The sequence below is a fragment of the Arctopsyche grandis genome, chromosome 13 (assembly GCF_051622035.1).
Source record: "Arctopsyche grandis isolate Sample6627 chromosome 13, ASM5162203v2, whole genome shotgun sequence".
NCBI classification, from domain to species: domain Eukaryota; kingdom Metazoa; phylum Arthropoda; class Insecta; order Trichoptera; family Hydropsychidae; genus Arctopsyche; species Arctopsyche grandis.
This window is the reverse complement of record NC_135367.1, coordinates 5,417,678-5,561,856: the sequence shown is the minus strand read 5'-3', so window position 1 is coordinate 5,561,856 and position 144,179 is coordinate 5,417,678. Positions and strand designations below refer to the sequence as shown.

General features: G+C 33.6%; 4 protein-coding genes across 9 annotated transcripts; 3 read left to right on the top strand and 1 right to left on the bottom strand.

Annotated features, from left to right (window-relative positions):
* Positions 1-5,773: 5,773 nt before the first annotated feature.
* Positions 5,774-21,580, bottom strand: LOC143920835 (venom dipeptidyl peptidase 4). The gene is made up of 14 exons (XM_077443818.1): positions 21,330-21,580; positions 14,302-14,452; positions 12,526-12,623; positions 12,371-12,445; positions 12,246-12,298; positions 11,802-11,998; positions 11,554-11,723; positions 11,034-11,479; positions 10,755-10,962; positions 10,448-10,685; positions 10,226-10,373; positions 9,458-9,618; positions 9,176-9,387; positions 5,774-6,497 (listed from the first exon to the last, which is right to left on the bottom strand). The coding sequence occupies exons 1-14, from the start codon at positions 21,348-21,350 to the stop codon at positions 6,378-6,380; spliced, it is 2,298 nt and encodes a 765-aa protein (XP_077299944.1). The 5' UTR covers positions 21,351-21,580; the 3' UTR covers positions 5,774-6,377.
* Positions 21,581-26,040: 4,460 nt separating this feature from the next.
* LOC143921773 (guanine nucleotide-exchange factor SEC12) lies at positions 26,041-36,281 on the top strand. The gene is made up of 7 exons (XM_077445159.1): positions 26,041-26,456; positions 30,609-30,976; positions 32,271-32,409; positions 32,488-32,642; positions 33,457-33,700; positions 33,793-33,952; positions 34,036-36,281. The coding sequence occupies exons 1-7, from the start codon at positions 26,319-26,321 to the stop codon at positions 34,119-34,121; spliced, it is 1,290 nt and encodes a 429-aa protein (XP_077301285.1). The 5' UTR covers positions 26,041-26,318; the 3' UTR covers positions 34,122-36,281.
* Positions 36,282-39,252: 2,971 nt separating this feature from the next.
* Positions 39,253-71,955, top strand: stai (stathmin). Of its 6 annotated transcripts, none has more exons than XM_077444863.1 (8): positions 39,253-39,503; positions 47,560-47,631; positions 68,138-68,310; positions 68,394-68,608; positions 68,695-68,812; positions 69,176-69,316; positions 69,863-70,018; positions 70,477-71,955. In XM_077444863.1, exons 2-8 carry the CDS (start codon positions 47,607-47,609, stop codon positions 70,561-70,563), a joined length of 915 nt encoding a protein of 304 aa, XP_077300989.1. In that variant the 5' UTR covers positions 39,253-39,503; positions 47,560-47,606; the 3' UTR covers positions 70,564-71,955. The 6 variants fall into 6 exon arrangements, with proteins under 6 accessions (XP_077300989.1, XP_077300993.1, XP_077300994.1 ...); XM_077444862.1 differs by lacking the exons at positions 39,253-39,503; positions 47,560-47,631 and adding exons at positions 61,607-61,736; positions 63,173-63,259; XM_077444867.1 differs by lacking the exon at positions 69,863-70,018 and having other exon boundaries at positions 70,477-70,729.
* Positions 71,956-76,849: 4,894 nt separating this feature from the next.
* NFAT (nuclear factor of activated T cells 3) lies at positions 76,850-131,432 on the top strand. Its single transcript, XM_077444927.1, has 11 exons — positions 76,850-77,117; positions 117,761-118,106; positions 118,412-118,567; positions 118,970-119,152; positions 119,396-119,495; positions 119,616-119,798; positions 121,296-121,452; positions 121,529-121,725; positions 121,884-122,058; positions 127,449-129,665; positions 131,300-131,432. Exons 1-11 carry the CDS (start codon positions 76,880-76,882, stop codon positions 131,302-131,304), a joined length of 3,957 nt encoding a protein of 1,318 aa, XP_077301053.1. The 5' UTR covers positions 76,850-76,879; the 3' UTR covers positions 131,305-131,432.
* The last annotated feature ends 12,747 nt before the right edge of the window (positions 131,433-144,179 follow it).

Below are 144,179 nucleotides of genomic sequence, written 5' to 3'. Positions count from 1 at the left end.
TTTTGTAACCTAGGTGCAACACTGAACATTTCTTAACGTTTAGGGCTTCAAATATCCTCACACATTCATCCAATATAATTTACGACAACTTACCTAGGTCAGTCTCCTATGGAGACTTCACAGCGAAAATTCTTCAATACCATCATAGTGCCCAGCATTCGAAAAGTCTAAGCGTCTGTTTATGTTACTTTCGTACTTTATACTTGCACATGTATTTTTCAAGACAATTTGTAACTACGTAGAGCCGGTCTTCGCAGCTCGTTTGGGTCGTTACGAGTCACAGAGAACATTTATTTATAGTCGTTCGAACAAATGTGTAGTACAAAGCCTTCAGAGCACAGAAGGCTCTACCGACGCGTGTTCAATTGAATGCACCGCATGCAAACAATGCACATGCAACCGTAATGCCTAGACTAGTGCCTCGTCTTCGCGGGCTTTTAGCAGTTTGCTGAGAGCGCATCTGCCGCAATTCACCCCCCCACACATTCAGACAAAATCTCCATGTGGATCGCTTCATTTCAGACAAAGCCCTTTCATAAAGTGGCGTACTAGGGGTCGGTCTCGATCTTTTGATCGGTCTTTTCAGGGGGGGGGGGATTAAATTCGTCTCGGAGGAGAGGCGCCTTTCAACGGTTTGATCGGTAAGGGCGCCCTGACATGCGAACAACACTTGAAAAATTGGCCTAACCCTATTATCCTGGAATGGGGCACTTTATCAACGTTATCAAACAACCAACAAACACACCTTGCATCGTGGTGCCCTCAAGAGACATTTCCGCATTTGTAATTTGCACGAAACTCTGACACAAGTACTTCTGTTTCTGTTTGTTTCATTTGTAATAATTTTCAAAACAACGACACAACACATATTTTTCTATTTTTATTGTAATATATGTTACTGAAGACTTCCAGAATATCTAGACGTACCTAAATACGAAAAAAATCACCACGCGGTCACAAAATCACAAAACAAATCACAAATGTCTTAATGAGGAAATACGCATGATGGACAAGGCGAGCAGGTCGAACATGACGAATAAGACGAGCACGGAGACTCAAAATTGACGATAATCATTTTTTTATTGAAAAAATCAAGACTTCGAATAGGACATGAACCGAAAACCGAGGTTGGACAGTCCTAATCATTGACGGAAACACCAATTCGACAATCACATACAATTAGGTATCCCAAATATTCGAATATCGAATATCGAATAGTAGCTTTAAATTATTTATTTGTAGTTTTAAAAAGTTCAAGATATTATTAAAATTTTGAAAGAATCATTATCCGGAACATCAAATAGAACTAAATGTTCTGTAGATTGAAAATAAAAAAATAAGTTTGTATAAAAAGTATTCGAATATTCGGATTTGGGATCCCTACATGCAATATATACGAAATAAATATGCCGTTATTTTTCATGTGAAATATGTGTAAAATTCAAGACGCAAAGAAATCTTTCACGATCGTTTGACATATTTCTCATAGCCTATAATTTTTGGCTCTGGAAAATCATAGGTTTTTGAGAAAGTATGATATCTTGTTGCCAATTAGGGCTAAAACGAACGTGCTCATGAACTCCCCCCTCTCGAGAGCTGTTCGACTCCTCAACTTACTGGCACATTCCTTGGATCTCTTCAATGCCAGTTATGTTGAATTGGTCGAACACATCCCACACAGCACGATATAATTATCTTTATTATTTACTAGTTGTTTTACCCGGCTTCGCTCAGTATTTTTAATATAAACAGAGTAAACATGGCGAATCTAATAATAAATATTCATTTGTTTTTTTATTAAATGTATTTGAATCGAAAAAAATATTATATTCAAGCAATTGAATTGTCGTCATAGAACCTTTGTATTGTTTACGAAGTTCCCAACCAAAGATATATACATACTTACATACGTACAAAGTCTCTTTTGAAATTATATATTAGATTTGTTTTTCACTATATGTACATATTTCTTACTTGCTTTTATTTTTTATATTTTTTTTGTTATTCTTGTTTTATGTATACATATATTTGTATTAAAACACAATGACACTTTGGGGCTACTTGTCAAGTCTCTGTTGTATTGATGTTTTTAAAATAAAAAAATAGTAACGTACATGCTATCCCATTCACCACATCTCGACGAATAGAATTTCGTATAGACCATATAACATTGTACTTACGAAATGCTATTGGTCGAGATGGGGTGAAAGGGACAGCATATACATAAATACGTCTTAACTAAGTGTCTTCTTTCAGCGGATGGACTATGAAGTCTTAAAGTCTTAGTTAGTATTTCTATAAAATTAAAAAAATCAATGATGCATATGTATGTCTGTATATGTATGTATTATATAATAGTATGAAATTACGCCGCAAAGCTGTTTTTCGAAAATTAATTCAATCAATTCGGTAGGTACACCTTTAAATTTTCTTATCAAAAATGCAATCGCAATAAAATTCAAATAAATAACAAGTCCCACTTTGATTGCATGATGAAACAGCATAAAATTTTTGCAACGCAAGGCTAAGGAAATTCCAAATCGAATTAGCACTGTCGTATCGACCTATTAAATCACGCGTTTTTTCACAATTTTATTACACCAAATGAGCACTAACGTATTTTTCGACTCGTGAAAACGATGTTAAATTAGGCACCTTTTAAAGCAAAATCAAATTTAATTATACAGGTGTACAATTCAAATCGTAATTCGCTCAACACCACATTACGGTCCTTGAACGCTATTTTATTTTTTACTTGATGATTCATTTGACTTCTGTCATTTGAAACTAATAAATAAATTTCATCATAAATACGCACAATATATTATAACAATATGCCTATACTAATTAATCTTCACATAACTTATGTACATAGAATATTTTAGAACACTATCATAATTATTTTGAATTATTGAGGAAAATTTTTCATTTGTACAATATGCTGTATTAAAAAACATTTTCTCGTCGCGATTTAAACGTTTCGTTCCAATTTGCGAAAAATAAATACTTCAAGCAGTTATCTTTAAGCGCGATAATTGAATTTGGAACCAAAACTTGGCATAGAATCTCAAAAAAGTAGCACATGAAAATCTTTATTATACGTAGAATAAACTGCGAACGCAATTTCACTAAGCGAAACACAATTGTTGAATTTATTTATTTTTGTTATTAAAATTTTATTTAAAAACTTATTTTGTTTCTTATTGTTTTCTTAAAGATTTTAAAAAGAGTGCTCATTTGAAAAATTGTTCATACGTACATAGACTAGAGGACTTACTCTTTTCCTCAAAAATGTTCTCTCTTTGAACCCTTGAATTCCAACCAGCCAATTCCAAGGCTTTTAATTTTTAGCACCATTTAAGCAAGCGATCACGACATTTTCACAAAAAATGCCTAAAAAGTGGCTTTAGGCGTTATATTGTTGTCAAGTGACGATTGTCTACAGACAATCCTAAATAATTTTAACATCAGTCGTATTTGATGCTTGGTGTTCGACGTACATACATACATATGTCCGATAAAAATTTCTCTAGGTAAGGGCAATGGGCAAGTACATCGTTAAAAATTGCACAATGCATTCAAAAACACACAATAAACAACAAGGGATACATTTTTATAAGTAAATTGATCATTTAAGTAACATATTATTCAATCAATCATTGAATAATATAACAGTTTTAATTTAATTCAATCAATTTGACAGTTTTTAAGAGTGTATTGGCGATCGCCCGCATTCTACATAACATTTCAGGCACCAGAGAAATGTAAAAATTATTTTTAAAAAAATGTAAAAACATTTCCCTTGGTGGCGCCGAATAATCAATTATATTAATAACCAATTATTTAAGTTTAACTAATATAAACATCGTTCATTTTATATTATATGTACATATTTTTGTTGAAACTATACATGACCTAAATTTCTCTGTTCATATTTCTCTGTTCGTGTGTTGCTCTGCATCACGAATGCTTGGGTTTGTCTTTCGTAATTCTCGACACTACCATAATCCCGCTGTTTTGAGATTGCTGTACAATGCTCTAGTTAGGAGTATCTTGGAATACGCCTCTACGATCTGGAATCCTTACACTAAGTCTCTATCTGTGAAGCTTGAATTTGTCCAAAGAGGATTTCTCAGACTGCTTTATAAGGAGCAATATGGGATTTACCCATACTTATTTCCTTCAAAATTCGTCATGGGTATGATCGGCTACACTTCTCTTGACCACAGGAGGAGTGTTGCCCTCATCAAGCTATTGTTTTCCATATTTAGAGGCTGTATCTCCTGTCCGTCTATCCTGGCTGAGTTGGGCCTTCATGTTCCAGAGAGTGTGATATGGACCCGCCATCGTCCCCTTTTTCACACTCCTTTGGCTAGAACTGTGGCATTTAGTTATTCTCCCATTCCTCGCGGCCTCCGTTCCTTAAATTCACTGGATGGTGCCATTGACATTTGCCACGTCTCTCTTCATTCTCTGCACCACTTCCTAAGTTATGGAGGTCGCGACCATTTAGAAAGGTTGAGTTAGTGTTTTTAATTATGATTTTATTATGATTTCATGTTTTACTTAGTTATCCTTTCCTTATTTAATTTGTATATTTGTATATAAACTTTGTTTATTTAACTTGTATTTTTTCCTTTTGTACTTCTTATGTGGAAGACAACGGAAAACCACCACATTAAATGTTCCAAGTAAATATCATGATTGACAAAAGCCTCGGCCCTCAGTCCCCGGCAGGCCTTAGATGGTCAGAGGGTGCTAAGAATCTCCGGGTCAATCATGAAATTAGCAACATGGAAGTCCGAACAATGTACGAAGCAGTGCAACCATGGATAGAGAGAAGATATATATCATGATATCCAACCTCCTACGAGGAGAGGAATAAAAAAGAAGAAGAAGAAGTACTTCTTAATCTTTTTAGCACACTCGTCGCTTTGGAGCAATCTGTTAGACGAGTGTGATTGATTAATTGATTTTATAAAATAAAATAAAATAAAAATATATTTTATGTTTGTTTTCAGTGGAAAAAATAACACGTTAATTAAGGAGTTCCCAAGGACAGACAAAAACAAAAAAGTGGATAAAAATAATCCGCCAACTGATAAAAGAAACGGATTGGCCACCAACACTCAACACCACCATATACTCAAATTGTAAATAAATCTATATCAAAATAAAACTTCAAATAATTTATGTAGTGAATATGTGATGACCCTGATTATATTCCGTGCATTTTAGCGTAGTTACGGAGACGTACCGCGTAATATTGAAACAATTTATTTATTCGTATAGGCGCTTCTATTATTATAACATTTCTCTTTTCTAAAATGTGACTTATCATTAACCAGCGGCGTGGACTAGTGGTAAGCATATTATGTTTTCGAAAAGAGAGGTCACGGGTTCAAGTCCCACTAGAATTCCGCTGCTGGCCAGACCTTGGTTTGGGACTTTGGGTCGATCGTTTCTTATCATAGTTTGCCAACTTTTCTGCTTTTCATTGAAACCGTTCCTGTAAAATTGGCATCTCCTTTCCTATCTCTCTTGCTAATCTCAAGTTATTCAGCGTCTTGACGCTCGCCAATTTGATTATAAAATGCTTCAAAAATTTCTCCATAGATGTCACTGTGGAAATTTTTATATAATATATTGATTGTATTGTATCTGTTTAAGTACACTCGTCGCTTTAGAGCGATCTGTAAAGGCGAGTGTTCATGGTCTATGAAATAAAATTGATTGAAAACCGCACGAAAGACTCATCAAAAGACAGATTCAAACAGATAAATCGACAATACTATATTTTTATATGAATATTGATCGTTGTCGTTGCTAACGAACATGATATGGCAACCCTAGCTTATATAAAGTTTCAAAGATGTCTCGAATTGCACGATTTTCAAAAGAAGATGAATCGGAGAAGCTGAAATGAGAGTACGATACGACACTTTGGAATAAGTTAGCGTTGTTTCAGAAGGGAAAAAAACTATCTGTAGCATGGATAGATTATTTGGTGAACATATAAAAAACATTATGTTTTTGAAAGAGTAGTTAAAGGAAATCTAATGTCGAATGTAAACATATTTGAAATCAATCGGCACTTACGAGTATATTTGAAATTGGATATAAGTAATTAAGGAATTCAAGTGGTTGTACTGTGTACATCATATCGACTTTTCCTTACGTAATTGTTATTGTAGTATGAACAGCTCTGAAAGCATATGAATTGATTTGCTGTTTTTATTTATCTATATTTTTTTTAAGAAATTTAAAAACTACAATGATTTATTATAATATTATCTATTCTGTATTAAAAAGTTATATAAATATAATGCTTTTGTTTTGGTAATATTTTATTGACTAATTAAAATAAGTTATTAATTTTATCCAGCAACGCTTTGACTCTTATTAAAAGACGTAAAACATCTGGTCCAGTAATCGTCGATCGTATGGTAGACGTGTCTAGTAACACCAGATAAGCCGTGAGCTTCATCGGGATAACTCTGTGAAAAAAAAATACAAATTATTTGGAATCATATCATTTTTGGATACAAAAAATCGTTGGATGCGCAAAATTAGTATAATTTTCCATTTCTTACTCTCTTGAATGTCCATTTATACCTATGTACATACACACATGTATAGTGTATAGGAAAATGCTAGCATAACTTCATGTATTGTTACTACGTACAATACATGAAGTTTTGTGATCATGCGAAAATTCGAACTCGAGATTTTGACTGATTCGAACTCAGAATCGATCACTGATCACGTTTTCATTACCTAGAAAAAATGTGTGTGTGTCTGTGTATTTTGGGGATTTTTTGAACACCGTTAGTCCTATCGAACTGAAACTTAGTATGGTTTACTGAAATTCTTATCGATACAATGTAATTTTTTTCAAATTTTTAAGTTGACTGGAAATGGTACCTCCCCTTATAGGTGTCCTCTTTTTTTTAAGTTTTTGAATTAAATTATCTCCAAAACCGTTAACCAAATCAGACAGAATTTTTTCTACATGTAATAGAAACTTAAAATTGTATACCTCAATATTTTTACCTCAACCGGAAGTAGTACTTTAACTCTAGAGAATCGAGGTTTTCTATGTTTTTCTCAGAAACCTTTTGGTTTATTGAACTGAAATTTCATATCTAGAAGCTTAAGCTTTATACCAAGGTACATATATATAAAATTAATGAGCATTCGCCAACCGTAAGTGGCAGTTAACTCGTTCGATTTTTCTTCCACTATTTTTTTCGACCCTTTAAACATATAATTATTGTATCAATGTGATGAAAATAAAAAAAAAATCATTAAATTTAATAAACCAGAAGTGGGATTTTTTGTCTTAAAAAAGTCAAAAATGTTTTGACCACGCGATTTTTTCCACACCCCTGAACGTGTCCAGCTGAAAATTTATATTTGTATTCTTTATGTATATACTAACTTAGGGTTGATAAAGTTTTGGTCAGAATTCATCAACCGGAAGTAGCAACATTTTTTTAAATAATATATATGTGAAGAGCTGCTGGTCAGTCTTGGATATTTGTGACTCCAGGTCGATCGTTTCCTATCAGAATTTGCCAATTTTTCTAATTTTATTGTTGAAACGGTTCCCGATTAAATTGGCTAAAAACTTTCCTACCTGCTACTATGTCACTACTATTTGAGTAAGATTAACCCTTTGACTGCTACAACAACGATAAATCGTTGTTTTGAAATCGGCGAAGATTGCTACGACGATCGTTGTTGACGTCATTAATTGTCGTATTTCAATACTTTCTTTGAGCCACCAGCGCATCAGTGGCACGAAACATTTTTTTTTATATACGTATTTATATTTATTTTTCAATCAAGCTTTATAAATATTTATCAATTTTTTAAATAAAAGCTCTTCAATTTCGGGTTCATCATCAAAGTAAATTTCGGGTTCGTTGTCAATGTCATATAAGGAGTTATTACTTGGGAATTGATTATTATCGATAAATTCATTTTCAGAATCAGTAGAGCTGCTGATTTGTCGAGTTCCTCGGCGAGGAGCTATTATTTCGCTTTCATCACTTTCACTGTCCGATATCATTTTGCAGAGTTAAAATAAATGGCAAAAAACAATAGAAATCCGCTTTCAATTATATAGGTCACGAGACGTCACGAATTCATGCAATCAATCAAATGCAACTGAAATGCATACAAAATGTTTATGATACATGTTGAAAAATTATTTGATTATTAGAAACTTCGCATCCTTGTGTGTCTTGCTCACACGTACACAATTAAAACCAAGAAAGAAAGAGAGAGAGACCGCTACCTGTTTCGAATATATCGCATGTTGTAAGGATACATCGATATCTAAAAATAGATTATTGAAAAGAATAAAGCCTCGGAAAACAATCGTCAAAACTTATTTAGTGTATATATGTAGGTATCTCTTTCGCACGCACGCATGTAAAAGCAAGACAGAAAGAGAGAGCACGAGTCCACGACTGCTTCTTAAAAATGTATATAAAGTATTATAAAAATTACGAGTGTTCGGCGAAGTAAGTATGTAAAAAAAAATATTATATTTATTTTTTTTCAAAATAATTACAAATGTTAGCATTTTTCGCTTGGACATTGAAAAACCTCGTAGCAGCCAAAGGGTTAATGTACAATAAAATTTATGTACAATTATAATAAAATAATTTTAAAAAATTGAACAAAATCTGACAACCGGAAGTAGAACTTTTGTCTTGTTTAAGTTTCCCGACATTTTCGCTGAATTTGTATCGAAAATGCTCTCATTGCCGGAACGTGTATACAGTGCCGGTTTTGGGGGGGGGGGGGTCGGGCGGTGCCCGAGGGCGCCAAATAAGTTAGGGTGCCGTACGATGCGCCAAAGGCACTTTAAAATTTAAAATTAGAGCGCCAAAAGCCATTCAAAATTTTAGATTAGAGCGCCAAAGGCGAAAGTTCTTTCTAAGGGTGTTTAGAAAAAATTTCCCGAGGTCGCCATCGGGTGTAAGGCTGGCACTTGCGTGAATGTATTTTGAATTGTCAAATTTTTTTTGCAACCTTAAATACACGGATAAAGTCATGGGTTGGTCACAACCGAATTTTTTTTATAGGACCTTAGCTCTTTTCAAAAGGTTTTTAAACAAAACAACTTATTCTAAAATATCTATTGACGACACTCTGAACTAACCATTTGCTCAAACGGAATGTCTGCCTCTTGCAACACCCTCGAAAGTGCCATAGCATTCTGATAATGTACATTGTCGTCGGCGTTTCCGTGCAAGAGCAAAAAGTGCTTCCCCCGCAACAATTTAGCCCTCTTCGTCACATCTGCCTCGTCATATCCAGCAGCGTTATCTTCTTCCGTCGGCAGACCCATAAATCTCTCGGTGTAAATGGAATCTAAGAACGAAAGTTTCATTTAATATTTCATCAAAGCACTTTAACCAGCATCGCAATGCCTCAAGCTAACCGTAATAAAGCCAAGATGTCACGGGAGCGACAGAAACTCCGCATGCAAACACGTCAGACGTATCTCTTGTCAACGCCATAGCAGTAGCATATCCACCATAACTCCAACCCCACAATCCAACTCTGGTCTTATCGATCCAAGGATACATCGAAGTCAACGCTCTATAAAAATAAAATCCACATTTAAAAAATATCATCAACATAAATACACAACACTGAATGGGTGCTACTTTAGTATGCGCTCTACCTTAACATGCGATCTACCTTTGAATCGCAATCGACTATTTTTTTGTATTTGTATCGTAACAACGACCTGTTTATTGTAGTTTTTGTTTTTACCCATAATGTTGTTGAAGCATTTCTATCACAATATCGTCAGCAGCGAAGAAAATCCCGACCCTAACAACCTAATCTTAAATGAATAGGGCCACCCTAACTTAACTTAACCTAACCTGACCCTTAAATAAGTAGGTGTTGGCTGCTAAGATGTGTTTTTTTTTTTAGTTTTATTTCATTAATATTTTCAAAAAAAACATATCTTAGCAGGCAACGCCTATTTATTTAAGGGTCAGGTTAGGTTAGGGTTGGCCCTATTCATTTAAGATTAGGCTGCTAAGGTTGGTATTATTCAGTCTCACTGTCACACGCAAGAACTGCGATAGTGAGACCGCATATTAAAGTAAAAATGTGAAGGTAGATCGCATAATAAAGTAGATATGTGAAGGTAGACCGCATACTAAAGTGCCATCACTGAATGTATATTATATACCTTGTAATATTGATAACATCCTCAACTTCATACGTTCCCAACCTATTGTTGATACTGAATAAGGTATTCTTGCCTTTGAATCCTGAACCACGACCTTCTACATAGCAGTATATTATGCTCCTATTTGTCGACATGTATGTTTGATATCCTAAAATAATATAGAATAATATTAATATTCTACTCAATCCTTTCAATACCTTCTGTCGAATCAAAGTATCTAACCCAAGCCGAATCCATCAGCAACTCTTACAGAGTTAGGTCCGGTGTAGATATTGACAACCATTGGATATGATCCAGTCGGATTTGTTAAATCTACTTCAGGTGGTATTAACATTTTCACAGCTCCTTTGAATCCTCCTGGCACCGTAACCAACAAGTTCTTCTGTTGCGGTAGATAATATTCGTTGAGCAATTCACGAAGGACTGAATTGTCCTGCCACGTCATCACTACAGAATCATCCTGTGTGGGAAAATTAAACTTTACAGAAAAAATCTTGGTTTAAATCAAAAACAATAAACAATAAACCACCTTGGCACTGTTGATCGTAACCACTGCTGGTCCTTTGCCTTGGCAAGACAATGCATAATAACTACCGCCAGGACTAAACGTTGCACCTGCAATCCTGCACTTTTCCCCATCAGGTAATGTTACATCGCATGTGACACACTTAGATTGATTTCCACCGAGCCACAAATGCCTTTGCCAAGGTCCGTCTGAGAGTGTGCTCATATAATATCTACAAATCCACAAGCAAAATGCTTAATTTGCAACAAAACATCATCAAATTAATAATATTAACATTCTAACATCTTATCCTGTTGCGAATTCCAATGCGAAATCGTCACAACAGTACGATTTCCGTCAGATACGGCTTTTGGAGTCCCCAGGTTTCTAGTATACTTGACCACATGGTACCACTCGTCGCCATTCTCGGCACCTTGAGGCGTAGTGATGATATCGAGGAATTCGTCTCCTTGGAATTCAGGAGTGGTGACTTCGATCCAACCGTTCGGCTCTTCTCTGATGACTTCTTTTTTGCAATTGCCACTTTCAGCATTGCAGATCACCAGCACGGTTTTGTTCTGGCGACGATTCAACCAAAGCACAGCCACCTCGTCTTCAGAAGCCCAAGTCACAGTACCTAAAATATGTTCTTCGGTCACTTCTTCAATTGGCGCTTCTATCTTGACCCATTTCACATCTCCGGATAAGTTCGTCACTTTCAGAGAAACGTCTGGATTTTTCCTTCCGACCTAAACGAAGCAAGATTTAAAAATGATTCACACTTACATACATATATGCAACATAATCATTTGGTAATTTATACCTTTGGATATCTGAGCAGCTCCAAATTGGGATATTGATTTTCGATTGATCCTGGTATTCCGTAGTACATGTAAACTGCAACGTCTACTTCAGTATCGTTGAAAGAAGCTACAGCCATTCGAGAACCTTTCGGCGAGAACCACATAGCAGATCCAGAACTGAGTACTTCCTCTACAATTGAACGTGTGTTAGTTTGATCAAAGCAATATTACATGACAATGAATTTAAATCTATGTAAATATGTACAACCTTCGTACACCCAATCGGCAACTCCATTATATACAACTCCTGGAATACCATCATCAGTCAATCTCAAGGCAGACGCTCCAAGGGTAATGTCTTCCAAGTAATACACGTCGTTATCCAGAACGTATCCAACAGAATGACCTTCTCCGCCGAAATCGCACAATTGCAATCGTTGATGATCAGCGATTTGAGTCGTCACACTGAAACGTTAAACGATTTCCATTAGTACCGCAAAACACTCGAAAAAAACAGTTCATTGTATTGTAATGTCATAATAAAAAATTCATTTTGATTTTTAAAGCCAACACAATTGACCTCGTAACTTGACAACTAGTATGTGAATTCGTTAGTGAAATTTGAATTGCATATATAACACAATTCACCGTGCGATCTACGCCTGTTTTGTACTATTAACATAATTTATTATCCTTATCGTATGCGACTTACTTAGTGGCAATTTCGTGAAGTGCATATCGAGCCGATGATGAATAACGAAATCCCTGAAACGAATCCATTTAATTATTTGTGCATATTATATATTTATCTCAAACCCAATCTAAAACAATACACACTGTGAGGGGATCTGATCTAGCGAGCAGGAACTTTCTATCGGGTGATAATTCAACGTTGGTCGTATTCAATTGATCCTTGAAAAAATTTATATAAAAACGTGAATTTAATTCATTTCAACTACTTTTATTATTAAGCTAGATTTTATCATACTTACAAACAATGCTTTTGTGAAGAAAATGCTAGACTCTCCTGTTTCCAAGTCGTATACATACATTCCTTCTGATCCTGCTTTCGAATACAATATTTCTTTGTCTGTAATATGATTACATAAATGTTTACAAATTTGACATAAAAAAGTTAGACATTCTAAAAACAGGCAGAAAGATTATATATTTTCCAACAAACTCATTTTTTTCTTTTTTATATGCGCAATTTTCTATTAGGGGAACCGAAAAGTAATCAAAAATAGATTCCCAAATTCCTTGCCTATGCAATTTTCCTATACGACGAAGATGAACCTGAACTAAAGACCACGAACAGCCAATCTTCAACGATAATTCCTCGATAGTTTGACGAAGATCTGATTCCACCATTGACGACAAGATATCATCATCTAATTTTTGAGCTTTTTTTTTCATGTGATCTCCTTGATGTCCCTATTCCCAATTTTAAATTGCATAACCACCGATGACACTTGTTTAGTTTCAGAATATCTCTGTAAGTATCGGTGATTTTTTTCACTGCTTCGTTTGCCTTCATTACTTGGTCTAACATAAACAGCATAAAATGGCGTAAGTACCCTTCTTCTATTACACTGTTCGACAAATGACGATTTTTTTTGGTTCAGAGACGAGATATGACTTTTCTTATAGATCTCTATGCCCAGTGAACACGAATCTGTACGAGTTTTTAGTTGACAATTTACCGATTTAAAATTCAGCACACTTCCAATTAACCCTTTTAAACGAAAACAAAAAAAAATAGTGTGGCCAGAACACTATCTCAATAAACATGTTTCAATAGAAAATACTCAATATAAAATAGTATTAACAGTGGGAAAAAATCCCAAGTGAAAATACGTACTTTTGACTTTTGATTTGAACTGGACGACTACTTAGAAAGATTTGAAAGCTGAAATGTACTACAAATGAAAGATAAAATGCCCGAATATAGATTCCAATATTCATTTTGAACAGAAAATTGACAGATTTTGAGACATTGAAAATCTTGCGATTTAAAAAACACATACATACATATATCTCCGAATCTCAAGCCATTCAACATTTTTTATTACCAGATTCGTATTTACGGGGCATATATCTATAAGAAAAGTCATATCTCGTCTCTTAGCCATTTTTCGTGTCGAACAGTGTTATTGGTCTCGACATCCTTCCTCAGGTAGAATTTTTTTAAACAATAAATTTACAACAATAACTTTAACATAATAACAAAACTTAAGAGTTTACTGGACCGTGTCTCGACACAAACTGACTGCGAAAAAACTCTTCGAATAATTTTGATTATTTTTCAGTCCCCCTAATATATATCAATGGCTTTATGCACATATATTGTAGCGGGTTCTTACTAAGTCCCGTTAGGCCAATTCGGGGGTCTCCTTTGTTCACCCCCGAATGCACTTAGACAGCGGACACTCTCTCTCGTGTTCCCATGTCACAATATGAATAGATAGTGTCGGTTGCTGCTGTTACGGATACGCCACATACATATGTATTACGGAACATGTCCATATATAATAAACTAAAGAATATTTTTCATACTGCTGTTTACGAATGTGCTGGTCTAAACGAATCTTAAATCGCAGATTGCTTAAATTCCTATTCACTATAAAGTGAAATATTGATGTACCTATTTACATACATATGCACATACATACATGAAAAATTTCGTTTTTGTTTACGCCTAATAACCATAATTAATAAATCAAAAACAATGGATCATTACAATAATCAAATATCAGTAAGTCAATGACCTGATATCCAAGTTCCATTGAACATGCGTTGTGAGAGTCTTGACGTGGGAGGCATCAGCTCTTCCAAGCTGAAGTATTTCTTATCTTTCCCATTTTTAGCGATGGTTTTTCCGTCAATTTGTAGTATCACAAACAATAGCGTGCACAGGGCCTGAAAAATAATGTAAAAAAAATTATAAATACGGCCAATAAAGTGCTTAATCTATAGTTAGTAATTTTACAATACATAAGCTGATAAAATAAATCCACACATCGCATCATTTCGACAAATTGTAATCGAACACGTCACAAAAATTGTAAAAATTCATCAAACACACTACCGAAAGTGCAAACGCCTGGAGGCTGTCAATAATGTGTTTAATTAGTTAATAAAGTGAAATTTTACGTGTAAATGATATGCAAAGTGTAATATCATGCTAATTACCACACACACAAAACACACTTCACTCGCCCAACGAATACACATTAAACTAAATGTTACATTTTAAAACAAACCCAACGCATATTATAATGATAATTTCCAATGATATTATGTACATACATACATATCGACTTGTGAACTTTTTGAATGAAATCAACATCAACAACCTTCGAACGCTGCTCTATTTGCAAACTAATCGAGCGCAAAAAACTATCACACGTCAATGAAATGTGTTTCTGCATACTACAGCACATAATCAATTATTCAGAATCAAATCTGAAGCATAACGCAATTAATTCTAAACACACTCGATCAATCTATTTGTTTGTGCGGACTGATGAAACTTATCAGCCTGATAAATAAGGGTTGTGCGCTCATTAATTATATAAAACGGGAGTTTTTAAACTATGGGTCAAGACTAGAGCCTCCGATTTGAATATTCAAATATTCGAATTCCGAATATATCCGTCCATTTTTTTAGTATTCGTTATTCGAATATTTTATCAAGTATTATTTGGCATTTTCATTCAACAACATAATTCAACATTTTTGAAATTTTTAAACGAAAAGCAACGTGTTGAGATTTGGATGTGAATAATATATTTAGAACACTTTAGGAAGACGATTTTCTTTGTTGTCGGTGTAATTAAAGAGGTAACTTTTCACAATGTATTTTTTTTATGTATTCAAAATTGAAATTAATTTTCTCTGTGTATTTTTCTCTTTTTTTATAATAAATAATTTTTTAAATTAAAATTAATTTTCACTGTATGTTTTTGCTGTTTGTATAATATATATTCAATTGAAATAAATTCAAATGTATACATACATATGTGTAAATGTATTTTTAAAAACTAAAATTACTTTTTGCGACAATTTCTTGTATTTCAAATATTCATTAGAGTAGACGTCACGTTTTTTTGTAATATTATTTAATGTAGCAAAATTGTTTATTTTTTTTTATAATATGCGAATTGGTTACCTAGTAACTAAGCGGTTGAGTTTCCATCTTGTATGTATATGATTAAATTATTAATCATATACATACATACATATAAATGGTATAAATGTGCAAGTGTTAAACCAAATTTAAAGCGTTAATAGTGAATTAAAATTTTCCATAAAATTTTGCTATTTTTATTCCAATAAAGTGACTAAATTTTTGTTGGTCAAAATACATATCTAGTAATGAAATTTTCAGTTTCAATAATTAAAATATTGTCTTTTGTATTTTCATATGAAATTTAATTTAAAAATTATTTTATTAAATATTTTAATATTTTATTATTTGCTATTCGATATTCGGATAGTTGAAAATGTGAATATTTGGAGGCTCGCTAAGCAAATAGACACAATGATAAGGTTACCCTGACAATATGCCTATAATATATACATATGTATATCTATTTAAAGGACATATCCATACATCATTGCGGTTTGTGCAATGAAGTTGCGGTCGATTCGACCGATTAAACCAGATTTCAATCCAGGACAATGCACACCTGCTGAATTTTGTACATTATAATATACATATATATATATATATATATATATATATATATATCACCTTGCCTAGGTCAATGTGAAATAAAATGGTGTTGATAAATCTCCGATACCCATAAGAGCCGGCATATAATACCTGTCCCCGTTTATAAATGTCGAAATCTTAAATGCAAAATTCACTTTCGAAGTTCATTGTCGGTGTCGCGGAAAAAAATCAAGGAAAAAAACCAGTTTTGGACACAAAAGAAGCGTGCGCTTCGTTGATGTTGAACTGAACAAAAACAAAAAAAAAGGTTCGTTGAGACTGACAAAAAAAGGCTCTGCGAAGATTTTCACCTCGGAATATAAAGCCCGAAAAAAAACATTCAATGTTTGTTTACTATTTTAAATTCAATGCGAATCAAACAGTACCCAAAAGATTCCATGTCCATTTTATATACATACAGTCATCAAAATATATTTTTTTAACAATCAGAAGACTGTAGTACCATACAGGAAAATTATTACAGAGAATTATTATAGAGAAATATAATTATATTTTTTTTTTTAATAAAATGTTTACTATTAGATTAGTCATGTTTAATAATAATATTACAAATACCGAGCGAAGCCGGGTAATACAGCTAGCACTTAATAATCAAATTAAATTATAGTAAAGTATAGAGGAACGCATACGTGACAGATAGAGAAACATTGATTTATATACATAGATATGTAGGATTGTTATGAGTGGTACGCAATCTCAGGTTAGTATGAGTGGTACGTAATGTATTTGTACGTTGGCAATGCGTGCGCGCAAGTTGGTTACCAACGTAAACATTTCCTTAAATACACACTGGCGCTTCATACTTTCGCGTCGATAAAATCGTAATTACGAATATTATTATTAAGAGGTTTTATCCCGTTTTTTTTCACAGTATCTTTCCGGACATGCATACAACAAATCCTGAAAGTTCCATCGTAATCGATTCAGTAGTTTAGGAGCCTATTCGAGACAGACAGACAGATTGACACACAGACAGACAGACAGACATTCAATTTTATATCTAAGCCCGCTTTAAAGGTCAAGGAATTTAACCCTTAAAGCCCTCAACATGAGTCTAACAATACAGTCTAAGAGACCCTTTCGTCGGAGAACGAGACGGTTGTTCATGAATATCGCACAAGAACAACCGCACATCACTGTTCTAATAAAAAAACCACATTGTACATAACCAAGTACAAAATAAACAACAACGCATGAACACATAAAGCGCGCATGCGTTAGGAAATAATACCTGAAATGTGCCGTGCGAATGCACGCACACACACACACACACACACAATCAATTTTATATATATATATATATATATATATATATATATATATATATATATATATATATATATAGACTAGCTGAACCCGGCATGCGTTGCAACGCCACAATAACGTATGCAATTCCCGTTCCCGTTCCCGTTCCCATTTGTCGGAAAAACACAGGCAGCGAACCCGTTAGTCGTGACGTGAAAAAATTTGAAATTATATTTATATAACATTCACGTTATTTTTTCACAGTAATCTTCCAGGGCATGCATACAACAAATCTTGAAATTTCCATCGTAATCGGTTCAGTGGTTTAGGAGCCTATTCGAGACACACACACAGACATTCATTTTTATATAGATATATATGTAGAAGATAACTCGTTTTCAGTCAATTTTGACCCATAACCTTTCAGGCATGTGTAAGTAAATGTACATATGTACATGTTTATGAGATTTGACGTAGTATCATAAAATGTTGCAAATACTATCAGCCACTTTTGTGCCAATGATTTATTTTCTGTTTAAATGGTTGATTATTCCACATGACATCAAGAAAATGAGGTTACAATATTAATTTACATCAAAATAACGGAAATTTAAGTGCATCATAAATTTTAACCGCCAGTGAAGTATAAGAATTCTACTATTTATATGCATTCGACCTACCTATATGTATGTATGTATGTATATTAACAAACAGTTCAAGATTTAAATCCGCTATACAAACTACTGGTTTGTATCGTTTGTTTAAAAGCGAGCTATGTATGTAGATATAACTCGTTTTGCCGCAATGATCATATAGATAAATATTTGCTTATCTTAATCGCACGCAGATAAAAATCATATTGTAATAAAGTACGAAAACGGTCGTATTTAAAAGGTAGATATTCATTCAAATACTCTTTCTTATCTTATCCGAGATCGAGACCATTCATTATTTAAATTTAAATATAGATTCCGTCAACTCGGATACCCACCACTGTCTATTTGTAAAATTTATATTTAATGGAATTATTTATAGTTCGAGCAAGACAGAAGTTTTCTAAGAGGATTTTCTATCTACTCGAGAGAGACTTTCATAGTGCAGCTTTTAGCATTAGTGTTTTCGGTGAATTTTCGTTAAATATTTATGCCTCTTTTATTCTCTTATGCTGTTTTTTTTCATCATTTTAAACGAATGCAACGAGATTGCGTACAAGTTTATACAATATTTAATACATGCATTTAACTTGCATCACGTTGTTTCGGTATTACGCAAAAAAAAAGTGACTCGAAACGTTTTAAAACTATTTTCTTAATTCTTATCGCGTATTGCATTGCATAAAGTACATTTTAAAATTTTAACCATATCTAAAATGTTGCTCAAAAGTATAGAACGTGATCAAGCATTACGAAATTATATTAGTTTCTATTTACATTCTACAAACAATGCTTTTTTTGACGTGAAAAATTAATATCCAGTAAAAGTCAAGGTTTATACATTCTTATTTTAAATTTAAAATAAAATTCTTGTTTCGTACGAATTCTCAATATAAACTTTCACTACTTTTCAATACACAACAGCACGTTCACGAACATTTCCAAGTGCACTCTACGTACATATTGTATATATAAGTCTATACATTGCACACATTTCAACAACATTCAAATAGAAAGTAACAATCAAACACACAACAATGCTAGAATAAACCGATAAAATTTAATGACAGAATATCAGATCATAAAACACACAAACAATTACATAAAATCGTTCTGAAGGGCAATAAAGAAATCTTCGATTCCTATAAAAGTAATTAAAATTTCCTGCCTATATTTTAAATACAAAACACTACAATGAAAATGTCTAAAGTCATTAATTACATTACAAGCACGATTTTAATTAAAATCGTAAATATCAAAGGTCTGAATTCCGGTTGTAATTTCTGTCTTATACGATTTTGTATTAAAAATGAAACTTCATGTTTTTACTTTCATATAAATTTGTTCATCTCGTAATATATGTACATACAATATGACATAATTGTTATATCGTATATAATATGATATAACTTTTATGTATTTTCTGGCCACAGTGTCATATTGGGGTGACCTGTGAAGACACTGTGGAATAAATATTAAAAATAAATAAATAAATAATTGTCTAATGCGTGCGTGCGTGCGTGCGTGCGTGCGTGCGTGTGTGTGTAAGAAGCAATCGCTGTTAACACCATGTTCCGTCTCTCTTTCTCCCTTTAGAATCATATATCGTGGAAAGAGGCGCGACATATCACTTCGTTCACATGATCGGCCGACAAGTGCACAATTATGTGCAAACAGACCACTATTTTATAATAACTTCATAGAATTTCAGCATATATTGAAAATAAAACCTAAGTTTAAATCAACGAAACACACTACTCCCCTCTAATACGTATTTACATATACTAAAAAACGGTTCTGTGATTATTGGTCACAAAGCGCTCGCCAAAAAGTCACTAAAGTCTCTATAACGGAACATCTGGCAGCCGAAAAGTCCATCATACTAACGAGAACTCGAGTGCCAAAATTCCGTATTCACGATTTTCATGGCAAAAATTGTATTTTGGGCGATCGTGATGTGACTAATAACACTGTTCGACACGAAAAATGGTTCAGAGACGAGATATGACTTTTCTTATAGATCTATGCCCAGTAAACACGAATCTGGTAATAAAAAATGTTGATTGGCTCGAGATTCAGAGATATATGTGTTTTTTAAATCGCGCGATTTTTCTATATCTTGGTGTTGTTCGGTCGATGTCTCAAAATCTGTCAATTTCCTGTTCAAAAAGAGTATTGGAATCTATAGTCGGGTATTTTATCTTCCATTTGTAGTACTTTTCAGCTTTCAAATCTCTCTAAGTAGTCATCCAATTCAAATCAAAAGTCAAAAGTACGTATTTTCAATTGGGATTTTTTCCCACTGCTAATACTATTTTATATAGAGTTTTTTTCTATTGAAACATGTTTATTGAGATAGTGTTCTGACCACACAATTTTTGTTTTGTTTTCGTTTAAAAGGGTTAATTGGAAGTGTGCTGAACTTTAAATCGGTAAAATTGCGAGCAAAAAGCTCGTTCTAGTGTTTACTCGTATTTACACGAATCTGAATTGAATTAATAGGGATAATATATTAAATTATCTTTATATGAGAATTAAATAAAATTCCACTTATCAAGAATAGTAAAATCATATTTCTACTATTCTTGTGGATTAATAACAAAAAATATATTGATAACTGGCTTACCTCGATAAAATAAACGAAGTCATATAACATACAAAGTCTCTTTCGGAATTATATATTAGATAAGATGTATTATGAGCATTTATAAGAATTGTAAATAGGTTTTCGAGCTCTTGTTCCCATTATGCTGTACATTAACATTTGAATAATATAATACTACGATTACTAACAAAAATTAAATAAAATTGTAAAATAGAAAATGATCAGTAGATCAGTAGCTATTAAGAAAGATATAACATGCATTGCGAACATAATTTAGTAATAATATAAAGCATTTAAAAATCAAAAAAAATATATATATTCAAATATATCTTTGAACTTAAGTTCAAAACTATGCGACCAACATAATTATATATAACATACATACATATATTACATTGACAATACCATATGATACGCCGATCTGGTTTAACACGTTTGACCGCTCGAAATGAAACTTCCTTAACTATTTGAACTTTTGCTTTCGTTATCGATACCATAAATACAATTAGCGGTCGTTTGCATACGCAAAAAATATATACATTTTTATTTACATACCGCAAACTTCATGTTGGCCATCGTCTGCGACACTGGCGATGCCCACGGACGCCTGATGATGACTGAATGGTCCCGCACGAGCCGCCTTTTGATGCGGCGACGCGCCAAGTTTCCACTATCTTCGGAAAATTCGGAAAATGCGAAGAGCCGACTTAGTTGCGATAAACCGTACGCGATTAAACGTCAACACCGTTCTATCGTAATGACAATATGCATGTACATATGTGACTTACCATTGTTGGAACTGAAATGAGTAGTATTCCACACGCGACAATGTCACTGTAATTACGATAAAGTACAATGTTTTACCTTCAAAAGTGCAATGAATCTTTCATATCGACTAATGTACTTTGATATGTTTAATGGTTCATCGAATTGAAAACTTGGAATCATTAGTAATGTTGTATTTTGAACGAACTAGTGAAATACCTACGCGTTTGGTCTATTCAAATAATACGATATTGTTCTGATTGTTTGTAAACAATCGCTGAATAATGTGTGTGATAATTGAAAATTTATCGCATCACGTGCGACCATGTCCACGTTGAAATATTACTTTCAAATAATGACATTCTTTTGTTTTAGGCAAAGTTATTTGTCATGTCGAAGATTTATTATACTAGTGTTTTTACCCGGCTTCGCTCGGTATTTGTAATATAAACCGCTTAAACATGGTCAATCTAATAGTAAACATTTTATTAAATTTATTTGAATAGTTTTATTTTATTTGAATATTCATTTGTTTTTTTTTATTAAATTGAACGTCACGGAATCTACGACCCAAACAAACATATGCACATGCATACACACATACAAAGTCACTTTCGAAATTATATATTAGATTTTCAGTTTTAGCGGGTTTTGATGATTCATATTTGTGTAAATGTCATTTTATTTATTGCATTAATGATGAGTTCTTGCAAAAATACATAATAAAATTATTTTGCGCAAATATCCAAGTCTGCAGAAATACTCCGATAAATTCTTTTCAATCGAGGGCTCAAACCTGGGACCTCTTGGTGGTTAGCATTGACGTAACTATTAAAAAAACCGAGCTATTAAAAAAAACATATTAACTAAACGTCTCTTCATATAAATTCCTCAGTGGTTTCCAAGTTGATCAATTAATCTTCAAACTGTTTAGTAAAGATAAAAACCAGCAGAATAGACTAGTGTTTAGCATAATGTTTTGAACAGAGTGGTCACGGGTTTAAATCCCACTGATGTCTGCTCGCCAGACATGGATTTGTGACTCCAGGTTGATCATTTCCTATCAGAGTTGCCGATTTATCCGATTTTCATTGAAACGGTTCCAACAAATTGGCAACCTTGCCAATTTTCTCGCAAATTCTTGAGTTTTCAGCAATCTTGAATTTTGCTGAATTGTATAAAATGGTACAAATTTACAAATTTGACCATAAATATCTATGCGGGTGTTAGTTTAAATGTATTTACTGAATTTCGCTGAATTGCTTAAAATGCTGCAAATTTACAAATTTGGCCGTAGCTGACTCTGGATATTAATTAAAATGTATTTATGTACTTTGTACAATACTAATAAAATTTGTATCAAATTTACAATATTGGCCAGGAAGGCGCATTTTACCTGTTACGTGTTAAGCCTTCCTGGTATAAATTAAATTAAAAACTAAAATAAAAAATATAATGTTATCTTGTGTAAATTTGGCCAAATTTAAACGAAATTTCGAACCATTAATGCCCCGCCCCATTAACAATAAAAAATATTTACTTGGTGCAATTTAATTTATTTATAATGCTTATTTCATAAATATTTTGAAAATATTGCATTCGACTGGGATTTTTTGTCTGTATCAAATGACCGCGAATTGCAATATATTTGAACGTCGTCGGTAAGGCAGCCTGCATAGTTATCGACTCTTAAAGGATGACGTGTAGCTACCGATTGTAGTTCCGAAACATACCGCTAGGGTAGCAACAGAGTAAGCCAACCTTTTACAAAATGTTTTATTGACATATGCATTCGTTACACTGTATTGACAGTATGTCAAAATTTAAGTCAAATAATGCTATGTTGATAATAGAACTACTAGCCAATGGTTCGGTGATTACTAGTCAAATGTGAACCAGTCACAAGACAACCGGTCGCCCTAGATCGGTCACACGTGATCACCCGTCACACTAAAACTAGTCACACCCTAAAATTGGTCACGAGAAAACTGGTCACACCCTAAAATCGGTCAATCAGTTTTCTCGTGACCGATTTTAGGGTGTGACCAGTTTTAGTGTGACGGGTGATCACGTGTGACCGATCTAGCGCGACCGGTTGTCCTGTGACTGGTTTACATATGACTAGTAGTCCGTTTACCCTAGCCAATATATGGCTACTGACGAATTGGATTTAAAAATTTAAAATAAATTATTTTTACTGTACAAAACCCATATACTATAAATAACAGTATTGTTCAACATTAATCAAGACGTTTTAAAAATCCCATAACCCATAAAACCGTCAACATGAAACCACCTGCCTCTCAACGAATGTAATTTGAAAGATCTTTCTATCAGAAAACGAAACAATTGTCTAATCATTTTACATCAGATCGACAGCATTACTGCTTTATTGTTGTACTTTACTTGTACGTATATACATATCTTAATAATTAATGCGCCGTTCACTCGTTCGAAATGATGAATTTATGTGTGCATATCTTCGTAGATATGTGTGTGTACGCTCCCGCGCATTGAATCTGACGATGACGTCACCCATAGCTCGCCACTCAATATCAGGAGCACATATCCCCCACTTATCCGCTACCCCGCTTTGTCACGCACACCAGTATGCATAACGTATACTACTGGTATTCTAAAATTGCATGGGTTATGGCAAGTTATTAAAAAATTAAAAGAAATGTGTAGGTTCTGTGTTCGATCTGCACGGGCTCGTATTTTTTTTAAATACCTTTTAAAAAGATTTAATTTAATATTTATATTTAATTGTTTAGTATCTACATATAAACAATATAAATCACCAATAGAAAAATTTAGTAATGAATTATTTTTTTTAATGCGCAGAGACAAAATGCTCACAGCATATATAGGAGTTTTTGTTGATTTTTTATTATGTTCGTATTATATTAGTACGTTTTTTTGGCAGTGGTTTAACTGTGACGTACACAGACATACAAAAAAAGTTTTTTAAAAACATACCTCTTGTATAATTTGTATATAAGATTATTATTGTGAATAAAAATACCAATATTTTTTTTTTTACTATCGCCATCTATGTATAAAATTAATGACTACCAACTGTCACCGAGATTAAAAATCTTCGGACCTGAAATGCTTCTTATACGATATTTTATCTCTATTGTAATGGCGGAAGCTCCATTTACTTATATTGATGACCAAAATTAGCAATATGACTAAGTATGAAAACGATCGGATAAAAGGTAAACTTTTTCCTGAATTGTAATCGTAAGTGAAACGTAAAGGAGGTATGTAAAAATAGCGATATTAGATGTATGATTATCAAATTCGTTCAAGGGGGAAGGGGGGGGGAGTGGGGCAAAGCACTCACATCACCCCTTTGAATTCGCTTATTTGCAGACGTTGAATCTCAAAGGAAGTCAAGAAAAAGAGTTGTGGCGGCTCGCTTATACGACATGGTCGAGTTTGGTTGCCTTCCTGCGAGTGGGGACCAACTCGGCTGGGTTCGGAGAGCCGCTACTCACTCTGCCTTCAGCTGTCATAAATAAAACACGTGCACTAACATGCCAGTCGTCAATTAGCCAGCAGCATAGCTCGGACGTTAAGCTTCTGCTTACCGTCAAGAAGGTGCCGGGTTCTATCCCTGAATGAAAATGAATTTTTCAGAGTATGCTGTTGGTCAGACCTGGATTTGTGCTTCCAGGTTGATCGTTTCCTATCAGAGTTTGCCAATTTTCTCTGATTTCATTGTTGAAACGGTTCCCGGAAAAAAAATTGGCTAAAAATCCTTCCTACCTACTATGTCACCACTATTTGAAAATTTGATTGATGTACAATAAAAATTTATGTACAATTCAAAGATGTCTCGTTAATTTGCGAGTTTTTTCAGTGTCTCGCAATTCAACGACTTATAATAAAAATGCTGTATTTGTATTTGTAATTGGCCAGGAAGGCGCATTGGGATTTACCTGTAAGGCCTTCCTGGTATATATGTAAAATAAAAAAATTAAAATAAAAAAATAAAAATTCGTTCATCCCCCATAGAGTCTTTTTTGGATCGAATCACAACAAGCTACAAAAATTGAATTTTATACAGTAGCGTATGGTAATTGGACTATTCGTCACATTGGGGTGGTCACAAAGACAATTTTTGCCATGAAAACCGCGAATACACAATATTTGGCACTCAAGTTCTAATCAAGTTAGTATGATGGACTTTTCGGCTGCCAGATGTTCCGTTATAGAGATTTTAGTGACTTTGTGACGAGTAATTTGTGACCAGTAATCACCGAACCGTAGCGTATATACATAGATTGAAAAAATTGATGAAGGTCCAAAACCCGATAAAATCAGGCACAAACCTTTACAATCATCGAATACTAACAAGAAAAATAATATGTAAAATAGATAATTATCTGTTAAAACAGACCTAGGACATGTTGTATACATAATATATGCACGGTGAAAATCCATTGAAAGTGAATAAAAAGGATGATTTAAAATAATTTTCAGTATGGAACATGAGTGGTGACGTGTGGCGCGTTGTGTTGTCTACAGTGACACGTGTCCACGCCGAATGTTGTCGATCGCTGTCACCAGCATTTGACACAGTTGTCATGTTGGAAGGGCGCCGTCAGACCTGCCGGTGAGCTGCTCTTCGCTTCCCCCTCACCAGCCTCCCGATCGATGCCCCTCTCGTGACGGACCCCCCTCCCCCTCCACGTCTCCACCCCCGCCCCCACCCCAATCCCCGACCGTCGAGCATCGGGAGACCAGCCGTCGTCCGCGGCCGCCACCGAGATGGCTCCTTCCCGCCGCAGCGACGGCCTTCTGGCGCGCGTCAACTTCCCGCTCTACACTCTTCAGATGATCACCAGCAGGCACGTCCTGGTCGCCGGCGGCGGGGGCTCCTCCAAGACCGGAGTGGCCAACGGATTCGTAAGACCTTCTCTTCTCTTCTCTTCAATATTGTTTCATTAACCACTCGTTGACCTCGCTCATACTAATTCCTATCACGATCTCAACCATTACCTAATGAAGTGGCGTTCAATACTTTCGACCTCGAAGACTCTAATTTGAAGCACACTGACCATCCTTCTCATGTGCCGTATGACAAGTAAACAGTTTGATCATTTTGAACTGTCAAAAACTTCATGTGAAAGCTTTTATCTGGAATATGAATCAAGTATTGGCCGATTTTAAATTGATGTAGAATTTTATACTGATATTTTGTGATTCAATGTTTCAGGAATTACCTAAAGTACATTTTATTTCTATACTACAATCTATCTATATATATAAAAATGAATGCCTGCCTGTGTCTCGAATAGGCTCCTAAACCACTGAACGGATGACGATGGAACTTTCAGGATTTGTTGTATGCATATCCAGGAAGATTACTGTGAAAAAAAAACGGGAAAAACGGGAATGAGTGTCATTGCAACGCTATAATTTCAAATGTTTTCGCGTCGTGACCAGGGTGTTCGCTGCCTACGTTGTTCCGACAAATGGGAACGGGAATTGCATGCGTTATTGTGGCATTGCAACGCATGCCAAATTCAGCTAGTCTATATATATAAAAATGAATGTCTGTCTGTGTGTCTCGAATAGGCTCCTAAACCACTAAACGGATTACGATGGAACTTTCAGGATTTGTTGTATGCATATCCGGGAAGATTACTATGAAAAAAAATCGCCCAAAAACGGGAATGAGTGTCATTGCAACGCAATAATTTCAAATGTGTTTACTGCCTGCGTTTTTCCGATAGATGGGAACGGGAATGGGTTATTGTGGCATTGCAACGCATGCCGGGTTCAGCTAGTCTATATATATAAAAATGAATGTCTGTCTGTGTGTCTCGAATAGGCTCCTAAACCACTGAACGGATTACGATGGAACTTTCAGGATTTTTTGTATGCATATCCGGGAAGATTACTATGAAAAAAAATCGCCCAAAAACGGGAATGAGTGTCATTGCAACGCAATAATTTCAAATGTGTTTACTGCCTGCGTTTTTCCGATAGATGGGAACGGGAATGGGTTATTGTGGCATTGCAACGCATGCCGGGTTCAGCTAGTCTATATATATAAAAATGAATGTCTGTCTGTGTGTCTCGAATAGGCTCCTAAACAACTAAGCGGATTACGATGGAACTTTCAGGATTTGTTGTATGCATATCCGGGAAAATTACTATGAAAAAAAATCGCCCAAAAACGGGAATGAGTGTCATTGCAACGCAATAATTTCAAATGTGTTTACTGCCTGCGTTTTTCCGATAAATGGGAACGGGAATGGGTTATTGTGGCATTGCAACGCATGCCGGGTTCAGCTAGTCTATATATATAAAAATGAATGTCTGTCTGTGTGTCTCGAATAGGCTCCTAAACCACTAAGCGGATTACGATGGAACTTTCAGGATTTGTTGTATGCATATCCGGGAAAATTACTATGAAAAAAAATCGCCCAAAAACGGGAATGAGTGTCATTGCAATGCAATAATTTCAAATGTGTTTACTGCCTGCGTTTTTCCGATAAATGGGAACGGGAATGGGTTATTGTGGCATTGCAACGCATGCCGGGTTCAGCTAGTGATATATATAATTGTATAGTAATTGGATTATTAGTCACATCACGATCGCCCAAAAGACAATTTTTGCCATGGAAATCGCGAATACGGAATGTTTGGCACTCGAGTTCTCGTCTGTATGATAGTTATCGTTAGTATGATGGACTTTTCGGCTGCCAGATGTTCCGTTATGGAGATGTGACTTGGGCGAACGCTTTGTGACCAATAATCACAGAACCATAATTGTATGTAGATTAACTGGAAAGCTCACTATAGTAGAGATACTCACTGAATTATTTATTATTTAATAAAAACTATTGATTGTTCAGTGGTGAATATATTGTTGTGTAGGGGTGGGTGGAGGATCCAAGTAAAAGGCCAACAGTCGTTTCACAGCATTTATTGATGATTAAGTAGATACACGCACTGGCAGTGCTCAGTCCAGAATGACATGATATCGCCTTATAAGGGATAGATCTCTCAGGACATCTTCGACGTCTAATTTGTTTACCTATTGTTATGGTCACGTACGGATATGTCTTCCCACGAAATTCGCTCCCACGGTACAGGTCAATTCTGGGAAGTGCAATCATTGTTTAGCTTACTTGCACTTAGCCTGTCGCTAATCCTTAAAGCCACTTATACCGGTCACACGGTCTCTCAGGATGCTACCCGGCCTAATCCGATCGCAATAACTCGGCGGCTCTTTTTAGTATACGTAACAATATGTAGGCTGGGCCGGATTTAGATAAAAAAAGGTCTTAGGCTATTCCACTTACGAGGCCCCTCCAACCCCCATTCTCACTTTATTATATAATAAAATATACATATAACGATCATTATTTATGTTAATGACTAGACGTGTCTGATTAAATTGCAATGACACCGCCCACTAATAAAATTGAAAACAAAAATAGTGACTTCAATTTTTCAGTATAGTAATATAATAATTATAATAATATACTACAGTACTATAATATGTTACTGTTAAATGTAATATGTCGTGATTAATATAACTTATAATTAACTCTGTGATCTATGATAAATTTATGCGATAACTAATCTTTATGAAAAATATGAATTTTTCGATAATATAAAATTTTATGTTTAAGAAAACCAATTATAGTTATGAAAATATAATACAAACATACGTACATATTTGTAACATAAATTTTAGAATTTTCAAATTAAAAAATATATAAAGAACTTACCTTGAATTTCTCGAAATGAAGATTTTAGCACAAAATTAACGAAATCACTAAAATATATAAAACTGTTTTTAACTACATATTTTAGCTACGATAAAGTATCGAAACCAACAACTCAACTCCTCGAAATTTGAGAACGAAATGATCGTGAAATGCATTCCCGAAAAATAAAAATCTTTTCTTTCAACACGCGTTTCCCATTAAAAAAAAATCATTATTTACAAAAGAAATACTCGGCTTTTTCAGTTTACGGAGGCTTGATTCATAAATCGTTCTCCGATTAGATAAATAATGACAAAGCCTGAACGTAAATTCCCATTTCTTATCCGAATAGAGTCTGTATACATACTTTTTCCGAGAAAGGTGTATTGAAGCATACAAAAATAACTGCATCAAGTAAGTTTTTAAAAGCTTTTTTTAACTGTAACTGTTCAAATTTTCAATGTGCACATATTTTTGAGCGTAAATTTTTATTATTAATTTGATACACCTTGGCTGGAAGCACCCTATATTCTGAGGCCCTAGGCTGAAGCCTTATCTGCCTATAGGGTAAATCCGGCACTGTATATAGGATATGGTTTTAAACGTGCAGAGTGTGTTTGGACTGAGCGTGTCTGGGTACTATCCAACTGTGTATAGGACACTTGTCCTTTGGCAGGCTTGACTTAAAGACTTATAATAAACACTGTATGATCTAATCGGCGTGCACTATTTAGAACCCCTCGTATCCTGATCCTTCATATATATTTTAAAATAAACTACTTCAGTAAATAGTTCGATATATTCCAGATTAAGTAGTTTGTTAAAATAAATGATTATAGTTCGGACCTAGAAAAAGATCAGTCTGTTTCAATCATTGTTATATTTATATTTGCTATATAATGTTTGATTTGGGTAATCTTTTCATCTTCCTTTCACCAATTTGTTGAATTTTAGATGAAACTTTCTAACGAATTCGTTGAACCGTGTACATAATAACAGACATATTGTTTGAATATTTCATATCAATGACTCCATAGTAGGTCTTGACCTCCTTCAGGCTTTTATCACAGACAGAGTACAATGCTCTAATCATATTTATTTGTATGTACGAGATCAAAATTAAAAGACTATCGCCAAAAAATAGACTATCGCCAAGCTTCATACGTGTAGCAGAAGACGTATCGATTTTATTTTGTGCATTACTTTTAAACACGCGTCTCAATGCCAACATAATTATGTATAACTTGTATCATTTTCATTTCCTATATGATTGTGAGATTGTGTCACTACTCTATACGACTAAAAGTAATGTTTGTGTATGTTTCTGTTTCAGGAAATCTTTGAATTGTCACACGACAGTGAGCGGTTTATAGCCGAGGAAATAATCCGACATGAGACGGGACCGAGTGTGGTGATGAACTGCTCGGCGGTCAATTTAAATAAGCATTTATACCTGGTCGCCGGTCAAGAAACACATTGCCAATTGTATAACGTGAATTTAAAATTAGTCAATGCGTCCGAGTTGCGGAGAGGCAGCGTGAAAGCCGACAGTGTTAATAATTTTTTACGGAAACGTAGAAATACGCATAGCAAAGATAGAGAAGAGGATGCTAGTAAAAAGGATTCCAATAGTAATCATTGTTCAGAGAAGAGAATCAACTTTGAAATACGTGCCGCCGATAGCATTCAAACTGATTTTGGGTAGTTATATTTATTCTATTTTATTTTAACCCTCCCTCACCGAAGTGGGGTATGCAAGTGCCCCAGTTTTTACGTTTTTCGTAATAACTATGTGGTTTTTAATGCTATACACCCTATATTTCTTATATTCCTAGAATTAACTACAAGAAATTTATTTTAATAGATTTTGTATGATTTAGAAAAGGAGTACATCGTAAAAAAATACATTTCTACGTTCCAAAGTATGATTTAAAGGCGGTAGCGATAAGTCATGTTTTTGACTGTTCGCTTGCATATTCTTGTTGATCGATGAATCAATGCGAGAGAAAGAGACAGCTATATTTTCGTAAGCTATTGTTTTCGTCGCTTTTGGCTCGTGGCTATTGAGTCATGCAGTCGTCTGTTGGCCTTATCTATGTGTGTTTGCATGTTGATGCTTGTCGTTATTTTTTAATACAAAAATAGTCAAAAACATGCTATAAGACTAAAACTTTTTTATGTATAATGTATAAAATGATTAATAAGATATATATTGAACCCATTTGTATTGAGAAAAGCTGTATTTTGATTAAAAAATACTGAGGTCTTACTCGACACTCGTTCGATCTCGACGATCCGTCCTTCAAAGGTTAAATACAAAAAAACAACAGAATTATAGGGTGTATAGCTTTGAAAATCACATAGTTATTACGAAAAACATAAAAATTGGTCACTTATGCAGATTTCTTGCCAATTATCAGAATTAGGGTGTGAAAACCTAATTGAGGGATCGCGCCGATCAAAGGCCGCTATTCACAAGCGACTTTTTTAACTTCTAATGTCAAATAAAACAAAAATTTTGCTAAAATTATTTAATGTTCATCTTCAAATGCCTACTAATGCATGCTTGAGTCCTTCGTCTTACTTTCGTAATGGTAATTTTGGGTTTCATCTCTTATTTATGGTTTGAAAAGATTTTGGATAGAGGTATGTGTGGCTCAAAATATTCTAAATGATATGAGCTATCAAACTTTTAAGGCTTTGCAATTAGCTTCATAACACTGTGTATATATTTTTTTCATTTATTATGATAGAATTTAAAATTTTATACACTGAGGGTTAATAGCACCCGGGGCAAGCATTTTCTGGCGCCACACTTACTTTCCATACAAAGCCTAGAAATACTGCATGTTCGACAGATGGATCATGAAGAACAGACATAAACTTGTTACTGTTCTTCCCATGTGGACCCAAGTTACTACAAAATATGATATTTTGCCGCACGACACTTGTTATGCCGCTGACAAAGTTTTAACATTTTCGTTTGTCGTTTCAGAAATGAGGCCGTCCAAAGAGTAGTTCGAATTAGTCACAATGGCAAACTGATGGCCACGGGCGGAACTGATGGCCACATCAGAGTTTGGCAATTTCCACAACTGTTAAAAAAATTTGATATTGCGGGACACTCCAAAGAGGTATTTTCAATTTTCGCACAACATATTCTTAATTTGCGTTGAGTTTTTAAATACAGTATATATATAATATATTTTCAGCTGGATGACTTAGACTTCAGCCCAAATGATGAATTTCTCGTCAGCATAGCTAAAGATGGTTTCGGTATTATTTGGTCAACGCGTAATGGAAAGCAAGTAGTTAAACTTGTTTGCCAACCACCCAATGGAGTTAAATATATTTATAAACGTTCCAGGTAAATAATTGTATCATATATTATCAACCGGCAACGTAGATTAGTGGCTAGTGTATAATGCCAACAACTGAGGGGTCACAGGTTCGAGCCCTGATCCATTGGTTCTGGTCAGACCTTGGATATATGTGACTCCAGATCAATTGTTTCCTATTAGAGTTGTTGTAATGATTCTTACCAAATTGGCTGCCTACTATTCTCAGCATTCTTTGAATTTAATTTAAAATTTATATATAATTAGTTGTTTTACCTGGCTTTGCTCAGTATTTGTAATATAAAGAGCGTAAACATGGATGGAAACAAACGATTTCGACTGCAATTTAGATTGTGATTTCGATTCCCGTTCTAGTTCCGATTTTGATCCCTGCTTTCGTTCCAAATTCCGATCCCTGTTTCAGTTCCGATTTCCAATCCTCGTTTCAGTTCCGATTCACGATTCCCGATCTCTGTATCAGTTCCGATTCACGATTCCCGATTCCTGTTTCAGTTCTGATTCCAATTCATTATTATTATAATACGTAACTTCATTTTAAATCATGTATTAATTATCTTCCACAACACTAGTATATACATATAGTAATGGTTCCATCCGGCTTTGTCCAATATTTGAAATATAAATCACTCAAACATGGCTAATTTAATAGTAAATATTCATTTCTTTTTTTGATTTAATTTATTTTAATCGAAAAAAAATCATATTTAACGACACTCCATCAGAAACGAGCTAACACACACAACAATCTTTGTTTCATACCTTTGTTATATAATATAAGATGTATAATATTTATTTATATGTTTATTCTATGCTTACTTTTAGATTTGGACGTGTCGAAGAAGACAAAGATGCTTGTCGACTCTTCACTCTTGCCAATCCTTTAGGTCGTAGCGGTAAACAAAAAGGATTAATTCAAAGTTGGAAACCAAACGACGGCACGCTTATAAAAAGTATAACAATTGATGAAAGCTTATCTGCTTTAGCTGTTAGAGACGATGGAAGATTTATAGCCGTCGGTACTATGTTCAGTGGATCAGTGTCTATTTACGTTGCGTTTAGCTTACAGGTACTTTATTATATTATTTTTATATATGTATATATAGGTAAAATAACATAAATCCTAAAAAGATATATTATATTGATTTACCCTTTTTTCAGAGAGTATTAAATATCGAAGGAGCTCATTCGATGTTTATAACTGGCTTAGAATTTTTACCAGTTAGTGGTGACGGTCCTGCAATCACTAGTCGGTCGGAGGCTGCAGTTGTTTCAATTTCTGTAGATAATAGAGTGTGCATTCACAGTTTGCCTCATAGAAGTAAGCACCTTTTACTTGACTACTTGTTTTATTGCAATAAAATATATTCGTGCTAATATTTTATTCGTTTTTGTTTCTTTTAGGGAGTTGTCCAGCTTGGGTAGCCATGATACTTATAGTATTTGTCCTATTTTGTACATTCACTTTGTGCTCATATCTTGGCATATGACAAATTAATGTAAGACATTGTCACATTTTGACGAGTGAATATCAGATGTCAACTATTTGATATTGTGTGACTCAGATGTGATATGGTAGCATAATACGGTGTGTGTAATGCGTACTTGGATTCGGGCATATATGTATATGTATTTTTTTTTTTTATATTTATCGACGTGTTTATAAGTGTATATGTCATATCTAACTATAAACACCAATGTGTCCAATAATACAAGATTGTAATTGAATTATTGCAAATCACTTGTAATGTTTTAGAAATATTTTAATTTATGTATAGTCGATATGAGCATTATGAAAATTGTAGTTAATTTATTATCGGGGATTGTATTCGAGCATTTATTGCACATATTTTCTCTGTTATATGTTAAATTGTTGAATGGATTATTAAAGATGCAAATATATGAGTTTTATTGGGCTTAAGTAAATATTATATGAAAATTGATAGGTTGATAATGTTTGTATGTGGGTTTTAACTTCTTTCCATTTTGCATATTTGCGCCTGATTGGTGTACGCATATATTTACATGAACCTCATGAAAGAAAGTGATTGTGTATGAGTTAATTATATGAAGGACTCTTTATGACGGAATATTTTGTACAAATTAATTATTCAACTCCTTTTTAGATTTGTATGACTTTAAATGAAATATTTAATCTGTGTCTAATATTACTCTGAAATTAATTTTTGACATTTTAACTAAATTATTGAAATTCTTCCTGCCAAATGCAGCACATCTAGTCAGCCCATAATTAAAAAAAAAAAAAAATCAAGTAGTAATATATTATTCTTTTTAACGCATTGGCATGATTTAGACTTTAAAATTTTAGAAAGATTGACCATGTAACATACATATTTTGACTTAATTTTATTATTATTTTCTCTTGGAAAAATGGTTCTTTCTATCTTATAAAATTAAAAATAAATCCTGAACATTATTCAGCAGTATAAGGAAAATAAATTACTTCTACTTACTTCAATTAAAGATTACTTCCGTCAGCTAGGCCATTTGTATATGTTCATTAGTATCAAATACAAATGAATGAAGAAATGACTGATCATTTTTATTACATCCTTCATACTACTGTATTCTTGGTGATTATCAATGAAAGTATGTATTTAGCTCTTGTCTAATGATCTATCTAATTACTATTTGAGATAATCGGACATTTATAATAATCGACAAAAAAAATATTGTTACATATGTACTTTAAAATTCATTTAGAAAAATTTTAGTTATACAAAATTAATCAGAACCAATATTCTTGATTGTATTTTGTACCTAATAAGAAGAAAAAAACTACTTTCTCGAGCTGCGGTTAATAATAACTTCTACTTTAGCATTAAAAATTGGGCAGATCAGTTTAAGAAACACTTGAAAGAGGAGGAAAAGATTTCAGTGAATTTTATTTATAAATCCAATTTTTAATGCTTGACAGCAACCGCAAAGCAAAATATTATTATCAGTGAATTGTCTATGATAATTTTTCTGATATAATATACTATATTTATTTTCATTCGAGTGTCATTGATCTTTGATAAAATCATTTGACGTGTATTTAATCCGAATTTATTGATTTAAATACTTCAAATTGTATTTTATCGTATAAAGTATGCTAAATAATACTCATGTCTTGGCAGTACTCTCATCAAAACGATACGATTAGCAAATACACAATCCCAATAGTGTCGCGTTTCGATGAGAGAGAGCCGTCTTAATATTGTCCCTTACGATCTATAATAATTAAATTTGTACATACTATGTTGTCAATTTATAAATTGCATGTATATAAATTCAAATTTATATATTGTATTATCTCTCAAGATAAATTTTAAATACCGATTGCCAAGCAAGCATCATGAAATGGTGAATATTCAATTGTAGACAATTTTGTAATTCAATCTGAAAATATATATACATAATATTATACGAATTTTGAATGTAATAAAATTATATACTTTAATGTGCATTTGTTAAAATTATTCATTCTTGTTTTGCATCGGACAGTAAGTCCAATGTGATATGTATGTAGCACAACCTCGTCGATTTGCAACGAACGAGGTTTATTGTTATACTATGCTTGAAAATTGAGTTTCCTTGTAATGGACAGTGAACTATTACTTAATTTCAATATATTTTACAAGCCAATCAATATGTGTTTTATTTATTTTCCTTCTAAATTATGCTCTGAAAGATCTCGTGTGTTAAAAAATTCAACCGACATTGTGTTCAAACCGTTGAAATCAATCATCTTGCCGCATATAGCATCATATATGTTTGTGGTCATTAAGTGATTAGACCGTTCGTATGGACAATGAATCCGTTACTGAGTCTAGTCTGTTGGCATTGGAAGGATGACTCACTAACGAACAAGCTCAACCACTTTTTTTTCATATGGCCGCTCCAACGGACAGTAAAAAGCTGCTCGCAAAATATGCATAATGCAACGGCGAAAATCAAAGCGGAAATGATTCTTTCACATAATATGGACACACCCGCATGCAAAATGATCGTTACTTTTGTAAACATTATTTTACTTTGGTCTTTCAATATTTGCGCTGTTAAAATATCGTCTATTTGACTACATATATAGTTTATAAATACATAGAAGGAAAAAATTCTCACGAATGCATTTTATTATACATACATATATAGTTAATTTTTAACGGCTAAAAAAGCAGTCTCACCATATACGACACTCTCCGGCAACGGATTTTCGCCCACTCGAATACAAGAGACCCTTTTAGGTGATACAAGTGATTCATAAATATACTGTAACGTCAAATTATGCACGTATACACACTTATTTATTGTTGGAATTCATCAAAACATTGCCTTTTCGAAGTTACTGGCAGTTTTTATCAACTCATTTGTAAACACATAAATTATACGCGTGTTTAAAATCCGTTGAATATTTTAACAAGTTCTCACATGCTCGTCGCTGCTTATGTTTCGTTACTATGTCAGATAAAAATATCATTAACCAGTGTTTTTACCTGGCTTCGCTCGGTGTTTGTAATATAAACCACTTAAATAGTAATCCGGAACAGGAACTGAAACAGGAATCCGGAACTGGAACTGAAAATGGGATCTGGATCTGGAACTGAAAACGATATCGATATCGTCGTCATAGAAAATTAAATTCTCTATGATAACGTCACGGATTCTACGAACCAAAACTTACGTATGTATATTTAGAAATTATATATTAGATCCAATCAATTTTACTGAAAGAGCTACCATATTTTCATTACGACGAACATGAACCTCCGTCTGTATGTATATAAATAGCAATTGAACAATCATTTAATTGATTTATATAAGAATGAAGAGCTACAGGAAGTTTGAAACCGAATCCACTTTTACAATTTGGACTTCCACCTCCTTGTGAATTGTGAAAATTAAAAAAAAAATGCTTAGCTACAAAAATTTTGAAAAGATTGTATTACTAAATTCACATTTTAAATCATTTATTGTAATTAAGACACATCAGTGATTTAATACGTATTCAAAAAGAACGCATAAATTTGCATAGCGTCATGAACCAACTCTGTAAGTACTTACCATTTTAATACCTAAAAAAATGGTGTACCAATTAAGGTAAGATTTTATATGGTAGCCCCAATTATGTATGAAGCTTGCGTGCTTATATAACAATTTAAATTTTTATATAAAGGCATTTACATATATGTATGTAGTTCTGCTTAACAGAACTAGCCTATATCTGTACTATTTTGAGTTCGTTCGTTAACTAATTTATCTTAACTTCCAAATGAATTCAAAATTAACAATGAATTATTCTAAACGAAATAAATTTTATTATAAATTTGATAATACATATGCAATATTTACCATTGTTTTTATTTATGTACATATTACGATTGAGTATGCTACAATTGCTAGCTAATGAGCAGCTATTAGCCAGTAGCATTTTTGACTGACTTTGATTTTCAAATGGTTTTTATTGTTCACAATACATCTTAGGTCCATGCTAATTATTACTAAAGAGCGGACCAAGTTTGCGCCGTTCTTTGTTTATTGTTTGCCGTGCATTGTTCATTTTTATGATGAACCTTTTTTTTGCATTCTAGCTTTGTCGTTTGCTTTATTTCCTGGAAAATAGACCCAAAACGCACTGTTTCCTGGAAAAAGCACACTTCCGGTCCTACCTCTACTAATAACTAAAGGGCGGATAGGAAACGTGCTTTTTCCAGGAATCAGGTCGTTTTGGGTCTATTTACAAAGTCCTACCTCTACTAATAACTAGTCACCGGACCTAGAAGGTGCCGCGTATTGTTCAAAGGTCGTAAATGCATTGCTTAAGGTTTGCCGAACCTTTTTTACAAAGGATTTACAACAATGGATAGCACTATGACTATCCGGTGTCTACAGTAATAACTAGTCACCGGAGCCTGAGGGGGCCGTGTATTGTCCAAAGGTTGTAAATGCATTGTTAAAGGTTTGCCGAACAATGGATATCACTGTGACTATCCTACCTCTAGTAATAACTAAGGACTAGCGGACAAGATGGTCCTAAAAAAATAGTTCACTATTCTTAACCATTTTTTTTTTGCTTTCCTGCTTTCTTGGACAATGGAGAAGTCTATTGTAATTTTATGGCGGCAAATCAACCACCAATCTCTAATAATAAGTAATAACTGCTAATCCAGTGATCATTATCTATTTTACACATTATATTTCTTGTTAGTATTTTTAATAACAATCTTATTTTAATGTTATTGCACACTGTAAATAAGATAGATGTTCATACACTATACAACATAATAGGAAAAAATAGCTCAAAAATCTATTTACAATTCTTAATCAATTCTATACGTATGTTTTATATTATAATTGTTATTTAACTAGAGACTATTTCAAGTCGACGATTTAAATTTTAAAGTATCATCATTTTTGATAGCTATATGAGACATGAAATTAAACTTGAATACATAATAAAAATTTGAATTCAATTCCTCACAAACAAAACAATGATTTCATTTATTTGAAAACTTTTGAACGAGTATTCAATTGTTTTCTATTCACACAAAATGGAGGTGAATTTTCCGTGTCTAAAAACGAAGCAGAATTCTTAAAATAAAAATTTGAATATATGTAATCATAATATTGAAGGAACGATCCGGTTTGCACGTTGCGGTAGTCTGCGATTCAAAATAGACGCGTGTGATTGGTCGTCGACAAACGCGTCGACCAATCAGGGAGCGAAGATCTTCAATACAGGTCGCGTCGCGTGCGCCTTTCGCAGCTATAAGTACGCTTCCAACCGTTGCAGCTGCATTGTCGTCCAGTCAGTGGATCTTCCTCATCCAAGAGAACTCTCGTCTATCTGGACCACACAAACCCTCATTCAGGTGAGATGCATTCATTATTCAAATACAAATTCATCCCACCGACATTGCACAATTTGCGATTCGTTCTGTGGGCTTGTTCTTTGTTATTGTTATTGTTTTTTTTTCGTACGTGCATACCTGCTCCACTTTTATTTACAGTTGCATACTGCATTTTTTAAATATAAATTATGTAAAATGAAATGTTTCTAAATGTTATTGGCGTCAGATATACATATATATATATATCAACCCTCAATTTGATTCAATGCTGATTCCATTGTGTGGCAGTGTAAAGAAAGTCATACACATGCATACATATACATATTGTGACAAGGTTGCTGTATGGTGAAGTTGTTTTGTATCTGTTGAAATATTTTTGTATTGCAGTTTCAAATTTGTAACAATTTGATTTTATATAACTTACTATTGTTGTACCCGATGAAATATCATCGCATGGCTGTTGGCATATTAAGTAATTAAATAAAAGAAATTCGGATTTGAATTCGGATTTGACCAACCCATGACTTAATCTATGTATTTGAGGAATATAAAAAGGTCACGGAACAAAATTCGATAATTAAAAATACATGCAAGTTCACACATACCGGTTGTGAGAGCATTTTCGATATAAATTAAGCGCAAATATAGGGAAACTTACACAAGACAAAAGTTCCACTTCCGTTTGTCGGATTTTGTTCAAATTTTTTTTATTACTTAAAATCACTTTTAGTATTATACACAATAAATATCAAGAAAATAAAAATGATTTAAAATGTCAAAATAAAATAATGAAATATTGTTTATAAAAAAAAAATACTACTTCCGGTTTACGAATTCTGACCAAAACCTTACCAACTCTAAGTTAGTACATAAAAAATACAAATATACATTTTCAGTTTGATACGTTCAGGGGTGTGGAAGTAATCGTGGTCACAACATTTTTGACTTTTCTAAGAGGAAAAAATCCCACTTTCGGTTTATTAAATTTAGTGATTTTTTTTTTTATTTTCATCACATTGATACAAGAATTATGCTTTATTTTTTTCGTGAAGAGCACACGTGTTTAAGGGGTTGAAAAAAATAGTGGAAGAAAAATTCAACAAGAGTAAACTGCCACTTCCGGTTGACGGACGCTTACCAAATTTTATGCATAGCTTGGTATTAAGCTTAAACGTCTAGATATGAAATTTCAGTTCAATAAATCAAAAGGTCTTTGAGAAGAATATAAAAAACCTCGATTCTCTAGAGTAAAAGTACTGCTTTTGTTAGGGTATATTATAAAAAATATTTGGGTATAAAATTTATAATTTCTATTACATGTGAAAAATTTTCAGTCTGATTCGTTTAGCGGTTTGGAAGATAATTGATTTTAAAAAAAGAGGATACATATAAAGGGAGGTACCATTTCCGGTCTTTTTAAAAATTTGATAAAAATTTACGTCTTATCGATAAGAATTTCAGTGACTGATGCTAAGTTTTAGTTCGATAGGACTAATGGTGTTCAAAAATCCCCAAAATACACAGAGAATGACAAATTTGACAGGAAATGATTCACCCCTTCTCTATTACGGGATGCACTTTTTTGGCTTTGATCATATTGATTGCATTGAAAATGCCCAGGTTGTAAGTACATTATTTAAATTTTTTTTCAACGTCCAGTTGAATTTATATGCTCTTTTACATCTTTTGAAAGGTCGTGAGGTTACGTTGGGTACAGTTTGTTTTAAATACGTAATGTATTTTCCGAATAAAACTACACGTTCGTAAAAACGAGTCACAAGAGAGTTTAAAATGGGATCATTTTTTTAATATCATTTTGCAAGCCAAACGAAAAAAATTCTGAATTTAATTTGTTTATGCTATGCTATGTGACTAAATGTTATAAATTTGTCTATAATAATAATTGCTTTGAGAATTTTGGTATTTTTTTTTATATATTTTTAAATTATTTTCGTAACTAACAACAGCCCACAATATACTAACTATCATTTTTCATAAATGAAAATCAAAATAAGTGAAATTTATTTTATTTTATATTAATATGAGATCGAACATTTACATAATAAAAAGCATATAAATTCTTGCTGGGATATAATCTATTCAATTTATCAAATTAATAGTTAATTGTTCCATATTTTTCCTTTCTTTTTATTAAATCAGAATATAAATTCACTTTCATGAAATATTTTTCTGTTCCATTAAAATGTTACCTACTTTTATTACTAAATGTACATATAATACTATTTTTTCTTTTATGTATGTACGTAGTAACAATAGACGAAGTTTTGTGATCATGCGAAAATTCGAACTCAAGATTTTGACTGATTCGAACTCAGAATCCATCACTGATCACGTTTTCATGATCTAGAAAAAAATGTGTCTGTGTCTGTATTTTGGGGATTTTTTGAATACCGTTCGTCCTATCGAACTGAAACTAAGTATCGGTTACTGAAATTCTTATCGATACGACATAAATTTTTTTGAAATTTAACCGGAATGGTACCTCCTTTTATAGGTGTCCTCTTTGTTTAAGTTTTTTAATCCAAATATCTCCCAAACCGCTAACCAAATCACACTGATTTTTTTACATGTAATAGAAATTATAAATTTTATTTAATATTTTTACCTCAACCGGAGGTAGTACCTTTACTCCAGAGGATCAAGTTTTTTTTATATTTATCTCGGAAACCTTTCGGCGTATTGAATTTAGATTTTATATCTAGAAGTTTAAGGTTAAGAAGTTTGGTTAGAATTCGTAAACCGGAAGTAGTATTTTTTTTAAACAAAATTTCATTATTTTATATTGAAGTTTTAAATTATTTTTATTTTCTTGATATTTAATGTGTATAATATAATAATTATAGGGATTTTAAATTAAAATTTTGAAAAAAATAAATATGTGTGCCCTTCACGAGAAAATTCAAGTATAATCCTAGTATCAATGTGATAAAAATAAAAATAAATCATTAATTTATTTAATACATATATTATTCGGATATATATATTTATTTTCAAAATCATGCAGTCAAGCCTTGTTATAAACTAGCACTAAGATAACAATAATCTGGAGTAATCAATAATTATTTTCATTGTTAATATTATATACTAGTGTTGTGACCGTTGATATTTCAACTGGTGGTTTTGGAAAGAAATTGATACGTGAACCACATCCGAGGCTATTGTCGCTACGTTTTCAGCATGCACAGCCCTAGTGGTCAATTCGCATCGCTCTCCCACTACCCTCCTCCCCCCCCCCCAGCGCTGTCTGCGTACAATTTTTTGCCCTCTTGCTTTGAACACTGATGGTTTTTCTAAGAAATTGACCATATCTAAGAAGAAAGAAACCACGTTTACCAATATAACGGCTACCAATAAGAAACGGCTGGGGGATCGGATATCTTCAGAACCGATCGCAAAAAATCGTAACTTTAGAGCGCTGATCCGTATTAATGTATTTTTGTATGGAAGTATATATTTCACGTATCGAGAACACGAGTGTTCTCTTTCTCTTTCATTAGTTGTTGTATGACATTTTATGACAATAGGAAAGCCAAGGAAAACGCACCAGGTGAAATAGATCGTTGACGCACCAGGCTCGGCGCGAACAATCGTTTGTACTATTGTCTTACCACATGTTTCATCGGTGTTAAATACGCACAACTCGAAAATATCCACTAATTTTTTTTTGATTTTCGTTTAGATTACTGCTATTATATTCATATTAATTTGTTCATTAACTTGGAGGGAGAGGGGGGGGGGGGTTCACTGCACCGCCGCTCCTTAGGACGAGCTGCCCCTGATTGTATCGTTACAGGCTAGTTATTAAGTATGAACATTCTGCAGGTCTAAAAATAAAGTGTACTTCAGTCAATCGTATTATAATATAACACGCTGAATTGGTTTTGAAAATTACAAAAAAATAGTTAGAATATAAAAGGGCGTTATATGTCGTATCATGTTTTCTTACAATTTATTTTTTTCCTTTTTACCTTTCTTTCGTTTTCTTGCGAAATAGATTTAGCGTGCAATAAGATGGTTAACTATACTATTTGATTTCACGTATATTTACAATAAGGAAAAAATGCGCGACTACTATTGATCAGCTAAAATATTCTGACTGATATTTTGATTTTTAAATGCTTTTTATTATTACGAAATTATGTTCACAATACATCTTATATCTATTTTAATAGCTACTGATCTACTGATCATTTTCTATTTTACAATTTAATTTAATTTGGTTAGTAATCACAGTATTATATTATTCTAGTGTTAATCTAAAGCATAATAGGAAAAATAGCTCAAAAACCTATTTACAATCCATATAAATGTTCATAATACATCTAATACATAATATTTATTAAAGACTCTCTAAAGTCGATGACCTAAAGCAGATTGTGTTTAGGTAATCTGTGTGTTATACCTGAAGGGTATAGACATTTTGTTGTAATCACCGAGACTGTTCTGACTGATATGAACCGCTTACAATGTAAGAAGTTCATAACAAAGCTTTTCGACCGATAGAAATCAAGATTTTGGGTTGGAAAAAAACTGCTGCAAAAAAAAAACAATTAAATGAAATATAAGATTAAAACGGTATATTATTATATTTACACATGTAGAGACAGTGGCGGATTATTCCCATACTATATTTTGTATTCAGGTGTGATAAAGTTAACGGTCGTTGGTCGACTTGAAGGTTGCATTCGCACATGTATGTACATATCTGTGTATGTATGTACATATGTACATACGAGTTCTTATATATATATAATACATACAATATTATAAAAGAAAGTCTCAATCCTCTTCGCAGCAGATGCCACGCACTTCCACCAGCTGGTTTCCACAAGACAATTTCTCAACTTTTCCACTTTTTTATTTTATTTTATTGTCTTATTATATTTGCCAGATTTTATGTTCGTTGTTTTTTTTTCGTCGTTTTTTAGAGACCCGAATATGTACATATATTGTACGTGTATCGCTCTGTCTGTTTTGTGTGAAGTATGCATTCTATTATATGTATGTATGTATTATATTACGAAGTGAACTCGGTGCTTATTAAAATTCTCGCTGCGTGCCACCGGCGCCGCTGTTCGGGCTTTCAATATTTAACATTATCTCATAAGCGTAGAACATTACCATGGAAGTTGCGCTTCCAATGTTAATAATATTTCAAAGTAATTTCACTGGCCAAATTACAATTTCGACGTTATTCGTGCGAACGTCGTAGCATTACCCTTTCATTACCTCGCTCGCCTTTCACTTTTGCAATGTCTCAACTGAAAACCTTATCGAGTATGTATACATACATATGTATATGTATTAATATACAACGACACCCACCGTTTTTCTATTTTCGTCAATAAAATACTATCTTCAAACACGTGTGAGTGTTGTTGTGGGTGGTTTTTTTTTTACTCACAATCATCTCATTGAAAATATTTATACATATACATACATACATGTAGCACCAATTGTGTAAGTGTGGTTGTTAAAGAAATGAATAATATTTATTTTTCGATTGACATTATCGCATAATAATGAAATGATTTATCGCTGAACGCGCGCGCGTCTGTTTTGCGAGTGCATTCACAGTGAACAAATTTGCAAATTAGTTCATTTTTTTATGATTAACGGAATGATTACTCAATTATTATTTGTATTCCAACATTTTTGAGGTAACACAGCTCAGTGGCTAGCGTATAACAACTGAGGGGTCTAGGGTTTGATCCCTGATCGGTTGTTGCTCATTACCTATCAGAGTTTGCCAATTGATCTAATTTCATTGTTCAACCGACTTTCCAAATTTATATAAATAATACTATTAATTTATTTGTGTATATATGTAGTACGTTTGTACAAATTTGGCCATAGGTGTCGCCTTGGGCTAACCCGTAAATGCACCATGGTAAATATATTTTTTATATATGTAAATAAATAATAAGGAAACAACAAATTTAACATTTCCAAGAGGTCTCCTGTAAAAATGTATAAACTGAAAAAAAAACGCGCTGCAAATATAATCATTTTTGCTAAATTGTATCAATCCTTATGTAATTTCTCGCATTTTTGTCTTAAATTCATACATTTTTCATCAGCAAAGTCATTAAACTGATGATTCGCTAGGCGACTGACATTGTTGCGGAATGATTCAGAAGCAATTTTTAAACAAAACATATCACACAGTAGTAGTTCAATAGTCAGATAATGAAAACGTTCAACTTGCTCGTTTGTTTTCTGAAGAAAAAAAAATACAAATAATTTGCATTTTATTGCTACATATATTAGTATCTAACGGTTAGTGAGTTTGATTGTACTGTTAAATTATGCATACATTTTTGTCTTATATGGAAACTTTTCATCCACATGCTTTGCAATTTCAATTTTATTCATTTTTTAGACATTTTAAGAATTATTTAGTCTCATTTGAAAGGACGTCCCTGCATCTGAAAATAGCCAAACACGTGTCTCACTTGCACTTTTAGCGTATTTTTACAGACGAACTGTCTGGCAGTTTTGGCTTGGGTACTGTTAGATGAAATTTTTCGTCAAAAAAGAATCGAAAGCCTATGCCAGTGCTCTCTGGTGCAACTGTGCTGCGTCTGGCGCGACGCCCACTGCAATGCCTTTCAGTAAGTGCAATGCCTTTGCCTTTTTTACTCTGCAGCTTTCGTGGTGTACGTACATACAAACTCGTACAACCCAGTCGACCTGATTTGTGCCTCCCACTATGTGCACTTGTAGTTTCAACTCCAAATTGGACGATTTGTGACCTCAAAAAATGCTTAGTTTCATATTACGCTGATTATTGTTGCTGGCACAATGTTCGAAAAATAGAAGCGGTATTATTGCATCGCTAAATGTTCTGTCTGTTATTTAATCGTTGTTACCGAGCTCGTCCTTTGTCCATCGTTGTCCATGTCGAGCAATGTGAATCATGAATCATTCCCTGATTTTCCTCGGTTGCACCCTTTGTCCGCTAAGATGCAGATCTTATCCATCCACTCACTGCCGTTTCGGAAATAGAATATGAAGTGCCAAATTAAGTTACTCGATTTTGAGTCACGACCGAACAAAGACTGAAATTTTCAAACATTTTCCACTGTTTGCTTTATGTGCACGTTTTTAGTCTTATGTACGCTCCGTGCGAAGATTTCTACCACGTATAGTATGTGCACTAAAAATCGTTGTAGGAAATAATTCTTGATTGTATGCATTCGCTTATCCGTTTGTTATTTTACGGACATGGTTTGATTTACTTTTTATTTTTAAATGTTCTTCTTTCAAACGTTTGCTGTTTTTTATTGTTTCACATTTGATATGCTAGAGTTTGTTCCAGAAACGTGAGCTATTTTATTAGTAGGCGTATGATTGTAGACTGTAGCATATACATATAAACGCAGATCATGTCTGCTTATGTATACTTATGTAGGTACCGTGCCTAACTTGGGTGCGTATAAAAATACAGAATATCAATATTTCGAATTATACAAATGTAGAATAAAATAAAGTGTCAAAGAAGGAGGGACCAAACCCACTATGTACATATGTATATGCATCTACTGGCTGATTTACCTCTGACTGATAGTACTGACTTACTTATCGTTATCAGACTAACACAGCTAAACAGGGAAAATTGTACTAAAAATATGTGGCTTCAGGTATGCATAGGTATTTGTGTGTTCAAAATTAATTACACAATTGAAACAATTGCTGGATAATTAACTGGACACGCAAGGGTATAAAAAAGCAGTCGCTCGGCGCTAAATTAAAGGTGTGTTCGTTCGTTCATTCTCGATTATCACACGAGAACAAACGAGTGATATACATACATGCATATGTAAGTATTATAAATATTCGAAAAAGTCGTCCGAGGGCTTCGGTGCGCCCACTTGGCACTCCCACCCCGAACAGACCACTCCAGCCCGCTGGTAGTCCAGTGCCAATCGGCTGAAAGTCCGCAACCTGCACTCTGCATCCAGGTGAACCGCAATTGCAGTCAACCTCCGTGCTTGTGGGTCTTCCTCGTCACGTGTCGCTCCACTATACCGTTGTCTTCTGTTTCTTGTTGCAGTCGCCGTATCGCCGTATCGCCGCATCCGACCGATCCGACCAGACACCATGGCTGAGACCCAAGACAAGACCCGTGAGTACCCATATTCATTTTCACTCTATCATCTATCAACAATTTTGCTTCGAGTGCGATCGTTTGATTTGTAGGTGTATTTTGACTCGTACCAGCGCGTCCTCGTTACATTGCTTCGTAACGACGTTGAGAGGTAATACTTGGTCAAATTTGGCTCCCTTTTATCACCTGTTGCTCGTGCATGTACCTCTGAAAGCCCTCGTAGTTTGGCTCCTTGACCCAATTTAGGGGACGGTTTACCCTTCAGTGCGGTGGTTTTATTATCGTGTGTGTGTGTGTGTATATGTATGTATGTGTGGTGAAAGTACTTGGGTAAACCCTTATGCTAAAGTTTCATCACATTTGAAATTTTAATATCATCCGGCAGGGTTGTGACTATTCCTATCCTTACGCCCTGTTCAAATATTGATTTTCGCACTTACATATACACGTGTGTATATATTTTTATGTGAATAAACCATACTTAGTATTGATTCATTAAAAACATTAAAATAAAGGCATTCTTTTTCAAAGAATAAACGATTTTTTTCTTAAAATTAAAAAAAAATTAATATAGCCTAATTCTAGTATTTCGATTTTGATTTAATATATTTTTTACGTACATAAATTATTTATAAAATGAATTGAATTTATACTATAATAAATTTAGCAATGATATATATATGTAATTATCTCATATCTTATTTTAATAAATTAGTATACATGTATTTAACTTTTGGCAACAGTTTTAATTACTAATTGAAGAAATAGCGATAAATAAATTTTGTTAATGAAACCAAGTTTGTATTTTATATAGGTAAGGAATAAGAATAATGAATTATTGATTAACGATCGAGATTTTAATATTTTAAATGGTAACTTAATCTATTGTACATATGTGTCGTTCTGAAAAGCCCTCATTATCTATCTATAGTTAATATAGCTGACTACTCGTAACTAGTCTTCAGCGTTGTCTGGATGCTTGTCAAATAATAATAGACTGCTCAGTTAGTATACAAAGCAAGAAAAAAAATAGCATGGTTGACAATAGTGAGCCATTTTTTGTGCCAAAAGCATCATCCCAACACGCGATATTTGCTCATGACTACACTGCGGATAGTCATTAAGGCAACCCCAAAAAGCTAAATACACGTTCCAACAGTGCTGAAAGCAAAAGAGTAAACAACAAAGATCTTTCTAAGAAGTTATCAATAGCCAAAACGCCCCAAAAGCATTTTGTAAAAACGTAAAGGAGGTTTGTAAAATAACCACTAGCACGCCTGCTCTATGCCAGGCCAAAAATCATCCCTGGAATGTTTTCGGTAATATATTTTCTTTGTATTGACATAGGTTTGACTGTGATCGATAAGAGTGATTCCAATATATTAAGAAATCTAGTTGAAATTAGACGAAATAATAAAATCGTACGAATTAACAATGGTGAAGATACGCCCATTCACAGTTGGAGTATATCTAGACATGCCATGCCGTACGATTCTGTGTGTCTGCGCCATTACTCATAACTAGAGGAATATAAAGACCAATAAATGCGACATTTGGATAAAAGTCGTATTTTATTAAATGCTTAACTTTTGATAAAAACCAAAATGTAATGCAAGTTTGAATTTGTTTAGTGATAACTATGATAACATTGCTTTTTAAACCAGGCATATTTAAGTTAATCTACATATGTACATATGTCAAGGAATGAAAATAATGAAGGGTAAACTAAACTATCTCAGTTTACATTCCACTATTCCAGATCAATATATTTCAAATTGAATCATTTTGGATGACTTGATTACATTTTCCCCACGATTTAAGGCATAATCGCATCGCTCAATCCCATTTCTAGTCAATCTATAGGTATATTGCAACTTTGCAACGACACGTTGAAATTGTTGCTTTTATATACATATACAATGTCACCTGTATCCAAAATCGAAACTGTCTTCTGTAATACGTAAACTTCGGCCGAGGTGTGCAACCCCATACAAGCACGTATGCACTACAAATACACACAATGCACATAATGTCTAGTTCGATTTTGTACGTGGCGAAGAGGTGCCGTGCCGTATGACAAAGTGCATAAAAAAGTGTATGCAGTGGCGGCCGTGACCGTGCCGCCAGGGCGTTGCACCGGATTGCTTGTTTTGCCGCCGCTACTGCGCATGGACCATTATATTGTTCTCGGCGTAACTACACGACGTACATACGTATGTACATATATTGACGGACACGTGCACGCCGCCCTCCACTGCACTTATCGACCTGGCCGCCTACGGCTACAGCCTACCCCCTGTCGCTCTCTGTCCAATCCTCCATATCGCCAAAATTGCATTTAAAAATTTTTCACATTTTACATACTACCAGTTTCAGTTTCACGCGATATTTAATTATTCTCGTTGAAATGCGTATGTCAGACTCCGTTTTTAAAAATGTAAACTTTAATTGCTTTCCAATTTTTTCCTCTTGGGCTGATTCTCCATTGACTCTGGAGTACTTTTTCTTTTGTTTATTTATGAACTAGCTGAACCCGGCATGCGTTGCAATGTCACAATATGTCACGCATTCAATTCCCGTTCCCATTCCCGTTATTACAGTAATGATAGTTTGTCGGAAAAACGCAGGCAGCGAACAAATGTCATGATTGGAGCCATTGATGTATAATACACTAGATCCGCCCTCACGTGTTATACTGGTCTCCCTTTTGGCGCATGCAAAATACATGGCGCATGCACAGTTTCTCTTAGTAGGTAGGTAGGTACCGCTGCGTCGTAGGGAAAAAAACCCAACTTCCCCGCTAGTTAAACCCTCGACACTCCTCAGTTAGTGAAGACAAGATCTCCGACCAAAATGATCGCTCAATTAATGGCTCTTCAATCCCATATTTGAATAAATGTAGGAGAAACTTGTCGAAATAATAAGATCTTATGAATTAACAAATAACTGGGAATGCCCTTTCTTGACTCGAGACGACTGCGTGCCGTGCCGTTCATCTCTATGTGTTTTCGCCCGTATGCTCAACATAACAAGGAAAGACAAGAAGCGAAACACGTGGGTGATAAGTATGACTAGGCTAGTGGACTAGTGTATAGAGTAAAGAGATTGAAATGGCAATGGGCGGGCCACGTGGCTAGAAGAATGGACGAAAGGTGGACAAAATAAGTGCTTGAATGGTACCCGAGAGAATGGAAAAGGGTAAAAAGAAGACCGCAGGAAAGATGGGTAGACGAAATTAGGAAAATGTGTGGGGTGAGATGGATGAGAGTTGCGCAAAACAGAGACTAGTGGAAGCGTGTTGGGGAGGCCTTCATCCAAGCAGTGGATGGTGAGCGGTTGTAGATGATGATGATGATGATGATGATATAAATTTTGTCAAATATCGGTACTCTCCTAAATTTGTGCGAAACACGAGAAAAATACCAAGATAGAAACACCGTGTCTCAAATCTGCATATATTGGGTGAGTTACACTACTAACAGTAATTGCGAAATTGGAGTCGGATTTTTAGCGATTCGGACTTAGCCAAAAATCCTAGACTTCAACTCCACGCCACTGGTATACGATAGTATGTACGAGGTACATATATATTAGCGGACACGAAAAAATACCTTTATAAATCCGAGATTATAGGCTCATGCTGACCTAAACCCACCTGCCACCTCGTCCTTGCTTATCTAAATACGAAATATTGATATTGAAATATTGGTATGTAGAGTATTTGTGAGAAATATCGGCATTGAGATTTTATTTTATATATTTGTAGTTTGCGAGTGTGCACACGACCAATAGGTAGTCTCGAACTTAGTGCCATAGTCCTATTTAAAAATACAATAAAGCGTGAAATTGCCCCATGAGGGGTCCTCCATGCATGTTTGTCGATTCTTATTTACCAACAGAATATAATGCTTGGAACAAAGTGGTCACGGGTTCAAATCCCACTGGTTTTTGATGGCCAGAAATTGGATTTGTGACTCCAGGTCGATCGTTTCCTATCAGAGTTTGCCAATTTATCTGATTTCCATTGAAATGGTTCCAACAAATTGACAGCCTTACCCATTTTCTCGCAAATCTCGAATTTCGCTGAATTGTTTAAAAATGATGCAAATTTACAAATTTGACCATAGATGTAGCTGTGGGTATGTATGTATTTACTTTGTATAATACTAATAATACTTGTGTCAATGTTTCTGGCCAGGAAGACGCATTGGGGTGATCTGTTAAATTGAAAAAAAAAAAAAAAAAAAACGTAAAATGATAAAAAACGTGAAGGACCCACCCCTCTTGAGCGTGCACACTCTAAAAAATATGTGAAAAATTGCAAGGCAAGAGAAAATTATTATTTTTTAATAAAAGGCGGCATAGCCGATGGATCCTATTTTATATGGTCCCAAGATCCCATTTTCGGTTTGCCCACGAGCAGCATCTATAGTATTAAACTTTTACATATATAAATTTATACATCATAAATTTTTCATATTCAAATAATGGTGACATAGTGGGTAGGATAGTTTTTGCCAATTTGATGAGGAACCGTTTCAGCAATTAAATCAGATAAATTGACAAACTCTGATAGAAAATGATGGACTTTGAAGTTACATGAAGGACTATGAAGTTACAAATATCCCAGTCTGACTAGTATCACTACAGAAATACTCGGAATAAATTATTTTCAATCGAGATCAACACACGAGATCGAACACGGCAACCTCTCGATGGTTGACATTAACGAAAACATCTAGCTGTGCTGCTGGCTAAATTAGTAAACATAACAATCGCATACAATATTGCTTCGGTATAACTTCGAGTCGAGTATAATTGACGCTTTGAATAATACTAAATAGTTATCCTGGTGACTCACAGTATTGTTTCTTTCATAAAAATAATGCTTGTTTCGATGAATATAGCGAAAATGACCCTTTGTGAAAATAAAGTTGGCTCGTTGATTTGTAGTTAGTCCGCAGTGCTGTATCAAGCTATTTAAACACAGCGGGCGAATCCACTTGGGCTCCGGTAATTTTTATATGCTTTATGTATAATATATTGAAAAATGTTGTATGTGTTGTAAATTCACCTGAATGAGGAACGCTAATGGCTATTTAGCGGAAAATGGTAAAGCGAGTACATTTTCAACGGCCGAAATTTTCCAACGGCCACTTTTCCACTCGGATCAATTTTTACGTGCGTGTTTTTATACATCGGCTCGCGTCAAACTCGTTTTACTCGCTGTTTCAACACTGGATTGGATAAATAGTATCGATTTTCCATCTTTGACCATATATGTATGTACGTATGTACGTATGTAGTAAATAATTTCACTTTCTTCTAATTGCAATTGTCAATATATGTACATACATCGAAAGTAATTTTCACTTTAGTCGCTCACGTGCTTAGACTTTTTTACTTTATTTAATTTAATGTTGCTTTTTTGCGAAAGCTCGTTTTTAATTTAGCCCCGAGTGAGAAATTTTCTCCTCTTTTTTTGTCCTCTCTGGAAAATAGGGTCGGGAAATGGGTGTGCTCTAAAGAGAGATGTTTTTGACGAGGGAGGCGAGAGTGTCCTCGAAAGCTAAACAAAATTAACTCGACTTCACTGATGAAACAGTACTCGGCGGTGGGCCTCCTCTGGTATTGAATTTTTGGTTTTTTGGCACTTTCGTGCTAAATTACACATACTTTTGTTTATGACATAAAAGAGCGAATGTGCGCAATGCGACGCTTGATTCTGTCATGTATTCAACTGGTGAGATTTTAATTAGAAGTAGTTTCGAATTTGTCTTATTGAATACATATTTTGTCACTTTGAAATTTTCCTTATATTCAGATTTTTTAATTTTATTCCATACACTCAAACCGATAGTATTTTACATGTCGTACTTATTTGCGTATGTATAAGTATGTACATATGTACATCTCATTTCCTAAGGAATGTTACATTATCTCGCGCTTATTGGCATGTCACGTTTTGTAGATATTTCTCGTGTACAGTCTACCCCCCTTATCTGTTCCGTAGATCCTATAACACGGTAGATTGGTTCCGTAAGAAAATGTAAAGATTTAAGATGGAAAAAAGAATATCAAATAAATGGAAATTCACGAAAACCTTATAACATATCGATGGCTTGGTGCACAGGTATTGTATGTCCATTTTTGAACTTGTATCGGATTTTATGTTTGTAGATGCTGGAATAATTCAGGTTTTTCCTATCAAGGTAATTCATCTTTACCACATAAATTACCTTGAAAGGAAAAACCTGAATTATTTCGGCATCTACAAACGTATAATTTGATGCAACTGCAAAAATGGACATACAATATCTGTGCCCCAAGCCATCGATATTTTCTTAAATTTTAATTTTCTTACGTTTTTATACTAGTGTTGATTCACTGTGTTATTTATTTTTTAAAAACAGTAACATACAGTATTTCAATATTTTTTTTCATAAACATTGACACCAAAAAAGTTATCATATTTTATTTATTACAATTTTGCCATAATGACATTACGGAGTAGTTCCAAGTCGTCACTATGGCTAAACAAAAAAAGTATACAAGAAAATTGAGATAAAATAAAACATAATTGGAAACAGAATAAGCGTAAATATAAAACAAATAATCAAAAATAAATAAAATAATAGAACATGCTACGATCTCAAATTAAACAATCTCTCGACCAGATCAGTATATTTTAGATTAAACAAATCCAAACTAATAGAAATCCGGTTGAGGAGCTTGATGTCCCTTTCAACAGGTGACGAAACCATAAAATTCGTAGTTTGACACCTAAGGTCAAACTTGTGTACACTGCTTGTTTTTGAACACTGTGCGACAACCCCTGTCAGTAAACTCTTCCACTGCGGAGGCCACTCTAAAAGCTCCGTCATATATAGATGTTCCTCTTCCTAATTCATCGAGCAATAAAAGTTGATTGCAGTGCGCCTCAATATTGCTGCTTCACTCAAATCAAGCAAGAAGGTCGACTGTCCAGATATTACATCGTCATGGGTAAATATTCCATCGATGACAGTCAAACTGCTCTCTGCAGTCCTTCTTGCAAACATTCTGAGATTGTTGATGCGAATTAACAATTGCGAAACACTGAAGATTTAGTCTGTTGAATAAACATTTCACTATCACTTATTTTTAATACGATACTACTACATTATTAAATGAAAATCTTTGAAAGTTTTTAGGGTGGTTGTGTTATTGGGGAGTTAATAGTATTCCAATTTGTATACTCCTAAATATATACATACATACAATCATGTTGGCTCTTTAGGTGTAAATCAAGTTGTTTTTGCTTACAAAGTTTGTACTGATCTGAAAAATAAGATTATTTTTAGTGCAGTTCTACTTCATTCTTCAGACACAATATAAAAAGTAAATTATTATGCGATAGTTTTACATACATTAGCTTTTCTTTATAAAATAAAATCGTCGAAATTCAAGAGTATCGAACCGACATTGTAGGTAATTTACTTTGTTATTTATTACCGAAAGTACTTCCTTGACGTTTACGTGCACCCTATTTATTATCCTGAATACGTTTCTACGCAGTGGAGACTCAGTTTGGGGCGCAAAAAAGGATATGTTCGTGTTACATACGTCGTGAAGGTGTTCCCTTGCGTCCATCACACACACACAAAATAACCTGCAGTGTTAATTTTGATTATGAAATCTACAAAAAAATTGTGACGTCACACGAATACACGGTGTACGCATCGAAGCGTCAGAGGCCAAGCAGAAAATGTCACTAGGCTGAAGCGTTTCGTTCTCATATTCAATTTTTCTCAGCCAACTTGCTTCATTACAGTCGATACACAGTTTTCAGAGGGTGAATGGTAACCCTACCTCGGTGTTGATTCTCAATGGATTTTAATCTAAAGTCGACCTAATGGCGGTAACAGGCACACACTTGTACAATATGAAAGTTCCAAAATCCGTTCTGGAAAGTGGGTACCTTCTACATATTTGTTGAAAATGTAGCACACTCTACTACTATGTATATTTACACAGTTCCGTCAAACTTTGTGCCGCCTGCTTTTCCATTTTCATTTGCTTTATTTCTTATTTACTGTGCACGTTTAAATTGAATTTCGAATAATTCGCATACGCGCCTTCCCCTCTCTGTGTGTGTGTGTGTGTGTGTGTGTGTGTGTGTGTGTGTGTGTGTGTGTGTTTTAATACGCAGGCGTCGCCCAAACCTGTCGTAACTTCTCATCAGTTAATATTTCATGAAACTTTGTGTTTTATGCCGGCTAGGTTGCGAAGGGTGTGCTGAAAGTCCAATACCGTGCTCCATACTCCAGTAGTTGCCTTTCTCAGGACTCGACAATAAATATAATTGCGACTTCTGCGCCACGTCGTCACGTATCAGAGTTTCTTTTTTGTTCTATGACATTCGTTTCATCAGCAAATTTGTCGGAAGTATTGATCGTAGGTTAGTTGCGAGCATGAAAAACCAAGGTTTGTTCAATTGATTGATGTGTGCCGATTTTCAAATAGTGTACCAATATTGTTTTCGATAAAAATCTGTTGAATTTATGTACCGATTTATTTTCATGTAAGATTCAACAACTTCTTGTACCTACTATATAATGCTGTTAACGAATCTTCTTCTTTGGTTGCCTTCTCCTTTAAAAGGTCGACGACCATCTGGCTGAACGGCTTTGGATCCTGTTATGTTCGAATCAACTCTTCAAAGGCCGTTTGCGACTATTGAGGGAATATTTTTTTTACTGGATGATTTTCACTTTATTTTAAAATAGTACTAGTTAGTGAATTTGGTTACAAAATTAAATAATTTCTTAAGCAATCATAATTCTGTGAATTTGGTTCGTGAGTGTGGATAAGATTTTTACCTTTTCGTTGTGCCACAGTCTCTATTGCGCAAATCGCGATCGCGCGCACGACAATCCTTGCCACAAAAATCGCGAATACGGAATATCTGGCACTCGAGTTCTCGTTAGTCCAATATTTGGCGTGATTTTACTTGATTGATTGATGGGGTTTTTGGGTGCCAGATGCGTGAGATTGCTTTTTGCCGAATAATCACCGAACCAGGCTCTATATTTCATTTCACGACCGTTTGCAGTTGGAGGAAAAATACGCGACTCCTATTGATGAAGTTTTGCAGCTGATCAACCAATAGGAATCCACATTTAGAGTTTGCCTACTGCAAAGAATTTTGAAACGATATATACATAACTTTATTTACTCTTAATATTGCGTACTTTGTTCGTTTATCGTGTGCTAACGATTCTTCTAAAGAGTAAAACACACTGAATCTTACGGCACGGGCACGTTCTTAACATCCTGTGGCGAAAAATCCGCAGGCATTTTTTTTTCGACGTTTCTATTACATTTCCTCAAATATGGATCACTATCAAACCTACACATGTATATATGTCAATATAAGGATTTTAGCATAACATAGATTAAATGTACCAGTGTTTTTTTACATGTGCAAGACTATATGTATCTAAAGAAAACACGTGCCTCTCTACGTTATCATATTTATCATTTCAAATTTTATTCATGTCATCGAAAGAATTCTATTTTTACAAAAAGTAAGAGCGCGGTGGTGAAATGAAACTCTCATCCCAAAAATGTCTCAATAAGACCCAAAACCTTGCACGAATGTCTACGACGTGCTGTATCCCTTTTACAGACCGATGAGTCTACAATCATATAAGAGTGTCCCTCAATTGGTTGGTCGCCAAATGTACATATGTATGTGAGGGGTCGTGTAACGGTTCAGGTCTTTCGTGGTAGATACATTATTGATACATTTTCAAATACACCCACTTCAAGTGCAAAATTACGCATTTCCTTAAAAAACAGTCCGTCAAAATGGTTCACATATGTATGTATGTAGCACAAAAACGTCAATTTCCGATGAGTTCAGCAATACATAATCCCCTTTTCAAAATCCATCATTCGATTGCTCTCATTTCGCCCGTACAACCTTGGCACCCTAGGCATTACAAAAGGCAACAATCTGTCGCATCACTGACATTGCCTTTTTTATGGTTTCGCTTTATTCTTTATTTATATTATTATATAAATACATATTTTTTAGTCGCGCTTAGCGTGTACAAAACGTACGTACATGTCGGTTGTACAATCTATCCGCGGTGTTGCTATCGATCCGTCTCAAATGTTATGCCACAAATCCGCTCACGTACTAATCAATTCCATCGATTTTCATTCATTTTCTATTTAACAAAATAACATATAATATATATGTATGTACCTATATGTAAAGTAAATCGACGCAGTGTTCGGTGATGTCCCCTAGCGTCGTCGTACTTTGCAGACATTTTTAATTGCATTTCATAGCATTGATATACTAGACGCTGAATCTAGGTACACAATGAGATGCTGTTTTTTTTTCGTTTTGCCTGGTGGTCGTCGTAAAGTTCGCCTACTTGTATTTTATAAAATTCTTTCAGATTGATTGATCGTTTCATTGGAACAAAAGATTTCCATTGTGCGTGCGATTATGATTTCGGTAATTATCCCGTGATTAATTGTACGCAAGGGTGTGGGACTTTAAGCTGCTGTTATTTATTTTATATTTTTTTCGGTTTTTTTTTTTTTGGTTTTTGATATCAATTTCAGGTTTTTGGGGTTGTCGCAAGAGGCTCGCGTGCACCTGGTATGGCGCCTAGCTATTACGAATCGCCCCGAACGGCGCCAGCCATCGAGGCGCCCCTACCCTTATAATTACCACACTTATTCATATTAGATTTTTATATTCTGTTTTTTCCGTGGTTTTATAATCCGCCTGTGCTATTTTATACTTTATCTATGTACGTTGTAACAATAGAAGAAGTTTTGTGATCATGCGAAAATTTGAACTCGAAATTTTGACTGATTCGAACTCAGAATCGATCACTGATCACGTGTGTCTGTGTATTTTGGGGATTTTTTGAACCCCGTTAATCCTGTCGAACTGAAACTTAGTATCGGATACTGAAATGCTGGTAAATACGACGTAAATTTTTTTCAAAATTTTAAGTTGACTGGAAATGGTACCTCCCTTATAGGTGTCCTCTTATTTTAATGTTTTTGAATTCAATTATCTCCCAACGGGCTAATCGAATCGGACTGAAATCGTTTTACATATAATACAGATTGTAAAGTTTATGCTCTTGTAGTACAATGACTAGACTTGTAGTACAATGACTAGTACAAAATAGTAGAAAAGAAAATATTTATGAAAAATATTGAAACATATTTCCCATAATGCCATTACGGGTTTTACCCCTGAGCGACGCCTATGGTATTAAACTTGTACATATTTAAATTTGAAATCATAGTCAAAGAGTGGTGACAAATATTAGGTAGAATGGTTTTGTCAATTTTGATGTATAAACCATTTCAACAATGAAATCAGATAAATTGCCAAATTATAATTTATTGGAGTCTACTTCTAATAAATTACTTCTAATAAATTATTTTAAATCGAGTTCAACTCAAGGGATTCAACTCGGGAATCTATCAGTGAAGGGAATCTATCTAGCATTAGCGCAATCACTGAGTTTCATGTACATACTGCTGGCTGAATTATAATAATGTACGTATGTATAATAATTGCTTATGTAGGTAGGTGTTTCCATTAGGCAAGACTACGTCAACTGTGTATATGGTAATTGCCAGTAATTTACCAATAATATTCAATTTTAACGAATATAATGAGTAAAACGATTATTTATGGGCGTAAAAGTATTGGGGTTAATTGATGTACTTGTGTAACAGTGAAAGATAGCTCGGTAGTTCTCCATCGCCTTGTACATGAAAGGAAAAATTCATACGTTTCATACATATATTAATAAGTTGATAGAAAGCCCGTTGGATAGTTTGCCATTGCGAAATCGTTACGTTCGAGATCCAGTAATATGTATGATAAAGGTATATATATATATTATTTTATACTATATGTAACTACACCACTCTCTAGGTACATTTAAGTGGCATCTATATGTATATACGTAGTTCTACATTTAAATACAATGGGTGAATCTAAATCTATACTTCGTCTCTGTTAATTTGTTCGGCTATTTGTCGTATCAGTGGTTTACAAACTTCACACGTCGATTGCAAAACAAAAAAGCGTGTTTCGATTCGGATCAGACAAATGTCGATGTCAATTTTTGCACGACAATGTTAGTTTACTTTGAGCTCCGTCTACGGCGTAGACTCTACGCACAGTCACGTAGAAGCCACATATTTATGTAAAAATATTATTTCTATTTCATGTGTTATATAAGACTACGATAATTTGAATTCAAAAATGTATTCATACACATGAAAAAATTATGTTCAATGCCGAAATATACAACAATTTATGAACGATTGATAATTTCTGATGTTTATATATATATAATTTATATATATATATATTTATATATATATATATATATATAGTATATATTGATGCCACTTAAATGTACCCTAGAGAGTGGTGTAGTTACATATACGTCAAAAATCAACTATTTTATACCTTTCTCAATACATATTTACTGGATATCGAACGTAACGGATTTCGCAATGGCAAACTTTTTTGTTGTTACCTATATATGTACATATATGTATGTATACTAGGAAAGCTAAACTGGTAAACCCCAATGCGCCTCCCTAGCCAATTACAAACATTATATTTCGATATGCCGAAAAACACGAAATTAGCTTTTAATTAATTAATTAATTAATCCATAGAGACATCTATGGATTTAGAATTATACATAATTTTTTTCATGTTGAACCTAAATCAAATTCAGATATTTGTGATATAGTGGCGGAACCGTTTCAACAATGAAAATCAGATAACTCAGATAATCAGATAATCAGCAAACTCTGATTGGAAACGATCGACTTGGAGTCACAAGTATCCAAGTCTGCCCAGCAGCATTAAAGATTACCATGGGATCTAACCCGGTAACCTCTTGGTGCTTAACATGTGTATATGTATGTATGTGTATATACATATGTGTATTTATATATTTACATATGTATGTGTACATATGTATATTTATATAATTATGTATGTATGTATGTGTATTTGTGTATGCGTGTAGGTATTATGGATAGTGTATATGTTTATATAATTGTCTTTGGCCAGGAAGGCACATTGGGTTTACCTGTTAGGCCTTCCTGGTATAAATTAAATAAAAATAAAATAAAATAAACATCAACGCAACCACCCAGCCATACCATTTGTATGTACCTACTACATATTTGTGTGTATTTATTTACCATGTACGAAATTTTTTTCGAAAGGGACCCATTTTCTTCATTTGAAAAACAGCCTTGTATGTTATATTTACTCAATTTATAATTATTTACATATATGTAGTTCCCAAACATTTTTAAAATCTGCCTTCCAAAGGTGAAAATAGAATATGTACGTCGTGAAGTTTTTTTGGGAAAGAATATATATGTACATACATACATATGTATAGTGAAGCCTTTTTTCCGGAGCGCAAAGAAATAAAGTAGCAATGGATTCTTGTTGGTGGGTATGTATGTATGTATGTACGTACATATGTAGCGGTAGGATTGTTGGTGGTACCAATTTTGCACGAAATCATCTCAACAGTTCTCAGATAAAACCGGCAAACTCTCATAGGAGATCCAGATCTTGAGTAGCTATTTCACCATTTTGGTTTTGAAACAATCGCTTAAACTGCGGCTCTTTACATGTCCATAAATACTTCAAAGCAAACATATCACATCCTGAAGCAATTAGATAGTATGTGTCGCCGCCGCCCACCGTATGAATGATTCAAAACGTCCGCTGTTTGTGCCGGTATTTATCCGGAAAAGCCGGTACCCCTTCAGCCGCCGGGAGGGGGGTGGGAGGGTGGGATATTTGCGAATGTGTGCCGGCGTCGGTGTCGCGTCTCGTATCGACCCCTAGACGGGGCGCAGGCGCGTCTGCGGCGCCGCCCCCAGGGCGCTTCTCGCCGAGGCGCCCCCTCGCAGTGCCACGCCGGACACCGGCAAAGGCGACCGTGCACCACCCACCACCCACCCAGCAAACATGCTCATCGGACTAGTGCGAGATTCGGTCCTCCAATGCTTCTGCCACACGTGCAGAGCCCCCATTCTGCCCGCAGGTAACCCACACCGGCCCTCGTGTGAATTCCTCCGAATCGCACATGGCAACAGCTTCCGGGGGGATATTTTACCCACCCGCCCACCCCCAACTCATTCCGGCTATCGCCGGATCAACACCTCCCACCACCCACATTGCGGTTGAGTCTCTCGTAAGGAGGAAATCAGGTGCTGAAATCTGTGTTTGTGTGTATGTATGTGCGGATGTGCTAAACCGCGACACACTTACCGCATCGCGGTTTTCACTCAAGGTTTTTTCAATGGAGTCAAGTCGATCGGTTAATGTTGCGTGACACGCTATATTATACGGCATACAAGTAGTTGCCGTTTTTTTTTTACTTACAGTAAAAAGTACTTGCATGAGATTTCGGCTTTCAGACCATGAAAGCACTTACATTTATATGAGTCGATTTTTAGCTAGTATTAAACCTTGTAAATGAAAAGTAATGTTGGGTGAAATACTTTTTAGAATACTCGATGAGTTCTACCTACATATATCATTGAAAATTTGTTCAAAGTCAGTTTAAAGTTCTGTGTTCTTTTTTATTATTTTCTTCAATTTAAGTACTAGACTCTTTTTGTGCTGAATAGAATTCAGTTGTTGCCAAATGTATAATACAAGTCTCGCATGATTATTGAATCGATATTTCCCTTTCGTCACAGTCTGACTAGAGTCCTTTTGTAATGTATAGTTGCACATACGTGATACAGGTTTTTCATTCCAAATTCCTTTTCAATGTCAATTTTAAATTTAATAGTATCAATTTGAAATGAAAAAAGTTTAATTTGAATTGAAAAAGGGTCAATTTGGAATGAAAAAATGATCAATTTGGAATAAAAAACCTATATAACGGATCCTTTTCAACTTTCCGTATCCTCAATCGAACTTTTTTTACAACATATAGATCAATACTTTTCCCGCATTCGTTAACAGTTTCATGAACTTTCAAAAATAAGATCGACATAAAACCTCATCCGTTGTATAACAGTCGAGTTGTTTTGTCGATATCATATAGATTTTTTTTCATTTAACGAGCTATGTATGTAGAAAATCGTAAAGTCGTAAATTTTTCTGGCTAGGAAAATTCCTACTGTGCGAAAAACTTTCGTTTCTTAATACCGTCGTAAAGGTAATATGATCCTGTGTGCCCTTTTCGCCTTGAACTCACCCCCTTTAATCTCCACAGACACACATACACATACTTCACACCTGCCCATATCGATTCGCGAGTACCTTTTTAATGTCACCGATACTTCTTTGTCTCACCGGGGGGGGGAGGAAAAACCGGCCGTGACTCATCCGGTTCCGTTGCATTTTCCACATACGCGTGCACCACCCCCTCCCCCCGAACGCAATGGAATATGCAGACTCAACCGCAATTTGGATCGTAATGTATACATTTTGCAAAAAAACGAACGTGTTTTATTTGTCGTTTAGTCAACCGGCGGGCAGCACCCTTCAAGAAGCAAAAAGTAGGCGGCAACAAACCGCGCACGAAACAGCCGAAGAAGGTTAAGTTCATCAGTAAGTATCATTATGTATGTTACGGTGTTAATTGCACTGTTATATGTAAATTAGTGCGGATGAATGAACAGTGTCGGTGTGTTGGTGAATGGAGAGGAGACGAGAGCTTTTACCCACACTTGACCGCGCCTCGATTTTACCCCCAGCGGATTGTCCAACGTTAAAATTAACGTAACGTATAATTAGCCTTGACACTGAATCCGGCTTGTCTGTTTAATTTTCCGGAAGTCTGGTTTTGATACGTCCGCAGCAGGTTGAGTTAGTTTTTTTCGTGTGGAATTGGATCGTTTACGTGCAAATGATCGGATTTCATTGCGGTGGGTAAATCGTAAGCAGATTATCGTCTATGAAATTGTATACGATTCAGTTGCAGTTTTGTTTTAATGCGATTATGTATTATGTATTGTTGAAAGTCTCGGGTCTTTTTGTGCGGTTTTTGGTAATGCGATAAAAACCTCGTCAAATAAAAAGTTTTTTAAAGTAAAATTTGATGCATTTAGAAATAAGGCATATTGAGTATCATTTTTATATTAAATTTACTACATTTCAGAAGGTTTTTTAGATGTACACTTTTTTATATGTATATTGTCTTAATTTTATATACAAAACATAGAAGAGCCTTGTTTTTAAAAACCTTTTTTTTATTTTTACAAGATTTTTTCTTTATAAATAATTCAAGAATGGTTACTATCAAATTTTGAAATCTTAAATTTTTGTATTTTACATGTTGACAAAGATCGAAATATATGCTTGATGTTTTCTGTATATTTTATTTCGAATTTAAAATAAGGCCATAGTGACATGCGGGTTTCCCCAATGATTCACTGTGACCGGGTGATAGTTGTACTTCTTAGGGCGCAGACTCAGAGAGGCTCGCGGCACTTGTTTTTTCTTTAGATAGTTTTGCACGAGTAAAAAGAACGCTAGTACACGTTATGTATGTATGTATACTATGGTACCCAGTTCTAAAAATCCTTGTTTTGACAGTAATCGATAACGGTGATTCCTATATTTGAAGAAATGTAGTAAATAATAAAATAGTACGAATTAATAATGGCATAAGACACGCCAGGTCTACTTAGGCATACCATGCCGTACGATTCTGTGTGTCTGCGCCATTACTCATAACTAGAGAAATATAATGACCAGCCAATACGACATTTGGATAAAAAGTCGCATTTTATTAAATGCTTCATAAAGATAAAGATAAAGATACACCTCTCACCGCTAGACTCCACGTATGCGTCCCGTGCCGCACTTTTGCGTGTGTTCTTACCATTATTGTTTTTATTTTTTTACATCGGCAGTCTACAAACATTTATAACATTTCACAAACATCCCTGCAATGTGTGACAAGTTTGTCACCACAGGAGGCCAAGAACGCGCCCGTGCCGTTCAATTCAGTGTGTTTGCGCCTTCTATCGATTTTGTATCATTTTTTCTACTTTCTTTCGAATAGTTTTTCGCATCCTGTTGCGTTGCGTCGCTTTACTTTTACGCTTTCATTATCAATTTAATATCTCTTCAATTGACCTGTTATAACATAATCTTGCACTGCATTATGTACAGCTATGCACTATTTTAGTGCATAGCACTATTTATGTGCAGATATGCACTAGTCGTCGGGTGTTAATTTATTCAAATCATACCATGTTTATATTTGCTTCCGATTTCTGACAGTGATAGTTGTTTCATTATTAACAAAAATTAAAAGTCGCGCTTTCTAATTTACACTTAATTGCCGTATTATCATGCAAAAGTCGCGTGCGAATAATAATTCGAATACGGCCAACACCGGATAGGTAATTTGTCGCGTTTTGCAAAACAACCTTTTATACATATGTATGTATGTATGTGTCTCATCAATATTGGGCGTTATTGCTTTTTAACGACACGTATCTAGTTTTTTCCACTACGTCGATGTGTATAAGGGTTGTTAACTACATACAAACATATGTGTGTGTATGTTTAATAGAAAAGCGGAAGTTGAATCGCCGAGAGCTTCTAAATGCTTTTATGGCGCTGGCGCCGCTTAATTGAGTCTAGAAATGTCCCTAAATTTTGGTCAAATTTAATTCATGTCTCTTCCCGACGTACTACGCGTCGTTTATGGTTGTTCCCGTGACGTCACTGGGGCGTCGGCCGCCGCTAACAGCCGTCGCGGCGCCGCGACACCACCCTCCCCCTAGCAAACACCCCATCCCTATCGCTCTCCACCCCATGCCAATTCCACAATGCGAATAGCCTCTTCGAGACATGCCCGCATCACTTCGGTGAAGGTCGAATGTGGATTTCCCCCCCTTAGATTTTTTTTCGTTTTGTATGGCTGTTGCATTTTTGGTGCATTTGTGTCGCTATCGATTTGTAGTTAGTCCTATAGCAGACTACAAAAACTACATTTATATATGATTTTTTTTTTAAAGAACTACGCCTATTTGTGATCGCTAGAAATAGTGGTGTGTAGTAGTTAGCCTGGTGACTTATTTTATTTTATTTTCAAATAGATATATACCATATAGGCCTAACGGGTAGACCCCATTGCGCTTTCCTAAACAATTAATTACAAACATTGCAGCATTTTTATTACATAAATTGCTGTATTTCGAGAGGCCGAAAAATTATTACGACATTAACAATCAATTTATAATCGCTAGAAATAGAGCAAAAATGGCGGTGTGTAGTAGTTAGCCTGGTGACTTATTTTATTCTTATTTTTATTTTATTTTTAAATATATACCAGAAAGGTCTAACAGGTCGACCAAAATCTGCCTTCCTAGCCAATTACAAACATTACAGCATTTTTTATCGGTGTATTTCGAGATGCTCAAGAACACGAAATTAGCTATTAATTAATTAATTAATCCATAGAGACATCTGTGGATTAAGACTTGTACATACATTTTTACATATTGTACATAAATCAAATTCAGATATTTGTGACAGCGGGTAGGATGATTTTTGCCAATTTGATGGAGGAACCATTTCAACAATGAAATCAGATATGTTTTCGCAAACTCTGATAGGAATCGATCGGCTTGGAGTCACAAATATCCAAGTCTGACCAGTGGTATTAAAGATTAGCACGGGATCGAACCTGGTAACCTGTCGGTGCTAAACATAAACATTCGAGGGTGCTAACCCTTTTTTGTGGGATTCTATTGCGTGAGTTTTTCTTGAGCGCCTTTAAAAATTAGGATTTCTCAAAACTGCGCCGCTATTCAGAGCAATTCTGTGCATTCTGCCGGGAAACATGCAAAAAATGTTTAGTATTTAACGAAATTGTTATTATTTCTAATAATGTTCATTGAGCATTAGTAACGACGATAAAATAAAATAAATTAATCTTAGATGTACATAGGAACTATGTATTTTGTACAACCAAACCACATACGACACGCTAGATCTGTTCCGCAAAAAAAAAAACGGAAACAAAGGAAAAATGGAAATTGTAAGAAAACGTGATACAAGATAATGCCTTCTTACGTTTTCGCTTATTTTTATTTTATTTTATTACTAGTGAACCCGTTTTTTTTACAAGTACCTACTAACAATTCCAAACATTTTTCAAATCCAATTTTTTTTAAGGATTCTATGGACAAATTTATATACAGGAAAATTTTACGAGAAATACACACATTTTAGTGTAAGTGGGTGGGTCGCATATTTATAAAAATCAACAAATCCGAGATGTGAGAGACGGGAATAGGTTGCCAATTTGATGGAACCGTTTCAACGTCTCACTGATGCGTAGTGTTGTAAGTCGAGAATATTCTCGGAGAACGAGAATATTGCGAGAACATTCTCCAAAAGATTATTCGCCGAGAATTTTATTTTTTCTTGGTTATAAAATATCTCTAGATAGTTTATTAGCTTTTCAGATGATCCTAGGATATTTTAAGGACCTAATAAGAGTAATAGGACTTTCTATAATTCTGACGACAATGAATGGGTCACTTCGTCATTTTAACATACGCGCACTACCACCGTGAACGTTTTCAAAGCAGCCAGCACCTATTTATTTAAGAGTCAGGTTAGTTTATGTTAAGTTAGGGTTGGCCCTATTCATTTAAAATTAGGTTGTTAGGGTCGGTATTTTCTTCGCTGCTGACGATATTTTGATAGAAATGCTTCGACAACATTAGGGGGCGGCAGAAAAAAAAAAACTATAATAAACAGGTCGTTGTCACGATACAAATAAAAAAAATAGTCGACTATGATTCAAAGGTAGATCGCATGCTAAGGTAGACCGCATACTAAAGTAGCACCTATGCAAACTGTCCTATTTAGTCACATTTTAGTTTTTATTTGTTTGTCTCCATGTAAAATTTATGTAATTTGTAAAAATCTATAATTGGGCTCAGATGTTATATTTATTTTTATGCATTTCTACATCTGTTGTATGTTGATTTTTCAATAAATAAAGCATACTGTTAATATGCACATTTCTTTTCCTGCTAGGTGTACATAGAAAAACTATAAAAATCTTAAATCCAATAAATTACATATGTATATACAGTTGAATAGTTGAAAAACTGTATCATATCAAACGAAAACGATTTACAGTAAATTCGAGTTTTTATGTGAAATCGGAGACATTGTATTTTCACACAATGACAGCGTTTTCATCTCGGGGATTACGCCTGATAGAAATCCCCTCCCACTTGTTGCGTATCCGAGCGACATAGTGACAAGTACAGATGGGGGGGGGGGGTTTGTCAGCCTTTCGTGTTCATTAGAGCGTATATTTCTTTAGTTATGTATGTGTATGAATGTATTATATAAGCTTTAATGTTTGCGAAGCAAAACTGTTGTGTTGTTATTAAAATTTAAAGTATGCACATAAATGAGTTTTTATTGACTTGTTATTTTAAATGATAGCAACCGAAATTCGATGCCAAGAGATGTCAAAGGGCGGTTTGGCATACGAAGTAATCCTCGCCGAACCAATCGGTACACCCGTTGTACCGAAAAGGCCGCTATCGCCCGGCACCAAAACTCCATCTGCGGAAGAAATCGAAGAGAAACTGAAGGCAGCCGAAGAAAGGAGATTGGTGAAATATTTTTATTTTGTTATTTTAAACGAGTTTTAAAATGAGCGAAATTTAATTGCCTTTTTTTTTTCAATAAAATCCAGTCTTTGGAAGCTTCGAAAATGACCGCCCTAGCAGCTAAAATGGCAAAGATAGAGGAAGCGTCTCGCAAAAGAGATGAACTAACTAGTACTTTCATTACATCAACCAAAGAAGCGCTGGACGCTAAAATGGAAATTCACGTCGGTAAACGGGAAGCTTACATTAGCGACCTGCGTGCTAAGGTTAAGGATCATTTGGTAGGAGTTGAAAAAACTAGGTATCTTTTTAAATATATATATATATTATCATTGAAATATTATATAATTTCATTATTTTATTCATGATCATTGTTGTTTATTTTAGGTTGACTATTGAGCAACAAACTGGCGAAGTTTGGAAAGCAATTGAAGGCAAAATGAATACGGCGGCCGCTCAAAGAGATGAAAATATGAAAAAAATGTTAGATAGGCTCAAGGAACATGTTAGTATTTCGTTGTTATTATTATACATTGTAAATTTGTTTCCATGTCTCACAAACCTAGAATTTTTGCGTGATGCTGTCTTTTCAAAATTATCCTAATTCGTTGTGTTCTGTTAGATAAAAATTGTGTCGAAGTTTAATTTTCGCACTTTTTTTTGCTTTTCATCAACATTGGTTATATTTTTTGTGTTTATAAAAATTTCGTTGGCTCTATAGGCGTCCTCATAGTTTATATTTGATTTCATAATTCAGATATCATGATTGAATCATTGAATGTTAGATTTCGACTTCACTGAATTTCACTTTGTTAATTTATTGTTCTTGTCGCACTTTATTGATTCACACTGTTGAAATATACAAAAGGAGGAGCAAGTCCAAAAAGTACGCACAAGCAATGCTGAAAAATTCCATCATCTTGAATTGGCTATTCAAGAAAAACTCGATATGGCCTCTACACGTCGTGCTCAATTGGAATTGGAACAAAAAGAAAAATTACGCAATTATGTGAGTATTTTGTTACGCGAAAAACGGCAAATTTCGTAAAAGCTTGTTGTAAAACGTAATTTTATTGTTTAGCTGTAAATGTTTGTTAAAAAATTAATATAAATTTGGATGTGCTTTATTTTTTTTGTGAATCAATTAACCAAATGCTCATGCAATGCCATTAAATAATTGTTTTATTTTATAATAATTTTATTTATCTTATTTTATTAATACAGTCCTTTAATAATTTATGCATGATAAAAACCTATATTTTTATTCTTTATAAAATTAATTTTCATACTTTTTTTTAAAAACGGTTGCATAATTTGCCTTTGCTTCACAATATAATATAATATAAATACAATTATTTTTTGACTGTTGCATTAGAAATCGAAAAAAATTTGGCATATGTATATTCATATAACAAAGTTCCAAATATCACATCCATGTGTTTGTATCCCTTTTTTTCATGTTCATTTATAATGCATGCACTATATATTTTTCCATTTAAATGTCCATGCATACATTTTGGTTTTCATTTGTTGTGTTTTCATCCACCTTCATTAGAATCAAGTTAAAACAGCAGAAGTTAGAAATTTGGCTGCACAGTTGATCACAAATAAAAATACAGAATTGTCCAAAGAAATGGAAAATAAATTGACAGTTGCCGAACTGAACCGTGAAAAAGAAATCCAAAAAAAGATTGAGAATGTTAAAAAACAAGTAATGTATATTTAAATATTTTATTATGTTCTAATAGAGTATTTTCATATATTCTTCATCATGCATGGTATCTTAAAAATACATTTATCAATGTCTGTAGTTAATTTTGATCATATTTATAATTGTAATTGATTTTCATTTAATTACTAACTACATTATAGTTATTTGTTTGTAATAAATTTATTTAAATAATTTGTTCTTTTTATAATGCTGACAAATTATATTATGATTAATTTTTTTAAATATCACTTCTCGATGTTAATAAAGATCAGTTAATATTATTATAATATAAGAACTTTGACAAAATTCGAAATATCATGTAACTTGATTCCGTATAAAATTATAATACAATGTCCGTATTGTAAAATAATTTAAATTTTAGTTTTATTATACATAGTTTGGTGTAGCATTTTTTTTGTATTTAGTTTTGGTAGCTTATTTAAATGATTATGTTGCAGGAGCGTCGCGCTGAGATGGTGAGGCAAAACAAAGCAGCTTTAGCTGAACAAAATGGAGACGAAGCTGTGACTGCCTCATCTGGTTAAATTTCCACAACCTTTGCCTTACTTACAGGCACTAGATGCTGTCAGGCTTCATATTTACTCTTAAAATGTCTCTGCCCTTGTTTGATACCAAAGCTGTTAATGATTGCATTCATTTATTGCAGCATTATGAGATTGAATTTAAAAAAAAATCACTTTTATTCATTACAAAATAAATAATAATAAAAAAAAACACGGCGGAAGTGGAAGCCGCCATTCAACAATCACTAAGATACTCTAAAACGAATATAATTTACTCCTAATAATTTTTATAACCTTAAAAATACATTGTACAATTTTAATTTTATCAATAATACTAGTCTAATATTGTAATATTGCAATTATTCTGTTTTTGTATGATTTCCCGAGAGGAACAATTGACTTCTTGATAGATGAAAGTGTGTTATCATTTCCCCATCGTTCAGAAGTGTGACGTTTCACTTATTTTTTGTATCGCCTGAAAGATGTGTTGTTTTAGTGGCAGCAGTATAAGCTAATGTACTAGTTGTTAAATAATTGCGATTGCTTTGTGTGCAGATACATGTTCTGCATGGGATATTATTAATATTGCTAAATTGATATTTTATTATTGAACCATAACCATATGCAATATGATGGAGAAATGTTATTGTTAATGTGGTTATTATAAATTTTTTCATGATTGATATTAAGTATGAAAATGCCTTCTTATGAATGAGAATTTTAAAATATAGGCAAAAATAAGATAAATTTCATTTAAAATTCGCCGAAAAAGTATTGAAATAAATGTTAATTGGTAAGAGTTAGGTACTCTTTTATTTATGTAAGAATTTTAAGATTTGTATCAAAAAGAATGTGATGGACTTTGATAAAAGTGAATTCTAAAGTTATTTGTCCTATTATTTCTAGAGGCGATGCCACGCACAAACACAAATCTACTCGTGTGAAGCTCCTTCATATCTGAATTGTGCTCTACTGGAATTACTAATCTAGTTTGTAATATAATTATCATATTATTCTATTGTCATTTTTCGCACCCAAATCGTGCCATTTCATTCTAAGTTTTAGATTAAATTTCAACTGTATAATCATGACACACAAGTGATAAAAATTGGCTTTATGGTAATTGAGTTAGCTAAAAAATATCAATGGGATGGTGCAGCGTAACAAATTAGGTTAAGTAATATGTATATTTTTAGCTTGTTCACTTAAATACAAATCCTCATTCGACCAATTTGCCTTCGATATTATTGTGTAGCATTTTAGTATAGTCACTGTTGTAATGGATATGTATAGCGTTACAGTGAGTAGCTTTTCTGAAAATTTCTATTTTTGCATATTTTAGTCATCGCTGTTCTCAATATATTATATTATATACATATACATATATATATATATTTGTGTTCCTTTAATTTTATCATTATTTTTATACATGTGCTTGAGTTCATCAATTAATTGGACTTGTTTAGTCCTGAGTGCAGCGATAATATGTAGATTGATGGTTATTCAAAATAAAATAATTCGTAAAAAATCTGTCTGTAAAGAAATCAAACCGGGAATGTATCATGCATTTTTTGATATCTTCTCAATTTTATTTCTTTTATTTCATTGTTTCTACCTTCTCCTCTATCACCTATATCAATATGTGTATTAAAATACATGCTATAATTTATGTATAATAAATTAAGTCTTACAAATGCCGTAATATGTACAAATATGGATATATTAATTAATAACGATTTAATGGGAAACAGATTATTCTGTATTAGGGGTTCCAAAAAACTGCCCGAAAGAAAAAGCCGGTTTTCGGTTTCTTTACAAATAAAAATCCGGTTGACCGGCTTTCACCGGTTTCAGAAGTTTTTTTGAAGTTTTAAATTTTTATATCGAAAAAAAAATTGTAAATATATTATGCAAAAAATATAATTGTATATTATGCAAAAAAATAATTGCTTATAAATTAAATTGAGTTATAAACATTATGAACTTTCATAAGATCATTATTACATATATATTATTATAACAAATATCACAGCCGTAAAATGGCAGATCCTGAATACCCACAAATAATTAAATGATTTAAATAAGCTACTATCAAGAAGAAGAAACCCGCAAAAACTACAAATTATGGAAAACACAATTTAAAAAGACCTTGATGAACTTCGTCCTACTACATATATCTCAAAGCCACCGCTAAGTGCCGTACCAATTTTTTTTTTATTGTTCAAAGAAATATACGCCTATTCCATAAAAAAGTTAAGATCCAATACATATTTTTTATCTTTCATGGAAATTTTAAATTCATAATTCTTAGTTTTGAGGAAGAAAAACATTGATTAAAGGAAACCTTAAAAAAAGCCGGTTGATCGAGCCCAAAAAGCCAGTTTTCGGTTTTTTCAAAGATAGTGAAAAAGCCGTTTTTCGGTTTCGGTTTAAGCCAGCTTAAACCGAAATACGGCTATTCAAAAAATTCTTCAATTGATAAATAAGTTAAGTCTATGTAGATCCTTATAATACATGTTCCATCAAATCTATTGAATTAGCTGGGAAATCAGTTTTCCCGTAAAATTTACTGGACTAAAATTCCAACTGGAAAGAAAAATCTTTTTCTCATAAGATTTTTTTTTATCTTATACATAAGTATAGTTAGAATGCTAGATTTTGTAATTATTGATTTATGATTCATAGTTGATATACTGGAAAGAATTCGAAAATGGAAAGTTGAAAATGAAATAGGATCAAAAAATGTAAGAAATGGGGTTTGGAATACCATTTTTCCAATACACACTTTTTATGCTCTGAAAACGAAAATTTTAATCGCTAGTCGGAAGCTTTATTTTTTTACAATTTAAATGGGCTTCCGAAAAACTATTTTATATTTTTGCATTTTAAAGTTTTGTTTATAAACCATCAGGATAGACTATGAAAAATTACTCTTATCTATTCTATGATCGTAAAACCATGTATGTTAGTATGTACATATATATTCCTTATCCGATTTGACTGTTCGCACATCACACCATATAAGCATGTGAAAGATCTGAAAAATCAACTACGCAGACATTGTAAATCCCCCGAACAGATAAACATAATATATATGTATGTAAAGGTAGATAGATGCATAATAGGGCGGAGCGAAAAAAGCAAATTTTAGATTTCCAGAAAGGAATAAGTGGAAAACTTACGCCATATCAAAGGAACGTTAAATAAAAATTAAACACGTCAGAATATGATATTTTGGACTTCTTGTAATTCATAAAATTCGTATATTTCGTATTTAAAATAAAAATAGATAACTTATGAAATTCTCAATAGCTCAATTAAATAAAAATAGCAACGAGAATATGAAAAATACAATCGTTAAAATCAACCGATTCCGGCTCCTTTTTATTATTTTCTTTTTACGCCTTGTGTTAACTAGTCTTCAGGTTTATTGAAGTAAATCCAGTGATAAATTTAAATTTTATAATTTATTTTAAAACGGTTCGGTGATTATTGGTCACAAAGCGCTCGCCCAAAAGTCACTAAAATCTCTATAACGGAATATCTGGCAGTCGAAAAGTCCATCATACTAACGATAACTATCATACTAACGAGAACTCGAGTGCCAAATATCCCGTATTCGCGATTTTCGTGGCAAAAATTGTCTTTTGGACGATCGTAATGTGACTAATAATCCAATTACCTTAAAAACATCACTAATTTAATTTTCTATATAAATAAAATCCTTGAATTGCACTTATTTTTATGTGTTGTGGCCAAAACCGATTGTATTTATTTTCATTTTTTTTTTATTTAATTGATTTTTTTGTGTATGAAATTCATACACATATGTACACTATTGATGTACTTAATTTTTAGTTTTACCTATTTCATTACCAAAAATGAAATAAATTTGCTCACATGTAAATTTTTAGTGATTTTTTTTTACTTCCTTATATTTTGAAAATCGCTAACATATTTGTTTTATCTTGTCTTAATATATAATTTCGAAAGAGATTTTGTATGTACATAAGTATGTTTATATGTAAGTATCGTTGGTTGGGAACTTCGTAAACAAGTCAAAATTTCTATGACGACGATTTGATTTTTTTTTCGATTCAAATAAATTTAATAAAAAAACAAATTAATATTTACTATTAGATTCACCATGTTTACGCTGTTTATATTAAAAATACTGAGCGAAGCCGGGTAAAACAACTAGTTACTAATAATTTTATACGTTGGCAAGAAAAGTCGATCTTACTAAAATCGTTCAAGTCGCTAAAATTTTGAACCGACTCCACAGCCCTGTAAAATGTCAATTTTTCTGAAAATACGCTTCCGCCTTACAAATGGCACTTGTGAGCGTGGCGCGCTTTGTTTGGGAGTTTCTAAACAAGCTAAGAAGAGGTATGTTTAAAAGGCAACTTTAAATTCACGTTAATCAGTCAAAACTAATCCTTATGATTAGTTTTGATACAAAAATAAAATCTTCGACTTCTTCATTTCCTGATATTTTCATAACCTTACACTCTGAGCTTCCATCTTCTGATATTAAAGAATCAGTACACTCCATAATGTTTTCATTTGGTTTTCTTACATCCGATATCGTTGACGTTCCAATATTATATTTATCTGACAAAAAACGTCATAAGAAACTAGTGTACTATACAGATCAAGTAATACAATACTAGCGACTAGTGTTCTATACAGACCAAGAAATACACCAAATTATATATTAATACAAAATTCGAAATTATGCATGACATATATGGTCAAACATAGCAAAGTGCATTGCAAAAATCGTATACAATGCAATTAACAAATATTTTTACAACAATACGAATTTTTATACAATAATCATCCACAGATACATCTATGGAGAGAAACCCGGCGAACCCTAGAGATATAACATAATAACTCTAAGATTTTGCGATATAAATGGCGAGGGAAAGCCAATTTTGCAGGAAACGTTTCAATGAAAATCAGAAAAATTGGCAAACTCTGATAGGAAACGACCGACCTGGTCACAAACCAAGATCTGGCCAGCAGCAACCAGTGTGACTCGAACTCATAACCACACTGACCATAGCAAGATATGATAACTACAAATCCATGCTGTTGCTATGGATTTCAAAGCAGCAAAGTCGTAAAATTTGTGTTTGCTTTTAACAATCCGGATAATCAAGGTTCTACTGTATATGCATATATGAAAATATTTTCGAGATAGATCGATTGTTTAACTCTTTGAATGCTGACCAACGCCGATCGGCGTTTTACCAACAATCCCATGAGCCTGAAATACACTGATAAGCGGTATTTTTGGAGTATGTAAAAAATAAACAAGAATACTACCCGCTAAGCCTTTCCAGGTAGAATTGAAAAAAAATGCATTGAACATGGGTCGTGTAATCCATGTCAATGTTTATAAAGGCTGGTTTACCCCGGAATTTCTGAATTTATAACCATAGCAGAATTACCCGATGGAAATCCCTAACTGCTGATTATTTTAGATTGTGGCTTGGCATTTAGATTGTGAGCATTACATTTTAACAACAATGAAGAAGATGGAACTAGTTTTGGAAAAATACATTTATCAATAGACTTCTTTTGTTTATTTTATATTTTTGAAAGATATGTATACTAGAGGGTCTAAACACACCGTTACGAAACTCGAAATCCTCGGCGGTAGTAATCTAGGGTTTGTTTGGATTAGCTACAATTTTTGGGTCTACGTGACGAGCCGGAATGTGAAATTACCGAAAACGCAAATATCGAAAATCCAAATATCTTAAGTCGAAAGATCAAAAAAAAAAGGATACAACAGGAACAAGAGGAACAGGCTTTTCCTCCCGTATTCTGCGCGCGCACATTAATACGGGAGGAAAAGCCTGTTCCTCTTGTTCCTGTTGTATCCTGCTCGCGTAAATTAAGTGAGTATGTACCGTTTACCATGCACCCTTTTTTTTATCTTTGCCTTCCGATATTTGCGTTTTCGGTAATTTCACATCCCGGCTCGTCTCGGAGACCGACAATTTTTATACCTGCTTTCTATTGGATTTCTAAATAATTCTAGTAGGAAATGTTGGCGAAATTTTCAGCGTGACGGGCTTTCAACAAAGAAGACGTCAGGACTCAAAGGGTTAGAGTTATTATTCAACCCTTGATACAACGTTTTCCATTAGGACTAGGTCCACCGTGGGAAATCCAAAATAAGCATTTTTTGCTCCTGTCTACTGCACAACAAGAGATGTAAAATAAAAAGAGATGTTTTTTGTTCGGTTTGTTTACACGCAGCGTAGGCAATGGTAATGGTAATGGTAATGGTAGTCCGTGCGATAGAGATAGAGGAGGCGGAATGCGGTTGGACAGCCCTGCGGCGCAACAAGCGGCGCGTGACGTCACACGGGTCTCGACCAATCGCATCATTCGAGCGGCGGACGCCGATGGTCGCGTTCGTACTCGCTCGTTCGGGCCCCCGAGCGCCCCCCGTGCCTCGGCCTGCGCCCCCCGCCAGCCGACCATGAAGATCGAAGGAGCCCCGACCCCCGCCCCCGCCCCCACCCCCTCCAAGGCCCACCCGGCCAGGAGCAACGGTCAGTATATCAATCAATCAATACCAATCCAATGCCGAATACGACATGACAGATACCGACTCGTTGTTGATGTATGCGTGCTGTTGTTGACATTCCGACGCGTACGTTCCTACCTTTCGATTATCATGTGTTATGTGTTTAGTGTTTGGTGTTTACAACCGGTGAGCGGGTATCGCGAACGCGACTCGCTGTCAAAACTCGCTCGTGAACGCATCGCGCGTTCCTAAACGCGACCAATGTATTTGTTTACGTATATTTTATTTTGAAAAATGTTCTTTTTTTTTAAACAAAAGAAGCCGCATTTTTAAAATGGCCGCTCTTCAATACTGTTTTGTTTTTTTTGTTTTCATTTTGATAATTATACAAATAAATTGTTTTAAACAGCATACGATAAAATCATTCATATTTTACCAGGGCTTTTGAGTCGTTACAAAAACGAAACTTCAATTATAAAATTTTAATTTTATAATTGAATTCCATTTTTTACATGATTTTTTTTATATACACCAAGAAGGCTTAACAGATAACTCCAATGCGTTAATGTACATTTGATACAAGTACTATTCGTATTGTTGCGTAGGGGTGGGTGGAGGATCCAAGTAAAAGGCCAACAGTCGTTTCACAGCATTTATTGATGATTAAGGAGATACACGCAGTGTCACTGCTAAGTCCAGAATGACCTGAGATCGCTTACGTACCGCCTTATAAGGGGTAGATCTCTCAGGACGTCTAATCTGTTTACCTACTGTATAGTCACGTATTCGGATATGTATTCCCACGGTATGAGAAGTGCAATCATTGTTTCATGCACTTAGCTTGTCGCTAATCCTTAAACCCCACTTATACCAGTCGCACGATATGCATTTAGTTAATCCGTTAACAGATATCCGTTACAGATAATCTTTGAACGGTCACACAGTCTCTGGGATTCTATTCGCTTAATCCGCGGCGTACGTTACAGTATTATACAAAGTAAATACATATCAATTAACACCCACAGAGACATCTAAGTCAAATTTGTAAAATACGAGCATTTCATACAAGTCAGCGAAATCTAAGATTGATGAAAACTCGAGATTTGCTAGAAAATGAATAAGGTTGCCGAATTGCTCGAACCGTTTCAAAATCAGATAAATTGGCAAACTCTGTTAGGAAATGATCAACCTGGAGTCACAAATCCAAGGTCTGGCCATCAGAAACCAGTGGGATTTGAGCCTGTGACCACTAACCACTAGTCTATTCTGCTCAGAAATATTATTCATTTCATACGATTATTATTTGTATTATGCAAAGTAAATACATATCAATCAGGGTTTCTAATACCGGTACTACCGAAACCGAGATCCCGATATTTTAGCCACTTTTCAGATACCGAAATACTGGTTTTAAATAAACGAAAAATCGGTATTAAAACGAACAAATTTTTATGTAAATATACATAATTGGTTTCAATTATGCACGAAGCTCCCATCAAGATTAAGCGATTCCAGCTGACCATTGATGATCTGGCATTTTTAAAGTCATATTTGAATTCAAATAATCAATAAATCTAAAGTATTTGTAAAAATTGAAATTATATGCTTATGATCTATTTTTCCCCCTTTAAAATCTCTTAAATGTTAATAATTTGTAGGGAGCCTGGAATTCAGTTTGACGTAAAAAAAACTGCTCGACCACTCCTTGGATTATGACAAAAAAAATTTTACTTTGTAGTTTGATATAAAAATATTTTTTATACCAAATTTATTATGAAACTGATGCTAAATTATTCCACAAGTTTTGTGTTTTGATATTTTGAATATCGGTTTTTGTATTTATAATACCGAAATATTGGTATTGACATTTTGTCCGTTATTGCAAACCCTAATATCAATTAACATCCAGAGAGACATTCATGGTCAAATCTACATATAAATTTGCAGTATTTCATACAATTGCGAGAAAATGGGTAAGGTTGGCAATTTTTCGGAACCGTTTCAATGAAAATCAGATAAATTGTCAAACTCTGATGGAGTCACAATCCAATATCTGGTCAGCAGAAATCAATGGGATTTGAACCCGTGACCACTATGTTCATTATGCTAACCACTAGTGGTTAGCATTATATGCTAACCACTAGTCTATTCTGCTGGTTGCATGCAATGTTCTTACATTCTTCCAATCATTTTAAAACTTTGCCATTTTGTGAGGTTTGGCCGCCAATAGAGATTTAAATTGCTTCCGCTATTTCGATGGTGAAATATAATCGTAATAAATACGTTTAAGAATCCAAAAATTTTGGAGACGATGACAGCTAGCCATTTGCCACTAGCCTAAGCCTTATATTTAGGATTTCCGCTCTCGTTTTGCCGGACTTCAATTATTCTTCAAGTGTTTAAGATCATTTCCAAGAACATACATAAATCCAGTTGTAATTTCATTAACCTACTAAGGGGAAATTTAATTTTCGAATATCTCTGGCCAGGGCCGGCCAACTAAGAATATTCGAGGTACCTGAGCCTCGGGCATGAAAGGTTCCCCGAAAAATGAAAAAAAAAGGATTTTATTTACTGTTAAATGTTATAAAAAAAAACAAAAACTAGCATTACCGTTTTAAGTACCTGGGGTCTAAAAACTGAAATCGTCCCGTTTCCTTTTCCTCGCAAAAATGTTTTGCTTTTTATTTAATGGCACATTCCATGACAACTTGAACAAAACATTGTGCTTCTTCTAACGGGAACTTGTCTCCTGAAATATATATAGTTTTTTATATTTCATTGTAGCGTGGATATGTTGATGGGTTTCCGAGATCAGAGTGAAAGACGCAGCGAATTGCGGTAGAGGTAGTGTATTGTTGTTCCTTCGACGTTCCAGCTCCGATTGAATGCACGGAACGGATTCGCCGAACATTTATACACAACTTGTACTCGGCACAAAGAGATGATTGGTCGATGGATTGCGAGACTTTATTGGTTGTTGTATACGGTTAATTCATACGGCGAGGCCTTTTTGGCGCGAACGTGAGAGCAGGTGATCAGTGCTAGTAAACCAGTGGTCGACGAGCACTAATCGCTTAATCTCTACCTTATTAGTATTATTTATTTAGGGCTAAAAATAAATCGCTTCCGGACCCACTTCTGGTGAAGGCCATAAATAATAACCTTTATTTATTTTAATATTTCGTATTTTTATTTATGAATACATACTATGCTAGGCAAAACGGGGATAAATATAAAATCGAATATGTAGGGGTGAAGTATGACAAGGGTAGTTGATATTGTGAATAGATTGAAATAGCAACTTAGCATACTTAGTGCTCGAACCCGAGAGAACGTTAAAGGGTGTAAGAAAGGCCACAAGGGAGATGGGTGGTTAAAATTAGGAAAATATGTATATATGTGGGATGAGATGGAAGAGAGTTGCTTAAAACGGAGACGAATGAAGCGTTTTGAAATGGTCTTCATCCAGCAATGGATGGTTAATGACTGTAGAGCACGTCAATAAAATCACTAAAATCTCGATCACGGAACATCTGGCACCCAAAAACTCCATCAATCAATGACGCGAAATATTGTACTAACGAGAAATCGAGTGACAAATATTAAGTATTCGCGATTTTTGTGGCACCGGTTGTCGTGCGTGCGATTGCAATGTGCGCAATAATCCGTTCACCACATATGCACATATGTGGTTCACCATTTTTCATTTTAAATTATATAATATATTCTACATTCAAATTTCTGTTCAAACACTATACTAAACAAACAATCGGATTTTCTTAGTTTTAGAAGAAAATAAAAGCTTTTAAAAATCAATTCTCTATTCGGTTAAGCAAACTTTAGTACGAGTACGAATATGTAAATAAATCTATTAGCTGTTTACGTAGTAAAAGTATGTTTTTTTTATAAATAAAAAAACTTAAATAATTATAATATTTTTCATATTGTTAATTACACGAATAAGTCATCTTTAAAATTTTGCACGGTTCAAATTAATTGATGTTTACCGAACAACAACCGAATATATTGAGAAAAAAAAGTAATTTTCGACTTTTTATATCTAATTACATTAGTCACTAACGATTGGTCGCTGGAAATATAGTTAATTTAGATCCAAACAAACAATCCAGTAATCATGTCGATGCACGAAGGGCTATTTCGTCCGAATCTATTATCGTTTGTACGAGAGAGCTTTCGTGGCGAACCAAAATTTACTACAGTAATGATCTGTGCCATCAGCCGGACACGGAGTTTCTCAAACTGCCATCGACGATGATGAAAATTGTATGTATACGTCCTAATATGTATGTACATACAAATCTTGACTTTCTACGTTGTGGTGATTATTCTCGACGACGTTTACATAAATTTGTACGTACATACGGTTAGAATGATTTTCGTATTAATTTGCATCTCGAATTGATTTTTTTCTCCGATGATTTGTGTCATTTCTCAACGTGATTACTATTTATGCTCAAACATGCGGAATTAAACGGCTTCGTTAATTTGAATGATACAAACTTGCGCTACGTGTCGAAAACAAGTCGCTTTTAAATCGATTTGTTTTTGACGACGATACGTACCTCTATATGTAGATATGTATGTACGTACGTATGTATGTATGTACGTAGGTACTAAACATACAAATTATCTCGGAAGGCCGAATTTAAAACACGTGTATTCATATTAGATATGTGTAGTATGTACATACATATGTACATATACGCACTAGTTTATGTTGTAAAAAATAAACAATGTAATCAAACAAGTTGTTTTACTAAAATTGATTATTATATTATATTACTAGTGGTTTTACCCGGCATCGATCGGTATTTGTAATATAAACCGCTTAAACATGACTAATCTAATAGTAAACATGAATTTGTTTTTTTATTAAATTTATTTGAATTTGAGAGCCCACAGAAATGAATGGTTTCTTTTAATATAGAAGGGAATCGGAACTGAAATCGGAATTGGAACTGAAACAGGAATCTGGAACTGGAACTGAAAACGGAATCGATATCGACATCTTCATAGAAAATTTGATTTTTTCGATAACATCACGGATTCTACGAACCAAAGCTTACATACAAACATACATGCAAAGTCTCTTTCAAAATTATATATTAGATAAATTTTTGAAATCATATTCAAATAGTGGTGACGGTTTTTGCCTATTTGAAGAGGAACCGTTTCAACGATGAAATCAGATAAATTGGCAAACTCTAATAGGAAACGATCAACTTGGAGTCACAAATATCCAAGTCTAACCAGCAGCACTACAGAAATATTCGAAATATTTTTTTTTCAGTCGAGTCAATTTAGGGATTAAACCTGGTAACCTCTCGGTGGTTAGCATTGACGCAAACACCAAGCTATACTGCTAACTAAAAAGTAGGTAGTTAGTAAATTTTCATTTGAATTGAGTTGCATTTTATTGTAAACTGGCTTCTAGATTTTTCCAATGTGTTCTGAACATTATATTTGACCGACAATTGATTTTTATGTACGAACTACCCAATTAAAGTTGGACGGTTTGATAAAATCAATAGCATCATATCGTAAATAACTGTCGCTACGATCGATAAATCAGTGATATTGTGGCTTTTTATGGGAGCCCCACTAGTTTTTGAAATAATTCTACATACATATCGAACTATTAACTTAAATTTTCTCAATTCGGGGGGATTTCTTAATTTGCCATAACAGGCTTCTTAATGTGAGAGGTCAATTTATCCTACCATATCACATTTTCTTAAAAAAAATTCTATTAATTTTCCTTCTTACTTTTTTCTGTTTTCTTGCGAAACAGACCTAGCGCGTTATAGGAGGGTGGAATATTTTTAGAAGAAGAGTGTTCGTGACAAATATTTTTAGTATTTTTATACTAATTCCAAGAGGTTCTAAGAAATTAAAAAGGCTTAAAACCCTTAAGGATTCTCTACATTTGTATGGGATTCTCTACGTTTTAAAATAGGAAAATTTCTATTTCAATTTTTCCGCTAAAATAACTATTATACACTAGTGTTGTGTCCGTTGATTTCAACGGGTAGCTTTGGAAAGGAATTGATACACGAATTTATATAAAGTTAAATGTTTTATATAAATATAATGTGAGGTAATTTATAGGCACGCGCACGTATTAATAGTAGTGCCCGTTCGAAATGAGTGTGTGTATGTTACTTTGTGGATGTGTGTATGTGTGAACGCCCCCGCGCAGCGCATCTGACGCTGACGTCAGCCGTTACAAGTCAGGTGCTCAATATCAGGAGCACATGTCAGATGCTACACCCCCCCCACTTCCCCGCTTCCCCGCGACTCGACACAATTGAGCGCCACGCCACACCCCATACTTCTCCACGCACTCACATATATAAACATACATACGTACATCCCATCCGTTTTTATTTATTTTTATTATATTTAGAATGTGTGTGGTCAGTTACAGCGATATAAAACAAGGAATGTCGACCTTCTGATTTTGTGCGGGAAAATCAACGTTTTCCACAAGATTTTCTTCTTCAAAAAACGAGCACTGTGTACGTATGCGAATATGTTCCAAAACATTTCGAACCAACTTTAACAAGTCACAATGGTCTTAATATGGGTTCAATTTGGTGCCAGCATCACACTGTAAATATTTGTCTGAGACAAATTGCCAAGAGTCGACGCCCTACCTGGTCGACTGTTATCACACGAAGGCCACTATCAGCTCTGCACCGCTCGCTCGTTGTACCAGACCGGTTAGAACTGTCATACACCCACCTGTGCTGGAGTTGCATGATGGGTCTTCACTCGTGTCAATGCTTGCGGTCTGTATAGCTAACTATGACGAGACAAAAGTATCATACAATAGAATTACTACTAGTTTGTACATACATAGTAGTGGGCGAAGTGCCTCTGCAAGCTCTGACGTATTTAGAGTAGACGCAAAAGGGAAAATCCATTATGAGAGTATTGTTTCGTATTTAAGTTTATGTCGAATGTTGCTGCTTTGTCATGATAAATCTGTTGGAAAGAGTACATAGATTCGTCTGATGTACATAAGGGTAAAATAAATGTTTGATGGTGCAAATCTTTTTTATTGTTCTAGAATGTCTCGATAATTGTGACAGGTGAATTTGAATTTCATCGATCTTCATTGTTTCAGATAGGTCTTGGATTTTACAATTGGCATAGTAAAAGGGACGTTTGTTTTCGCTCAAAAAAAGTCTCTAAATGTACTCAATATATAAAATATGTACTATTATTAATCACTTTAGTGCAGTTCCAAATGTATACGTATTTTTTTCCTATACATTTAAAACCTGTTCTAAAAATAAATAAAAAAAAACTTTGTGTACTTGGATATATAGGCATACATATGTAGATATGACTATGATCCAGATAATTTCTTGTGGGTAAATTTAGTGCTGAAGATTTCAGTCATTGTTTTAATCTCTCGATCGCTCAAAACTGAGCGATCGAGAGATTAAAATCGTGGTCTCATGGAACGTTCAAGATCTGATAAATGACTAGCCTCCATTCCTCCCGGTCTTGGTCCTGGGTGAAGCTGGGACATTGCACACAAAGACGAATTTTTAAAATCATAGGGGAATAAAAACAGTGGAATAAAAACAAAAAGGTGAAGAATCAATATTTTCATTTATGATCTAAATATCACAGGATAACAATAATGAAGATGTTGTTGAAAGTAGTGGTGTTGATAGCCCTGTAGTCAAATGATCCCGACCTCTTGACATACTGACTATGTATAGAAGCAATCATACATAGCAACGTATATTTCAAGTGAACTTTACTTGAATAATATTTCCAAAAATGCATCAATTGAAAAAAATACATCTGTGGTGCATACAGTCCCAAAAACACCCCTTGAAATGTTTTCGGTGAAATTTTATCCTTGTAATTATACTTGCTGGACATTGATCGATAACGGTGAATCCCATATTTGAAGAAATGTAGGAGAAACTTGTCGGTTGCAAATGGATATGCAAACACGTGTGACCTCCCAAGCATATTCATTCTGCACGTGCATAGCGGGAAGCAAGGTCACATGACGTCCCATACCACTCACTGTATGTTTTCGCCCTAATCGCTGGTGTTAGTGTCACCATATATGTACATATTTTGTGTTCAGTCAAAACAAAATATTTTCAATGTTCGTTGATGTTTCAATATATTATGGTGGATATGTATAACCGTAGGCGCCGAGGGAAAATTCGAGCCCCCGGGGAAAATTTAATTTGGTGATTGGTGAAAAAAATTGTACTGAATGACAATTCAGCTGTGGATTTTGTCGACGAATTCGTCACCGCTGGGCAGACGGAAATTTGCAGGCTTTGCTTACCATTTCGGACCTGGCCCGTAAGAGGGCTGGACCCCAGCGCCTTATCCATACAAACGTATTAGACTTCTCCCTTCCTCAATTATAAAACTAGAGAAATTATTTTTAAATATGCTATGGATATCCACCATAAGCATGGTTATATATTTTTATTTTTTTAATTTATTATTTTTTTGATTTTTGATTAATTTGATTTTTTGATTAATCAAAAAAAAAAATAGAACCATACCTATGGTGGATATAAATAGCATATTAAAAAATAATTTTTCTAGTACCATAATTGAGGAAGGGAGAAGTCTAATACGTGTGGATGGACAAGGCGCTGGTGTCCAGCCTTCTTAAGAGCGAAATCACACAGCGGTGAATGTGGGACGTGGTTTTTTTTTAGATAGTTTTAAACATATAGAAAAAATATGGCGTTCATGGGACGCGTACATGGGATGGTCCTTTCAAAACGATACATTCGACCTATATCGTTGAAATTGTATGCTAGTATTTATCCTTGCTTGACAGTGCTATATACCAAAATGACCCTTTGGACCAGATAAATACTACCATACAATTTAAACAACATAGGTCGAATGTATCGTTTTGAAAGGACTATCACAAAAAAACCGTCCCACATTCACCGCTATCTGGTTTCGCCCTAAAAGTAGCCGGGACCCGAGGATTTGGGACCCCGCCTTCACCCTATGTATAACTAAAAGAAATATAAGAATGATCACGCATAGAGAAATACCTTCTTATAATTCCACTCGTATCGGTTACCACCTGGGCAAATGATCTAAATTTACACCTTCGCCTTTGATCTGACAACTCCAATCCCATACGCGCTAAGCAATTGTGATGTGATTTATGTACATATGTCACCGTTGTTGTGTCATTTTAATTTTTGCGTAATTTGTTAGTACGCTGTAACGACCGTAAATTTGTCTGATATCTCTTTTGAAATTCATGTGTACCGGCGAACTGTTTGCACACTGGAGAATATTGAAGATCTTCAGGCTCTCAGGCTTTCGGAGAATAGACGATCCCAAACATTGCTCTATTCAAATACCGCGAGAGATTAGGTGACAAACACCGTTGATAAGATATGCATCGCACTATGAACGGTTGCACGTTTCAACACATGCTTCATGCGTTACATATTATGTATGTATATCTCTAATGTATGTACATACATATGTGTTCGAGTGAACGAAGCCATCTTGTCAAGTGCATGTTTGTATATATGTATGTAATAGCACTTGCCGAGTTGCCAGGCGTTGCTCTGATGGATCGGTGTTGGAGTAAATAGTAAATAATGTTTTTCAAAACATTTTGTATGGTGGCCTCGAGAACACGAGCTCCGACTTATTTCAAAAACCGTCTACGGCAGTGATTCTCAACCTGGTACGCGAAAACATTGCGGTTTTTACTAAACTCTTCTTACTTTCACTTACGATTACTATTAAGGACACCGTTAGTCCTAAACGTTGCATGGGAAGGCTTCCTATACCTATTTTTATATATCGAATAGATGTAGTATGAAATTGAAAAAAAAATCGGATCTGACCAAATCCATGACTTAAACTTATCCTATGGTTAAACAAGTTACATCCCAAATGTGAATCACTATCAGAATAACCGCCGCAACGAAAATCGCTAGCACGGGCTCCTGTCGCACGAAAATTCGTCGCAAAAGAAAATTGCCGTTCAGAAAACTGTCCAGATACTGCTCAGCAAATTCTTTTTTTTACGAGTTTTGGGCAGTTTTGAACTGGCAATTTTCCTGTGCGACGAATTTTCGTACGACAGGAGACCCGCGCGAGCAATTTTCGTAGCGGCGGTTATCCTGGGAGCGATTCACTTTTTGGGGTGTAATCACCGAACTGACCTTATGTATGTATTTGAGGAATATAAAAAGTTTAAAAAAAAAATCGAGAATAATACATCTTGCCAACTATAAGAAAGTTGGCGATACGCGTTTAAACGCTAATGTAGGGGAAGTCGCACATTTTAGATTTTTATTAAGAAAATAGTTTTATTCATATTTTTTCATTATTCAATATCACTATAATGATTTTTGGCTTATTTATATATGAATATATGAAAAATTTACATGAAAATTTTTATTTATCCGTGACTCGTATTTACATAGAATTGATGAGCATTACTAATTTACAAAAATCAACTACATACATATTTTTCAATTTTAATGTGCCTTGCAAGTGATGACGTATGGGTTTAAAACATTGGCATTGAACGTCAGAATCCAGTGCGCCCAAAGAACTATGGAACGCTGTATGCTTGGCATAACGAGGAGAGATAGAAAACGGAATTCGTGGGTTAGAACTGGTATGAAAAAGGTGGCTGATGTAATGGTGAGGGTAAATATTTAGATTGAAATTACAATGGGCAATTACAAAGAAGTGCTGGAATGGTACTCAAGAGAATGTAAAAGGGTACCTACAAGGAAGGCCGCAGGGGAGACGCATGGATGAAATCAGAAAAATTAGTGGGATGAGATGGATGAGAGTTGCCCAAAGCAGAGTCGAGTGAAAGCATGTTGGAGAGGCCTTCACCCAGCAATGGATAGCAATAAAAGGCACTATTTACATACGTAAGACCATTAAGGGAAGGGGGCATATTACAAATAAATACAATATGATGGATACAATTAATGCATATACGTAATCCAAAAAAAGGTTGGGAACCGCTGATATTTGTAAGTTAGGTTATCATCATGACTATGAGATAGTTTACCGAATTTGAGAGACCAAGTTGAAAACTGTGGATTTGCATAGCGGACAAATATTAATACAAACATTCATTTTTTATAGTGTATATAGAGAGACTAGAGACCATATTCGAAACGACTTGTTTGAATGGTTAAATAGTCATTTAAATTCACGCTTAATATAATATAAATATTAATTTAATATTCGATTCTTTGCTTATTATCATTTTTATTCGAACGATGTCACCAATGCGGTTATTCCAGTTTTTAATGCAAAATATTAACTATTTAAATGCGTGGATTGTGTTCTTTTTTTTTGCTTTGATCTTTTGAATGATTTGGTTGGTCTGAAAGCTATTATTTTAATGCAATTTTAAAACAAACTACTCTCTGTCTTTCTTTATATCGTGAAATCTCTATTTAAATGCCTAGAATGATGAGGAAAGGTTGCCCAAGAAGATTCTTTGAATTATTAGAGCAAAAGATAAAAAAAAACTTTTGGGATAATTTAAAAGTGGTTGGAAGAAACGGATGAGCTCAATCTATATATAATAAGTGGAATCAGTTATTATTATTTGCAATTCATGATATGTACATATGTACCTACATACATATGTATACAAACAAAGTTTCTCAGATATACGTACTTATATTACAATTTACGGTCGCCATCTTTGGCTCTATCCTATTGCCTACCTAATGTATTAGGCTATATTTCTCTTGAGTCGCGTATGTATATATGGTATTTGACGTAGAGTACACATGGGAAAACATTTCTACAAATTTCTGGTTGGTTTGAAAGTGAGCAATCCTCAAACTCTCGAAGAATTGAGCTTCAATGTTCCCAACCAACTCGGGTACATCAGATCTCGCTGATTGTTCTCTTCTCCCGTGGCACGCATCAACTTGATAGTTTTATCGCCCGTCGCAAAGGCGTTTTTTTTCTTCATATTTCATTCATTTAGCCATAGAGACGGCCTGGAGTAAATCTGTAATGTCACAATGTCAAAATTGTAATAAATAAATAAATATTCTTGCCAATAAAATAGACTAACAAATGCTACCCATACACTTAACGTTAAGAACATACTAAAAAGTGCGACATGGAACGTGCTCGTAGTTTTCAACTGGGATGGGCGTATCTTGCAGTGTGGGTCGGTGGTTGCATTTATGTTTATCACCGAGAGATTACTGGGTTCGATCCCGTGCTAATCTTTAATACTGCTGGTTAGACTTGGATATTTGTGACACTAAGACGACCGTTTCTTATCAGAGTTTGTCAATTTATCTGATTTTCATTGTTGAAACGGTTCCTCAAATTGGAAAAAAACATTCTACTCGCTGTCACAAGTATCTGAATTTGATTTATGTACAATATGTAAAAATGTATGTACAAGTCTTAAGTCCATAGATGTCTCAATGGATTAATTAATTATTGATTTCGTGTTCTTCAGCCTCTCGAAATACAGTGATTTATGTAATAAAAATGCAGCAATAATTGATGTATAATACACTAGATCTGCCCTCACGTGTTATACTGGTCTCCCTTTTGGCGCATGCAAAATACATGGCGCATGCACAGTTTCTCTTAGTAGGTAGGTAGGTACCGCTACGTCGTAGGGAAAAAACCCAACTTCCCCGCTAGTTAAATCCCCCGCACCCCTCAGTTAGTGAAGACAAGATCTCCGACCAAAATCACACGTCAGGGCCCATCTATGTGTATTATACATCAATGGCTGCAATGTTTGTAATTAATTGTCTAGGAAGGCGCATTGGGGTCTGTCATTGCTAATACGTTATTATTATTTCGTTACTTCTACATTACTTAAATATAGAAACTACCGTTGTTGATTACTGCCGATACAAGTAAAAAAGAAAATCCAGGGAATTACACAGTTCTGTCAAGGATCGGGGTGGCGTAGATTAGGCGTGCTAGTGGATTTTTGCATGTGCAAAACAATCTATGCACATGCACAAAATAAACGTGCAGCTACGTGTCTGCATCTTAAGAGTGATGTATGAAATTTCAAATTAAGTATTGATTTATTGACTGTAATATCACGTGTCCATCACTCTATCGAATTATTGATTTATTTATACATATGTGTATTGCTCCATTTGATATTTGTGCACGATATATTATATGTAAATCGCAACTGCATGTTGCCATGATTGCGTCACGTTATGTCTGCTCGTTATCGTTGTTTAGTTTATATTGTAAACGAATATTATTGCTGTTATAGTAATTATTTAGTAAAACTAAACAAACACAGTAATCGCTAATGATATATTTATTTTCTCGCATCAAAATCTTGAATGGTCTGCGGCGCATCGAAAATTTTGCACAGGTTATTAAGAGGGCTGGTTACCCGAAACCTTAATTTTGTTGCCGTTCCCTTCTTCGATATATATATTGAGTGAATGCGACAATATATATATCAATATATATATATTTGAGTGAATGCGACAGTTGCGCCTCGACCAGATAATACCTATTTTAAATCGACAAAATCGAGGTTTCGTATTCTCCAGTTTTCTTCTCTGAAACTGGACCAATTTTAAAAAAAATTTCGTCATCGGTATGAGAAAGATATTTTCTATGTTTGTGTCTTCGTATTTTTTTAAAAATCAACCGTTAAACTAGCACGCTGGACCCTTTTCGTGGGTGTAAAATGAGGCGATTTTATAGATGTTTAGTGGCTCCTAGCTCATATAAAAAATAACTAATCAAAAAAATAAAAAGATAGAAACATGCCTATGGTGGATATCCATAGTATATTAAAAAATGATTTCTCTAGTGCCATAATTGAGGAAGGGAGAAGTGTAATACGTTTGTATAGACAAGGCGCTGGTGTCCAGCCCTCTTAATTGGTCATTCAAAATCAAACCTGCCATTTAATCGGCATCTGTTCTCATTATCGTTTGCTTGATTTTTCTTGCGTACGTGCCTTTTCCCTCGATTCGTTTATACGAATTGTCATTAGAGTCGTATTTTGCCTCAAGGCTTAACATATAACGTGAATTGTACGTATGTATGCGGAACCCACTTGCGAATTAAAAATTAGAACCTCGACCGGATGAGACACGCAATTATTACGCATATCTCATATCTGAAACCACAATTTAATTGTTTTGTTTTATTTATATTTTAATCATATATGTATATTCTTCAATGAGTTTGGCTCGATCGTATCTCGAGTCGATGTCGTTCTCTAAGACAATTGAGTTGATGAGATGAGCTGGTGGCACTGACCGCCTTCTGGCCTCAAACATACCAAGAAAAGTCGCCTAATTACCAAGCAATTTGGACTGTTTATCTAAGGATTATACGTAGAGTTCGTCATATGTTGATCGAGCTTATATACACATGCTAAAATAATTACTATTTAAAAAAAAATCAATCCAATCTAATATATAATTTCGAAAGAGAATTTGTAAGGTTTCAGTTCCGGGTCCGGATTCTTTTTCAGTTCAAGATTTATTTTTCAGTTCCGGATCAGGATTCTTTTTTCAGTTCCGGCTGTGTGTGTAATTCATTTTTGATTGGTTGTCCTTAATTTTTTTTTTTCGATTCAAATAAATTTTGTGGAAAAAAAAAATGTATACTATTAGATTAGCCATGTTTAAGTTGTTTATATTACAAATCGAAGCCGGGTAAAACTCGTTGACCAGTTGAAACAGTATATTTTTACTAACCTCCTTTACGTTTTTACAAACCTCTTCTTACTTTCACTTACGATCACTAGTCAAAAAAAAATTTGGGCTCTTATCCGATCGTTATCAGACTTTGCCATTTTGCTCGGTTTGGTCATCAATATGAGTGGAAATGACGTCCGCCATTACGATGGTGATAAAAAATCGTAATAGACACATTTTAAAATACTCCGTCATATTTCTTCTTGACGTCTATCGTCCGAATTGATCGCTCAGACTGTTCGTCCAGTTTGTTCGTTTTAGCCTCTTTTTACTTTATAGGACTGACCGCACTATACGACAACCGAACGATCCGACACTTCACAACAGTGTGCGACAATTTTAGGTAAACCGCACTTGAACGACGGCGATGCGACACTCTGCAGTAAATGATGTCAATCATTCGTTCGGTACCTCGGAGCAAGATGGATGAAACGGGCGCTATTATAGTATCGCTATATTTTATTACTAACCTCTTCTTAGTTCGGAAACGATTTTGTCGTGTGACGAAATTTGGGTTCTTGTCCATTCGTTTTCAAACTTTGTCATTTTTTACTTACCTCTTCTTATTCTTCCTACTGCCAAGTTAAATGAAATGAATTGCGTATTACATTGTAGTGGTTCATCGTCGATACAAATTACAAAGTATGTAGCGCCAATCAATATGGCAGCAAAAAATATTGATCTTACTCTATTCACCGGTTGGATAATGGCATAACGTCAATCGAAGTTTCAAACACGTGTTTCGCTTGTGATTTTGGTATACACATTTTAATTATTGATTTACAAGTACAATTCGATTCGCATCAAGTTGTACCCCCTCGAGGCGCCGTAAATTAACTGCCTTTCTTAACTGCTGGAGCAATTAAACGAAATATAATTCGAAGCATACGTGCAAGTGTAGTATAATAAAATCACATATTAATATCAATTAATCAACAGTAAACAGTCTAATTAAGTGTGTGTTTATGTTTGAAATTAACATTTTTTCATTAGATATCGCATTATCTATGCAACTTTGAACACTCGTCGACTGCCACTTACCAATTCCTGTTCTGTTTTGATGATACTCTGTATGCTGTCCACATTTTTGCACATAAAAGGACAAGCGATTGATTGATTGATTAATGTCTGTTTCATAGGAAGCGTGCTTTTATCTAGTAAGTAGATTTTTAATTGTATTATGTCTACTGTTTTTTTTACGTTACAAATTCTAATCTTGGATGAGTTATAAGGTCAAAGAAACGAATTGCCTAACTAAATTTTGGTGATTCAGAATAATAAAATCGTTAGCTGTAAGCAGTAATCTATACGAAAGACAGATCGTGCGAAAAATCGTTTCATTTGTACATCCGGATTGGACTAATCATCAGTCTCAAAAGAAAAAAAGAAACGAGAATCTAATGGGTTGTTTATTACTTTTTTTTTACTTATTATATTTGATCTATTGGTGAAAATGCGTCATTTATTAGCGTCACATCTACGATGATATAAGAATATATCAACACCATCAAACCATATTTATATGGAATTTTATCTTATTTATATATGTATGCATCATTATAAAAGGTTAAATGTATGTATGTATATACATATTTCCATATAATATGTATGCATGATTTTAGGTCTGACATACAGAGTTACGTCACAGCGACAATGCTTCTATCAGTTCGGTTCTTTATCAAACGCACGAATGCATGCACCAAACCATTAGCAAATAAATAAAATAATTTATCTTAGAAATTTAGTATATTCTCTGGTTATTTCAGATATACATACATACATACATATTATTCGAAGACGAATTTTTCGAATGTCATATTGCTAAAAATATTACACGAGTACCTCGATCGTAAATTGTTTGAAAGAATATGTTACGAAAAGGAGTATTGATGAAATCTAAATATATATTTTTCATAATTCATGTTATATAAATAAATTTATTTTTACGAGAGGGGTCATAGCCAATGAACTTGAGAGGCTTGTCAATTATAATAACAAAAACAAAAAACCAGAATCAAAATACAATATTCGAGGAATTCGTATTTTAAACAATTTAACATTGTATTGTATTTATTGATTTCGAGCAATTCACAAAATAACCTTCTCTGCTAAATCGGGCACTCCAACAAAGCCGCGCACGACAATGCCGCGTCGATGTAGCCGCGCATGACAATTGCAAATGCAAATAATGTATAATATTTTATATCCAATCAAAATTAAAACGTGATTTAACAGGCGCCAACGAATGACCATATAAAATTTAAAACAATATTAAATCATTTCCGCTCAGAATTTAATTCAATCTTGAGTATTTTCAGCTTTTTCGTTTTCTAAATATGAGAAATAAATTTTAAAAAATATTTATCCCCTTGCATATTAATTCTAGTATTTAAAACCGGCTTGCCAAATTTTAAAACTAATTTTCGAGTTTTGAAAATGTAACGAAAAGCCCGGTTTTCAAAAACCAACAAACCCTAATAAATTTCTATCGATGAGCAGTTCTGCGAAAATGGAATAAAACCAACAAGAACCTATTTTTATTTAATTTTGTAGTTTTATTTTGCGCGGCATTGACGGAGTTGTTCTGTGTGGCATTGTTAGGGCAAAACACACTGAGTGATACGTGGTACGTGTTTTTTTTTTTTTAGATACTTTTAAACATGCGAAAAAAACGCAGCACCCCTAGCCCCCATATACATGGTACACAGTCCGAAAAATCACCCCCTAGAGTGTTTTCGGTGATATTTTATCCTTGTTTGACAGTGATCGATAACGGTGAATCCCACATTTAAAGAAATGTAGTAGAAACTTGTTGGTTGCATATGGATATGCATACACGTGCAACTGCACTTGAATTCGGTTTGGGGAACACCCAGGGACACCGAAAAGAATCCCGGGCCCTGGGAAATATAATTCCGATGTTATGACGAATTAAAAAAAAAAGATCTTACAGATATATTTTTATTATGCGAAAAATCTATCAGCACTATTAGAAAAATACCTATATGTTGGTTGCTATTTCTTTTAAATGATTGAATAAGAAAGTATGATAACAACACGGGGCCCCTCGAACAGTCAGGGCTCTGAAACTTTACCCCGGCTCCCCCCCCCCCCCTTTCATTGGCCCTGGGAACACCCACTGTTTACAAACAAGGGACGTGACGTTCCATACCACTACCACAGTGTGTTTTCGCCCTTACGCACAGATTTGTCGGCGCGGCATTGTCGTGTGCGACTTTGTCTGGTCACCAAAGCAATATTTTTTTCCAAATCGGTTAAATTTTAGCTAAACTGTTTGTATAAACAACCGAACGATTCAAAAACGCTTTAAATTTCAGATAATCCACACAACAAGCAACTATTTGATAGTGTGAATGCATTGATGATATCCACTTCAATTTTGAAAAGTCAAATATTGTTACCGGAAACTTATCACACTTTTACGTAGATCTTATCCAACTTTGAGCATTCAATGGTAAAGTCCAACGATTAATGTTATATAATTCGCAAGTAATATGTTTGAATAAACAAACCGATGAGGCACTGAGCCAAATCTCGAGCTGAACCCACGCTCTCCTTCCTCGAATTGTATCATACCGTGTTCTCCCGTCATTTGCGTACACATTCTTTAATTAGTTCAGACTTCCTATATCGTCATTTTTTGACTTTTCATTCTTTAATTGCGGTCGGTTGTACTTGGCACACCTTCGTTCTCTAAAATAATACAAAAAAAAAAGGAAAATCAGTATGAAATATAAATATTCGGATCAGTTGTCTGTTTCATGTTGCGATACGTGCGTGCTTTAGACGGAACGAAAAACAAGTATTTACCAGTTTGCAAATTACATTATCGAGTTAGTGTAAAGAGCATAATGCGACGATTTATTCGATTTTACCAATCGTGAAAAATTGTGTTTGTGCAATCTGCCTACTGGTTTTTGAACTGTCAGTTTCGACTTCTGGGTGTGCTTTTCGATCTCTCCTGTCTTCTATAAACTTACTTCGACTGAACTTCTTCTGGATAGTTTGCCTGATCAGTGGTGTTGTTTAAAAGCAACGAGAAGACGTCACCTGTTTTACATCAAGTAGTATATCTAATTCAATATTATTTTGGCATTTAATCAAGCATGTTGATAAACACGTCTGCTTGCCATCGTGACGGCTGCGGAACATAAGTTTTACTATTTATTTATTTTTTGCATTTAAACATCAATGTTGTCTCAATGGATGCTTTATCATAATTTTACCTGAAGTTTGTTTTGTATTTTTTTTTTGTGTGAAAATTGAAACTGATAAGAATCATTACGAAACAGCAATAAAACGCATATTTTGTCATTTGACTCTTATATGCTACATACTTGAGCGTTGAATCTTTTAACAAAATAAATAATTTGTTTATTGTATGTATATCTTAACCCTTTGAATGCTGACCAACGCCGATCGTCGTTTTGCCAACAAGTCCATGGGCCTGAAATACGCCGATAGGCGCTGTATTTTGAGCATGTACAAAGTAAACAAGAATACTACCCGCAAAGCCTTTCCAGGTGGCAGTGAAAAAAAATGCATTGAACATCGGTCGTATAATCCTTGTCATTTATTTGTCAACGTTTATAAAGACTGGTTTACACCCGAATTTCTGAATTTATAACCATAGCAGAATTTCCCGATAGAAATACCTAACTGCGTATTTTATGTAGATTGTGGCTTGGTATTTAGATTGTGAGCATTACATTTTAACAACAATGAAGAAGATGGAACTAGTTTTGGAAAAACACATTCATTAATAGACTTCTTTTGTTTATTTTGTATTTTTGAAAGATATATTAGAGAGTCTAAACACACCTTTACAAAACTCGAAATACTCGGCGGTAATTATCTATGGTAGTGATCTAGGGTTTGTTTGGATTAGATACATTTTTATATGCTTTCTATTGGATTTCTAAATAATTCTAGTTGGAAATGTGGAAAATCAGCGTGGCGGGCTTTCAACAGAAAACACGTTGGCACTCAAAGGGTTAATTATATTTTGTAAAATTATAAAAAAAAAATAATAATTAATTTGTTTAATGTAAATACACATATACATCTTAAATAGAATTTGTAATTTATGAAAATTATTTTAAAAAATTCAAATAACAAAATTCCAAAATTTAATAATTGCTTTAATAATCAAAAAATTACAATACTTCATTTCCTTATGTTTTATTTATCTTCGACTAACATACATAAATACATAAACCTTTTGAAGTAATGATTATGCAAATATACTTGATTTTATTTCGTTTATATTGCCGTATGACCGAAAACAAGATTTTCATGCTTCTCGTGCGTGCAGCATTAATTTCTCACAAATATTATTCTTGGAGCGTAATAATATTTGTGTGCGCATAATGTGCGCGCGCAGAATACGGTAGGAAAAGCCTGTTCCTCTTGTTCCTGTTGTATCCTGCTCGCGCAAATTAAGTGAGTATGTATCGTTTACCATGCACCCTTTTTTTTGATCTTTCGACTTAAGATCTTTCGATTTTCGATCTTTGCCTTCCGATATTTGCGTTTTCGGTAATTTCACATTCCGGCCCATAAGGTAGACCCCCTGGAACATATTATATTATGTTGTCGTAGGCAACTGATAAGTAAAGAGCGGACCCAGAGCGCGCTGTTCATTGTTCACATGTTGTAAATCCATTGTTAAAGGTTTGCCGAACCTTTTTTACAAAGCAATTTACAATGATGGAACAATAGACGGCGCGCTTCCGGTCCTACCTCTACTGATAAGTCTATTTTTTTTTTGTTTAGATAATTTCGGAAATTTATTTTGGCACGGTAACAAAACCCACTTTTTAATGCTGTGTGTAAGTTTAAATTGGCTTTGCTGTAATTTGGGTTAGTTTGTCTGCGTAGGTGTCCATTTTAAGTATTCCGCGATATAGGAATTCAGCACTCAACTGCTACATTGGAAGACTAAACTTAAGATGTTCAGATTGGCAAGTCTTTCTATCTACGCTACGACCCAGAAGGATTACGGACTGGAAAAATTGCCTTATTTCTTCTAATTTATCTGCTATTGAAGTTAAGACAAGTTTGCCAAGTTTTAGATTCAGTTGTTTGGATGTCGTCTTTGTAAACCTATTGATTTTTTATTTTGTTCAAAACTTGTTCATCAGTTAGAAATACAAAAAACACTCGTATGAAGTATTTAAATCATTTTTAGGCTAGCGAATTTCCCGGATTATTTTTCTAGTCTTGCTTATTGCTTTTTTATTTTGTTCAAAACTTCTTCATCAGTTAGAAATACAAAAAACACTCGTATGAAGTATTTAAATCATTTTTAGGCTATCGAATTTCCTGGATTATTTTTCTAGTCTTACTTATTAATATTTAATCGATTTAATTAATCGAACATATTTAATCGATTTTCCGACAGAGTTATGGCTTTATAGCTTCAAGACTGCCAGGTGTTTAAATGAATTTAAATGTTTTCAAATATATTTTTATTGATTCCTTCCTTTTCTCGCCCGTTTGGTAAAACATTCGCAAAAGAACACTAAATCCAGCAACGTAGCTGATCATGTTTTCATGATGTGTGTGTCTGTGTATTTTGGGGATTTTTTGAACACCGTTAGTCTTATCGAACTGAAACTTAGTATCGGTTACTAAAATTCTTATCGATACGACGTTAATTTTTTTAAATTTTTTAAGTTGACCGGAAATGGTACCTCTCCTTATATGTAGGTGCCCCCTTCTTTTTAAGTTATTGAATTCAATTATCTCCCAAACCGCTAACCCAATCCGGCTGAATTTTTTTTTCATATAATATAAATTATAAATTTTATACCCTGATATTTTTTTGAATATTTTTACCTGAACCGGAAGTAGTACTTTACTCTGTAGAATGGAGTTTTTTTTGTTTTTCTCAAAGATTTTGTTTTATTGAACTGAAATTTCATATTTAGAAGTTTAAGCTAATACCAAGTTATTTATAAAATTTGGTAAGCTTCCGTCAATCGGACGTGTGAGTTTATTTAATTTGAAATTTGGGATTTTTTTATAGGTGGAAAAAAGTTTTTAAAAACACCCACACTAACGAAAGTTGCTCAAAAAATCAACCTTTAATTCGGTCAATTTGTATTGGGCATATAAAATTATTTTTTTATTTTTTACATTTTTAAGAGAAACTTACAGCTAATACAAAGCTAATAAAATGAATAGTTATACATAAGCCAATTATAAGTTTCTTTCAGAAACTTGCTAGTAAGGATTTGACAATTAAAAAAAATAACATAATACAAAAAGAAAAAATCATAAGTAATAGTAAATTATGATAAGATAGAAAAAAAACGATCTAGCAAATGCCAATTGTTATAAGATCCCGCCATTAATTGAAAATTTGCCAATTTTTTAAAACACAATCTTAGTTCTTATACGGATGCGGATCCTAACTACTAAAGTATTATATTATACATACATGTGTTCTAAACCAAAAATTACTTACCGGGCAAACGATAGAACTCATTAAAAGGTTGATAAGCTAGTCAAATATTAGCCCTATAGTGTTTGTCGACATTTCGAAAATAAAAAAAAAACATAAGCGAATTATATAGTCAAGGATTACGCGAACACAACCAAACAGACTCCTTCCGAGAAAATTTTTCAAATCGAAAACAACCTATTCGGAAAACTTATTCGATGCAATTTATGGCGTTAGTATCGCGCTTGCGTACACACATACACAACGCGCGTAATTTGAAGATTTGTATTGTGCGAACTGCTCAGTTGTTAGTCGATAGTCGTCCAAGACACTTCTTCTATTGCGTATCGAGATTTTTCCGATACTGTCTACTCGTGTGAGGGTGTGTGTGTATGTGTGTGTTTGGTGATTTTCGTTGAAGATTTCCCGGGAAATACATATGGTGATCCTTTGGCGCTTCAAGCGTAAATGGAAGTTAATTATTCGCAAGTTTCAGTGAATGTACGGATATTTCAACTAATGTTAGCCGGTTTTTGTTGACTCACTCGTTTTAAACATGGTGTGAATTTTGTGTCTCGTTTGAAGGAACTCGTCTTTGAAGCAATATGAGATTTGCTAATCCTTACCAGGCGCGAAATCCTCACGGATTTTACAGGAACGTAGGTAATGAAATGCTCACTTTGGGTTTGATTTTTTTTTTGTTCTTGTTTTTGTTGAATAGAAATTCGCGTGACGGCATGTCGTTTATTAATATATTTGAATAGGAGTCAAACTTTTTGCCCTTTGAATTATTTATAATAACTACACATCATTGAATTGCCTTATGTAATCTATTTGGTGTGAGTGCGCTTATTATATGTATATGTATATGTATAATGGAAATCAGCAACGGTTTGGAGTCTGCCGTCGGAAAATCTTCAGTTTTCCAACGGACTATAAAAGACATTACCAAATGAAAAACCTATCGTTTGTTCGTAATTTCGTGTATCTTTTTTATGCAATATAAAAACAAACTCATGCAAAAAAATAATTCTGTGCTGAGTTTGTTTTTGTATTGTGCAAAAAAGATTCACGAAGTGATGGATTGAAAATGTGGTTTGGCTCCTTTAAGTTAAACTACGTTCACGAAGAATGTTTTTCAGATTTTTTTTGCATTTTAATCAATTTAAACAGTGTACATATGTGAGTGGCTTAATTCCAAAAACCTATCATTACATATATTTGATGTTTCTCATTTGTTTGTATACCAATTGCTAACTGTTCGAATGAATGGTATCAATAATAATAACTATTTTTAAAAAATTTTAAAATAAGTGATGTAAAAGGAATTAATTGCTTCATATACTAAAATAAAAAATATATATATGTAGATATTGGTGATGATTTATTAGAGATTGATAGGATGACACTATAAGAAAAATAAAAGAAAAAATATGTGCACGGGCGTAGCTAGAATTTTTTTAAGGGGCGGGGGAGCTGAATCATAAGCGTACCCGGCACCCTAAGCGTTTTAAAAAAATAAACTTTTTATGAGCTCTTTTTCGTACAGATTTTGGAAAAGGATTGATTACAAGTAAAATAAAATTTTACAAATTTAATTTGTTAAATGTTTTTTTTCTAAAAATGTTGTTGAACATATACACACTTTTTATAAAATTCATTTTTACTTTATCTATGTACCTAGTTAGTAACAATAGATGGAGTTTTGTAAACATGCGAAAACACGAACTCGGAGATTTTGACTGATTCGAACTCGGAATCGATCACTGATCACGTTTTCATGATCTAGAAAAAATTTGTGTGTCCGTGTATTTTATGGATTATTTGAACACCGTTTGTCCTATCAAACTGAACCTTAGTATCGGTTACTGAAATTCTTATCGAAACGACATAAATTTTTTACAAATTTTTAAGTTGACCGGAAATGGTACCTCCCCTTATAGGTGTCCTCTTTTTTTAAGTTTTTGAATTTAATTATCTCCCAAAACGCCAACCGAATCAGAATGAATTTTTTTTTTACATGAAATAGAAATTATAAATTTTATACCCTATTTTTTTAATGGAGACCACCAAATAACCAAAGTGGCTGGTATGTCATAATTACAATATCAATTATTGAAAAAATCAAGTGAAGACGCCTGGCATGAGATTCAGCGAAAAAGTTTATAAAATTTTCATTACAAATCTCCCCGTCACGATATATGTACATTCATACATATGTTCAAGAGAGCAAGTCCATTTAATCTACATGTATGGTACAATATATATACAAAAAAATGTAATTTTCAAAAACCAAATAGAATTCTTCGGGATTTAAAAAAGAATGTTACCGAAATTGTAACATTCGTATCATTTTGCATGACTTATTTTGGCCCGAAAAGTACCAGAGAAATATTCTATAGTGTATTCGGAAACGAATTCAATATTCAAACATTAAATCATAATTATTATTTTTTAAATTTAGGGGAGGACTGGCACCCACATAGCCCCCCTCCTGGCAGAAAGATTACAATTTTTTATTTAAAAAAATCTGATGATTTTTTTTACAAATTTTGATTGTTTTTTTTTTTTGCGAAACTCTAGTTCAAATCAATGTTTTTTTTTTCAACAATTTAAAAATCAAAACAGATAAAAGTTGAATTGCATTTAAAATAAAATATATAAAAAAAAAGTTATCGACTATTTTACATATAATATTATATGTAAATTTTTCATTAATCGATTTGAATAATTTTATAAAAGAATAAGTTCTTATGGTAATTACAAGCTTTTTATTATTTCTCGTAGATTTTCCGTATTGTGTATCATCGTCAATTTCCCTGATCTCAATTTTATGCGCATATAAAATACAAAAACCGCATACTATCATAGTCATCGCCAATACCCGAGCTATTCAACATTTACAATTTATATTATATATCATATTATCACTGCTGTGAATAATATATCTTGACACATTACAACACAACTAAAAAATATATGTTATAAAATGATTGTTTGAAATTATTGAAATTTGACATCCCTAATTCACATTCTTCGCATTATTTATTGTTTACAATATTAGGCTTTCCACATAAATTGAATACCAGGTTTAAATTATCACAATTCATTAAATCGTATAAAATATGCGATTTCGTACTCATTATACGTAGGTATATTACATTTTGTATGATTTTTTTTTATGTGTATATTTAAAATCGAAATTTTACCAGTTGCTTGTTTTCCATGCAAAGGTCAAACGTTCCAAATCGTAAAAATTAATATTATTATATGAAAAATAGTCGTATACAATTTTATTTAAATACTCGTATTGCAAACATTATCTTTTTTATTTTCAAACTTATTATTTGTGGATATTTCTGAAATAAAAATGAAATATTTTAAAACCGAAGCCCATAGCGCCGTTTCGATGAATTTATTAATCAGCAAAAAATATGATATTATGATTTTTTTTCGATTCTCAAATCCAAACGATAATAATATGTTAATGAATGTGATTATTAAATAATATTTTTTTGCATATGAAATTCACATGCATATCGTATTGAAATTAACATTATTAAAATTTACGAGCAGAAATTCGGTTATTCAACCCCTAAAATGCGCAACACGGTTTAAGGTTTTGCAACAACGTACATATCTGTTGAAACGTTTCTACTTTGTATGTTTTTATTATTTTAATATATTTATCAATATCGAACATTATTATATATTGATTATTTAGATATACATATATACATATTTACATTTGTATATATGTATGTATTTCCGAATAGCTAAACTGCGTACGTGTTTTTCTTATTAAAGAACCGTTCGTTCAAACAACATTTGTTATTCGGCATATCTTATATTATTTATTAGTATATTTTTAGTATATTTTTTATTATTGTTTTTTCCTTTTATAAAAATCGGTATATATAAATATAAGTGTTATGTATACTTACTTACATATATTTAAATAATGTTTAAAACCACCGATACAATTCTAAACTAGTACGGAACGAATTTTGAAATGGTTTATATATGTACATATGTATGTTATTTTGAATGCATACTTAAATCGTTTTGTATTTTTTATTTATTTATTAAATTTATATTTTATAATGTGTTCCATTACAGAATTTTTTATTTTTTTTACTTTAAATTTTTGAGAATTTTAAAATTTTGCCCGTATGCGTCTTTTTCTTTATTTATTCCCCATTCCCCAGGTTGTTGGTTGACTCTTGCATCCCAAGTAAGGGATGTTTGGATATCTGATAAGCTTAAGTTGGAATCGCAAAAATAACTAAAAATCAAACAAAAAACTATTTTCTATTAAACATTATAAACCTTTATACCTGGTACGTACCTACTTCACAGTTTTGTACCCGATTATCCTGTATTTGAATGTCTGGGTTTGGCGTATTTTTCAATAAACATGCAAACGGGCTCGGAATATCAGGAGCACTGCTTTTTTTTTTTACAACAATTAATTAATTTAAAATAAATAAATATCGAAAGTACCGGTAATATCGGTATCGTTCTTTTATTCTTTCGATAATACCGATATCGGAAATTTCGGTAGGTTTGCAGTCCCTAGAAATGTGTTAGTATAAGTTCGATCATTGAAATGTTTCCACCACTCAGAAATGGAGCGTGGAAGAAGAGAGAAACGTCTGTACTATCTACCTTGTACATACGGCACGCACAAGCTACTACGTATACTGCTTATTTTTTTATTTTATTTTTACATAGATTTACATATACCAGGAAGGCCTAACAGATAAAACCCAATGCGCCTTCCTAGACAATTAATTACAAACATTGCAGCATTTTTATTACATAAATCGCTGTATTTCGACATGCTGAAGAACACAAAATTAACAATTAATTAATTAGTGAATTAATCCATAGATACATATATGGATTTAGACATGTACATAATTTTTTACAAATTGTACATAAATCAAATTCAGATATTTGTGACATAGCGGGTAGGATGATGTCCCCCCAATTTAATGGAGGAACCGTTTCAACAATAAAATCAAATAAATTGGCAAACTCTGATAGGAACCGATCGACTTGGAGTCACAAATATCCAAGTCTGACCAACAGCATTAAGGATTAGCACGGGATCGAACTCTTGGTACTTAACATAAACGTAACCACCGAACCATACTGCTGGCAATGAAAACTTTTTATTTTAATTAAATTCAGTCAGTATCGTGCATCATTTGATGCTGCGTAGCATCTGAAGCAATCCCTACCCCCCTCCCCCCATTGGGTCATTCACATTCTGAGCGTTCCATTTGAAATCAGTGTCGTCGGTTATCATTGTGTCTCCCTTTATATTTGCATATCGGATGTATTACAGTTATTTTATTTTCCGGCTGTCAGGTCCAGCGGCGCCATCCTCACCCTTCGGATGGTCATTTGTCCGTGATGCGAGTGTATAATCACAACAATTCCACCCCATTATTTGCTATAATCAAGCCGTCGAACCGCTTCCACCCCGTTCTGTTTGCACTCGTTATGCACGTTTTATTTTCACGAATCACCGTAGAAGCCATTAAACGCCACGCCGTTGTCTATTTTCATCCTCAAGTCGTGTATAGGTGTTTGTATACCTACGCACAATTTCCGATTTATCGTTAAAAATAAAATTGTTATACGTTCGCGTTTCATCGTCGCTCTGTGAATGCAGATTTGTCATCGGTTCCTGGCATTTGTTTCTAAGGAAATTCATGCAAAAAGATTTGGCGTTGATCATGTGAGGATTCGTTGTGATATTCTAGCGATAAGTCTCAGCACTTATTGGGTTTTAATTTATGTATAATAAAATATATTAATTTAATTCACCGAAACAGTATGTGACTATCAGTTATCATTTTATCTGGAGTGGACACGACGTAACTTTGAAAATTCGGACTTTTCGAAACTGCGCCACTATTCAGAGGAATTTAGTGCATCTTTCCGGGAACTGTGTGCTTTCGAGTATTTTATTTTACATGTACATATCAGGAAGGCCTAACAGGTAAACCCAATGCTTTCCTGGCCAATCACACATCGATTAACAATTATATTTATACAGTACTAGTTGTTGTTTTATCCGGCTTCGCTAAGTATTTATAATATAAACAGCTTAAACATGCCAAATCTAATAGTAAATATTCATCTATTATTACAACGTACGTACATATGTACATAGAAAAATATTGATCTAACATATAATTTCGAAACAGACTTTGTATGTTAGTATTTTTGGTTTGGGAACTTCGAAAACAAAACGAAATTACTATTACGACAATCTGATTTTTTTTTCGATTTAAATAAATTAAATAAAAAAACAAATGAATATTTACTATTAGATTCGCCATGTTTAAGCTGTTTATATTACAAATACTGAGCGAAGCCGGGTGAAAAAACTAGTATTAAATACTATTAAGTCAGACATTGAACTTTTTGCCTATTGCAAATGTAATATGTAATAGGCAAAAAAAAAATTAACCAACGGTGTGAACATCCACACTGCCTTTGCAATTAGTAAGTCACACTCAACATATTTCAGCTTTTATAGATCAAAATAAAAATTAACTATAAAATCCTACTATGCAAGCACTTACAATACTGTTTATAATAAAAATTACTATGAAAATGTTTTCCTATGAAGTATGATCGTATGAAAATTTGTTTTTCATTTTCCTTCCGTTTGATTTATATATTAATACCATTTTTCCATTCACTATATTAGTTTCATTAACGTATCTAATACATGCATACGAATGTATATAGCGAGCTTCCAAACGACGATGATTCAGCGCATCGTCGCGTGGTTAGCGTTGATATTCATCATCGGCAACGACCGTCGATGCGAAAATCATCTACCTTTACGAAAATAAACCGATGAGATAGTTTCACCTCTGAAAGTGCACGACATGCACGGCATAAACAGATATAGAACATATTTCTATTTATAAGCGAATGGGTAAGTATTTCTTTTCGCGCCTACTTTGTGTACCCCCGAGTCCTAATTGAAGCGATTTTGACACTCAGCCAATATCATGTACATACAATGCATGTATTTTCGTCGATATTCTCGATTTAATTTCATTTTCCGAATTAACACTTTTATTTAACGCGTCACGGAGTATTCAAAATTGACAAACAATTCGAATTCGCTGGCCACAATCAGTCATGTGCAAAATTAATAACTTACAAACACGTTTTTGACAACTGTGTAAAAATTACTTTAGATTAGAAATGCATATTTGTTTGATCATTGCTTTAATATTTTTACTATAATATATATGAACGTTTATATCAGGAAGGCATAACAAGTAAACCCCAATGCGCCTCCTGGCCAATTACAAACAATGCAGCATTTTTACTACACGAGTCGCTGAATTACGAGACACTAAAAACTCCAAATTAACGAGACATCTATGAATTTTAACTTGTACATTAATCATATTCAAATAGTGGTGGCATATCAGGTAGGAAGGTATTTACCCAATTTAAATGAGGAACCGTTTCAACAACGAAATCAGAAAAATTGGAAAACTCTAGTTGGAAACGATCGACTTGGAGTCACAAATATCCAAGTCTGACCAGCAGCATTACAGATATACTCGGAATAATTTTTTTTCAATCGAGGTCAACTCACGGGATCTAACCCGGCGCCTCTCGGTGCTAGGCAAAAGCCCAACCACGAGCCATGCTGCCGGCTATAATTTATATATAATCTTCTAATTAAAAATATATTTTAATTTATATATTTTGTATTAAAATTAGTGTTGTGCCCGTTGATTTCAACGGGTGGTTTCGGAAAGGAATTGATACACGAATTAAAATAAAGTTATTTGTTATATATAAATATAATTTAAGGTAATTAATAGACACGCGCACGTATTAATAGTAAAATGTTTAGTGCGCGCATTTCACACTCGCCGATCCAACCCGTTCACCCGTTCGAAATGATGAATGAATGGATATGTGTATTTGTGTACGCTCCCGCGCAGCGCATCTGACGCTGACGTCACCCATTCTAAGTTCGGTGCTCAATATCAGGAGCACGTGTCAGACGATCCACACTTCCCCGCGTCTCCTTGACACAATCGGTCGTTATGCCTCATCCCTATAGCGGATGCTCAAAATGCACCCATTGGTCAGAATATATCGTCGTTGCTCTAATCCAGTGCTTCCCAAATTGGGGGACGCGACCCCCTGGGGGGCCGCGAAAATATTCAATATAAAGTAAAAATTTTCATTTATGAATATTTTTCCACATTACATATTTAGGGAATGTACATATATATATTTAATGAAATATTTCCCAAACTTGAATGAGGATGAAAGGAACAATCGGATAAGAACACCATTTGCCAAGTCCTTAAAATATAATCATATTACGTGGACAGCCCAAGAAGAGTTGATTGATATCAGATCAGATAATTTGCTTGAAGTTGAATTTAATGAAAAAAATATTTCAGAATTTTGGTTAAGGCAACAGCAAAAATATCCTGCTATTGGAAATGAAGCCCTGGTAACTCTTATTCCTTTCGCGACTTCGTACCTATGCGAAACAGCATTTCCGTCATTACTTATTTTATAAAATAAGCAAAGGTCATGCCTTTCCACGGAGACTTTGGAAGATCCTTTGCGAGTTAGCATTTCTGACATTGAACCCGATGTCGATTTGTTATGTATAAACATGCGACCTCATCTATCACATTAAATTGTTTCATGTGTGAATAGTTTTTATTTAAAAAAAAATGTTTTTAAGCAAGTTTCTATAATTTTGTGTATTATAATTATAATAATGTGTATTATAATTATAATAATTACTGCCAAATAAACCTTTTAACTAGAAAAAAAAAATTTGCTGGGAATTCTTTCAGATTTAGGGGGTCGTGACATGCAAGTAATTGGGAAGCACTGCTTTAATTGGTCAAACATTAAGTGGTCCACGTGGACCACTTCACGCTGATTGGTTGTGCGCCTCATTCGCGTGTATTTATTTTATTAAATATCTCTAGGCACAGCATATACTCCTTGCATATTAAAATTTTGTTTTTTTGAAATCTCCATACTGGTCGACGCGTACGCCACATACCCACAAACATGGCGGCCGTTTTTATATATATTATTTTAATTTATTATATTCTAAAGAATACTTCATTTGATTGTATAAATTTGTTAATTGAATTGTAAAATACCAAATAAATAATGAAATGGAAGCAATTTCGACTTATATGTATATTGTAGGTGTGTGGCTTTTTTTAAGGCGTAAGTTAGCCGAACATTGTCCGGAAAATTGAAAGAAAATTTATTGATTTTCCATAAATGTCTGGGGTTGACGGTTTGTTTGTCCGCTCTCCGTACACAATGTCAACTACCAAAACAGCCTTTGGAGTTGTGTTGTAATTTGTGCACACAATTGTACTAGAAAGCTTATTATTTTTTATGCCTATGTGCGTAATAAAGCAAAATTTATTGATACTTCATATATACACACATACATACATACATTGATAAAGTTAAAAATATTTTCGTATACCCCAAATGACATGTAAGACAAAGTCATATGAAATAATGTGTCTTCGCCTGCTTTTTACTTACCTCCTTTATTATCTAAGATCATGAACAATTCGAATGTTCATTTTACAATACTCTTTCAACTCCGTAGTGAATTTTATTTATTAATTTGATTACACCGACTTCGGGATTACAGTTTCAATCCCACACTTCCTTGACATTGAACAGTGTCCTTTATACATACATATGTATGTATTGTAGTTGACATAAATACAAATTGATTTTGTTACGTTTTTATTTTTCATAAGGTATGCTTACAATACATCTTAGATATATTCTAATTGTAACTGATCTAATTACTTACCAGGTTTCTTACCCGGAAATTCTTATTACAAATCCCGGGAAAAAAATGTAGTAAAAAAAGCTTAAACTTTTAGAAGTTTAAGCTTAATACCAAGTTATGTATAACATTTGGTAAGCATCCGTCGACCGGAAGTGGCAGTTCACTCTTGTTTGATTTTTCTACCACTATTTTTTTCGACCCCTTAAACATGTGCGCGCTTCACGAAATAATTCATGTATTATTATTGTATTAATGTGATGAAAATAAAAAAAAATCACTAAATTTAATAAACCGAAAGTGGGATTTTTTCTCTTAGAAAGGTCAAAAATGTTGTGACCACGATTCTTTCCACACCCCTGAACATATCAAGCTGAAAATTTATATTTGTATTCTTTATGTACTAACTTAGAATTACATAATTCGTAAACCGGAAGTAGTATTTTTTTTTTTTAAACAATATTTCATTATTCTATTTCGACCTTTTAAATTATTTTAATCTTCTTGATATTTATTGTGTATAATAATTATCGCGATTCTAAGTAATAAAAAAAAAATTAACAAAATCCGACAGCCGGAAGTAGAACTTTTGTCTTGTGTAAGATTCCTTACATGTGCGCTCAATTTATATCGAAAATGCTCTCATAGCCTGTATGTGTGAACGTGTATGTATGTTTAATTATCGAATTTTGTTCTTTAACCTTTTTATATTCCTCAAATACATAGATAAAGTAGTGGTTTGGACACATCCGAATTTTATATTGAAAATCTACATATCCTACTACTATGGACGGGTCTCTTCCATACATCCGTTTAATTTATTATACTTTTTCAAATCATTTCATCCATCCCTTAAGAGGGCTGGACAGCAGCGACTTGTCCATACAAACGTGCTATACTTCTCCCTTCCTCAATTATGGCACTAGAGAAATTATTTTTTAATATGCTATGGATATCCACCATTGGGGTGCATTTATCGTTTTATTTTTTTGATTAATTATTTTTTATAGGAGCTAGGAGCCGCCAAACAACTATAAAATCGCCTCTTTTTTACACCCACGAAACGAGTCCAGCGAGATTATTTAACGGTCAATTTAAAAGAAATACGTCGATAGATGCACAGAAAGTATCTTTCTCATACCGATGATGAAATTTTTTTAAAAATCCAGTCCAGGTCCAGTTTTGGAGGAGAAAATAGGAGAATACGAAACCTCGATTTTGTCAATTTAAAATACGTTTTATCTGGTCGAAGCGCAACTGTCGCATTCACTCAATATATATATTGATATATATTGTCGCATTCACTCAATATATACATACACTCAATATATGTATATATCGAAGAAAGGAACGGTAACAAAATTAAGGTTTCGGGTGTACAGCCCTCTTAAAAGGGCTGGACCCCAGCGCCTTGTCCATACAAACCTTTGAAGGACGGAGCGTCAAGATCAAACGAGTGTCCCTAACCGGGGTCGAGTAAGACCCCAGTATACCCGAAAATACAGCTTTTCTCAATACAAATGGGTTCAATATATGTATATCTTATTAATCATTTTATACATCAACATAACAAAGTTTTAGTCCTATAGCATGTTTTTGACTATTTTTGTATTAAAAAATAACGACAAGTATCGACATGCAAACGCACATAGGTAAGGCCAACAGGCGACTGCATGACTCGCGCCACGCGCTAAAAACGACTAAAACAATAGCTTACGAAAATATAGTTGTCTCTTTCTCTCGCATTGATTCGTCGATCAATAAGAATATGCAATGTCAAAAACACGACTCATCGCTACCGCCTTTAAATCATACTTTGGAAGTAGAAATGTATAAATGTATTTTTTTACGATTTCCCCCTTTTCTAAATCTTACAAAATCTATTAAAATAAATTTCTTATAGTTCATTCTAGGAATACAAGAAATATAGGGTGTATAGCTTTGAAAACCATATGGTTATTATGAAAAACATAAAAATTGGGGCACTTGCATACCCCACTTCAGTGAGGGAGGGTTAAGATATTTAATTTTTTTTTTTTTGTGAGGGAGGGTTAAACAACAAACGTATGTGCGTACAATCCATATGATACCAAAATAGATAAAACGGTTTAAAGTGAAACTAAATTGTTTAACAACTTTTGTATGATGTAAAATATAAATAAAAGTTTTCTCTAATGATTGCATTCAAGACAACCCATGATATATACTTGAATACCGGTCTGATTTACTTATAAACACCGTACAGACACATTTATAGTCTCGCAGCAATTAAACTATAATTGAAATTGACAAGAATCGTTCTCCGATCGTAGACTGCTGATACAGCGCAATATACCGGTCGTCGGACAAAACAGTTGTATCATATCGTCTCTCGCATATCAATGTTATGTCCATTCGAGCAGTCCAGCAGCCACGCGAATTTATCTATCTATTTACGCATACCATTATCGCTTCAATGGTTTTAAACACAAAAAAATTTGGATTCACCCAATGATCCGGTACGTGCCGTAACACACGTATATGTATGTACACATATGGGTATTTTTCGTTTCGTTTTATATTTTATCGCAATACATATAACGGTTCGGTGTTAAATGCACACTCTAGCATCGTGTTTGAGACTTGTCGTTAATTACTTGCACCATTAGTTTGCATTACCTTAATTGCTGTGTTGTTTGCTTTGAAGCGGCTCTAATACGATCTAGCTTGCTACCGTGCATCGCAATGAATGCACCAACCGTGTGTGCACATTGCATTGTCTGAATGTTGTCGAAAGTTATAGAATACATTGCATAAACTCTGGTTACATACATACCACGTCCAATGCCGATAGTTCATGGGCAAAAAAAACGTCCATGGGCCTGAAAAACGCCGATAGAGGTTGTATTTTGAGCATGTACAAAGTAAACAAGAATACTACCCGCAAAGCCTTTCCAGGTAGCATTAAAAAAAAATGCATTGAACATGGGTCGTGTAATCCAGAGCATCGTAACCTTTGGATATTCGCGGCACACATTGTTTACGACTCTTAGAGTTTGTCAACTACATACATACATATGTACTTCATTGGCAGTCGTTGGTTATTCCGTATAATGCATAGGGACAAAACACTAACTAATATCGGTTTTCTCCCTTACACGCGATCTCACTCGCACGCATTAGGCCGAAGTGCTGTTCGGAGAACACATATTACCGCGGTGCACAGGTTACGATGTTCTGGTCAATGTTTATAAAGACTGGTCGACCCCGGAATTTCTGAATTTGTAACCATAGCAGAATTTCTCAAAGGAAATCCCTAACTGCTGAGTATTTTAGATTTAGATGTTAAAATGTAATGCTCACAGCATTACATTTTAACAACAATGAAGAAGATAGAACTAGTTTTGGAAAAATACATTCATCAATAGACTTCTTTTGTTTATTTTATATTCTTGCAAGATATATTAGAGAGTCTAAACACACCTTTACAAAACTCGAAATCCACGGCGGTAGTTATCTAGGGTAGTGATCTGGGGTTTGTTAACGTGAGCGTGACTTTCATCTTGCATCTTACTCGTACTCACGCAATTTTTCATTCTACAAACGGCTTTATTTGCGTGCGTTTGAGTAAATATCACCAGTTTCAAACGTTACTTAAACCCCAATTGAGTTTTTAGGCAAGAATTAGGAAATGGGAACAGATTCGGCTTCTTAGGATGTTTTTTTTTCCTTCAATTTTATCACTGCCATGTTTCATTTTAATTAATAGAATGTCCAGCTTGAACATGTGTATTTCTTTTAGACATACTTTTCAAAGTAAAGATGTATTTCAAGACTTTTTAATACAATTTTAAGCTAACATAATGAGTAAAAATAATATAAGATAACAATTATTAGGATATATGTAGTTACATAAGAAAATACATTAAAGAATTGCACAGATTAGCATCTATGTACATATATACATACATATCTTCAAATATGAAGTAGAAGTAGTAAATAATTATTTATATTTAGGTCGAATAATTGACATGTCCGGTAGTAAATATGAAGAGATAAAGAGACGAATGAAATTAGTATGGAGTGCATTTGGATGAATTAATGTTGTTTTTAAATAAAAAATGCCACTCTGCCTGAAGAAAAAGATCTTCAATCAATGCTTGTGATGACGTATGTATGGATGTGAAACTTGGACACTGAACGCCAAGATGCTACACAAAGTCCAATGCACTCGAAGAAGTATGGAACGCTGTATGATTGGCATAACAAGGAAAGACAGGAAACGGAACACGAGGGTTAGAAGTATGACAAGGATAGTGAACATAGTGATAGAGTAAAGAAATTGAAATGGCAATGGGCGGGCGACGTTGCTAGAAGAATGTACGAAAGGTGAACAAAATAAATGTTAGAATGGTACCCGATAGAATGCAAATGGGTAAAAGGAAGACCGCAGGGAAGATGGGTAGACGAAATTAAGTAAATGTGTGGGGTGAGATGAATGAGATTTGCGCAAAACAGAGACCAGTAGAAACCTATTGGAGAGGCCTTAATCCAGCAGTGGACGGTAAATAGCTGTAGATGATGAAGAAGATTATGATCAGAGAGAGTGGAGCAGAAGTGGCAGCTGCTGCTGCAATGGGTCTCACATTTTTAGGGCCTCAATTTTAGACTTGGAGTCAAAAAAATACATAATCCAGATAGCGCGTACTTCAGATTATTCTGAAATAATATCTAATTTTGCTGGTGCTGAAGCACCAAATGGTTGAATATAAAAACAGGAACAAAACTTGATTAATAACTCAATTTAGCCAAATTTGTGGAGTTATCATCTTAGCGCTATCTCGAATTCGAATCTGAACAGTAGGTAGTGTAAATTTGCTTCAAGGTTGAAAAATAATTGGATAACTTAATATTGGTATATGTCTGTGTAATAATATTAAGAGGCCGGTTATAATGTGTAAATATATTGTAAGTGTCTTTTATCGTGTGTTTGTCTTCAAAATTTCTCGCTGCATTCCTCTCGAGAGTTGATATTACATACATACAAAAACCAATCAAGAAATCATTTCGTTCGGTTCGTCACGTGGTGCTTATTAATGATTCACGTAATTAAATGGGTAAAAACCCATTGGGCACCGCAAACGTAGTGACTGGCAGAAAATGAATCAATACTTTGCGTCGGTTCATGGAAAATGGTATTTTTTTTTTGTATATATAATAAATTGTATGTAGATGTTTGTAGTGATGCATCTGCCTAATCGATGCAACTGGGATGAATGCAAGTTTAATTCGCAGTTATAGCTTTGAAATTGTCGATTAAGATTGCGTATCTTATGTCATGTGTGGATTTTTGTAAGGTGTGAGTGTGTGGGTGTTTTGTTTGTATAGAAAAATTGCATAGTTTTTATCTCGTTTCCTCTTAATCGACGTAAGTCGAAGAAAAGGCGACGGGAAGGTGCATTGCTTATTGCAGTTAGTCATGCAATTGTACTGAATCGATTAGTGCAGTGCAGTACATTATGTATGTATTTGCAATTTATACAGCATTTCATTTTTAGATATACTACATAAATTGGATGTGTTTTAAGCCCAATGTTTATATTATATGGTAAACGGATTATTCCGCAAAAAATGATCTCGCGCACATCACTAAAATCTCGATGACGGAATATCTGTCACTCAAGTTCACGTTATTACAATATTTCGCATGTGTTGGTGGTTTGGTGGATTGGTGGAGTTTTTGGGTGCCAGATGTTCCGTGGTCGAGATTTTAGAGACGTGCGGTATATCGCTTTTTGCGGAATAATCATCGAACCATATACGTATTGTGTATCAATGGATTCATCATGATCCTGTAGAAACTTTTCAAATTTTTATTTAAGTTATTATAATTTGTTTACTTGTTAATGGGATATATATGTACATATGTATGTAGTTGCATATTGTTTAGTCAAAACAACTTTTATATGTGCAGTTTTTAAGCCATATACTTTTTTTGTTTGTTTGTTTTAACCTTAGCAATATTATGTATGTATACGTGACTTGGTTTAAGCAACGCCCGGTACATCTGCTGGTGTTATCATATACATATCGCTATTCTGTGCGTCTGTGTATCAGTGTATCTGCGATAACGCTCGCCGTACTACATACATATAATAGTCGTTTCGATTCGAAATACATATGTACGTCACGACTAAAATACTGCCAACAAAATGTACGAATATAATAACAAAAGAAAAAACTTCTATATATACTGTTTGCTACCAATTTTTCTTCTAGGGAAATAATTCTAGCATTTAGCGCCATCTATTGAAAATTTAATTAATTAATTTTTCTATTGGTGTCTTATATTGTTTATACGTATGTAGGTAGGTAGGTAGTTTTTATTATTTTTTTTTCATATTAAACAATTAATTAGAAACACTTTGATGTATATTTGTTTGGGTCGTAGATTCCGTGATGTTCGATTTAATAAAAAAAACATGAATATTCAAATAAATTTAAATAAAATAGAACCATTTAATAAAATGTTTACTATTAGATTGGCCATTTTTAAGCGGTTTATATTACAAATACCGAGCGTAGCCGGGTAAAAACACTAGTTGAAAATATTTAAAAGGTAGGGCACTCGCCCCCCTAAATTAAAGAATAGTGTGAATTTAGAAAATATTATTAATTTAATGATTAATGAGATACTATGGATCTATGACTGGTGCGTTTATTTCTTATGTATGTTACTTTTGGGTAACTAATAAAATAATCGCAGCTATGTGCTTTGAAAAAAAAAGATTTTATTATTTTGAAGCAAGTATATTTTGGTTTTTAAGTGGTATGCCTTGGGTAACATTCTTAGAAATTGTTCATCCCATGGAGCGAATCGTTAGAAAGGTCCCCTTTACTTTTTTTTTCTCAAAAACAGATGTGTATCGTTTATTTTTCCGAAAGTTCGTATATTTTTTGATATAGTGATACATTTTAATGGTCGATTTTTGTTAATCATGTGAAGATTTTTGGAAAAAAATTTTCGCCTGCGGCGCTTTTTTGACTTCTTACATAATATTTTTTTATAATTATTTTTCCAAAAATAAGCTTATTTTTTCAAATTCAATTTGACCAATCTTTGCCCCCCCCCCCCCCCCCCCCCAAGAAAAAGCTGAAATGACGTCCCTGATTGTTTTCTACCGAAATAAATGTATTGTTTTCTACATAAAAGCCGCTTTTATGCCGCATTCTTTTATGATGCATTCTATTTACCTAGGAAAAAGGTTAAAACGAAATATACAATGTGATTTATGGATCTATTTTGCTTTTGCCTAAATTTGTTTATTCCCATTTTTGAAAATTTTATTTATTTTTTGCCCTTGATTTTTAGCGTGATGGAAAGAAGAAAATTTTGTTATATGGGGGGGGGGGGGACAAATTTTTTTAACCCTGGGTGGGGGGCCTTCTTTGACTCCTGGCATGCATTGATTTCAGTCCCAGTCCGCCACTGAGTATACTTACTTATATGTATGTATATTATGCAGCGGCGGCTCGTCCATATGCATCGCAACCTACCTATGTACATGTAAACAATATAAAAATTAATTTAATAAATTTTTAATAGATGGCGGTAAATTCTCTGCCAAGAGGAAACATTGGTAGCAAATAGTATATATAGAAGTTTTTTTCTGTTATTATACTTCGTATTCGTTTTGGCAGTGGTTTAGCTGTGACGTACATATGCATGTCAAATCGAAACGACTATTATAGTACGACGAGCGTTATCTGAGACAGACACACAGACATTATTATATGATAAGAATTGCACCACCCTCCTCACTGTCTGAAATATAACTTATCATTATTATTATGTTACAATGAAAGCATATTTCAAGTGAAAATATATTTTCACCAATGCAAGCAGTGAAAATGTAACAAACAATGAATTTACAACGTTTAACTGTATAAATTTAACCCTAACAACCAAACTTAAATGAATAGAGCCAACCCCTTACTTATCCTAACCTATCCTAACCCTTAAATAATACCAACCCTAACAATATAATCTTAAACGAATTAAACCAACCTTGAAAATGTAACTAGTGATGATTTCAAGGTTGAAAATATATTTTCACTTGAAATATAATTTCACTTTGATAATTATATAAAATAATGATTAAATTTCACATGTTTAAATATTATGCTGTTTTCATGAAATATAAAATAATATTAAAAAAAACATATTTACATATTGTTTGATTTCAAACAAATGGTGTTTGCATTTCCTCATGTGTTCACAGTGTTTATATTGATTAAACATTATCATTCGACTAGCTTTGAACTGCAACGTACGCCAATGCACTTTTTCCATGTAGTAGTGAGGCGTAGGTTGCACTTTGATTGGAATCACAGGATTTCCTATTAGTTTTACTTTAGTTGTCCTTGCGGTCGGATACGTATTGATGACGCCAACACGTCATACTATTTCTATCGCGATTTCTTCACTCTACTGTGATCGACCATTGGCTAAACACGTCCGTCTATTATAACAAACAACAAGATGCTATTATATTGATGCAATGCTACCGACCGTACATTCAAAACTTACCAATTACACATTCCAGGTATGAAAATGACGATGTCCACTGGATCCACAATGACGCCACGGATTCATCGCAAAGTGATACGCACAGCGTCCAAGTTGCATCCGGGAAAACTGCACCCGGGGAAACTCCACGCTGTGAAACGCCAGCCCGGAAAAGCCCTGCCCACAAAGTCCATCTTGGGACACCAGCACCAGTACCATCAACAGATGCAAAATGCTGGTAAAATTATGACTTCGCGGGGTAAAATGCTGTCGAGAGTTCCGCCACTCACTCGGCCCGTAGATTCCTGCGACAACAGCAACGACAGTGGACTCGGGTTCGATCACATGGAAATGAATCTAACGCCGAGGAATAATTGTTTAAGGTATGTAGAAATCACTCGTGTGCTTCTAATCTATGTATGTACATATGTGTGCGTGTTGTTAGTGTTTCTTCTCCAGCATGCATCTCAAGATGTCACATTTTCTATGTATCACTTTCATGTTTCATTGTGTCGTTCATTACTTTTTATTATCATTCGGGTGATTTATTAACACGATCGCCGCAAGTTCGATTTGCGATGCAGTTGTGAGTTCTCTCATTGTATTAATTGACTTGGAACACTTTATGATGATACGATTGTTTATGTATTGATGAGATCTTATTGTATTGATTTGGATTTTGTCACAGATTCTCAGAGCACTTGGAAACTTCGTGGAGAGAAGATACTCAACAACTTAAAAATTGTAAATCGGATCTAAAATTTGATTCAGACGATGCAAACGATAATTTTAATTTTCACGAGACAGCTACTCGTTCACCAAAACAGCTATGTACTCCAACTACGTATGTGTTTTATTTTTATTTCAATTTTATAGTATTGATTAGACATTTCATTGTTTGAAATTGAAAGATTTTTCTTGTAGTTGTTAAAAAAAAATTTATCATTTTTGTTTTCTTTTTTTGTCGCAATTAAATATCCAATTTAGACATCATTTAAATATCACACACTCATTGCATATTTCATTTTGGCATGTAATCTTTTCTTTGTTGCATTTTACAAAATTACTAATTCTTAGAATATTCTCATAGTATGAAAAAAAAAATAAGTTCACTTTAAAAATTCAATGTGCTATCCAAATAGAATAAATTTTTGCTTTCAAGCATGCATTATTAGCGCTTTTACAATGTTCTCTATTGTTGATGTTACTTTTGAAGCATTTAATAATTCTATCATTATTTTTATAGATATCGTAATGTAATTAGCAGTGGAAAAGCAACTACCCCATCAGTATCTCGACGGAAAGCGGTCATACCACAACCTCATCCACTCGAACCTATAAACCTTTGTTCACAATTACCTTCACATTCTAGAGATGGACGTTTTTACTTACAAATCGTTTGTCAACCAGAACAACAGCACAGAGCCAGGTTTAATATTATTGTTATCATACAAATGGTTCAGTGGCGGCTCGTCTATATGGGCTGTGGAACTACAGCCTCCCAGTATAGTACATATGCATGCTATTTTTGTCTGCATTTGATCACCGGACTGGTCAATGAGCTACTACAGCCTGATTAATCTCTGCAGCCCACCCTTATGAAGCCGTCACTGAAATGGTTCCATACTATATATGTATAGCTGAATCCATATTCATAACTTTTATTTTTCAGATATCAAACTGAAGGAAGTAGAGGAGCTGTTAAAGACAGATCTGGCAATGGATTTCCTATAGTTAAATTAGTCGGATACGATAAACCTGCTACATTACAGGTACTAAACTCTTATTATTGTCATATTATCAGGGCATTCTTCCAAGAAGCTCTTCCATCTTTTTTTTACCGTGGGTCATCCCCATTCCTTTTACAAATAACTTTGATATATTAATTTTAGGTATTCATTGGTACTGATGTCGGACGTGTTGCTCCACACATGTTTTATCAAGCTTGTAGAGTTTTCGGTAAAAATTCTACGCCTTGCACAGAAGTAAAAGAAGACGGTACCGTACTGATAGATATAGATTTTGACGCGCAAAAAAATTGGCAGGTCACGTGCGATTGCGTAGGAATCTTGAAGGTTTGTCCAATTTTTTTAATAATCATTAATAACACTAACAAAAATATATTACCGGGACGGAGACTAATCAATCTTTAATTAAGTTTGACCCACTGAATTCGAATATGACTATGATTTGTCGGTTTGATCTCGTTTATGAGATATGAGCGCTTAAAAAATGCACAATTTTTATATATTTTTAGCATTTGCAGTCTTTAACTCAAACTCTTGTATTGCTGTGGCAAAAGTGAGTATAAGAATCAATAGTCAAATATTTTTCTATCGTGATTTTTTATTGCTTTAAAATACTTATAATTACTTATCTAGCGATTTTTTAATGGCAAAGATATACTTTTTTCCGTAATATTATGAGTTAATTTAGACAATTTTTCACTTTATCGTTTTTATAAGGTTTGATTTTTTATCTAAACGTATTAATTATAGCGGTAAATGATTTTAAATTGAGTTAAAAATGCTGTTGTTGATGACTGTATGCATGATGCGAGATGAAGAATGGAGAATCCTACTCTCGTGCATCATTCAATTTCATTCATTCAGTATTGATGAGTGTCTAAAACATTTCATAATATAATTTAAAATCATTTACTCCAATTAGTACGTTCACAAAAAAATATATTGACATTGAAAACGTAGTGGAATATAAAACGGGCCCAAAAAATTGCAAGATATGTAGCTCGAGAAAAAAATGTGTAAAAACATATATATTTTTTACTTAAAATTCGATAAAAAATTAATTGTACGAATTTTAAAGCAATAAAAAATCACAATTAATAAAACAAAAACCGAATATTGATTCCTGTACTCACTTTTGGTACAGCATTACTAGATTTTGAGTTACAGACCACAAAAGATAAATTCTATAAAAATTGTACATTTTTTTTAACGCTCATATCTCAGCCATATTGTAGCCAGCAGTATGGCTCGGTGGTTGCGTTTATGTTTAGCACCGAGAGGTTACCGGGTTTGATCCCGTGCTAATCTTTAATACTGCTGGTCAGACTTTAATACTGCAAGTCGATCGTTTCTTATCAGAGTTTTCCAATATATCTGATATCATTGTTGAAACGGTTCCTCCATCAAATTGGCAAAAATCATCCTACCCGCTTTGTCCCAAATATCTGAATTTACAATATGTCAAAATTTTAGTACAAGTCCTAGATCCATAAATGTTTCTATGGATTAATTAATTAATTGTTAATTTCGTTTCTTCAGCCTCTCGAAATACAGCGATTTATATAATAAAAATACTGCAATGTTTGTAATTAATTGTCTAGCGCATTGAGGTCTAGCTGTTAAGCCTTATATATAAAATAAAATAAAATAAATCTCATAAACAAGAGCAAGCCAACAAAAATCATTGTCATATTCGAATTCAATAGGTCAAACTTAGTAAAGATTTGTGATTCTCCGCTCCAGTACGTGAAAGACGTGATTTTTTGTCGCTCAGTGTAATTTTTGATATTTTTTTAATCAAATGATGATTTTTTGCGATTTTAGGAACGCAATGTCGATGTCGAACATAGATTCGGTGATCAAACTGCTGAAAGAGGAAAAAAGAAGTCGACAAGATGTCGAATGGTGTTTCGTACTCAACTTATAAATTCTGAAGGAGTAATGGAAACAATACAAGTTTGTTCACAACAAATTGTCTGCAGTTAGTATTTTTTTTAAATAATCATATAAATACTTAAATATGCACTTTATTTATTACGATTGTCAATTTATTGCAGCTCAACCGCCAGGCGTTCCTGAAATATGTAGAAAATCATTGGTGTCGTGTCCGGCTAGTGGTGGACTAGAACTTTTCCTTCTCGGTAAAAACTTCCTCAAAGACACGAAGGTCGTGTTCCAAACAACCGACGAATGCAAACCGCCACAACCCACATGGGAGGAATGTGTCCTGCCCGATAAAGAGTTTTTACAACAGGTTTTATGTCTTTTCATTTGTCCGATTCAATTGATTTGTATTATTATTATTGATCTCAGTATAAATATATGTATGTATATTTGTGTTAACGGATTGCAAAGTTCCTCTCGTTGGGATGGCTGAATATTTGCACTCAAATGTATTCTTTATTTTAACAGAATCACCTGGTTTGTGGTGTACCTCCTTTTATTCATTTGAATATTAGCGAACCAATAGCAGTAAAACTCTTTGTGGTATCTGGTGACAAGGCATCTGAATCACATGAATTCTTTTACACGCCCATTAGCAAGAATTCCACTCCCCAACATGCGACGATGCACCACAGTGCCCTAGGTATTTTTTTTAATATTCCTTTTATTAAAATCATATATTTCCAGATTTCATATTCCTTATTTTATATAGTGCACAGTTGAAAGTATCAAAAAAAAATTCGGATGTGACCAACCAATGACTTTATCTTTGTATTTGAGGAATATCACAAAACAAAATTCGATGATTAAACATTCCAATACACATTCACACATACATATGGGTTTTGAGAGCATTTTCGATGCAAATTGAGCGCAAATGTAGGGAAACTTACACAAGACAAAATTTCTACTTCCGGTTGTCAGATTTTGTTCAAATTTCGGATTTTTATTACTTAGAATCACTATCATTATTATACACAATACATATCAAGAAGATTAAAATAATTTAAAAGGCCGAAATAAAATAATGAAATATTGTTTTAAAAAAAATCACTACTTTCGGTTTACGAATTCTTATCAAAACCGTATCAAAGCTAAGTTAGTAGATAAAGAATACAAATATAAATTTTCAGCTTGATATGTTCAGGAGTGTGGAAAGTATCGTGGTCACAACATTTTTGACCTTTCTAAGAGGAACAAATCCCACTTCCGGTTTATTATATTTTGTGATTTTTTTATTTTCATCACATTAATACAATAATAATACTTGAATTCTTTCGTGAAGCGTGCACATGTTAAAGGGGTCGAAATAAGTAGTAGAAGAAAAATCGAACAAGAGTAAGCTGCCACTTCCGGTTGACGGATGCTTAACAAATTTTATACATAACTTGGTATTAAGCCTAAAATTTTAGATATGAAATTTCAGTTCAATAAACCAGAAGGTTTCTGAGAAAAACATAAAAAGTCTCGATTCTCTAGAGTGAAAGTACTACTTTCAGTTCAGGTAAAAATATTCAAAATATATTACGGTATAAAATTTATAATTTTTATTACATGTAAAAAAAAATCAGTCCGATTCGGTTAGCGGTTTGGGAGATAATTAAATTCAAAAACTTAAAAAAAAAGGACACCTATAAGGGGAGGTACCATTTCCAGTCAACTTAAAAATTTACGTCGTATCGATAAGAATTTCAGTAACCGATACTAAGTTTCAGTTCGATAGGACTAACGGTATTCAAAAAATCTCCAAAATACACAGACACACACACATTTTTTCTAGATCATGAAAACGTGATCAGTGATCGATTCTGAGTTCAAATCAGAAAATCTCGAGTTCGAATTTTCGCATGATCACAACACTTCATCTATTGTTACTACGTACAAAGATAAAGTAAAAATCGAATACAATTACTATACAGTAATGTCTATTGTGAAATGAAATTAAAACAATTTTTATTATTAAATATGCACTTTAAAATTTGTAATATGAAAAATTATCATAATTCAATATTAGCACTTAAACACATAAAAAGTCATAGTTTCGTAATTGACTTTGCAAAAGTTAATTTATTCTCGAATTCGACCAAATGATTTTCATTGCCAAATGATTTATTCAGGCTATTGAACTAATTTTTTTTTTGTACTTACAATCAGTATTTCCATTTTTTTGCCAGTTCATAGCCACTTTTTCCGAGCTTTTATTTAAACATAAAAGGAAACACAAATTTTGATAATGTCACAGATTTAGTGTTAACATAATTTTCTTAGGGTTTACAGTTGCTCCAGGACGCCGTGTTGTCGAGTTATTGGTATTACAGTTTGAGTACAATATATATTATGTATACGTATATTAAAATGTATGTACGTAAATGTGGTCTGCGGTTATTTAATCAATCATAACACATTTGAAACAAATCATTTTGCTATAATATGATATCAAAATCATATAAAATAATATTTTTCGTAAATTTTATTCAAATTTTAAAAATATTCACATTTTATAAATTGGCTTGAAAGTATTTGTTAATTTAAATTCATTTTTCATTAGTTTTTACCATTTAAGTTAACCTTTACTTTTGAAACATTAACCATATTCCACCGATGTTTGTGTAAGCTCACCATTAAACGAGTTCACAGTCGATAATATGCAAGACTGTCAAGTTGTGGAAATCGATCCATCGATATGTTATCAGATTTCACATAAAACTAGTCTCTTTTATCGCTTGAGCATTTCTGAAATCAATTGAGCAAGACGTACACAATGCGAAATACCGACCACAGAATATATGTAAATTGATTTCATTGAAGCTTACACAAATATTTTACGTACTCACATGCAATATTAAATATGAATACATATACATATACATAGTGTCTATATTTAAACGCACATATTTTAGAACATTTATCCGTCTATTTACATATTGCTATATATATAATAGTTTTTAGTGACGCGTATTAGTTTTCAAAGTATACATATGTAGTTTCATATTCATTTCGATCGACTGTTGATACCACTGGCTTCATAATAAAAGTTATATGTATTCTAAATTTTGACATTATCACAATTTGTTGATGCATTTTTTAAATATATACATTTCTATATATATATATTATATATGACAACATTCGTAATACTCTTATTACGGTTACTCTTGACTTACTAAACAGACATTCATTATTAACACTAATTGTTTTTAAAATTACGCAATACTTTTTTTATTTTATTTTTCATTTATATATTTGTGCTCTTGTATTGACACTGATGAGAAACGGTTCTGCTTTCTTTTCGTTTGTCCTTACAGGTAGGTCAATAGGTTAATGGGTTTATGTTATGAAGAGCTGCTGTGGCGGTCCAACGGCGAACGGCTGCAGCACATGCTTCGCGTCCATCTGCGCCACGAGCTGGTACTAGCTACACCCAACATACCACACCTTACACTTTACAAACGTACACATACCTTCGCTACATACACGTCAAGGCTTGTCTCATATCGTTGCTTTACAATTCAATAGTTTTCTTTGTAAACTCGCCCTAATTACTATAAGACTACTCTTTCATATTGTCTTTTTGATGCCGAATCAAATTTATCGTTTAGTTTTACTTCACATTCAGTACGTTCTTTAAATTTGGGTTCATTGTCATATATATAAAATATCGCTATTCTGTGTGTGTGTCTGAGATAATGCTCGCCGTACTATAAGGGCGAAATCAGACAGCGGTGAATGTGGTACGTGGTTTTTTTTTATATATTTTTAAACATATAGAAAAAATGTGGCGTACATGGGAAAGTCCTTTCAAAACGATACATTCGACCTATGTCGTTGAAATTGTATGGTAGTATTTAAAACCACGTCCCACATTCACCGCTGTCAGATTTCGCCCTAATAGTCGTTTCAATTCGACATATATATGTACGTCATGGCTAAACCACTGCCAAAACGTACACGCAAATATAATAACAAAAGAAAAAAATTCTATTTATATACTATTTGCTACCAATGTTTCCTCTTGACGGAGAATTTACCGCCATCTATTGAAAATTTATTTAATTAATTAATTAATTTTTCTATTGTTTACATGTAGGTAGGTAGGTAGTTTTTTACCTATTTTTTCATATTAAACAATTAAATATAAATATATTTAATAGGTATTACATAACAGTTCGACCGCGTGCGGATCAAACCGACACATTTCTTTTAATTTTTTTTTATTTAGTAACTTAATATGCGATGAAATGTCATCGGGTACAACCAGAGAGATGTAATAGGAATAGAGGGGCCCTTACGATTAAATAATTGTTGTCAATTTTACGAGGTACGTCTCTACATATACGCTACATCGCACGGAATACAATCGGATCAATTTACTTATAAATATGTATCCCATGTTGTTTATTGGTTGTTTTTGAATGTATTGTGCAATTTTTACCGATGCTTGCCCATCTTGCGAGTAATATAAACAAATAGATAAGTTTTTATCGATCATACGTCGAGCACCAAGTGTCAAATACGACTGATGCTGAAATTATTTAGATCTGTCCGTGGACAGAATGTCAATTGACAACAAAATAACACCTAAAGCCACTTCTATTAATATTACATTTCTCTGGATACAAGACTAGTTTTGATTATATAATTGTATTTAAATGACAATGGGCGGGTCATGTAGCTAGAAGAATGGATGATAGGTGGACTAAAAAAGTGCTCGAATGGTACCCGAGAGAATGTAAAAAGGGGTAGTCTGACAAAACGGCGCCGACCTGTCGGCGCACGGACTATTCAGCTCAAAATCAATTTTTTCCAAAATTGGCGGGCTTTCAACAGAAAAGACGTCAGCACTCAAAGGGTTAAGCAGCGTTTCTAAACCAGGTAGTTAATTTTTGTAAGTTAAATACGTGAATACATATGTACATACATGCGTGATACGTGTTTGATATGAATAGCAGAATTATTTTGCATTTAGAAGCATAGAGTAATTATTTTCAGACGAGCATTTAAAAAATTTTAAATATGAATAGTCCATTCACTGAATTGTCGTGCACCGAGTTTTCCGTGCGCCGAAAGGTCGGCGCTGAGTTGTCGGGGTGCTGTAAAAAGGTGCAAGGAAGGTCACAGGGGAGATGAGTGGATGATATTAGAAGAATATGTGTGATGAGATGGATGACAGTTGCCCAAAACAGAGACGAATGAAAGTGTGTTGGAGACGTCTTCGTTCAGCAATGGATGGCGAATGGCTGAAATTGTATTGTATTGTATACCAATTGCGACAGCCTTGAACAGTAATACACTACATTGACATCACTAGCAGGATTACACTGAAGCAGATGTATCAACTTTTCATACATTTTCATTTCATTTTTTTTTATCATTTAGCCATTAAACACTTTTATTAACTTATCATACTAAACTATTACAATTTTTAATCATTTTATTTTTATTTTAAATCTTTAGTTACTAAGATTTTACTTTCATTTCATTTTTATCACATTTTTATCAAACTTGTCGATTTTTTAATCATAGTATTTATCTTAAGTGGTTATATTTCTATGTGCACCTTTTTTTCTAATAGGAGAACTCTAAATTTTCACGATTGCAGCGAAGCAGACATTATTTTTTTTTTCTTTCCAGGTCTGAAAGTTGCTGAGCGCCTAATCGTCAATTATTATTGCATTTAAAGTTTATGTATTGAGAAAAGAAATAATTTGAACATATATAATTAGTTAAAAAGATTTGCAATATGTGTATTGTTTTGAAATTTAGTATATTTTAGAACATTTTTCGTTGTAAAATGTAGTTAGATTTTATTGAATAATAAATAAATAAAGCTTCATTTTTTATTCATCAACTTTTTTGTATTATATTTACTGCAATAAAAATATATTTTTTATACAATATATGTAAGCTTTAAGTGCAATCATTGTAGAAATTGCGTAGATTTAATAAAAAATGCTTTTCAGCTTCAGTTCCATTACTCTTTTAATTTTAATAAAATGAAATTTCCATTTATTAATATATTTTGTTTATACGTAGGAGGGATGATGAATGGACAATATTCAAATGTTGAGACGAAAGAAGAATCCAAGCCCGTTCTTCTGTGGGACTCTGGAACCGATGTCGGTATGATGCTGCCTCCTAAGGCGCCTCTACGACGACCGTCCCTTATTTTACCCGATCCTCACTCTCCACCGTTGAATAATTTCAAGACGGAAGCCGAAGATTCCAATCAAGGAACGCTGATGGAAACCGAAAGCAGTGAAATCATATCGAGGCACTTACGGAGCGGTCATTTTAAAATTCACAACGAAAACTCAATGGATATCAACGACAACAGTATCGACAATGATCATATGAGAACACAGCAAATACCATCTGATACAGTTTCGCGCGACGCAAATATATGTATGATTCCACACTCTGACAAATCAAACGTGACGCTGATAGTGAACGAAAGCACGGGAGATATCATGAGAATCAGTGAAGCAGAACCTTCAGTATGTTTAAATGAAAACAATGTGGAAATGCTCATTCGCCATAACGACTCTACAAACGTGGTCAAGGAAAACAATGTAAATTCTTACGCTCAAAGTACTATTATGTCACCGCAACTCGTGACGTCTCAACTTATGGGCGAAGCTATTAAAAATCAAATCAACGGATCGACCGTCACTTGTGACCTTATGAACACCGCCAGGCATATGTCTCAGAGTGAACTCAAAGTCATGGACTTGAGAATGAAGCCGGAAAATTTCGTAACTGAAAACGACAACCCTTCACTTGCAACCATCCATCGGTTTGTAGACACGCGCAATAAACTACCCACACAGACTGCACAGAGCGTTGAAAATTATTTATCAAATATAGACAACAAAGCACTGCTGCCCCAAAATATTGAAAAGCCACCGTTGAGTGCATTTTCACAACAACTCGCATTGCACACTCATAATACGGACAAAGTTATGGAATCCGTCGCTGCTGCCATATTCCACTCTACCTCAGAACCCAACAGAGCAAACTTATACCCAACACAATCATCCGTGCAGCAGGTAGTCTTACCAACAGTCACACCCATGGATCAATTAATCGTATCCAAACAAATGCTGACTATACCCAGTAATATCATGTCTGGCCCACTACAAGACACGTGTACCAAATCTGAAATATACAATTCAACTTGCAACCACGTGAATATGACGAGCGACAAACTATCTACGACACACCAATCATTGATGGACAGCCAGATAGCCGGAATGGACGTATTAGTACCGGCCATGCACGCAAGTATCATCGCGTCTCCGACTTCTTCGACGTCCAAATTAGATTCGCTTATAAACTCATCGGTGGATAGCCATCTCAGCCCGTCACACTCGGAATCGTCTCCTCGACATTCGCCTTCAAGTCACGATATTATTCTATCAGCACACTCTAGTCCTGAAATAGCCATCAACAACAACAACAACACACAACAGATACCTCAGGATTTAATACACTCACACAATACGAACGCCCTTTCTCCGGAAGTCATCCTCAATCCGCAAGTCTCGCCGACTTTGATGTGCTCTCAAGACGGGGCGCTGCTCAATTCACAATCATTAGGCTCGGCAATGTCGCAGCAGTTGCTTCCAAACTCGCACAATTTGAACGAAAGCAGTGCCAACAATCTGATCATAATGACCAACGAGCAGACGAATCAATCGGAAAACATGTCACTGATGTCACCCCAACATATGATAAATCCCGTTGTGAAAACACCACCGTCTACCGTTGAATGTATGTATTTCAATGCTTTGGTGTCATCGGCGATGAAATCTAGCATTTTGAATTCGGAAAACGTTCAAAGTCAACCGTCTCTGATGTGCACTCAGACGGCGACTGGAACCGTTAATGATATCCGACAACAGTCCGATCAGCAGAGTCTCCGTGGCCCGACTTCCCAATACGCGGCGAATTTGCCGTTCTCTCCGCAAGTCTCCACCGAGCAGTACACCTCGCAAGCGATCATCGACAACGCTGTGGGTAATTTCGTATCGCAGATGAAAGAAGACACGACGACGGAGACGACCGCTATGAATCAAGCCGTCACACAAGCAGTGTCCCAAGCCGTCTCGCAAGCTGTCGTCTTCAGTCAAGTAGTCAACCAAGCTGTAAACCAGAAGATAAAAACAGCTGGATCGGTTCCTGTGCGAGAATTAACATCAATAAGCGACAATGAATTACTCAGCTATATAAACCCAAGTTGTTTCGACCAAGGTATTGTACTTTAATCCGTATATGTTACAGTCGAAGTGTATTTTCAGTTGTAATATATTCCAACTTGCGTTTTAGGTCATTCATATTCGAATACAATAATTCAACTAGTAAATTATATATCTACAATAAGTTGATCATTTTTTCCAAATTCAAAACCAGGACACTTATTTCCAAAAACATATTTCTAAATACTTCAATTATTTAAAACGAAGATTAAATAATCGTGGACGCACATTTATGAAATTTTTTTTTAATTTTCTTGAATGCTCTTATAAAATTCTACACAAGAGTGTTTAACATTATACTGATTAGAAATAATTTTAACACAATGGTGGCCGCTGACTCATATTTGTATCATGCTGGGTGCACAACGCTTAGTGGCCGCTGGTACATATATGATTTACGATTGCGCGAACTGTTTTAGTCCGCTGATATATTTTTGTATCACGTTTGCGTCAATCGTTTGTGGCTAATGATACAATTATGTATCACGTTTTCGTTTATGACGTAAACGTGATACAAATATATAGCAGCAGACTGAAAAATATACTCTGCACGAAAAATATATTTGCGCAGTCGTGAATCATACATGTATCAGCGGCCAGTAAGCGTTGTGCAGCCAACATGATACAAATATGAGTCAGCGGCCGCCATAGTGTTAAGGTTTCAACATTTAATTTCATTTTATCACTGGACTAAATATATATTGTTCATCAAAGTAAAAAATCCTTCGGCTGGTGCATTTGTTCCTGATATATGGAAACAACATTTTACTAATTTGCCAAAATTGTTGTAGGAGACATCATTGTCGCCTTAGAATTTGTATATTTATCCATTTATTAGATTAAAAAATTCTACTACATAAAAAAGTGTACTGGTTTTATCTCACAACTTACCAGGACCGATACCCAAAAAACCAGTACTGTCCTGGTAAAATCAGTACAAATAGTCATCTTACTCTACAAGAGCATATACACTTTCATCAATGTGCGCCATTTGTAATATAACAGTTGAGTTTTGACAGCTCCGATATTTTTACGAATGCTTTAGAATTCAATAACGCGTTAATATTTACAAATTATGGTAATGAGTATCGTATTACGATAACTCTAAGAATGTGTTCAAAACAAAAATTTTACTTTCCAACTCAATTTACTAGTCGAGTGCCGTTTTTACGAAAACCTAATCTCTCCATCTTACCTGGTACTAACTTATAGTTTAACTGTATTTTCAGTTGTAATATATTTTGACCAGTTGGAATGTAATTCGCCATATGAATCAACTTGTGAGTTAGACGGAATATAATTCCAACTAGTCAAAATATATTACAACTGAAAATACACTTCAACTATAATGGTAGTTGGTACCGGGCTAGATAGAATATATTATAATTATATTCTATATAGAATATATTATAAGAATAAATACTTCAACTGTAACATAAATTATACATATATTCAATACAATTACATAAATGGACTTGCTTCTGAATAAAGGGTCTGACCCACTCGAGTTTGTATTATATATGTTCATATATTATATACCATGTGGGTTTGTTCCATTAGGCAGATCTGTGTCCAAATTTGGATGATGAAAGTTAATGTTTTATTTTGTTGTTTTTTTTTTTTTTTTAGTTTGAACTGAAAGCAACTGACGAATTTGTATGAATCTCATCGCCGGTTTGTTCTAGCGGATATTGTATCTATTGATCTATTGAAAAATGAACGCCATTTAACATTGCCATCATTTTTGAGAAGTTTTAATTATAATATTATTTTATAAAGTATGCATGTATGTTATAATATATATAAGTATATTATTTTTTAGTACAAATTATATCAACGATATACCAAAACAATTTATTGACAAACAGTTGAAACTGTGTTTTCAATCAAGGTATATATGTATATATATATATATATATATATATATATAATCACACATTCAATGATTATATTTATTTTTTTATAACAGAAACGATTCTCAGATAGAGAGAAATGTGTTTGTATTATATTATATTGCATACGAGACTCGTTCCTGATCTTTCTCGCGGAATCTTCAGGAACAGCCTTACTAGAGTTAAGTTTGTACGGTGCCTGATTTAAATGACGATTTATAAGATATACAAATGATGCGAATTTGATTCTATTGTGTATTCACACCGATGAATCTATCGAGTCGTCGTACATATGTACATATATACAGTGTGTATGTAAAAATTGGATGTAGTGTTGTAGTTAGTTTATTCGTAATTATCGTGCCACTATTCATATTATATGCATGTTATTATTTTAATGTTCCGTTTCGTGCATATCATCGGTCGCTTAATAAATCAACCTTTTCATGATTGAGTTTCAGTTTTGAACGTAAGCTACATATGTATATACATATGTAAGCATTTGCCGACTGAGTGCTACAGAACCGTACCATATTTATACTGCCAGTAAAATCTTATGCGTATTTTGTATACAGTACAAACTGTTTGATGTTTTTGAGGATTTTAAATAACAAATATTGAAACAATGAATTTCAAGCATTTTCCTAATACTTAATACAATCTTTGTCTTATATGACGTTTTGATATGAAACGTGTGTGTGTGTTGTAAATATTTATTTCATGAAATACTGACCACTTACTTATATAACAATAGTGTAATTATCGCTTTGTGATAGTTCCGATGCTGCCTATATACGGCCAATTGACCAATTTTGACTTGACATTTGCTTAAAATTTTACAAATATTCCCAATTGTTTAAAAAAAGGAAATGGATAGCAGTATTATTATATACAGAAAAAAATAAATACACAAAATATTTATAAGAGACATTAACGTGTTGAAATGAATTATTATGTATATATACACATATATATTATATAGTTGTGGAGTTTTATATCTTGTATATATACATTTTTAACAATTCAATTAAAAGTGAGATAAATTTTTCACTGTGTATTATTTAAGTTTAGACTTCACCTTGCGCTCTTGTAAATACCATTTATGGAATCATGTCATGTTTTATAATATATTGTATAATATTAAATGGAATGTTTTACATCATGTTATCGAATAAATTAATGTTTAATAGTGCTCGATCTAATTACTTTGCACATCCTCGATTGTTCAAAATCCCGTCAACTTTCCTAAACCTGCAATATCTTTCTCTTAAATATACTATACATATAGGTACATATTTATGTATTAAATGCTTTAATTTAATGTATTAAAGCCATTAAATGGGTTAGTACACAATATCAGGTTCTTAACACTTTGCTTGCGGGCTCCTTGCTGTGTAGCGGATACAAATCAGAGAAATTACTCAGAAAATTTCAAAATAATTATGAAATCTTTTATAAATGTTTGTAAATTGAACAAAAGTTTTAAACCTATCGACTGACTCAAAAAATAAAATAAAATGGAAGTTCTAATGATTGTTTTAAACCTTCTAATTAACCAATTAGTATTTTAAAAAGCGGGTTACCAACCATTTTTATACAACAAAAATCCAAAAAAAATCCCATCATATTAATGATAAAAATGATTGCAAAATTTTCAACAAAAATTTTTTGGACTACGGTAACCAACCAATAATTTTTTTTAATTGAGAAAAAAAATTCCCACCATATTGATGATATAAATGATTGCAAAATTATAATTTTTTACTTTATCTATGTATGTAGTAACAATAGATGAAGTTTTGTGATCATGCGAAAATTCGAACTCGAGATTTTGACTGATTCGAACTCAGAATCGATCACTGATCACGTTTTCATGATCTAGAAAAAATGTGTGTGTGTGTGTGTGTATTTTGGGGATATTTTTAACACCGTTAGTCCTATCGAACTGAAACTTAGTATCGGTTACTGAAATTCTTATCGACACGACGTAAATTTTTTTCAAATTTTTAAATTGACTGGAAATGCTACCTCGCCTTATAGGTGTCCTCTTTTTTTTAAGTTTTTGAATTCAATTATCTCCCAAACCACTAACTGAATCGGACTGAATTTTTTTTAAATATAATAGAAATAATAATTTTTATGACCTCATATTTTTTAAATATTTCTATCTGAACCGGAAGTAGTACTTTTACTCTAGAGAATCAAAGTTTTTTATGTTTTTCTCAGAAACCTTTTGGTTTATTGAACTGAAATTTCATATCTAAAAGTTTAAGTTTAATACCAAGTTAATTATAAAATTTAGTTAGCATCCGTCAACCGGAAGTGGCAGTTTACTCTTGTTCGATTTTTCTTCCACTATTTTTTTCGACTCGTGTGTTCGTCACAAAAAAATTCAAGTATAATTCTTGTATCAATTTGATGAAAATAAAAAAAAATTATTATATTTTATAAACCAATTTTTATTATTATATTTTATAATTATTATTTTACAATTATTATTATATTTTATAAACAATTTTTCAATATTTTATTTTGACCTTTTAAATTATTTTAAGCTTCTTGATATTTATCGTGTATAATAAAAATAGTGATTTTAAGTAAAAATAAAAAAAAAATCACTTAATTTAATGAGCCGGAAGTGGGATTTTTTTTCTCGTAGGAAGGTCAAAAATGTTGTGCCCACTACTCTGTCCACACCCTTGAACGTATTAAGCTGAAAATTCATATTTCTATCCTTTATGTACTAACTTAGAGCTGGTAGGGTTTTGGTCAGAATTCGTAAACCGGAAGTAGTTTTTTATTTTAAAACAATTTTTCATTATTTTTTCAATATTTTATTTTGAACTTTTTAATTATTTTATTCTTTTTGATATTTATAACCAGAAGTAGAACTTTTGTCTTGTGCAATAAAGTACATTTGCGCTCAATTTGTATCGAAAATGCTGTTAAAATCCAACCGGAGAAAATATTCTCATAACCGATATGGGTGAATGGCGCCGTCCACACACACGGTATCCAGTTCCCATATTGCAACCTGTGGTTGCTATTTAAGAAATGGTTATGGAAAATATAGTAAATACCGTTAGTGTGGACGGTGCCAATGTGTGGGTATATTTCATTATCGAATTTTTACTATATTTTTCTATTGATTATGATTTTTGATTGAAAAGCTCAGATTAAGCTCATAATTATTAACCGATAAGAATACACTGTATATTTAAAGCTTTATATGTAATAGCTAGTAGTATTATTTGTAATGTTGTAGTTTTTAATTCGAAATGATAGTGTTTTTAATATCAAAGACGTATGGCCATGATTCTCGGTGTTATTGTCTGAACCGCCTAAACGGTAATTGTTTCAACCGTCTTCAGAAGGGTTCCCGGAAAGGTTGCTCGAAAGCGGTACCCGCACGGGAAAATTTGGCTATTGTCGCAACCCACTATGGACAATTCGCCACTGCGATCCGCCCAGAAACCGGTTTGAATTCTCGCCCGTCCCCACAAATTCTCGTACGCGCAGGTAGAAAATTTGACTGAAATACTATTGTCCCAAACGCCCATCCTCACCTATCGCCATATACACACCATTGAAAGTTCAACTGAAATACTTTTCGCACTCGCCGAAATTTTTCCCTAAGGCATACATATATGAACGCGTGAATTTTTGTTTGTTTTCTCGTCACTAGTTTGTGTGGTTTATTTTTATGGTAGGATACTATAATATTAACATATGTACTTACTACTTTTTTATATTTTTTATTCGATTTTACATTCTAGTTGATTTTCAATTTTGTATTTTAAACAACAATTAGCGGTGAAATTAATATCAGCCAAATATCATCGTACCCTGTCCAGTGGCTCGGCATTTGGGGTGTCTGGAAGTAACCAGACTGATTAAAATATATTACATTGGAATTCGATTATTTTTGTTTTTTCTTGTTGATTTCTCAGTGGTGCATTTTTTTTATACCTGCTATGACCGATAGTCGTTCATCGTACGGTGGCCCATTTTTTTTTGTTTGCAAAAGCTTATCTCAAGACAGATCTTTAAGGATGCAAACACAAACTTTATTTTAATTGAAATATGAATGTACTTTTTCACACTACCATAGTGTGAAATAACCAAAGTTGAAGTACATAGTATATTTAAGGGCTATTGGCAAATAAACTCGGGTGATGCTTTTAAAATTATAAATTTGTATACATTTTATTATTTGCAAATTTTCGAAGCAAAATTTGGTTCAAAATCTATCAAAATGTCCAAAGTCTATCAAAAACCATAACAATGATTGTTCCAATGTTTCCATTATTTTTAGTATTTTCGTCCGCCGACGTTCAGGCTTACTTGTGTGATTAATTTATTTGCAATTTATTTTTATAATAATAGTAATGTATGTACATATACATAACTTGTATAAGAAGTGTTAAATATTTTTTGAAACTCGTGTCAGATCTATGAATAAGTACGTGTATATAATAACTAATAAGTTATTGTAACACAATTTTATCCACTTTTTTTATATTTCCAAACTTTTATCATTTGAACTTGAATTATTTAATCAATTTATATGATTTGATTGCTGTTTGAATCTTGCATTTTATCATAAAATTTCAAAATGATATTATCATGACGAGATTTGCAGTGAACAGCGAACGAGTATGTAAGTGCTTCGTTGCAAGGTTTGTTTACCTAAAATTTCTTAGAATTGTCTCTGAACTAATACAGTAATAAAGTAAAGTAAAATAACACAGCATACCTACACTTGGGTAAGGGCAGCGATGGTAAACCTTTCGGAATTTACGGATCACTTCATTTATAATTTTAAATGCCGTGGACTACTTACATACATATATATGAATAAATACATACATTTGAAAAATAATGATCATTTAATCTAACAAAAAGTATAAAATTCGAATTTAATCTTATTTTTCAAGGTAATACCGGTACCGAGTTATTTTATTTTTTGAGTAGGTTATTTAGTATACATATATAATTTTTAAGATGACAGTTATGTAATGTTGAAAATTGAATCAAAACTGATAACTTGAGTTCTACATAATACCCAGGGAAGAGACTTTTTATGTAACTATGTGCGTAAGGTTTGTTGGGAACATCGAAAACAAATCAAAGTTTCTATGACTACGATATCGACATCGTTGAATTTTTTTTGAATCGTTGAATCAGGAACGGGAATGGCATGCGTTATTGTGGCATTATAACTTTATAACGTATGCCGGGTAGGGATCCCAAATATTCGTCGACTTCAACTATTCGAATATTGAATAGTAAATCAAGAGCTATTCGAATATTCGAATATTCGATTGGGATCCCTAATGCCGGGTTCAGCTAATTCTTTTATAAATACTATACAACGTGTAATCAGTCCACAATCGCTTCATAAGTATATCTTCAGAGTCCTGAGCAACGCTGGGTAAAAAGTTGCTAATAAAGTATAAAAAAGCTAATACTGTCCAGATTTATCTGCAAACCACCAAAATTTTTCAAGGACTGTGGTCCGCGGACCATCGGGTTTTGTAACTTAACCGTTTATAACGTTATTCTCATTGAATAGGAGATATGTATGTATTTGTATTAGTTAAGTTTATGAAGGGTACGTTTTGAGCTTAAAATTTTTATTTTACTTCATTGTTCATCCTTTGTCGGCTCAAAGAACCGAAAAATTATTTAACAGTGTCTTCTGGGATCTCGTCGAGTCCATTTGTGCTTTACTCTACTTCTTTCTACATTTCATCACGCGATTTCACAAATTGTTATATTGGTAATATCTTCATCTGTGGGGTAAGTTATTGTCAATAAATTCTATTTTTATTTTAATATTGTGTATTATTTTTTAAATAAATACGTAGATCGTTAATGAATACTCAGTACAGACAGATGTACATAGATAAAGTAAAAATTAATTCATTATCGCCTTTTCGCTTCAACTTTTGTTTTTATAAATAGTTTTTAAATGCAGTCAATTTCTTTTTTTGTAATATACATGAACATAATATAATATTTTTTCAATTTTTTTGTTAATCTTTGAAATCTTTTGTAATCTAAGTAACATTTTTTGCAACATAAAAAGTTATTCATTTTTATTTGTTTTATATCATAATTTTACATATGTATGTATATAATTGTGAAATATTCACTATTTGCTATCTTTATATTATAGTTTTCCGTAAATCCCGGATTCTGCGCATCCAGGCGATTTTAATATCTGTGTATTTTAGATTTTTTAAATGAACACAATACAATTATTTCCAATCGCAAAATCATATATGTATTTATATATTTGTTTTAGATCAACATGGAATTTTCCAAAAATCAGCGAAAAAACGACGTATTGACATACATGGGCTTTGAATATTATAAGTCCATTACAAATGAAAAAACAGGCGTTATAACATGGAGATGTAAGGAATTAAAATCATTCCGATGTAACGCTAGAATTAAAACAAATGGATTGGCTATTACCGAAGGACCTTCGTCACATTGCCATGATTCATGCCCCCAAAAAGCACAAGCAAATATAATCATGAGTAAAATGATTGAAAGTGTGACCAACGTTAGTGCTAGCACCAGAAATGTAATTGGGCAAAATTTGATTGACGTGAGCAGCGACGTTTTAGCGCATCTACCCAAACAATCATCCATATCGAGAAGGCTGACGAACCATAGAATACGGGGTCATCTATCAAACCCATCCACACCGAATTTTCATATTCCAGCGTTATATAGTCACTTAATATTACACGATTCGGGAGAGGCAGATGAAAATAGAATTTTGGCAATTGGTAATCAAGATTTGCTGAAGGAACTCTTGAACAAAGATACCATTTTTGGAGACGGCACTTTTGATAAAGCTCCAGCAATCTTTTACCAGCTATATACATGGCACGCAGAAGTTGGCAATGCGTATCCTCCGTGCATATACTTTCTTCTACAAAAAAAAAATGAAGACACATATGCAAAAATGTTCCGGACTTTAAAAGAGCTGCTTCCAAATTTGGCGCCAAAAGAAATATTGGTAGATTTCGAAAAAGCGTGCATGAATGCGGCTCAAAGTGCTTTTGAAAATTCGGAAGTAAAGGGGTGCTACTTTCATCTATGCCAGAGTATTTTGAGAAAAATACACAGCGTGGGATTAAAAAATGAATACGAATCCGACATCAATATAAGACTCAAATTAAAATCGTTGGCTGCCTTGGCTTGCGTACCAAGCCACGAAGTCAGGGCAGTATTCGTTACGTTGGCTTCTACGTTTGGAGCAGAAGAAAAATTAAACCAAATACTAAATTATTTTACTCCACATATATAGAAGGACCAACTGGGAGGGCCGCTATATTTCCCATTAATTTGTGGAACCAGTACCAGGCTGCGTTGGAAAATCAACCAAAAAAAACAAATTTTTGTGAGGGTTTTCATAATGCCCTAAATTCAATTTTCCATTGCAGCCATCCGAGTGTGTGGGTATTACTTAATGGGCTTGAAAGAGATATCTCATGTCACAAACACAAATTTCACATCTTTAAAATGGGGCAATTAGAGCCAAAAAAAAGAAAATACGTAAAACTACAAGAGCAACTTGCTTAAGTTGCACGTTCCTATGATGAAGAAGGAGATAAATTAATATATTTAAGACGAATAGCTAATTTGCAATAGTAATTTAATGTATGTACATATTGTATATTTTTAGATTCTATAATTTGTGTGTGTATTGTTTTTTTGTGGTAATGTAGTGTTTACATGTAAGTATAAGTTTTCTGTGTATGTATAGATGGGCGTTTTCCTATTTTTTTATTTTATTTTTTGTGTTTTTATGGGTACATATATTGTATATAAAAATAATATGATTAATTTCCAAATAACTAACTGTTTTCTTTTCAACTTGCTGATTTCATTTGTAATTTTTTATTTGATAATTCCATGAAGTATATATCGTGTTTATTACGAAGAATATGTATGTTTATATGAATGATGTTTGCATTTTCCAATTTTTGTTTTTGTATATGTTTAATTTTATGTGTATATTGTATTATATAATATTAAGATTGTATTATATAATATTAAGATTATTTTCCTGATACTTAAATGTTTTTTTTTTCAATTGCTGGTTTCATTGGTAATTTTTTTTTGATAAAGTATGTATCGTGTTTATTAAGAAGTACATACATATGTTTATATGAATAAGGTTTGCATTTTCCAATTTTTCGTTTTTTATGTGTTTTTATATGGATATATTGTATTATTATGATTACTTTCCTGATACTGTTTTTTTATTTGATAATTCAATAAAATATGTATTGTGTTTATAACATGTATTATGTTCTATATATGTATGTTATTACAGATTATTATTTTTATTTATGTGTTGAATATAATAAATTCTAGAAATAAAATTTTGTAGTTTTTTTCATTTTCATTCACCTATGATAGTTTAATATTACACAATTTGTTTAATCTGCTAACTCTATTCATACATAAACTAATAACAAATAAATTTATCACACAAGTAAGCATGAACTACGCATGTAAAAAGGGTAAGTTTTGGTATTTTAGGTGGTTTTTATTTTAATTAGCTATGTTATCAAAATACATACATATGTCCTTTATTCTTCATAATTGTTTATTATACATATCAATTCTTATACAAATCAAAATATTTTTTTTAATAAAGTCAAATTAATGTTTTCATTTTATATTATTATTTTTTGACATTAAAAACGTTTCAGAAAAATTAAATTTGATTGAAACACAGATTTAAAATTGGTATTCTCCATGTTGAGGTTTGGAGCTACTTTACATCTAAATTTTCATGGCAATCGACTTTTGTTGTTTTTTTTTAGTTCTTAAAATCTAAAAATATTTATTTTTAAAATCAAATACATATTTAAATTATTTTAAAATTTTCGTCATTTCATTTTACAATTCAATCAACTGTTTTTAAAATTTCCCACGTATAATATGTACATTGGAACAATCATTGTTATGGTTTTTGATAGACTTTGGACATTATTTTCATTAATATTAAAAGGTGATGATAAGAAACTGTAAATTTTATGAAGCTCGTTTATTTCAAAAAGCTTTTTGTTAAATTAATTCAATATTTTTTGTGTTCAAAGAAATTGAACCATTCTTTTTTGAAGAGAGGTTGCATTATTATCCTTTCTCACAATTAAAAGTATTCTTATTTCGTGCAATAACAAAAACATATTCATTTGCTCAACCCCCTTACCTTAACTTCTCCCAAAAGAATTAAAAATATTCTCCTTCAAAAAACTTTAAATCTAATTTAATTAATTATTGTTTATATTTTATTGTAAAATATAGAAATCATTATTATTTTCCAAATTCACTCTCGTAATTGAGATCGACCAAATTTTGCTTCGAAATCACCCGAGTTTATTATCATTTGCCAATAGCCCTTAAATATACTATGTACTTCAACTTTGGTTATTTCACACTATGGTAGTGTGAAAAAGTACATTCATATTTCAATTAAAATAAAGTTTGTGTTTGCATCCTTAAAGATCTGTCTTGAGATAAGCTTTTGCAAACAAAAAAAAATGGGCCACCGTACGATGAACGACTATCGGTCATAGCAGGTATAAAAAAAATGCACCACTGAGAAATCAACAAGAAAAAACAAAAATAATCGAATTCCAATGTAATATATTTTAATCAGTCTGGTTACTTCCAGACACCCCAAATGCCGAGCCACTGGACAGGATACGATGATATTTGGCTGATATTAATTTCACCGCTAATTGTTGTTTAAAATACAAAATTGAAAATCAACTAGAATGTAAAATCGAATAAAAAATATAAAAAAGTAGTAAGTACATATGTTAATATTATAGTATCCTACCATAAAAATAAACCACACAAACTAGTGACGAGAAAACAAACAAAAATTCACGCGTTCATATATGTATGCCTTAGGGAAAAATTTCGGCGAGTGCGAAAAGTATTTCAGTTGAACTTTCAATGGTGTGTATATGGCGATAGGTGGGGATGGGCGTTTGGGACAATAGTATTTCAGTCAAATTTTCTACCTGCGCGTACGAGAATTTGTGGGGACGGGCGAGAATTCAAACCGGTTTCTGGGCGGATCGCAGTGGCGAATTGTCCATAGTGGGTTGTGACAATAGCCAAATTTTCCCGTGCGGGTACCGCTTTCGAGCAACCTTTCCGGTCACCCTTCAGAAGCATATCGACAGTGACTGTGGGGATACCTATAAACGTCATTGTTGTGTTGTTATTTTGAAACTACTTTTGTGCAGTTCAAATTGAAGGTGTGATTGACTGTCAACCGATTCGCCTAAATCGTAAGTTTTTGATTATTCTTATATATTGGAATATTGTGGTATTTGATGAATGGTTCCATAAAATTGTTTGTGTAATTTAAAAATGAGGGCGCATTTGCCCTTGAAACTTTTTTCTTAACTGCTATGATTTATTTGTCGTGAAACATTTGCTTTAAATGCTAACGTTAATGGTACATTAACCTGTGTATCTTTGGTACAATTTTGATAAAATAAATATTTGCCTAAACCTCAAACTATTAAACGGACATACATATTTAACTGAAATTCATACATTATGTATGTACCTATATACATGTATGATTAAATATATTCTTAGCATTTGGATATATTAATAATATACTATAATTCGTGGAACTTAAATATGTGTACATTGGTATATGTAGATTGTAAATACATAAATAAATGGGCGCGAAACACAATGTTGTCTGGGGACGAGGGCGGGGGGGGGGGAAGAAAGTGCGAGCCCACACACATCGAATGATCTGGCTGCAAATCCGCACCTGCAACTGAGTCGGGGACGCGACAATTGGTGCAAGTCCAAAAGGTTCAACGACAAAATGTACCCGAAAATTAGTGCACTGACAAAATGTACCCGCGACAAAATGTTCACGCGACAAAATGTACCTGCGACAAAATGTAAACGGAAATAATGTTCAAGCGACAAAATGTTCAAAAATCTTAAATTATCCTATTTTAATGGCAAAAATAACTTTTTATTGTATTATATTTATCGATGTATATGGTACTTTTTATCGTATAGATCGCGGATGTTATTAAATTATTATAAATTAAAGGTGCTCTCAACCGTACCAACATATTCTTATTTAAATTGAACAATTACATTTTAAGCGAATGTCATTGTGACTCATTGAATATCATTTTAAGATGTCATTGAATTAGTATAAATGTCAGGGGTTCTCAACCGTATCCAATATTTTCTTATTTAAATTGAAAAAAAAACTTTCCAAGCGTATGAACTGCAGATTACATTGAATTAGTTTATATGGCAGGGCTTCTCAACCGTCTCCAAAAATTTCTTTATTTCAAATGAATAATTTACTTTTTATCGTACACATCGCGGGCGTTATTAAGTATCCAATATTTACGTATTTAAATTGAAAAAAAAAACTTTCTGAGCGTATGAACTGCAGATTACATTGAATTAGTTTATATGGCAGGGCTTCTCAACCGTCTCCAAAAATTTCTTTATTTCAAATGAATAATTTACTTTTTATCGTACACATCGCGGGCGTTATTAAGAATTTTACGATAATCAGGAAAATGCAATTAAATTTAAAATGGTATTGGCATTAGCATTTGTTCCTCCAGAAAATGTAGTCGAAAGCTGGGAGGAACTCCTCCAAATTCTCAACCCATGGCTATTGGCACAAGAACGAGAAATCCAACACAAGGTCAATGATTTCCTCATGTATTTTGAGGTTAATTACATTGGGAAAATCATTTAACCAACCCTAACTACATAAAAAATGTTAAGATTCCTAGAAAAAGATTTGGTCGAAGCATATGCGCTTCAATACTTCGAAGACAATAGGTTCTTTTGAGCTGAAAAATAAAATTCGATTTACAATCAATTTATTTTAACCATGGATTTTTTTTCTCAACGTGTGAATTTGATTAGCAAAAAGTTGAATTTGATTTACAAAGGAGTGAATACGTAATAAATAATAAATATAATTATTTAAAAATTCATCATTATCAGTATATAATAAAAAGAAGACAGTAGACATTTCCATGTTTTAATATTCATATAAATTATTGATATATTAATTATCTATTAACATATGTACAGTCCATCCTAAAATGCCGATGTAATACAAAACCGGACTACGGAATGACTTTAAAAACAAAATTAATTATGGTTGAAAATTATAATACATTGCTTGAAAGATAGTCTTCTTGATAAATATTGTGGTTCTGGCTTATTTGCCATAATTTTAAAGCCTATAAAATAATTTTTCGTAAACTGGTCAAGTACGGTTTGCATATTGCAAGATAAGGTTTTTTCTATATTCATTGAAGCTCAGGGTGCTGTTAGTGCTAAATTAAAAAGAACCAGGTCGGTGTTTAATTTTTACGACCCCCCCCCCTCGCTTTTTTCCTTACTAAAAATAAGTTGTATCCTAATATTGGTAGTTCAAATATTTATAAAAAAAATCAAATAATAATAAATATTCTCACTTGAACTAATCTCTTCAACATCTTTGATTTTGCCTAATCCTCTTCAACATCTTTGATTTTGCCTAATCCTCTTCAACATCT

Excerpts from the sequence above, each read along its gene's own strand:
- LOC143920835 (XM_077443818.1), bottom strand. The coding sequence starts at position 21,350 with ATGGCCAACATGAAGTTTGCG. Across the intron at positions 11,999-12,245 it reads CTTCACGAAATTGCCACTAA|TGTGACGACTCAAATCGCTG; the intron begins GTAAGTCGCATA and ends TTAACGTTTCAG. Across the intron at positions 11,724-11,801 it reads TGCCGATTGGGTGTACGAAG|AGGAAGTACTCAGTTCTGGA; the intron begins GTTGTACATATT and ends GTTCAATTGTAG.
- LOC143921773 (XM_077445159.1), top strand. The coding sequence starts at position 26,319 with ATGGCTCCTTCCCGCCGCAGCGACGGCCTTCTGGCGCGCGTCAACTTC. Across the intron at positions 32,643-33,456 it reads TATATTTATAAACGTTCCAG|ATTTGGACGTGTCGAAGAAG; the intron begins GTAAATAATTGT and ends GCTTACTTTTAG. Across the intron at positions 33,701-33,792 it reads ACGTTGCGTTTAGCTTACAG|AGAGTATTAAATATCGAAGG; the intron begins GTACTTTATTAT and ends CCCTTTTTTCAG.
- stai (XM_077444862.1), top strand. The coding sequence starts at position 61,661 with ATGCTCATCGGACTAGTGCGAGATTCGGTCCTCCAATGCTTCTGCCAC. Across the intron at positions 61,737-63,172 it reads AGCCCCCATTCTGCCCGCAG|TCAACCGGCGGGCAGCACCC; the intron begins GTAACCCACACC and ends TTTGTCGTTTAG. Across the intron at positions 69,317-69,862 it reads AAGAAAAATTACGCAATTAT|AATCAAGTTAAAACAGCAGA; the intron begins GTGAGTATTTTG and ends CACCTTCATTAG.
- NFAT (XM_077444927.1), top strand. The coding sequence starts at position 76,880 with ATGCGGTTGGACAGCCCTGCGGCGCAACAAGCGGCGCGTGACGTCACA. Across the intron at positions 118,568-118,969 it reads CAGCTATGTACTCCAACTAC|ATATCGTAATGTAATTAGCA; the intron begins GTATGTGTTTTA and ends TTATTTTTATAG. Across the intron at positions 119,496-119,615 it reads ATAAACCTGCTACATTACAG|GTATTCATTGGTACTGATGT; the intron begins GTACTAAACTCT and ends TATTAATTTTAG.